The following is a 143,323-nucleotide window of genomic DNA, read 5'->3' on the forward strand; positions in this document are numbered from 1 at the left end:
CAGTGGAGGGAGCTAGTGCACGAAGTCCCGATATGTTTGTTGTACCAAGTTGACTGACTAAAAGGGAACTCTCAAATTGAGGATTTTTTTTTCTCTCACTATAACCGTACAGCTAGTTTCAATCAAGTTTGTGTGGGTTTTGTCTAAGTCAGTGTTCTGTGTTGGTATCTTTCAGTGCTGTGCAGTATGGTCGGTCAGGTGCTTTAGTGAGCGATGTTGTTAGCACATGAGTGGTCACATGTTGTGCAGCTTGAACAATCTCACCACCAACCTAAGGCAATTGGAATGGCAAGATCATATGTCGCTGTCAGCTACACACAGACTTACCATTGAATGCACCTCAAGTTAAAAAACACTTTTTTAAAGGACTTGTGGCTGCAGAGGCCTCCACATCAACCTGCCTTTTGTGTGTCCATACATCAACTGAATATTTTGTTTAAACATTTTACCAGATTTAAGTAAATACTGAGTTTCATGCATGTTATTTTATTTCATGGTGTTTAGTTGTTAGATTGTTAGATATTACTGCATGGTTGGAACTAGAAGCACAAGCTTTTCGCTACACTCGCATTAACATCTGCTAACCATGTGTATGTGACCAATAAAATTTGATTTGAGTACATTCAGTATTTTTCTGAATAAAAAAAATATATATATATTCATTCAACCTTTAAAACTTTTGATAATACTGTACCGAAACAATGGGAGTAGCACGAAGTTGAGAGGCGTGATTTGGGGGTCCAGACCCAGACACATTACCACTGTTCCTAGAAAGCTAGGTTTTAATTATTTTTTTTAACCTTTATTTAACTAGGCAAGTCAGTTAAGAACAAATTCTTATTTTCAATGACGGCCTAGGAACAGTGGGTTAACTGCCGGTTCAGGGGCAGAACGACAGATTTGTACCTTGTCAGCTCGGGGATTTGAACTTGCAACCTTGCTAGTCCAACGCTCTAACCACTAGGCTAGGCTACCTTGCCGCCCCGGGTAATTGTTCTTGTCAATCAAAGGTCATCACAATACTATGTTTTCCCACACGAATCGTCATACTGGTCAAAGTTGTGGTGTTTTTAACCATTAAGACCTTTATTTCTATCTCATTAGTTCAATAATGACTTAGTCTGTTTGACTGAATCGTTCTGGAATGCGGAAGCGATAAAAAGCAAGCACAAGTGTTTCCCAGCGTATGTGGATTGCTTCGAGCATAGATCATTTTACTTGGTATGAGGCCTATGGCACTGAAAGGAGAATATGGGGAAAGAGGGGAGTAAAAGGATGCTATTGATTTGCCATCCCCACACGCTGATCTTGTGATTCCCATGTACGCACAGCTGTAAGGTCGGACGTGAGGGCAGGCATGATTGCAGCTAAGCCAATTCTTCCAGGCATCCCTATAAGGAACAGACATTACATATATAGTACATTAAATTACATTTGTTTGAAATCTGTCAGAATAGGATAGATGGTGCTCATATTTGAAAAGTGATATTAATGAAAAAAGTGAAGTGAAGTTAGAGTGACGTTAGAGCATATGGTTGAGTCATGGAATCTGGCCGAAAATTGTCTTTAAAACAAGTGTAGGGCAAATCATCAAAGGAACAAGACTCAACTTATGCATGGCAATTGCAATATTAGAACAAACACATTATGCAAAAAGTAAGAGATTAAACTTGAAAGGGTCAAATTAGTAATTAAAGAGTACAAAAGAAATCGAAAAGTCTGTTTCTTTATGGCCCTTCCTGGGAGGGGGGAGTAACGAACGCCAATACATAACTATGACTTCATATCAAGGGTGCGTCCCAATAATCGGTCCTTCTTTCTGAAGTGTACAGTTGTTCACTACTTCCCACACATTTAATAGCATTGGATTGGTGTAGGCATTGGGTATAGAGAGTTTCCATATACCAATTATTTCCCTTCAAATTCATGAAGTGTACACTTCGGTAGAAATGAGAGATTATTGGGACACACACCTTGATTCAATTCTCAACTTCCTATAGTGACCGTTGACCTTTGCAACTCCATAAGACAACATTAGCAAAGAACTTCCTGCCTGTTCACAGGCTATAGGGCAATTCAATGGTAAAAGATTCAGGTTTTTCACTTATAATGTATGTCAAACAAAAACCATTGCTTTCAAAGTTTGACAAACCATACAACCCCATGCACAATAACTACTTTTAACAATTTACACAGAACATTTGACAAAAAAACACATTTACTGGAAGAACTGTGCAGATGCAAAATCTGGTAACAGAATTTCGGTAAATCTGACCACATTTTCCAAAAACGTTGTTAAATATCTGTTCTGAATTAAGATTCAATGATGGCTGCAGAAAGAATGGGGTATCAGCTGTGACATGACACTTGAATTTGAAAAGATTGCTTTTGGTTATTGAACTACAGTAAGTGAAGTGGATTTACACCCTATAACAGAATTGCGGTAACATAATTTCATCATGGGACCCTGATCTGAACTATACGGAAATGCATAATTATGGATATGAATGTCATTCTCTTCATGGTGATGTACCCTAAATAGGCACACAAAGGTAGAAATATGCAATATCTCTTTTGCATATTTCTGTATTATTCTACACACTGCCTATTATTTTAATGAGTTCCAAATTAGACAATTTGGTCCAGACCAAATCTGAACCGATCATAAACGTCTACATTTCACAAGTTTGGACATCACAGTAGAACACAGCATGGAACATTAGAGTAGAGTATAGTTCAGTACTGTACATTATAGTGTACTCAACTCTAGTGTGCTCTGTACTGTACTGAACTCTACTCCACTATATTATACTGAACAGGACTGTACTGTATTTTTTAAATATTGTTTTTACCTTTTATTTAACTAGGCAAGTCAGTTAAGAACAAATTCTTATTTACAATGACGGCCTACTGTATAACTATTCTCTATTTTTCTGTACTTTACTGTGCTGACTAAACTTGTGAAACATAGACGTCTGGGATTGGTTCAGATTTGGTCCGGATGGGACAAAATTTGAACCAATCATGGATGTCTATGTTTTGGCCAAATTAAGGCTAGTTCAGATGTCTGTGGATGTTGAAATCAACACTGGTCCAGACTGGATAAAAAAACATCTGTGGATGTTGAAATAAAATCCAGGGCTGATTGACCAAATTTCAACTACTTTTCAACGTCCATGGAAGTCTGGTGTCGGTTGGTGCTCAGTGGGTGAGGATTCTGGTTAGAGTAAAGGGAAAGAGCAGGGGCTCATGGTAAGGTGTCAGCAAGTGCCAGGAGATGTGACATTAATTGGAGAGACAGAGAAGAGAGTGGAAGTATTGTCCAGACTTCACACCTTTTGCTTCAACCACCAAACGACAGAAAAAGACAAACAGTATCAGCTGAACATAACAGTATTCCAGTGGAAGTGAGGACTGTAGCAGGTGACCCAACTGTGGTTTGTGACTACTATAATTTCCCATTGTAGCCAATTCAACTGCAGACATTTCGTGACTGATTTGTTTTTTGGGGGGATTCTGTTACCGATTTCTTTCTCATTCATCATTAATGATTCATTCAGGATTATCTGTAATCATGACAGCATACACATTAATATAGAAGTGTTTAGAAACATTCTATTCTTATTTACAATAATAGTGACTCCAAAATGGCACATTATTTAGCATTCATTTATATTGAGCACAAAATACTCTGAAACACAACCAAAACAAACAGCAAGTGCATCCAACAAGTTTGTAGAGTCTTAAGCTTGATGTAATCAAGAAACCATGGATAGATGGCAGCATTCGCCCTAAACTGAAAGCGTGAACAACTGCACTTAACCACGGCAAGGTGACTGGGAATACAAACAGTGTAGTTATTCCCTCTGTAAGGCAATCAGAGTAAACGTCAGTAAAGAGACAAATTGGAGTCAAAATTCAATGTCTCAGACACGAGACGTATGTGGCAGGGTCTACAGACGATCACGGATAAAAAAGGGGAAACCAGCCACGCCTCGGACACCAACGTCTTGCTCCCGGACAAGTTAAACACCTTCTTCGCCCGCTTTGAGGATAACACAGTGCCATTGACATGGTCTGCTCTCAAGGAATGTGGGCTCTCGTTCTCCGTGGCCGACGTGAGTAAGACATTTAAGCGTGTTAACCCTCGCAAGGCTGCTGGCCCAGACGTTATTCCTAGTCGCGTCCTCAGAGCATGCACAGACCAGATGGCTGGAGTGTTTACGAACATATTCGATCTCTCCCTATCCCAGTCGGATATCCCCACTTGCTTTAAGATGTCCACCATTGTTCCCATACCCAAAAAAGCAAAGGTAACTGATTTAAATTAATATCGCCCGGGAGCACTCACTTCTGTCATGTGAAGTGCTTTGAGAGGCTAGTTAAGGATCATATCAGCTCCACCTTACCTGACATCCTAGACCCACTTCAATTTGCATTGCACACTGCCCTATCCCATCTGGACAAAATAAATACCCATGTAAGAATGCTGTTCATTGACTATAGTTCAGCCTTCAACACCCTCCAAGCTCATCATCTAGCTTGGGGCCTTGGTTCTGAACCCCACCCTGTGCAACTGGGTCCTGGACTTCCTGACGGGCCTCCCCCAGGTGGTGAAGGTAGAAAACACCTCCACTTCATTGATCCTCAACACAGGGGCCCCACAAGGGTGCGTGTTCAGCCCCCTCCTGTACTCCGTGTTCACCCGTGACCCAGTGGCCACATACGTCTCCAACTCAATCATCAAGTTTGCAGATGACACAACCATAGTAGGCCTGATTACCAACAATGATGAGACAGCCTACAAGGAGGAGGTGAGGGCTCTGGCGGAGTGGTGCCAGGAAAACAACCTCTCCCTCAACGTCAACAAAACGAAGGAGCTGATCGTGGATTTCAGGAAAAAGCAGAGGGAGCACGCCCCTATCCACATTGACGGGACCGCAGTGGAGAAGGTGGAAACCTTCAAGTTCATCGCTGTACACATCACTGACAATCTGAAATGGTCCACCCACACAGACAGTGTGGTGAAGAAGGTGCAACAGTGCCAAAACCCTCACAAACTTGTACAGATGCACAGTTGAGAGAATCCTATCGGGCTGTATCTCTGCCTGCCAACATATCACTACAGCACCCGATGTCACAGGAATGCCAAAAAGATCATCAAGGACATCAACCACCAAAGCCACTGCCTTTTCACCCCGCTATTATCCAGAAGGCGAGGTCAGTACAGGTGCATCAAAGCTGGGACTGAGAGACTGAAAAACAGCTTCTATCTCAAGGCCATCAGACTGTTAAATAGCCATCACTAGCCGGCTACCACCTGGTTACTCAAACCTGCACCTTTAGAGACTACTGCCCTATATACATAGACATGACATCACTGGTCACTTTAATAATGTTTACACACTGCTTTACTCATTTCATATATATTTTTCACACCATTTACTTTTACTTCACTACATTCCTAATAAAAATAATGTACCTTTTACTCCATACATTTGCCCTAACACCCAAAAGTACTCATTCCGTTTTGAATGCTTAGCAGGACAGGAAGATAGTCAAATTCACACACTTATCAAGACAACAGCCCTGGTCATGTCTACTGACTATGATCTGGTATACTCATTAAACACAAATACTTTGTTTGTAAATTATGTCTGAGTGTTGGTGTGTCTCCCTGGCTATCCGTAAATGTCAAAAACACAATTTGTGCTGTCTGGTTAGCTTAATATAAGTCATTTGAAATGATTTATACACTGCTCCAAAAAAATAAAGGGAACACTTAAACAACACAATGTTATATATATATATATATATATATATATATATATATATATATATATATATATATATGTATATGTATATATGTATATATATATATGTATATATGTGTATGTACAGTGCCTTGCGAAAGTATTCGACCCCTTGAACTTTGCGACCTTTTGCCACATTTCAGGCTTCAAACATAAAGATATAAAACTGTATTTTTTTGTGAAGAATCAACAACAAGTGGGACACAATCATGAAGTGGAACGACATTTATTGGATATTTCAAACTTTTTTAACAAATCAAAAACTGAAAAATTGGGCGTGCAAAATTATTCAGCCCCCTTAAGTTAATACTTTGTAGCGCCACCTTTTGCTGCGATTACAGCTGTAAGTCGCTTGGGGTATGTCTCTATCAGTTTTGCACATCAAGAGACTGACATTTTTTCCCATTCCTCCTTGCAAAACAGCTCGAGCTCAGTGAGGTTGGATGGAGAGCATTTGTGAACAGCAGTTTTCAGTTCTTTCCACAGATTCTCGATTGGATTCAGGTCTGGACTTTGACTTGGCCATTCTAACACCTGGATATGTTTATTTTTTAACCATTCCAATGTAGATTTTGCTTTATGTTTGGGATCATTGTCTTGTTGGAAGACAAATCTCCGTCCCAGTCTCAGGTCTTTTGCAGACTCCATCAGGTTTTCTTCCAGAATGATCCTGTATTTGGCTCCATCCATCTTCCCATCAATTTTAACCATCTTCCCTGTCCCTGCTGAAGAAAAGCAGGCCCAAACCATGATGCTGCCACCACCATGTTTGACAGTGGGGATATGGTGTTCAGGGTGATGAGCTGTGTTGCTTTTACGCCAAACATAACGTTTTGCATTGTTGCCAAAAAGTTCAATTTTGGTTTCATCTGACCAGAGCACCTTCTTCCACATGTTTGATGTGTCTCCCAGGTGGCTTGTGGCAAACTTTAAACGACACTTTTTATGGATATCTTTAAGAAATGGCTTTCTTCTTGCCACTCTTCCATAAAGGCCAGATTTGTGCAATATACGACTGATTGTTGTCCTATGGACAGAGTCTCCCACCTCAGCTGTAGATCTCTGCAGTTCATCCAGAGTGATCATGAGCCTCTTGGCTGCATCTCTGATCAGTCTTCTCCTTGTATGAGCTGAAAGTTTAGAGGGACGGCCAGGTCTTGGTAGATTTGCAGTGGTCTGATACTCCTTCCATTTCAATATTATCGCTTGCACAGTGCTCCTTGGGATGTTTAAAGCTTGGGAAATCTTTTTGTATCCAAATCTGGCTTTAAACTTCTTCACAACAGTATCTCGGACCTGCCTGGTGTGTTCCTTGTTCTTCATGATGCTCTCTGCGCTTTTAACGGACCTCTGAGACTATCACAGTGCAGGTGCATTTATACGGAGACTTGATTACACACAGGTGGATTGTATTTATCATCATTAGTCATTTAGGTCAACATTGGATCATTCAGAGATCCTCACTGAACTTCTGGAGAGAGTTTGCTGCACTGAAAGTAAAGGGGCTGAATAATTTTGCACGCCCAATTTTTCAGTTTTTGATTTGTTAAAAAAGTTTGAAATATCCAATAAATGTCGTTCCACTTCATGATTGTGTCCCACTTGTTGTTGATTCTTCACAAAAAAATACAGTTTTATATCTTTATGTTTGAAGCCTGAAATGTGGCAAAAGGTCGCAAAGTTCAAGGGGGCCGAATACTTTCGCAAGGCACTGTATGTGTGTGTGTGTATATAGGACAGCAGTCTCTAAGGTCCAGGGTAGAATACCGGGTGGTAGCCGGCTAGTGACAGTGTCTAAAGTGCAATGCAGGGTACCGAGCGGATGCCAGCTAGTGATGATTGTTTAACAGTCGGAAGGCTTGGAGATAGAAGATGCTTTTCACTCTCTCTGTCCCAGCTTTGATACTACCTGTACTGTCTTTGCCTGCTAGATTGTAGCAGGGTGAACAGGCTGTGGCTCGGGTGGCTTTGGTCCTTGATTATATTCTTGGCCTTCCTGTAACACTGGGTGTTGTAGATGTCCTGGAGGGCAGGCAGTGTGCACCCGGTAATGTGTTAGGCTGACCACACCACCCTCCGGAGAGCCCTGTAGTTGCTGTACCAGGCGATGATACAGTCCGATAGATTGCTCTTGATGTTGCATCTGTAGAAGTTTGTGAGGGTGTTAGGGGCCAAGCCAAATGTATTCAGCCTCCTGAGCTTGAACGTGCTGTTGAACATGCTGAGCTTGAACATTCTGTAACATGCTGCTACCCCTTCTTCACCACAGTGTCTGTGTGGAGGGACCATTTCAGGTCTTCGGTGATGTGCACGCCGAGGAATTTGAAGCTTTTGGCCCTCTACACTGTGGCCCATCGATGTGTATGGGGGCATGCTCTCTCTACTGTCTCCTGTAGTCCACGATCAGCTCCTTCGTTTTGTTGAGGGAGAGGTTCACCAGAGGTCTCACCTCCGGACTGTAGGCTGTCTCAGCGTTGTTGGTAATCAGGCCTGCCACTGTTGTCATCAGCAAATGTGATATTGAGTTGGAGACGTGCATAGCCATGCAATCATGGATGTACAGGAGAGGGCTGAGAACACACTCCTGTGGGGGCCCCGTGTTGAGAATTAGTGTGGCAGAGGTGTTGTTGCTTACCTTCACCACCTGGGGTTGGCCCGTCAGGAAGTCAAGGACCCAGTTGCACATGGAGGGTTTCAGACCCACGACCCTGAGCGTAGTGATGAGCTTGGAGGGCACTATGGTGTTGAAGGCTGAGCTGTAGTCAATGAACAGCATTCTCACATAGGTATTCATCTTGTCCAGGTGGGATAGGGCAGTTTGCAGTGCAATGGCGATTGCGTTGTCCGTGGATCTGTTGCAACAGTATGCAAATTGTAGTGTGTCGTAAGTTGTAGGTGATATTTCCCTTAACTAGCCTCTCAGCACTTCTTGATGACAGAAGTGAGTGCTAGGGGGCGATAGGCATTTAGTTCAGTTACCTTCACTTTCTTGGGTACAGGAACAATGGTGGATATCTTGAAGCAAGTGGGGACAACTGACTGGGATAGGGAGAGATTGAATATGTCCATAAACACTCCAGCCAGCTGGTCTGCACATGCTCTTAGGATGTGGCATGGGATGCCGTCTGGCCCGGGAGCCTTGCAAGCCAGAGGGTTATCACACTTGAATGTCTTACTCACTTCAGCCACAGAGATTGGGAGCATTACAGTCCTCGTGAGCGGTGATGGCCTACCTCGGCATCTCTGTGTTTTCCTCAAAGCGGGCGAAGAAGGTGTTTTGCTTGTCCGGGAGTGAGGCATCGGTGTACGTGACGTGGCTGGCTGGCTTTCACTTTATAATCCGTGATTGTCTGGAGTCCCTGCCACATGCGTCTTATGTCTGAGCCGTTGAATTGCGACTCCACTTTGTCCCTGTACTGTCGTTTTGCCTCTTTGATTGGCTTATGGAGGTCATAACTGATCTGTTTGTATATGTCCATGTTCCCAGTCACCTTGGTGTGATTAAATGTGGTAGTTTGCGCATTCAGTTTTGCGTGAATGATGCCATCTATCCACGTTTTTTTATTTGGGTGAGTTCTAATCGTTACAGTAAGAACAACATCCTCTATGCACTTCTTTACAAAACCAGTTAGTGTGTACGTCAATACTGTTCCAGAGGCAACCGAGAACATTTCCCAGTCCGCGTGATCAAAACAAAGCATTCATTCCGATTGGTCAGAACAACATTGAACAGTCTTTACCATGGTTGCTTCCTGTTTAAGTTTCTGCCTATGGGAGCGGGATGGAGGTGTGATCTGATTTGCCAAAAGGGGGGCAGGAGAGGGCCTTGTAGCCATCCCAGAATGGAGAGTTACAATGGTCAAGCGTGTTCTCTCTACGTGTAGCACAGGAGATGTGTTGGTAGAATTTAGAGAGCGTTTTCCTCAGATTTCCTTTTTAAAATTCAGTGTTTAAAGTCCAGTGTAGTTCCTTTAGAGCTGTCACATTGTCTGCTTGACGGCAATGTACATGGCAGTGATAATAACCAAAGACAATTATCTCAGGAGGTAATGCTGTCTGCATTTGATGGTGAGGTATTCCAAATCGTGAGAGAAAAAGGACTTGAGTTCCTGTATGTTACTACATTCACACCATGAGTTGTTAATCATGAGACATACCCCTCAAGCTTTGTTTTTCCCGGAGAGTTCTTTCTTTCTGTGCGCACGATGTATGATGAACCCCACTGGCTGTATGCACGGGGACAATATATCTGCAGAGAATCATGATTTTGTTAAACAGAGTTTGTTACAGTCCCTTTTGTCTACTTTAAAATAATCGGAATTGGTGGATGGTTTGCTCGCCGCCCGAGCCTGATTAGAACGTCACCTCTCCTCCCTCTCTGATTGTGGACAATAGGAGATATTATAGTGTGCAGTAATATTTGACGTGTATATGATATTATAGATACCTCACATGTGACTCGTAATAAGACTAAGCAATTAGCGTATTAAAATGTTTATCTGACTACATAAAGATAATTAAAATATACACTCAAGTGTTAGGCAATGAGTTGACGTTGACTAGCAAGAACTGGTCTGAGAATTGTCTATATCAAAGGCAGATATTTAATGAACATTGTACAATGAATGGATTTGCATACAAGGCATAAAGCTTATGTTACAAGTATTAAAAAGCATTACAAAGCATACTTCTAGGTATTTACAATACCAGTCAAAAGTTTGGACACACCTACTCATTCAAGGCTTTTTCTTTATTTTTACTATTTTCTACATTGTAAAATAATAGTGAAGACATCAAAACTATGAAATAACACATAAAGAATCATGTAGCAACTGTTCACCCAGCTACCATCTAGCAGACGGAGATAGTACAGATGTATCAAAGCCGGGACCGAGAAACTGTTTTACCCACTTTATATGTGTAACGGTTTTCTGTATGAGAAGGAGAGTCGGACCAAAATGCAGCGTGTAGATTGCGATCCATGTTTTAATAAACAAACGTAAAACACGAATCAATACAAAACACTACAAAATAAAGAACGTAACGAAAACCTAAACAGCCCTATCTGGTGAAAACACATAGACAGGAACAATCACCCACAAACACACAGTGAAACCCAGGCTACCTAAATATGGTTCCCAATCAGAGACAATGACGAACACCTGCCTCTGATTGAGAACCATATCAGGCCGAACATAGAACTAGACAAACTAGACATGTAACATAGAATGCCCACTCAGATCACACCCTGACCAACCACAACATAGAAATATACAAAGTAAACTATGGTCAGGGTGTGACAATATGTATATACTGTATTCTAGCCATGGCTCATCCTCATGGATTATGTATGTATTGTATTGCTAGATGTTACTGCACTGTTGGAGCTAGAAACATAAGCATTTTGCTCCACCTGCAATAACATCTGGTAGGTTAAGAGTGTTGGGACAGTAATCAAAAGGTCACTGGTTCCGAATCCCCAAGCCTAATGGGGGAAAAATCTGTGGACGTGCCCTTGAGCAAGGCACTTAACCCAATTGCTCCTGTAAGTTGTTCTGGATAAGAGCGTCTGCTAAATTACCAAAATGTAAAATCGGCAAATCTATGTTTATTTTTTTCATTTCACCTTTATTTAACCAGGTAGGCAAGTTGAGAACAAGTTCTCATTTACAACTGCGACCTGGCCAAGATAAAGCAAAGGAGTTCGACACATATAACAACACAGAGTTACACATGGAGTAAAACAAACATACAGTCAATAATACAGTAGACAAATACATCTATAATGTGAGCAAATGAGGTGAGATAAGGGAGGTAAATGCAATAAATAGGCCATGGTGGCGAAGTAAATACAATATAGCAATTAAAACACTGGAATGGTAGATTTGATTGTAGATGAGTGTGCAAAGTAGAAATACTGGGGTGCAAAGGAGCAAAATAAATACAGTAGGGGAAGAGGTAGTTGTTTGGGCTATTTGTAGATTGGCTATGTACAGGTGCAGTGATCTGTGAGCTGCTCTGACAGCTGGTGCTTAAAGCTAGTGAGGGAGATGAGTGTTTCCAGTTTCAGAGATTTTTGTAGTTCGTTCCAGTCATTAGCAGCAGAGAACTGGAAGGAGAGGCGGCCAAAGGAGGAATTGGCTTTGGGGGTGACAAGTGAGATATACCTGCTGGAACGCGTGCTACGGGTGTGTGCTGCTATGGTGACCAGCGAGCAGAGATAAGGCGGGACTTTACCTAGCAGGGTCTTGTAGATGACCTGGAGCCAGTGGGTTTGGCGACGAGTATGAAGCGAGGGCCAGCCAATGATAGCGTACAGGTCGCAGTGGTGGGTAGTATATGGGGCTTTGGTGACAAAACGGATTGCACTGTGATAGACTGCATCCAATTTGTTGAGTAGGGTGTTGGAGGCTATTTTGTAAATGACATCGCCGAAGTCGAGGATCGGTAAGATGGTCAGTTTTACGAGGGTATGTTTGGCAGCATGAGTGAAGGATGCCTTGTTGCGAAATAGGAAACCAATTCTAGATTTAACTTTGGATTGGAGATGTTTTATGTGAGTCTGGAAGTAGAGTTTACAGTCTAACCAGACACCTAGGTATTTGTAGTTGTCCACATATTTTGTCAGAACCGTCCAGAGTAGTAATGCTGGACGGGCAGGCAGGTGCAGGTAGCAATCGGTTGAAGAGCATGCATTTAGTTTTACTTGTATTTAAGAGCAGTTGGAGGCCACGGAAGGAGAGTTATATGGCATTGAAGCTCGTCTGGAGGGTTGTTAACACAGTGTCCAAAGGGCCAGAAGTATACAGAATGTATACGTAGTATATGTAGACGACCAATAAACTTTGATTTATTGCGTTTTTCTACCACAACCACTAAGCCATTAATTCCATAAGGTTCCCACTGTCTTGTGAAAATGGGAGAAGTATCACTCTTTACTTGTTGGAGAACATTGTATGTTCGAAATCGGATAATTTCCTACATTTTTCAAAAGAAATGAAAGAGTTTTATGTCTCATCTTTCTTTCAAGCACCAGTGCAAAGATAGCATTTTTTTTTAATTAAATAAATTCTGACATGTAGAAATATTTTTGGGGGATTGATGGTAACACTACATTAAGGTTAATCCTTTTAGCTACTGTAATTATCCAATAAAACATTTGAAAACATAATAGCATTGCTAACAAAGTGTGTCTGTCTCTTCACACTGTTGATTATAGTGGGAGGGGCTGGGTTGTAGCCTCCCTAAAATCCGATGCGAGAGGCAAGTTTATGGTAATTAAGGGTCCAAGACTCTTTTATAGGGAATCAGAATCCTACCACAAGTCTCTCTGTGTGTGTTGTTGGGTTTTTAAGACTAGGATAAGGGTAAGGAACTGGGCAGAGAAAGGACACACAACCACGCACAATGAGGACTTTACTGGCGGTACTGGTGTTGGCTATCTCATCAGCAGCTTTAGAAGCAAGTGAGTATATATTACTTTCTAAATTACTATTTGATTAAACACTGGTTGCTCCATCCAGTCTTTCTTGAGTTATGTGCAGTGTTGGACGGGAGATGGGGCTGAGGTAGAATGAAATGAAATAATGGAAATATTCTCACTGATTATTGCTAAGTACTCACTGAGCAATGACATTTGTGCAAACAATCCCTTTTAGTAGTGAAATGTTTGTTCTATATTTCCCTTTGTATTTTGCATTGCCATTGAAAAGGATGAATAATAATCTATTCATTACTGCCTCCTCAATACACTGCATATATACTCAATAAATATCTGTATATAGTAAAACGTTTCAATACTTGGTGAATATACAGGACCACCAGTGTCTGAAATTACAACATTTTCAAAGAGTATAGTATACCGGTATAATCTTCTAAATAACACCATTTTGTGCAGTTCAACTTTAAAGTGTGGAGAATTGAATTAAGAAGATCCTGAGTAAATTCATGTTAAGCTTTGACATGAGCTCATCATGCAATTCATTTTGGAAGTACATTTAAGGAATAATTCTGTAGACCAAAAAAATATGTTTTTGGCGTGCCTTGTCTACATTAATCTCACATTAGCAAGAATTCCACCACTGTGTAATATACAGTAGGATAGCATGTCTATTAACTACTCACAGATTACATGCTTGTAATCAAGAATAGCGCAATCACATGCCAAGTTGATCTCCAAACCCTAAAACTCTTCTGTGCATCCTGTAGTTTCAATAGTAAGGTGAACATTTTCTCAGCTCTCATCAATAGAACAGAATAACTATATTTTTTCCCCTGAGGAAACATTAGTACTAAAGTTGTTGTTTCACTATCAATCATGAAGTTCAACATGTTATCTACCAATGTGTTGCATTTAATGGATATCCAAACCAAACCACAAGCTGTAATTCACTTGGTAGGAGATATCGGTCTTTTCATTGGCAATCAGTTTGAAGTGTGACTATGTGATGAATGACTGCACATGATAACGATATTATGGCTTGTCATTATGAGTGAGTTATTTTAGAGGATGCATTCCTGTGATTGTATGATCGTACTGTATATGCCAAGGGGATTACAAGAGGCTCATAATAACAGAAGATAATGTAGTTGTTGCGGTTTCCTAAATCCTGAATTTGCACCTTATGATACATAATCACGATTTCAGTCATATATCACACACTCGCGCGTGCGCACACACTCGTATGTGTGACGTGCACACACAAACACACACACAGTGGTGTCTGAAGTCCACAGAGGCTCTCCTCCTTCCAGCATTTGGGATTACAGCTGCCTGTGCTCAATTGACAGTCACATGAAAGGGATTGACGGGGATTGCAGGGGTGGTGTGACTCGCCTGGAACCTCCACCTCTCTCTCCCCCTTCCACAACCATCAAAGAAATACCTGAACTACCCACCACCGCTATCTACCCCCTCGAATAACTATATTTGATGCTTCTTTAAGTAAAATGTTCGAAAATGTCTTTGCTCACACCTCATCTTGTGCCCATTTGCCAAGCTGTAACATCATGATGATAACTTTTCCTCTACCCAGGGTAGGCAACAGGGCAGCGAACACTTCACCATATAATACGGTCAAAAAAAATGGAATAGCTATGGTTGTATTTTCAGGAAGGAGTGGTCAGATCCTGTAGGTTTGAAGAAGTAGAAATTGTGTCAACATGTTCAATAAGCATTTGAGCCATGGTTATACACATTCCAGGTCTGAGTAGTAGATATTTGTATGACATTCACTCAAAGGACATTGTAAAAGTAAATGCTAATTAATTAGCCCGGTAGGTAGAGAGTTCTGGGTGCCAGGATCCTGTTCCTGACTAATGTCTAGACAATAGCAATGTTTTGATAAAATACCATTTTCAACCTCAGATTTACATCTAGATTTAATTGTGCAGTGGTCAATTGGCAACTGGCCAAGTGGTCTTACAAACAGATTTACATTTAGGGTTTTTGCTGTTGCCTAATGGGAATACCTCACCATAACCACTGCCACTGGTGATGTTACATAACTGATTAAACCTCAATAATATGATAAATATGAATGTAGTAGTTCACTACTACAGTCGAAAGTTTGGACACACCTACTCATTCAAGGGTTTTCTTTATTTCTGCTATTTTCTACATTGTAGAATAATAGTGAAGACATCAAAACTATAAAATAGCACATATGGAATCATGTAGTAACCAAAAAAGTGTTAAGCGAATCAAAATATATTTGAGATTCTTCAAAGTGGCCTTGTTGACAGCTTTGCACACTCTTGGCATTCTCTCACCCCGCTTCATGAGGTAGTGCCTTAACAAGTGTGCCTTGATTAATTAGTGGAATTTCTTTCCTTAATGCATTTGAGCCAATCAGTTGTGTTGTGACAAGGTAAGGTTGGTATGCAGAAGATAGCCCTATTTGGTAAAAGACCCAAGTCCATATTATGGCAAGAACAGCTCAAATAAGCAAAGAGAAATGACAGTCCATCATTACTTTAAGACACGTTTTTTCAAGTGCAGTCGCAAAAACCATCAAGCACTATAATGAAACTGGCTCTCATTAGGACCGCCACAGGAAATGAAGACCCAGAGTTACCTCTGCTGCAGAAGATAAGTTCATTAGCGTTACCAGCCTCAGAAATTGCAGCCCAAATAAATGCTTCACCGAGTTCAAGTAACAGACACATCTCAACATCAACTGTTCAGAGGAGACTGCGTGAATCAGGCCTTCGTGGTCGAATTGCTGCAAAGAAACCACTACTAACCACTACCAATAAAAAGAAGAGACTTGCTTGGGCCAAGAAACACGAGCAATGATGAGTCCAAATTTTTGATTTTTGGTTCCAACCGCCATGTCTTTGTGAGATGCAGAGTAGGTGAATGGATGATCTCCGCATGTGTAGTTCCCACCGTGAAGCACAGAGGAGGAGGTGTGATGTTGTGGGGTGCTTTGCTGGTGACACTGTCTGTGGACAATGACCCAAAACACACCAGCGGGCTGTGTAAGGGATATTTTACCAAGGAGAGTGATGGAGTGCTGCATCAGATGACCTGGCCTCCACAATCACCCGACCTTAACCCAATTGAGATGGTTTGGGATGAGTTGGACTGCAGAGTGAAGGAAAAGCAGCCAACAAGTGCTCAGTATATGTGGGAACTCCTTCAAGACTGTTGGAAAAGCATTCCTCATGAAGCTGGTTGAGAGAATGCCAAGAGTGTGCAAAGCTGTCATCAAGGCAAAGGGCGGCTACTTTGAGGAATATCAAATATAAAATATATTTTGATTTATGTAACACTTTTTTGGTTACTACATGATTCCATGTGTGTTATTTCATAGTTTTGATGTCTTCACTATTATTCTACAATGTAGAAAATAGTCCAAATAAAGAAAAAACTTTGAACGAGTAGGTGTGTCCAAACTTTTGACTGGTACTGTATGTCAAAGTGTGATCAACAAAAACATTGTTTCAATTAGGAGAACGAGAGAAAAAGTACCCTAAAACTTCAACCCTTTATTTTTTCAGAGCCTAAAACACGTTTCACACGCTACCGCTCATGGAACTCACAAATGTATCCAGTGTGGAAAGATGGGGACTCCCGATACAGAGACTGTTGGACAGGTGTGTTCTCACTTTACTGCACGTTTTTATAGACCAATCAACTTCTATCGAAACGTTTACCTCTTTCTATTGATGTATTTATCACTCTCTGTCACCAGGTGGCGAAGTTACATTCGATGTGAAAAACGATGGACCCACCCTGACTGGCTCAAAGGCAACCTTTAACATCAACATTCGCCTTCCGTCAAACCAGACAGTACGTCCTGATGGACAGGTGGTGTGGGTGCGTAACGGCACTGTCAATGGTGAGCTTTCCTTTCAATTCATCGACCCCACAGTTTTTTTTTTTTTGTCGTATAGGCCTACAATCTTTTTTCTAGTGTTCCTAACCTTTTATGTTAAACTGGGTGTGATCCTCTTCTCCTACAGGAACACAGTACCGTCAGGGCCAGGCTGTGTACCCCGACCAGGTCTCTGGTCATTCAGGAGAGTACAGTGGTGTCTTCCCTGATGGCACCCCCTTCACTGGGACAGCAGACAGGAAACCCCACTACGTGTTTGTGTGGACAACATGGGGTAAAAACAAGCTCTTTCATTTACAGACATTGATGTGAGAATGTGCCAACAAAATAACCCAATGCATTCTGGTATTGACCAAGCTGTGTGCAGTGTGCGCTGGGAAATCATTCCTTTGATAAGAGGTTTTAGAGGATTAGTAAAGCAGCTGCTGTTCCTCTGAGCTTTGTCAACTCAAGGTTTGATCATCAGGCCATCCAGTTAAATTGTATAACCGTTGCTGTGTTTTCTAACTACTGCTGCTTTGGATTCCAGGACGTTACTGGCAGGTGGCAGGCGGACCCTCCTCTTCTCTCACCATCGGCACAGACAATGTGCCCCTAGGCTCTTACAACATGGAGGTGGTCATCTACCACTGCCGTGGCAAGGACAAGTTCATCCCTCTGGGCTACGCCTCCACAACCTTCTCCATCACAGGTGGGCAGCTGTTTAAGAGGAAACACTTGCCAAATTTAAATGCACAAAGTATTATTTTAATTTAAACAGCAAATCAATCAACCCTAATTTGACTTCAATTGATCATTATAGATCCTTTGAATTTATTCTCACAATCTTTCACAACATTAACTTGACATGTTTTGCCTTGTGCCTCCCCAGACCAGATCCCCTTCACGGTGTCGCTAACCCAAATTAACGATGTGAACCAGGCTGACCAGAGCTTCATCCAGAACCGGGCCGTTGTCTTCAGCATCAGCCTCCATGACCCCAGCCAGTACCTCAGCACCTCAGACGTCACCTTTAACTGGGACTTTGGTGACAACAGCGGCACCCTCATCTCCAAGGAGCGCCAGGTCACACACATGTACCTCACCGCTGGCACCTACAGGCCTCAGGTGGTCCTGATGGCAAGCATCCCCAACGGCTGTGACACGCCTGCAGACCCCACCACTGCTAACCCCACTGGTGAGAGACCTCATTTTCTATTTTACAGCGCATGCATTTATCAAAAACAATATTTCCTTTACCAAAGTCAATTCATATTCGGTGCATATAACATACGTAACAGTTGTAAGTAAAATGTGTTGTTTTTGTGTTTTCAACCAGTATTGGCCAGAGCCCCTGCCATGGTTGTGGTGGTCTCTACCCCAGAGGCAGCTCCAGCTGACATCGCCCTGGATCTACTCGCCTCTGATGTTGCCCCTGCTGAGGGTGCAGATACAGTTGCAGCCAATGACACAGATGCAGTCGAAGCCGATGCCGCAGTCGAACCCGCAGACACAGCCAATGCCGCAGCCGAACCCACTGCCGAAGGCACAGCCTCAGAGGGAGTCGAGGTGGTTGCCACAGTGGCCCCTGCGGCGGAGGATGCCACCGTTGTCCCAGCAACAGAAGATCCAGCTGTTGTCCCGGCAACAGAGGACAATGCCGCTGTCCCTGCAGTAGAAACCGACGCCACAGCAGAAAACACGGCTGCTCCAGCCGTTGAGAACCCCGCCGCTGTCCTGGCTGTGGAGGGAGCCACAACTGTCGCTCCAGCAGCTGAAGAGGCAGCTGCTGAAACCTCAGTGGTAGAGGCTACGGCCGCAGATGTGCCCATCATCGACGCTGCTGCTTCAGTAGCTCCAGTTGCAGAGGGAGAGGAGGCTATAGTGGACCTGGTGGCCACAGTCCTCCCAGAGATCCCAGTCGTAGCCTCCGTTGCTGCCACGGCGGAGGAGGCCTTGGTTGCCGATACTGGAGTGGAGGTTGCGGCTGCAACACAGGTGGCTCAGGCTGAGATGGTGGCCCCTGCTGCTAACGTCATTGTTCCTGCCGACACTGAGGCTGCCGCTGTGGTGGAGGTGGTGCCAGCTGAACCTGCTCTTGAGACCGAGGCAGCGCTAGAGGCAGAGGTCGTAGAGACTGTGAATGAGGTTGCAGCTGACGACACTGCCGGTGATCACTTACTTAGTTACTTACTCATTATATATATACACAAAAACACTTAATCAATCATTTGAGTCTTTTCATAATACTGATAACTTACTGTGTCTTTGTTTTCTTCAGCGCCAGCAGCAGTGACTGCTCCAGTGGAGAGTGAGGTAGCAGCAGAGGTTGAGATAGAGTCAGGCACAGAGACACAGGTGGCTCTTGTTGTGGCTAAAAGGCAGGTTCCGGAACTTACAGCAACTGACAACTGTATGATCTACCGCTATGGCTCCTTCTCGACCTCAGTGGATGTCGTCCGTAAGTCCACATATGTCCAGATACTGTTGACGTGTTTACAATACAGTCGCAGCTGAGATGTAAAATGCAGGTGACGGTTGCTGATAATGATCTCACAATCTATCTCATTTCTCAGAGGGTATTGAGAGTGTGGAGATCACCCAGGTGGCCAACGTGGTGTCTCTGGCCACTGAGGTGGTGCAGAATGCTGTGGACCTGACCATCACCTGCCAGGGGAGGTGAGTAGCCAGCCAGCAGTGGAGACAGGACCCAAGGGACCGTGCACATTCTGTTGAAATTAGCATTTTGAACATTGCCATCCCCTGCACTTCATATCTCCACCTTCTCTTTACTTAGCCTGCCCAATGAAGTGTGCACCATTATCTCGGACGCAGACTGCATCACCCCTGTGGAGACCGTTTGTAACAACGTGACACCCTCCCCAGATTGTCAGATGATACTTCGACAGTTTTTCAACGAATCTGGAGTGTTCTGCGTCAATGTGTCCCTGACAAATGATGTTAGTCTGGCTGTGGCCAGTGCTAAAGTCAGTGTGACAGTGGGTGAGTGAAATTTAACGAACAACCGTACATAAAGCTTTATGAATTTCAAAAAAAAAAATTATATTACATTTCACTGATCTGCGGAGTGTACTGTACCATACCTTACTCATACTGTGTGTTGTGGTTGCAGGCTCCAACTCCTCCACAGCAGGCACTGTGGCCGCGGTTCTGGGTGTCTTGGTCCTTGTCTGTGTTGTTGGTGCCATTGCTTTGACCTACAAGTGAGTGAAAAACAGTTCTAACCACCGTAAACGTTGCATGACGCAATGAAAGTCACACAATTCCTGGTTTCTCCAAATTGATACTTGATTCATGATCCACAAAAATTACCCATTGTGGTCCAATTAAAAAAAGATCCCATGTCATTATTATGTGGAGTCTTTTATATAATGCACATCTTTTTTTTTTTTTTACTCTACAATGAATGTCAGCTAACTTGTGTTTTCCAACCAGGCGGTTTAAGCAGTATCGCCCACTGAGGGAGGACTCCACAGGTGGCAGCATGGGCAGCTCTGGAATCACGTCTGTGCCGATGCTGCTGTGGAATCTTCTGAGCCAACAGACACCAGGAGAAAGAAGCCCACTGCTTCAGGGAAGCGTGGTATGAACCATCTGCAATGATACAGCCCAAACCCATGCATGTAAATATCACTCAGACACACACATCCACTCAGCATGCATGTGTACCCATAAAGACACATACTGTACACTTGCAGACTCCGACACACACAGCCACCCTAATCCGGAGACAAACTGCAACAAGAACAAGCAATATAAAGCAGTTGTTTTCTGTATTGTTACACTGAAAGCAAATTTAATCAAAATGATCATGTATTGCTAATGTTTTTCAACATAGAACAAAAAAGAAACCCCCAAAGGCAAAATTAACATTTGTTTCTGGCATTGCATTACTTGTGACAAAATATTATATTTATTTTGACCCACATACTTTTTTATTTAATAAAAAGGAAAACGGATTAAAGTTGTCAAAAATCGAATCATTTATGCTGTACTTTTTGTGTACTTGTACACTGTTCTTTAGAATGTAATCATAACAATGAATGATTGTCTTTTAAGCTTCCAACATATTCATTTGCTAACTGGTCTAATCTGGTATATTATTTGAGATTAGAATGTACATTTAGGGACATTTTATAAGGGAAATATTTGTTTTTGTAGACTTTATTCATTAGGCTTTGGATAGTATATCAATACACCCAGTCACTACAAAGATATAGGCATCCTTCCTGCCGGAGAGGAAGGAAACTGCTCAGGGATTTCACCATGAGGCCAATGGTGATTTTAAAATAGTTTGAGTTTAATGGTTGTGATATGAGAACTGAGGATGGATCAACAACATTGTAGTTACTATGCAATACTAACCTAAATGTCAGAGTGAAAAGAAGGAAGCCTGTACATAATACAAATAAATGTACTTTTTCTCCTTGAATTAGAAGTGTTATGTTGGGGCAAATCCAACACAATACATCACTGAGTACCACTCTTCACTTTTTCAAGCATGGTGGTGGCTGCATCATGTTACTTGTCATCGGCAAGGACTAGGGAGTTTTTTAAATAAAAATAAACAGAAAACAGCTATCAGCACTGGCAAAATCATACAGGAAAATCTGGTTCAGTCTGCTTCCAACAGACGCTGGGAGACAAAGTCACCTTTCAGCAGGACAATAACCTAAAACACAAGGACAAATCTTCGCTGGAGTTGCTTACCAAGACGACTTAAATCGGCTTGAAAAATCTATTTCAAGAATTGAAAATGGCGGTCTAGCAATGATTAACAATTATCTTGACAAAGCTTGAATATTTTTTTAAAGAATATTGGGCAATATATTGTACAATCCAGGTGTGCAAAGCTCTTAGAGACCTACCCAAAAAGACTCAGATGTAATCACCGCCAAAGGTTGCTTCTGCAAAGTATTGACTCAGGTGTGTGAATACTTATGTAAGTGAGATATTTCTTAATTTCATTGTCAATAAATTAGCAGAAAAATTCTCAAACATGTTCTCACTTTGTCATTATGTGGTATTGTGTGTAGATGGGTGAGAATGTATTTTTATTTTATTTGAATTCGGGCTGTAACAACAAAATGTGGAATAAGTGAAGGAGTATGAATACTTTCTGAAGGCACTGTATACCATACCATTCTCTAACTTTGATAGATTTAAACAAACAATATTGGAATCACCATGGTCACAAGTTTACAACCATAAACTGTAAACTCCATCTGCCTATATTTTGGTTCAAATATGTTACATTTAATTAGGATTTAGAGTCATAAAGCAACTGAGAAAAAAAGGTTGCTGCTGTGTATACCACTTGAATGAAGAAGAGAAAAAAACATTTTTTGTCAACTCTGTCAGAGTGCTGAAATATCTGATCGAATGGTTATGTTTTTATTGGGGATTTTCAACTCTGTCACTGATGGCTAACCTCCTTAATTAAGATCTTTTTTTCTGCAATATTGTGAAGAAAACATTTTATTCCACTGTTCTGTAACATATGCTTAAATAATTGAATAATAATAAAGTATTTGCAGTGCTAGACCTAATGGATCCTGTTTTCTTTAACGTTGTTTAATGTTCCACATCTAGAACAACATGCCAAATGGTAACCAAATGAACCCTGGAGCAGTAATGCCATAAACCAAAACAAGAAGTTTAGAGATTTGTATTACATAATCTAATGTTAGAATGAAATAATCAAGGCCTTTAAACACTTGTGGACAGTAAATGAAATGCCTTTTATGGTGTCTGACGGAGGTTACATAAATACAGTTAGTTGCATTTTATGTTCCTTTACATGGTGTGATAGCAGATACGTTGGTCTATCAAAATTCAGTACCAAAATAAAAAGTGTTAAACAAATCAAAATATGTTTTAGATTTTAATTTCTTCAAAGTAGCAACCCTTTGCCTTGATGACAGCTTTGCACTCTCTTGGCATTCTCTCAACCAGCTTCATGAGGAACGTTTTTCAACAGTCTTGAAGAAGTTCACATATGCTGAGCACTTGGAGCATTAGTGCTATAGAACAAAACAAAAATAAGTATAGAGATTTGTATTACATATTTGAATAATCAAATGTTAGAATTAAACAATCAAGGCCGTTAAACATTTGTGGACAGTAAATGAAGTTCACAAATGCTGAGCACTTGTTGTCTGCTTTTCCTTCACTCTGCGGTCCAACTCATCCCAAACCATCTCAATTGGGTTGAGGTTGAGTGATTGTGGAGGCCAGGTCATCTGATGCAGCCCTCTCCTTCTTGGTCAAATAGCCCTTACACAGCCTGGAGGAGTGTTGGGTCATTGTCCTGTTAAAACTAATTATAGTACCACTAAGTGCAAACCAGATGGGATGGCATATCGTTGCAGAATGCTGTCGTAACCATGCTGGTTAGGTGTGCCTTGAATTCTAAATAAATTACTGACCGTGTCACCAGCAAAGCACCATCACACGTCCTCCCCCATGCTTCACGGCGGGTACCATCCGTTCACCTACTCTGCGTCTCACAAAGACACAGCAGTTGGAACCAAAAATCTCAAATTTAGACTCAACAAAACCTAATTCCAGATTTCCACCGGTCTAATGTCCATTGCTCATGTTTCTTTGCCAAAGCAAGTCTCTTCTTATTATTGGTGTCCTTTAGTAGTGGTTTCTTTGCAGCAATTTGACCATGAAGGCCTGATTCACGCAGTCTCCTCTGAAAAGTTGATGTTGAGAGGTGCCTGTTACTTGACCTCTGTGAAGCATTTATTTAGGCTGCAATTTAAGAGGCTGGTAACTCTAATGAACTTATCCTCTGCAGCAGAGGTAACTCTGGGTCTTCCTTTCCTGTGGCTGTCCTCATGAGAGCCAGTTTCATCATAGTGCTTGATGGTTTTTGCAACTGCACTTGAAGAAAGATGTCTTAAAGTAATGATGGACTGTCATTTCTCTTTGCTTATTTGAGCTGTTCTTGGCATAATATGGACTTGGTCTTTTACCAAATAGGGTAAATTCTTCTGTATACCATCCCTACCTTGTCACAACACAACTGATTGGCTCAAATGCATTAGAAAGAACTTCTACAAATTAACTTTTAACAAGGCACACCTGTTAATTGAAATGCATTCCAGGTGACTACCCCATGAAGCTGGTTGAGAGAATGCCAAGCGTGTGCAAAGCTGTCATTTTTTTATTTAACTAGACAGGTCAGTTTAGAACAAATTCCTATTTACAATGATGGCCAACCCCGGCCAAACCCTGACCTAACCTGGACGACGCTGGACCAATTGTGCGCATAGCTATGGGACCCCCGATCACAGTTGATTGTGATACCGGGATCGAACCAGGGTCTGTATGGACACCTCTAGCACTGCGATGCAGTGCCTTAGACTGCTGTGCCGCTCGGGAGCCTCAGTCATCAAGGCGAAGGGTGGCTACTTGGAAGAATCTCAAACATAACATATATTTAGATTTGTTTACACTTTATTTCATCGTTTTGATGTCTTCACTATTATTCAACAATATAGAAAATAGTAAAAATAAAGAAAAACCCTGGAATGAGTAGGTGTGGCCAAACTTTTGACTGGTACTCTATATATTTCAAATTTTGTTAATATTAAGACAAATATTTGTGGAAAAAAAGTTAAGATTGTCCTGTCATTCAAGAATCCCTGAGCTTAAAACAGCAACATGTTCTCTCAGCCTCATGGCAAAATGTGTAAAATAGCAAGATATTAGCAATAAAACTGTATTTTTCTCTCTCCGCCCCATGAGTCCATTGCTTGGACCTTGCGGGGGGCCCCGAATTTGCGCTATGCCACTGGAGACCAGTTGTCAATAAAAAAATAAATGCACTGCTTTAAAATGTTCATTTCAATCTTGATTGTTTTGATTCCGGTGACATTTCTCAGAATGCTGCATAAAATATTTTGTAAAGCTGCCAGAAAATAACAATGTTGCTGCAGTTAGATATGCCTGAAGAATAAAATCTATATTTGAATGCAGATGGTTGTGCTATATTATAGGCTATTAGCACTTCTGGAAAGCAAGTTGCACCACTTTTCAGTAAGTGTTATGTTAATTACATGTTAATTTCCTAATGTAATTACAGTGTTTTAGGTACACATTGTTACATAGTTATGTCTTCTTGCAATTTGAAAGATTTGTACACGGATATAAAACAATAATTTTAGGGTGAGGTTCAGCTAAATATATACATATAGATTGTCAATGTGTAATTACACAAACAGCTAGTTGTAGAACTAACAATATGTACCTACTACCTACATTGTTATTACACTTCAACAATCAAATGATTCCTTCTTGAGAAACACTGTGGTAAGAAAGAAAGAAAGAAAGAAAGAAAGACAAGAAGCAAAACTCCTCCAGTAATTTATTGTATATAACAGACAAAAGAGGACAGACCGCTGCAGTGTAAAATAACATAAAACCGTAAAAAGTAAAACCATTGCAACACAATGACATTCCCTGAACACAACCACAGCAAATTTCATTAACAGCTTTCGATGCCAATGGAATGCATGAATATCTATGATGTGTGACAGTGTTTTCTAGCCATTTCCAACGCTAATAAGGAAAGCTGAGCCATGTAAACTTCTGACCAGTGATAAGCATGCTAGTGATATGACTAGGGTGAATCAAGTCACTTCACTTTAATACTCCTCTCCCTCCTCCTCTCCCTCTCCCTCAATGGAGTCGACACCCACTTCCTCATAATCTTTCTCCAGGGCAGCCATGTCTTCCCTGGCCTCAGAGAACTCTCCCTCCTCCATACCCTCACCTACGTACCAATGCACGAATGCACGCTTGGCATACATCAGGTCAAACTTGTGGTCAAGGCGGGCCCAGGCCTCTGCAATAGCAGTGGTGTTGCTAAGCATGCACACTGCCCTCTGGACCTTGGCCAGATCTCCACCAGGTACCACAGTTGGGGGCTGGTAGTTGATACCAACCTTGAAACCAGTTGGGCACCAGTCTACAAACTGGATGGAGCGTTTTGTTTTGATGGTGGCAATGGCAGCGTTAACGTCTTTGGGCACAACGTCACCACGATACAGCAGACAGCAGGCCATGTACTTGCCGTGACGTGGGTCACATTTTACCATCTGATTACATGGCTCAAAGCAAGCATTGGTGATCTCAGACACAGAGAGCTGCTCATGGTAAGCCCTCTCTGCTGAGATCACTGGGGCATAGGTGGCCAGAGGGAAGTGGATACGGGGATAGGGCACCAAGTTAGTCTGGAACTCTGTCAGATCAACATTGAGGGCACCATCGAATCGGAGGGAAGCAGTGATGGAGGACACAATCTGGCTGATTAACCTGTTAAGATTAGTGTAGGTGGGACGCTCGATATCGAGGTTCCTACGGCAGATGTCATAGATAGCCTCATTGTCGACCATGAAAGCACAGTCTGAATGTTCCAGGGTGGTGTGGGTGGTCAGGATGGCGTTGTAGGGCTCAACAACAGCTGTGGACACCTGGGGAGCTGGGTAGATTGAGAACTCAAGCTTGGACTTCTTGCCATAGTCAACAGACAGGCGTTCCATCAACAGGGAGGTGAAACCAGAACCGGTGCCACCTCCAAAGCTGTGGAAGACCAGGAAGCCCTGAAGGCCAGTGCACTGGTCAGCCTGGAGAGGAGGAGAGGTGTTTCAGATCATTATGGAGGGATAAAGGTGCAGGATTTTCAGAGATGTGGGCAGAGTGTATGTTAATACAACATCATATGTAAGTTCTCACCAGTTTGCGAGTCCTGTCCAGAACCATGTCTATGATCTCTTTGCCGATGGTGTAATGACCACGGGCGTAGTTGTTCGCTGCATCTTCCTTCCCAGTGATCAGCTGCTCAGGATGGAAGAGTTGGCGGTATGTTCCAGTTCGCACCTCATCTGGAAAAAGAAAGACCTGTAAGCTGAGGGCTCAAGACTAAGGGGATACCATAGTGTCATCATCATTGTTTCAAGACAGAGAGATCGTACCAATGACAGTGGGCTCCAGATCCACAAACACAGCCCTGGGGACATGCTTGCCAGCTCCAGTCTCACTGAAGAAGGTGTTGAAGGAGTCGTCTCCTCCTCCGATGGTCTTGTCACTGGGCATCTGACCATCTGGCTGGATCCCGTGCTCCAGACAATAGAGCTCCCAGCAGGCATTGCCAATCTGGACACCAGCCTGACCCACATGGATGGAGATACACTCACGCTTGAGAAAGAGAAGAGAGCGCAATTTAATTGGATCACACTGTACATAATCAAGGTAAATGTCAACGATGTCACCAAAGCATTGGCATCTGCATTTATGAGAGGAGAGCCAATGGAAAGAGGGCACACATTATCCGGTCTCCATTATATCTAATCCAATGCAAATCAGATTCTTGCACTCTTTTCATCTGAAGGGCAAACTGTATAGTGCTACATATTTCCCCATGATTGAATGCACATCACTAAGGACTTAACATGGTCCACACACACCCGCACAGTCTTGAAGAGTGCATGGTAGAGCTTCTTCCCCCTCAGGAGGCTGAACATATTTGGCAAGTTCTACAGCTGCACCATCGAGAGCAACTTGACTGGCTGCATCCCCACTTGGTATGGCAAATGCACCGCCCTCGACCGCAAAGCGCTACAGAGGGTGGACAATAAGAATTTGTTCTTAACTGGCTTGCCTAGTTAAATAAAGGTTAAAAATTCACAAATTAAAAATCGTCTCTTGGACCAACAGGCTCCGAGACAGCTTCTACTGCCCAAGCCATAAGACTGCTAAATAGCCAGACTGCTAAATAGTAAATTTATGGTTGCCCAAACTATCTGCACTGACCCTACACATACTCACTAGACTATATACACTACATATGCATACATACACACACATGCATACTGACACGCACTTTAACACACCTTTATTTTACTCGCATTATTATCTATCCTGATGATTTGTCACTTTACCCTGCCTTCGTGTAGGGCAGATGCTTGCTAAAAAACTTTAATGGTATAGAATCAGCTTAATCCCCTCTGCCGAAGACGCTTGGACCTTCTTTTTTGATATTTTCAGTGGTATTGTTAACAAACACACCCCCATAAAGAAAATAAGAATTAAAAACAGGTTCAGCCCCTGGTTCGACTGTGATCTTGCAGAGTTACTCCACCTTAAGAATTGCAATTGGTGAAAGGCTCAGCACACGCATACTCAGGCTGACTGGCTATCATTCAGGCAAATGAGAAATAAGTGCACTCAGGCTATCTGGAAGGCCAAAGTTAGTTACTTTAAGGAGCAGTTCTCTCTCTATGGGTCTAACCCCAAGAAATTCTGGAAAACAGTTAAAGACCTGGAGAATAAACCTCCTCCTCACAGCTGCCCATGTCCTTTAATGTTGATTATGTGGTTGTTACTGACAAGAAGCACATGGCTGAGCTCTTTAATTACCAGTTCATTAAGTCAGGATTCCTATTGACTCAGCCATGCCTCCTTGCCCGTCCAACATTTCCTCATCTCCCACCCCTTCTAATGTGACTATCCTCGATGCTTCTCCCTCTTTTCCCCCTGTCCTGCTACAAAGTTTCTCCCTGCAGGCAGTCACTGAGTCCGAGGTGCTAAAGGAGATCCTTAAACTTGACCCACAAAAAGACATCTGGGTCAGATGGTTTAGACCCTTTCTTCTTTAAGGATGCTGCCCCTATCATCGCCAAGCCTATCTCCAACCTTTTTAACCTGTCTCTTCTTTCTGGGGAGGTTACCATTGCTTGGAAGGCAGCCACGGTTCCTCCTTTATTTCAAGGGGAGATCAAGCTGATCCTAAGTTTTATAGGCCTATTACTATTTTCCCCTGTTTATCAAAAGTGTTGTAAAAACTTGTCAATAATCAACTGACTGGCTTTCTTGATGTCTATAGTATTCTCTCAGGTATGCAATCTGGTTTACAGTCAGATAAAAGATGTGTCACTGCAACCTTAAAGGTCCTCAATGATGTCACCATTGCCCTTGATTCTAAGCAATATTGTGCTGCTATTTTCATTGACTTGTCCAAAGCTTTTGATACGGTAGACCATTCCATTCTTGTGGGCCGGGTAAGGAGTATTGGTGTCTCTGAGGGGTCTTTGATCTGGTTTGCTAACTACTTCTCTCAAAGATTGCAGTGTATAAAGTCAGAAAATCTGCTGTCTCAGCCACTGCCTGTCACCAAGGGAGTACACCAAGGCTCGTTCCTAGGCCCCACGCTCTTCTCAATGTACATCAACAACATAGCTCAGGCAGTAGGAAGCTCTCTCATCCATTTATATGTAGATGATACAGTCTTATACTCAGCTGGCCCCTCCCTAGATTTACAACAAAGCTTTCTTAGTGTCCAACAAGCTTTCTCTACCCTTAACCTTGTTCTGAACACCTCCAAAACAAAGGTCATGTGGTTTGGTAAGAAGAATGCCCCTCTTCCCACAGGTGTTATTACTACCTCTGAGGGTTTAGAGCTTGAGGTGGTCACCTCATACAAGTACTTGGAAGTATGGCTAGATAGTGCACTGCCCTTCTATCAGCACATATTAAAGCTGCAGGCTGAAGTTAAATCTAGACTTGGTTTCCTCTATCATAATCGCTCCTCTTTCCCCCCAGCTTCCAAACTAACCCTGATCCAGATTACCATCCTACCCATGCTAGATTACGGAAACATCATTTATAGATCAGCAGTTAAGAGTGCTCTCGAGCGGCTAGATGTTCTTTACCATTCGGCCATCAGATTTGCCACCAATGCTCCTTATAGGATACATCACTGCACTCTATACTCCTCTGTAAACTGGTCATCTCTGTATACTTATTTATTAAACCCTCTTAGGCCTCACTCCCCCCTATCTGAGATATCTACTGCAGCCCTCCTCCTCCATATACAACACCCGTTCTGCCAGTCACATTCTGTTAAAGGTCCCCAAACCACACACATCCCTGGGTCGCTCATTTTTCAGTTCGCTGCAGCTAGTGACTGGAACGAGCCGCAACAAATACTCAAACTGGACAGTTTTATCTCAATCTCTTCATTCAAAGACTCAATCATGGACAATCTTGCTGACAGTTGGGGCTGCTTTGTGTGATGCATTGTTGTCTCTACCTTCTTGCCCTTTGTGCTGTTGTCTGTGCCCAATAATGAGTGTACCATGTTTTGTGCTGCTACCACGTTGTGTTGCTACCATGTTGTTGTTATGTTGTGTTGCTACCATGCTGTGTTGTCATGTGTTACTGCCTTGCTATGATTTTGTCTTAGGTCTCTCTTTATGTAGTGTTGTGTTGTCTCTCTTGATGTGATGTGTGTTTTGTCCTATATTTATATTGTAACGGTTCTCTTGTTGAGAAGTAGAGGCGGACCAAAAAGCAGCGTGATTATGTTGATTCATGTTTAATGACAAAAAGGATAAACACGAACACTACAAAAACAAGAAACGTGAAAACCCAAAACAGTCCTATCTGGTGCAAACACAGAGACAGGAACAATCACCCACAAACACACAGTGAAACCCAGGCTACCTAAGTATGATTCTCAATCAGAGACAACTAATGACACCTGCCTCTGATTGAGAACCATACTAGGCCGAAACATAGAAATACCCCAAAACATAGAAAAACAAACATAGACTGCCCACCCAACTCACGCCCTGACCATACTAAATAAATACAAAACAAAGGAAATAAAGGTCAGAACGTGACATATATTGTATTTACAGTATTTGTATCTTTAATCCCAGTCCCTCGTCCCTGCAGGAAGACTTTTGTATTTTGGTAGGCCGTCATTGTAAAAAATGATTTGTTCTTAACTGACTTGCCTAGTTAAATAAGGTTAAATAAATAAAAAATAAAAAAATGTACACACAGTATCTACCTCCAATATCTCGTACCTCTGCACATTGATCAGGTACTGGTACTCCCTGTATATAGTAGCTCCATTCTTTTGCATTTCATTTTATTACTCTTCTGTTACTATTATTATTGTTAAACTCTGCATCATTGGGAAGGGGTCGTAAGCAATTCTTTCATGGTAATGGCTACACCAGTTGTATTCAGCGCATGTGAAAAATAACATTTGATTTGATTTGCAGAGGGCTGGGATGAAATACAGTTAGGCTGCATTTTCCTCCACACTGCAGCACTGCAGCTATTCCACACAATCATCCCCTCTGTTCTGAGAGCACAAATTAATTTGGAAAAAGTGGTTATGGTTATGCCATGAAGAGGGACCGCCCTGAACTGCAGTCTGCAGGAGGTGAGAGAGAGAGAGAGAGCGTGAGAGCAAGAGGACCAAAAGCTGCAGCATGACCAGGACGAATGACGCAACCATCCCCCCACCTCCGCCCTCTCTCTCCTCCCCTTCCCCCCTCCCTTCTTCGCCACAGCTTCACCCTGCTGTTACCAAGGAATTTGCTTGCATATTTCCGTTGCTAAGCAACTTGGCCCTAGCAGGAAACTGTTTGAGATTTTGCACAGGAGGGGGTGGTTTGTGCACTTTCCATTAAAAAATTACGATTTAGATTTGTCTATGGGGTACACTTGCCCAGTGATGCTCAAGAGCTATAGCGCTATATTTTCAACAACCCTCAGGGCACCAACCCTCTTTAGGGCAAATCATTGACATCTCATGTTGCAAAATGGAAGACTATACAGATTCTACAGTGCATAGACTTAACAGTAATGCCATCATAGGAATAGTAGCCTTTATGTGCAGCGATAACACTTAAACCGGTGAATGTTATATCAAATGTGCTTGTCTCTGGTTGGAAAGCAGGTGCCAGGAAGGCTAAACTAAACATGAACATGGAAAGACAAGGGTGCAGCTGGCTACAATGGTTTAAGCACAGATCCATCTGCATAAGACCACTTCAGACAAAGATATTTTCCTTCCCCCTGTCAGGTCTCATCCTGGAGACCATATGCACCAGCAGAGATTAAGGATGACGCAGCTCCCCACCAGCTTTCAGTGTTAATCAATGAACGCGGTTCACCTGAGTCTGCTTTTTTCCTATGAATATTATAGTGTATATACTTTCCTCCAAAAAGAAAGAGTTAGATCATCTGAAATGGCCATTGGAACTTCAATATGGATGAAACTGTTCCACAATAAATGTACATTACTGTATTATAGTCTGGTCATCTACAGTGCATTCAGAAAGTATTCAGTCCCCTTTCTTTTTTCCACATTTTGTTACGTTTCAGCCTTATTCTAAAATTGATTAAATCATCATCAATCTACACACAATACCCCATAATGACAAAGTGAAACCAGGTTTAGAGACATTTTTGCAAATGTATTACAAATAAAAACAGTAATACCTTATTTACATAAGTACATAAGACCCTATGCTATGACACTCGAAATTGAGCTCAAGTGCATCCTGTTTCCATTGATCATCAACTTTATTGGAGTCCACCTGGACATGATTTGGAAAGGCACATACCTGCCTATATAAGGTAGAAAATCAGAGAAAAAACCAGGACATGAGGTCAAAGGAATTGTTCATAGAGCTCAGAGACAGGATTATGACGAGGCACCAATCTGGAGAAGAGTACCAAAACATTTATTCAGTATTGAAGGTCCCCAAGAACACAGTAGCCTCCATCATTCTTAAATGAAAGAATTTTGGAACCACCAGGACTCTTCCTAAAGCTGGCCGCCCGGCCAAACTGAGCAACCAGGGGAGAAGGGCCTTGGTCAGGGAGGTGACCAAGAACCTGATGGTCACTCTGACAGAGCTCCAGAGTTCCTCTGTGGAGATGGGAGAACCTTCCAGAAGGACAACCATCTCTGCAGCACTCCACCAATCAGGCATTCATGGTAGAGTGGCCAGAAGGAAGCCATTCCTCAGTAAAAGGCACATGACATTCATCTTGGAGTTTGCCAAAAGGCACCTAAAGGACTCTCAGACCATGAGAAACAAGATTCGCTGGTCTGATGAAACCAAGATTGAACTCTTTGGCCTGAATGCCAAGCGTCATGTCTGGAGGAAACTTGGCACCATCCCTACAAGCATGGTAGCACAGCATCATACTGTGGGGATGTTTTTCAGCGGCAGGGACAGTGAGACTAGTCAGGATCAAGAGAAAGATGAACGGCGCAAAGTACAGAGAGATCCTTGATGAAAACCTGCTCCAGAGCGCTCAGGACCTCAAACTGGGGCGAAGCATAAAGCAAAGACAATGCTTTGTAGCTTTAGGACAAGTCTCTGAATGCCCATGAGTGGCCCAGCCAGAGCCCGAACTTGAACCCGATCAAACATCTCTGGATAGACCTGAAAATAGCTGTGCAGCGACGCTCCTCATCCAACCTGACAGAGCTTGAGTGGATCTGCAGAGAAGAATGGGAGAAACTCCCCAAATACCGTGTGCCAAGCTTGTAGCATCATACCCAAGGAGACTCGAGGCTGTAATCACTGCCAAAGGTGTATCAACAAAGTACTGATTAAAGGGTCTGAATACTTAAGTAAATGTGATATTTACAGGTTTTATTTTTATTTTTTTTCAAACATTTCAAACAAAAAATAATTTAATCAATTATAGAATAAGGCACAAATGTGGAAAAAGTCAAGAGGTCTGAATACTTTCCGAATGCACTGTATGTTTGTACCTGTAGACTTTCCATGTCCATGAAGAAAAACATTGCTCAATACAGTAATTGAGTACATTGAGACATCAAGTGGTTTGTGATGATGTGATGATGTCATGTGATGATGTGGCTCAGTTGGTAGAGCATGGCACTTGCAATGCTAGGGTTGTCGATTCAATTCACATGGGGGACCAGTATGAAAATGTATGCACTCACTACTGAGTTGCTCTGGGTATGAGCGTCTAATAAAAAGGAATGAATAGACCATTTCAGTTTTCAAATAGAAGTTGGACTTGCAAAGTATTTCAAGAAACTGGAAAACATATATCAAGCAAGTATTTTTATATTACACAAGTATTATCAGATTAACTGTTTTGTACAGATAATTATCAGACTCAAGTTACCAATGCTGGTAAACACTCAAATACATTTAGTTTAAAACATTTCACAAAAGTAGTGCACTGGACCTTTACTAGTCCTGTATTAGCTGACCAATATAGCAGCACCCCCCACCCTCAAACAAACTAATTCACGCGCTATGCATAATACATTTAATGGAGATGCCAACAGAATGCCTAAACGTCCATATGCGCTAAGGCACCAAAGATAAGAGTCGCTTATATAACGCATATTATAGACTCATTAATAGGCTACATTATTCTTACTAGCTATTAAACAGGCAACACTGGTGAAAATGCTAACTATTAGAATAAATCTCTTCTGAGCGTAAGACTTTTCAAGGTGGGCGCGTCACACGACTATGACAACGCCGAATTCCATCAAGGCAGAAGAGGTTGCGATTAGAAGAGATCTGAAATGTTCTAATTTCTATCTCAGGTTCGTTTAACGCAAATTGAGATATTCGGAAGTCAAACTTGAACAGCACTATTTTATGATAGCAAATTATATTCAAATGACAATTAAGTATAAGATAATTGGGGTTCATTGGAACCAAAGTTTCTTTCTCGTCCTCCATCCGTAGCCCGCCGCCAATGGTTACGGGCATCAATTCACCTCAATCACATGAGCTTTCATTTTCCAGCAAAGCGACAATGTAATGTTTTTATTTTGATTGAGTCGACATGAGGATACACCTTCACTATATAAGATACACCTTCACTATATAACTTCGTAATAAGCCTAAAATTTAAAATAGGGTTCCATAGGGAATAGGGTATTCCCTCGACAGTTTGAAGCATAGCCTATCTATCATATTCGTCTAGTCAAATAAATCAGTGACCACTGATTTAAGCGATAAAATGCAATTCCAGCCACAATATGAATGAAGCCATATACATATTATGCAACAACACGCTAGGCTATGCAAAGTTACATTGATGGAATGGATGAGTAACTATAGCACCACCATCAGTAGAATGAGAGATGCACACACCACATAAAGAAATCAATAGACTACTTTCAACATTTCTGTGATAAACTGTACTCACCATTTTACTGACGGAGAGGAATTTTAGAGGAATATATTAAAAGAAAGTGTCTACAATTTTATCTTCGGATGAGAGAGAAGTTACTTTATGCGACAGCTAAGAGTCGATGTAGTAACTGAACTCAAACGTCGTGGCGCGCTAATATTTGTAGTATCGCTAGGAGGGCTGATCCAGCATACATTAATAAATTAATAAATTACGAAGAGGAGAGGATCAAGACTGCAGGCCTAGGCGTGAGGCCTATGGTGGGAGAGATGCAGCACGTAACACTGTACATTTCCCCCTACCTTGTGAAAACAGTTGCATTGGTCCTGTTTGTTGTTTTAACAAGAGTTCAAATCAAATTGCATTTAAGCTTCCCTGCATTATGGATTTTAAATGGATATACGTTTCCCTGCATTAAAGTCCTGGGCCCTAGGAGTGCCACCTCTGGATGAGCATTTTCTTGTTTGCTTATAGCCTTATACAGCTTGTTGAGAGCGGTCTTAATGCCAGCATCGATTTGTGGTGGTAAATAGACAGCTATGAAAAATATAGATGAAAACTCTCTTGGTAAATAGTGTGGTCTACAGCTTATCATGACATACTCTAACTCAGGCGAGCAAAACATAGAGACTTCCTTAATAATAGATTTCGTGCACCAGCTGTTATTGACAAATAGACACAGACCGCCACTCCTTGTCTTACAGGAGGCAGCTGTTCAATCCTACTGATGCACGGAAAACCCAGCCAGCTGTATGTTATCCATGTCGTCATTCAGCAACGACTCGGTGAAACATAAGATATTACAGTTTTTAATGTCTCGTTGGTAGGATAGTCTCGATCGGAGCTCATCCATTTTATTATCCAATGATTTCACGTTGGCTAATAGGACTGATAGAGGCGGATTACGCACTCGCTGTCGAGTGCCATTTGGAGTACGGTCAGCATAAAAATTTAAGCCTATTGTGATATGACAGAGTTATTTGTTAGTTTGTTAGAGTCAGTAAAATTTGAACCACAGTATCTGCAAATGTAGAACCCCATTGTAGTCAATACCAGGCAAAAAACATTAAAATATATAGGCTATATACAGAGGTCCTGTTCACAAAGACCTAATCTGGCATCAACCCCTTTCAGCACCATGAAGGCAGGTTAGCGTTTTTCGTCATGAATCTTGTTCTGGAGGCAGCTCTGAAGAATGGTCACTAGCTGGCACAGCCACATAGTCATAAAATCTGATTTTGAACCACAGGAGCTTGGTGGTGCCTTAATTGGGGAGGACGGGCTCGTGGTAATGGCTGGAGCGGAGTGGATGGAATGGTTCCATGTATTTGATGCCATTCCATTGACTCTGTTACAGACATTATTATGAGCCGTCCTCCCCTCAGCAGCTTCCACTGTTTTAAACCTATCCCTAACCTTAACCATACTTATAACCCTAATGCCCAACTCTAATCTTAAATTAAGAACAAAAAGCACATTTTTGTTTTCCTACATTTTAACAGTATAGCCAATTTTGACTTTGCAGCTAGCCCATCTAGCGGATATCACTCAGTTCTGCCTCCAGGACAAGACTCATCCCAATAAATGTCAACCTACCACGCAATTTTAAAAATGTATTTCACCTTCATTTAACCAGGTAGGCTAGTTGAGAACAAGTTCTCATTTACAACTGCGACCTGGCCAAGATAAAGCAAAGCAGTGCGACACAAACAACAACACAGATTTACACATGGAATTAACAAGCGTACAGTCAATAACACAATAGAAAAAAAAGAAAGTCTATATACAGTGTGTGCAAATGGCGTGAGGAGGTAAGGCAATAAATAGGCCATAGTAGAGGCCTAAATTACAATTTAGCAAATTAACACTGGAGTGACAGATGAGCAGATGATGATGTGCAAGTAGAAATACTGGTGTGCAAAAGAGCAGAAAAGTAAATCAAAACAATATGGGGATGAGGTAGGTAGATTGGGTGGGCTATTTACAGATGGGCTATGTACAGCTGCAGCGATCGGTTAGCTGCTCAGATAACTGGTGTATAAAGTTAGTGAGGGAAATATAAGTCTCCAGCTTCAGCAATTTTTGCAATTCGTTCCAGTCATTGGCAGCAGAGAACTGTAAGGAAAGACGGCCAAAGGGGGTGTTGGCTTTGGGGATGACCAGTGAGATATACCTGCTGGAGTGCGTGCTACGGGTGGGTGTTGTTATCGTGACCAGTGAGCTGAGATAAGGCGGAGCTTTACCTAGCATATACTTATAGATGACCTGGAGCCAGTAGGTCTGGCAACGAATATGTAGCGAGGGCCAGCTGACTAGAGCATACAGCTCACAGTGGTTGGTGGAATAAGGGGCTTTGGTGACAAAACGGATGGCACTGTGATAAACTGCATGCAGTTTGCTGAGTAGAGCATTGGAAGCTATTTTGTAAATGACATCGCCGAAGTCGAGTATGTTTGGCAGCGTGAGTGAAGGAGGCTTTGTTGCGAAATAGGAAGCCGATTCTAGATTTCATTTTGGATTTGAGATTTTTAATGTGAGTCTGGAAGGAGAGTTTACAGTCTAGCCAAACACCTAGATATTTGTAGTTGTCCACATATTCTACGTCAGAACCGTCCAGAGTAGTGATGCTAGTCGGGCGGGCGGGTGCGGGCAGCGAAAGGTTGAAAAGCATGCATTTGGTTTTTACTAGCGTTTAAGAGCAGTTGGAGGCCACGGAAGGAGTGGTGTATGGCATTGAAGCTCATTTGGAGGTTAGTTAACACAGTGTCCAAAGAGGGGCGAGATGTGTACAGAATGGTGTCGTCGGCGTAGAGGTGGATCGGGGAATCACCCGCAGCAAGAGCGACATCGTTGATATATACAGAGAAAAGAGTTGGCCCGAGAATTGAACCCTGTGGTACCCCCACGGAGACTGCCAGAGGTCCGGACAACAGGCACTCCGATTTGACACACTGAACTCTGTCTGAGAAGTAGTTGGTGAACCAGGCGAGGCAGTTATATGAGAAACCAAGGCTGTTGAGTCTGCCGATAAGAATACGGTGATTGACAGAGACGAAAACCTTGGCCAGGTCGATGAAGACGGCTGCACAGTACTGTTTTTTATCGATGGTGGCAATCAAACATCAGATAAGTATTGTAGGCCTATTTAAGCAACTGATTACGGGACCTAATCCCATGTACTTGAGATGTTCAAATATCTTCCATTAGAGACGTGCACGGCTCATTTTGTAGAGTATTAAATCATCTTGCTGCAGAGATAAGTACATGAGTAAACACATTCAAGAGAAACCCAGCTCCTGGATCCCTGCTGATATATTAGAGAGAATCACATTCAACATTCAGGTTCTACTAGCATATGTTACCAATAGCCCAATTGTCTGCCACACACCCTGCAGAGCCCCACACACAAATCCATGTATAACAATCACTAACACACATTCATCATCATCATCACTTGTTTTTTTTTATATAGCCATGTGGTTTGACTTCTGTTCTATTTAGGCCTAAATGCATTTTCTCTTTGTTCAGCATTCAGACACATAATGGGGATATTGATTCAATTTAAACTTTTCCTGTCATTTTCTTCCATAGATTATCATCAAAGGCTTGTAGCGGCTATAGATTCATGGCATAGGTCTACATGTGTTTCAGGAGTAAAATAAAATACTTGTCATTTGTTTCTTCATAACAGCTTTCTTCCTGACCATACATAAGATGCACCTGCTAACATACACTAAGAACACAGTTAGACTATTTACTCATTCATGCTCAACATCTTGATGTGTTTTACAGGATTTCATCCATGTTTTGGCCAATCCTAAAGGGAAGGAAAGTATATGTGGTCCATCTGTCTGGGATTGTTGAGTTGGGATGCAAGTCAGGCAGACAGGCAGACAGGGGCAGTCAGGAGAATCTGATGCAGCTGTCTCTTTCAAACACAGCCCATCTCTTACTTTATCCCTTGCCCTCAGTCCGATATTAGTGAAATGATGACTGTGTGTGTGTGTGTGTGTGTGTGTGTGTGTGTGTGTGTGTGTGTGTGTGTGTGTGTGTGTGTGTGTGTGTGTGTGTGTGTGTGTGTGTGTGTGTGTGTTGAGGGTTATTCACAGGGAGAGGAAGAGAGGTGACAGACAGCTGGGCCAGGGAGAGGAGAGGGCAGACAGCTGAGGGGCCATGTGTTTGATGGTAACTAACCACAGTGACACATCAGTCACATGATTCACTGCAGAGGAATGACGTCACTGCAGCAAAATCTTGAACAAAGAGGGGCGGAGGTCTGGCCAGGCAGACTAGGGAAGCGGGGGTTAGAAGAAGGAGGTTGGTGCAGCAAAAGTCATACTCTAATTTAATACATGAATTAACTCCTTGTTAGAGTCTGGCCTCTGACATTTCTGTCAAGCATCTTCAACTTCTCATCTTTTTATTTATTTTTATTTTTATTTTTATGGAATCCTATTTTGGTAACCTTTTTTCCATTTTATGTTAAATTGGCATGAAAGTATTTTCATGCACTTGAATGAACATGCTGTCTTTTGTGAGATTTTATACTGGTTTGCATCCTCTCCATCTCAGTACATTTCATTTGTATTTGAATGGCATCAAATGACAGAGGCGATATGGCTAATGTGGTGCTAGATATTCTGCTCCACATTTTATAACAGCGCTGTATTGTTGGCACAGAATTTAGTTCAGCACCCTAAGCTTAAAGAGATTTGGGACTAAATGATTAATTGACTTACAAAATAGAGTGCATGTGGCGCAATGTGTGCGTGTGTGTGTCTTTGTTTTGAACGGGTTAGATTTGACCATTCAGCACCTTACTCAAGCCTGTCTTCATTTCTTTCTTTTTTACATGGGATATACAGTATCTCATGTAGACCTATGTGCAATGTCATCCAGCAAAAGGCACTCTATAAACGGTGTGTCCATTACTGCTATTTAGACCTTTGTAATGGCTTAAGAGACTACAAAACATATTTTACATAACATTTTATAACCCTCATAATGTTTTTCATGAAAGCAAAAATAATAATATTCACATAAACAAATAATTTTCAGTCACCATAGACTGGTCAACGCCAATTGTTACTTAATCACTCTCATTGAGCTAAATTCCATCTACAATGTTTATTAGGCCTACATATTTCATTTCGACTTCAAAATTATAATAATATAGTAATAAAACTAAAAACAACGTAATTATCTGCAAACATGCTTTGTCTTTTGTCATCGAATCTGGGCTGTGGCTGTGTGTCGCTGTCTGGTTCATTGAGTGAGAAAGCACCGCCTCCGCCTCCTCCCGCAGTGGCCAGCGCACTCTGAAGCTGTCTAGAGAAGTGTGCACTGTTCGTCTTTCCGGCGCCTCTATCCCAGCATCATACCTTTCCTCATAAAGCAATCAAAATGGTGAGCCGTTCATTTCATAAAAAAAACAAAAACATTTGTATTGTATCATTATTTTTTTTATATATATTTTTTTACAATTGGGTATACAATTTCTGAGATGTTCCGTTTTGAGACAGTGATTAGGGTACATTTGTAATTACATTTTGATTATGGGTGGGTGGCTAGAAAGGATGCACGGGTCTTGTAGGTCGAGAATGTTCTATTATTCTTAAACGCGCGTTTAGTAGTAGCCTACAGAGTTGGTGTTGATGTTCAGTTTAGTTGAAAAATGGTTTGTAGTGTTCAAACCCAGGTTTTTTATAGGAACATCCTAAATGGCATCTATTTTAAAACAAGTGTAGGCTAATTTAGAAACAGACACGCAAAATGTAATAGACTGCTCTGCCACACAAAGCAAGCCACTCCCTAAGGAAATTTGGGAATGGTGTGAATTCAGTCATACAAAAGCCCAAGCCCGACGCATGTGTTGGCCAAATACAAACAGTTTGATTAAGCCTATGTGCAATATAATTATAATAGACTGTTATGTGTAATTTATCAGATAAATATTCTGTTATTGAAAAATGAAATACATGTAAGGTAAATGTTTTATAGTGTAGCATTTACTGAAATTCAGAATGTCCACATGAATTATTCATATTGCACTCAGTGAGGTAGGCTAGCATCTGCCACAACATTTAGCACATTGTACATTTATTTTTAGTCTATCAGCATGTTTTTGTCTGTGCAGAATGGTACCAAATCTGACTTGGTATTTCAAAATGTATTTTTTAATGATATCAGCAGTTATGACCCTTGTAACAGGTGCTAGGCTAGCATATTGAAAGTGACTCATTCAGACATCAAGGGCAGGTTTCCCTGACTCAGATAAACCTAGTGCTGGATTACAAAGCATGGTCAATGGAGAATCTCCATTGAAATACCTTTTTAGTCCATGACTAAGATTAATCTGTGTCCGGGAAACCGGCGCAAAAGCACACATCCAGACTCCAAAGGTCTCATTATGACTTTTTTGGTTGTAATTTACTTCTTGGAATGTGATTATGAGAAGTTAGGACACTTGCCTCAATTACATTTATTTTTTAAATTAATGATATACTTTTTCATTTTTTGAACCAGCGTGAATGTATCTCAGTACACGTGGGTCAGGCTGGAGTCCAGATGGGCAATGCATGCTGGGAACTCTACTGTCTGGAGCACGGGATCCAGCCTGATGGTCAGATGCCCAGTGACAAGACCATTGGAGGAGGAGACGACTCCTTCAACACCTTCTTCAGTGAGACTGGAGCTGGCAAGCACGTCCCCAGGGCTGTGTTTGTGGATCTGGAGCCCACTGTCATTGGTACGATCACTTTGTCTTGAAACAATAATGATGACACTGTGCAACACACTAAAAACAAATGAGTGCCAAATACATAATAGCATAACACAACAGATTAGATAAACTGGAACAACACTCTCACTCACGGCTGCACAAAAATAATGTATTTTATAATCAGCCGCCACCCCTACATTTGAATTATCACATAGAACCATCACCCTTCCCAAAGAACCCTTAAGGAACCTTCATTTTTTTGTGTGTATCATTCTTGACTTCTTCAGATAAAAGCTCTTTCTTTGTTCCAGATGAGGTGCGCACAGGAACTTACCGCCAACTCTTCCATCCTGAGCAGCTGATCACTGGGAAGGAGGATGCAGCCAACAACTACGCCCGTGGTCATTACACCATCGGCAAAGAGATCATAGACATGGTTCTGGACAGGACTCGCAAACTGGTGAGAATCTCCAACAACCTCTAGTGATGCCTTATTGTACATCCTTTATATTTATTGTCGTTGTCCAACCATAATGATCTGAACATCTCTCCTTCTCTCCAGGCTGACCAGTGCACTGGCCTCCAGGGCTTCCTGGTCTTCCACAGCTTTGGAGGTGGCACCGGTTCCGGTTTCACCTCCCTGTTAATGGAACGCCTGTCTGTTGACTATGGCAAGAAGTCCAAGCTTGAGTTCTCCATCTACCCAGCTCCCCAGGTATCCACAGCTGTTGTTGAGCCCTACAACGCAATCCTGACCACCCACACCACCCTGGAACATTCAGACTGTGCTTTCATGGTAGACAATGAGGCAATCTATGACATCTGCCGTAGGAACCTTGATATTGAGCGTCCGTCCTACACTAATCTTAACAGGTTGATTGGCCAGATTGTGTCCTCCATCACTGCTTCCCTCCGATTCGATGGTGCCCTCAATGTTGATCTGACAGAGTTCCAGACTAACTTGGTGCCCTATCCCCGTATCCACTTCCCCCTGGCCACCTATGCCCCAGTGATCTCAGCAGAGAGGGCTTACCATGAGCAACTCTCTGTGTCTGAGATCACCAATGCTTGCTTTGAGCCATGTAATCAGATGGTAAAATGTGACCCACGTCATGGCAAGTACATGGCCTGCTGTCTGCTGTACCGTGGCGACGTTGTTCCCAAAGACGTTAACGCTGCCATTGCCACCATCAAAACAAAACGCTCCATCCAGTTTGTAGACTGGTGCCCAACTGGTTTCAAGGTTGGTATCAACTACCAGCCCCCAACTGTGGTACCTGGTGGAGATCTGGCCAAGGTCCAGAGGGCAGTGTGCATGCTTAGCAACACCACTGCTATTGCAGAGGCCTGGGCCCGCCTTGACCACAAGTTTGACCTGATGTATGCCAAGCGTGCTTTCGTGCATTGGTACGTAGGTGAGGGTATGGAGGAGGGAGAGTTCTCTGAGGCCAGGGAAGACATGGCTGCCCTGGAGAAAGATTATGAGGAAGTGGGTGTCGACTCCATTGAGGGAGAGGGAGAGGAGGAGGGAGAGGAGTATTAAATACCCTGCCAAATTCACACATTCCTATGTGACCCAGAGCTGAGTATGACTGAATTGTTTCCACTACACTCTTAGAAAAAGGGTTCTTCGACCGTCCCCATAGGATAACCCTTTTTGCTTCCAGGTGAATCATTTTTGGTTCCAGGTAAAACCCTTTTGAGTTCCAAAAGGGTTCAACCGTGAACCAAAAAGGGTTCTTCAAAGGGTTCTCTAACAGGGACAGCCAAAGAACCCTTTTAGGTTCTAGATAGAACCTTTTTTTCTAAGAGTGTATGATTCTGTCTTGAACAACCAATATAATGAAGTAGCAGGATGGTAAGGTGTAGTCTACAAGTCTTAAAATATGCTCACTCACAAAGGCTGATGTCCTTGCTTAATCTGTGCTTTTGTAGCGAGATCCTAATAAAATTATCATCAATAAAGAAGTTTGTTCTCTGTCTCTGTTATGACATCATGTAACAATGTTATAAGTCACATACAGATCAGTGACCACAGAGTAAATTGATATCAGTAGGTTTATATACCCAAGTAAAATACTTATTTTGCAAACATTACTTTTATCTAGACTAAGCATGTCTGTCTCTGTCTAAGCTCAGTTTTCATACTGATAAAACATTTGTAATGTTATATTCTTCAGCAGGCAATTTTACATATTGTTATCCTCAGCAGTTTGCTAATGTAGTTGGGCTGGTAGATAGAGATTGATAGATAGACCGCTAATATTTGTACAGTGCCTTCAGAAAGTATTCAAACTGCTTTACTTTTTCCACATTTTGTTACGTTACAGCCTTGTTCTAAAATGGATTAAATAAATAAAACATCTCAGTAATCTACACACAATACCCCATAGAATTGTTGCAAATGTATTAAAAATGTAAAAACAGACATACCTTATTTACATACAGTTGAAGTCGGAGGTTTACGTACAGTGCCTTGCGAAAGTATTCGGCCCCCTTGAACTTTGCGACCTTTTGCCACATTTCAGGCTTCAAACATAAAGATATAAAACTGTATTTTTTTGTGAAGAATCAACAACATGTGGGACACAATCATGAAGTGGAACGACATTTATTGGATATTTCAAACTTTTTTAACAAATCAAAAACTGAAAAATTGGGCGTGCAAAATTATTCAGCCCCTTTACTTTCAGTGCAGCAAACTCTCTCCAGAAGTTCAGTGAGGATCTCTGAATGATCCAATGTTGACCTAATGACTAATGACTAATGATGATAAATACAATCCACCTGTGTGTAATCAAGTCTCCGTATAAATGCACCTGCACTGTGATAGTCTCAGAGGTCCGTTAAAAGCGCAGAGAGCATCATGAAGAACAAGGAACACACCAGGCAGGTCCGAGATACTGTTGTGAAGAAGTTTAAAGCCGGATTTGGATACAAAAAGATTTCCCAAGCTTTAAACATCCCAAGGAGCACTGTGCAAGCGATAATATTGAAATGGAAGGAGTATCAGACCACTGCAAATCTACCAAGACCTGGCCGTCCCTCTAAACTTTCAGCTCATACAAGGAGAAGACTGATCAGAGATGCAGCCAAGAGGCCCATGATCACTCTGGATGAACTGCAGAGATCTACAGCTGAGGTGGGAGACTCTGTCCATAGGACAACAATCAGTCGTATATTGCACAAATCTGGCCTTTATGGAAGAGTGGCAAGAAGAAAGCCATTTCTTAAAGATATCCATAAAAAGTGTTGTTTAAAGTTTGCCACAAGCCACCTGGGAGACACACCAAACATGTGGAAGAAGGTGCTCTGGTCAGATGAAACCAAAATTGAACTTTTTGGCAACAATGCAAAACGTTATGTTTGGTGTAAAAGCAACACAGCTGAACACACCATCCCCACTGTCAAACATGGTGGTGGCAGCATCATGGTTTTGGCCTGCTTTTCTTCAGCAGGGACAGGGAAGATGGTTTAATTGATGGGAAGATGGATGGAGCCAAATACAGGACCATTCTGGAAGGAAACCTGATGGAGTCTGCAAAAGACCTGAGACTGGGACGGAGATTTGTCTTCCAACAAGACAATGATCCAAAAAATAAAGCAAAATCTACAATGGAATGGTTCAAAAATAAACATATCCAGGTGTTAGAATGGCCAAGTCAAAGTCCAGACCTGAATCCAATCGAGAATCTGTGGAAAGAACTGAAAACTGCTGTTCACAAATGCTCTCCATCCAACCTCACTGAACTCGAGCTGTTTTGCAAGGAGGAATGGGAAAAAATGTCAGTCTCTCGATGTGCAACTGATAGAGACATACCCCAAGCGACTTACAGCTGTAATCGCAGCAAAAGGTGGCGCTACAAAGTATTAACTTAAGGGGGCTGAATCATTTTGCACGCCCAATTTTTCAGTTTTTGATTTGTTAAAAAAGTTAGAATTATCCAATAAATGTCGTTCCACTTCATGATTGTGTCCCACTTGTTGTTGATTCTTCACAAAAAAATACAGTTTTATATCTTTATGTTTGAAGCCTGAAATGTGGCAAAAGGTCGCAAAGTTCAAGGGGGCCGAATACTTTTGCAAGGCACTGTACGCTTAGGTTGGAGTCATTAAAACTCGTTTGTCAACCACTCCACAAATTTCTTGTTAACAAACTAGTTTGGCAAGTATTTTAGGACATCTACTTTGTGCATGACACAAGTAATTTTTCCAACAATTGTTTACAGACAGATTATTTAACTTATAATTCACTGCATCACAATTCCAGTGGGTCATACATTTACATAGACTAAGTTGACTGTGCCTTTAAACAGCTTGGAAAATTCCAGAAAATTATGTCATGGCTTTAGAAGCTCCTGATAGGCTAATTGACATAATTTGAGTCAATTGGAGGTGTACCTGTGGATGTATTTCAAGGCCTACCTTCAAACTCAGTGCCTCTTTGCTTGACATCATGGGAAAATCAAAAGAAATCAGCCAAGACCTCAGAAAGAAAATTGTAGACCTCCACAAGTCTGGTTCATCCTTGGGAGCAATTTCCAAATGCCTGAAGGTACCACGTTCATCTGTACAAACAATAGTACGCATGTATAAACACCATGGGATCACACAGCCGTCATACCACTCAGGAAGGAGACACATGCTGTTTCCTAGAGATGAACGTACTTTGGTGCGAAAAGTGCAAATCAATCCCAGAACAACAACAAAGGACCTTGTGAAGATGCTGGAGGAAACAGGTACAAAAGTATCTATATCCACAGTAAAATGAGTCCTATATCGACATAACCTGAAAGGCCACTCAGCAAGGAAGAAGCCACTGCTCCTAAACCACCATAAAAAAGCCAGACTACGGTTTGCAAATGCACATGGGGACAAAGATCGTACTTTTTGGAGAAATGTCCTCTGGTCTGATGAAACAAAAATAAAACTGTTTGTCCATGATGACCATTGTTATGTTTGGAGGAAAAAGGTGGAGGCTTGCAAGCCGAAGAACACCATCCCAACCATGAAGCACGGGGGTGGCATCATCATGTTGTGGGGGTGCTTTGCTGCCGGAGGGATTGGTGCACTTCACAAAATAGATGGCATCATGAGTAGGGACAATTATGTGGCTATATTGAAGCAACATCTCAAGACATCAGTCAGGAAGTTAAAGCTTGGTCACAAATGGGTCTTCCATTGACCCCAAGCATACTTCCAAAGTTGTGGCAAAATGGCTTACGGGCAACAAAGTCAAGGTACAACAAAGCCCTGACCTCTATCTTGTAGAAAATTTGTGGGCAGAACTGAAAAAGCGCGTGCGAGCAGGGAGGCCTACAAACCTGACTCAGTGACACCAGCTCTGTCAGGAGGAATGGGCCAAAATTCACCCAATTTATTGTGGGAATCTTGTAGAAGGCTACCCAAAACGTTTGACCCAAGTTAAACAATTTAAAGGCAATGCTACCAAATACTCATTGAGTGTATGTAAACTTCTGACCCACTGGGAATGCGATGAAAGAAATAAAAGCTGAAATAAATCATTCTCTCTACTATTATTCTGACATTTCACATTCTTAAAATAAAGTGGTTTTCTGCAGCATTTCTGCAGCATTGAAAGTCCCCAAAAACATAGTGGCCTCCATCATTCTTAAATGGAAGAAGTTTGGAACCACCAAGACTCTTCCTAGAGCTGGCCGCCCAGTCAAACTGAGCATTTGGGGGAGAAGGGCCTTGGTCAGGAAGGTGACCAAGAACTCGATAATCACTCTGACAGAGCTCTTGAGTTCCTCTGTGGAGATGGGAGAACATTCCAGAAGGACAACCATCTCTGCAGCACTCAGGCCTTTATGGTAGTGGCCAGACGGAAGCCACTCCTCAGTAAAAAGCACCTGACACTCTGCTTGGAGTTTGCCAAAAGGCACCTAAAGACTCTCAGACCATGAGAAACAAGATTTTCTGGTCTGATGAAACCAAGATTGAACTCTTTGTCCTGAATGCCAAGCGTCACTTCTGGAGGAAACCTGGCACCATCCCTATGGTGAAGCATGGTGGTGGCAGAATTATGCTGTGGGAATATTTTTCAGTGGCAGGGACTGGGAGACTAGTCAGGATCGAGGCAAAGACGAACGGAGCAAAGTACTGAGATCCTTGATGAAAACCTGCTCCAGAGCTCTCAGGACCTCAGACTGGGGGGAAGGTTAACTTTCCAACAGGAAAACAACATTTATTTTGTCATTTAGCAGATGCTCTTACCCAGAGCGACTTACACGAGCAATTGGGGTTAAGTGCCTTACTCAAGGGCACATCAACCTTTTGGTTACTGGGCCAACACTCTTAACCCCTTACACTCTTAAGGGGTGGAAGGTAGCCTAGTGGTTAGTGTTGGACTAGTAACACGAAAGGTTGCAAGATCAAATCCCTGAGCTGACAAGGTAAAAAAGCTGTTGTTCTTCCCCTGAACAATGCAGTTAACCCACTGTCCCTAGGCTGTCATTGAAAACAGGCTTGCCTTGTTAAATAAAGATAAAAAACACTAGGCTACCTGCTGCCCCATGACTCCAACATGTCATGGTGGGATCAGCCAATGGTCACCAGGTAGGATTAGCCAATGAAGTTGGAAGTCCCACCCAGTTGACTACATTAAAATGTTGGAAGCCCTCAATGGCACTGCCCATGCTAATATTTGGCCACTAGAGGCCTCTATCACTCTATGGACTGCTGCAAGACTTTATAAAAAATATCTATGATGAGATTCATATTCAAAAACTCTGGCTCCATCCTGTGGTTTGGTATGTGTCTAGTGTCTGCTGTTTCCTGAGTAAGCCTGCACTGTACCAGAAATACTCCACTGACAGATCACTGTCCATGCAATAGCAAGGTTATTATAGTAAACTGAAACTAATCATGAAAAATATATTTCATAAACTGAAATACAATAATTCACAAACCCGTTTGAAAAACTAAAACTATACTGAAACTATTATCCTTGACTTTAAAACTAACTCTAATAAAATGTAAAACATCATGAATTATGTTCAAAAATCGAATGGGGTTTTCAAATTGGGGTTTTCAAGCTAATGAATCTGGTGGGTAAATGCTGCCAGGAGATGGTGATGTTTGAAATAGGCTTAGTTTGTGCATCACTATAAGTCTCTCTTGACTACGGGAGAACAACTTCCCCCTCTAAGTGAGGACTTCAAGTTCAAGGCCTACCGGGGGACTGCAGGCAATGTTTTCCAAAAGCAAGATCGTGGTCAATATTAATGGGTATAAAAAAATTATCTGAACACAATCATGGTATCAATACTTGCTTCTATTTCACCAGAAGTATGTCCTTGAAGTTATAAGGATCATTTGCAGCCTGCAGTACCCTGGTCGGCCTTCAACTTGAGATACTCAATGAGAGGCAGCAGCAATAAGCTAGCCTGCAACGTCACGTCCTAGAGTAGCTCAAACTGTGCATGCAATGTTTCCAAAAACGCCTCCATGAAGCAAAATGGCGACACAAATGCGCTACTAAGATTTCACATAGGAAAATATGAGGTGACGTCATCGATGGCTCCGTCTATTGTTTTTACAGTCTATGCTGTCTAGACAGACGGGTTGCTTGCCTAGTTTACGATGCTCCAAGGTCTGGGATATCCGAGACTACATCACTATCAGCCATCACTAGCGAACAGTGAAAGAATCGGCTAGTAGATAACTTGATTATTCTTTCATGTCCTACTGAGGTGAAAAAGCATTGGATTGGTGTAAACATGGGTTAGTTACCTTTCACCATATTTTTTTTGACCAGTTTCAGCACTATTCCTTTTAAATCCAAGTCATATTGAGATTGACTTTATAATGTAAAGGGCCAATCAGCATTTTTGGTAAAAAGCTGAGGGATGGAGCTGGGGAAATGTAACCATTCTAAAATTCATAGAGAGCTATGGATTCAAAGACTGACCATCCATGATATCCAAAATTATAGTTTCACCCATGTTTTGAGGCTTTACAATATTAGTTTATATTTACTTTGTTTATAAACATTGGTGTAAAAAAGCTTATATGTTGGGTTGTGATGGGTATCGACAGTTGAACTAAGCTCATGAGGCATTTATAAGTTATATTCTTCAAGAATCAATGGGTACATATCATTAATTTATAAATCCAAAAATGTATGAAGCAATTGCTGATTGTACCTTTAAACCTAACAAAACCTATAACCCTTCACGCTATGTATTACTGCCCCCAGGCTGCAAGAAGTGACATCCCAAAAAACACAACAAACTATATAACACAAATGGCTCCTAGCCTGGCCCATGCATGCTTTCTGTCCATAACACTAGAACTAAATAATACAACGAAATATAAATATTTGTATATAACTGAAACTAAATAAAAAGTAGCAAATCAGTGTAAAGGTTTTCCTCCTCTTCCTCTGCAGAGGTGTATAGCAAGGATCGGACCAAGATGCGGCATGGTAAGTGTCCATGGTTTTTAATATGAAAAACTCAACATGAACACAAATACAAAACAATAAACGTGAACAAAACCGAAACAGTACCGTGTGGCAAACAAACACAGACACGGAAACAATCACCCACAAAACAACAGTGAAACCCAGGCTACCTAAGTATGATTCTCAATCAGAGACAACTAACGACACCTGCCTCTGATTGAGAACCATACTAGGCAGAACACAGAAAACCAACCTAGAAACACAAAACATAGAATGCCCACCCAACTAAAACAAACAAATAACAAGAACTAGGGTCAGAACGTGACAATCAGGTCTGAAAACTAACTGAAACTAAACTCCAAATTAAAATCTAAAAACGAATATAAATTAAAACTGATATGTAAAACCCAAACTATAATAACCTGTGCAACAGCCCTCTTTAATGACCCAGCAGACTCAGCAAAGTTTTTAAAAAGAGGGAGAAGTGCTTCCTTGAGACCAGTAAAATGACAGCTGTGTCCTCCAAATTAGTTACAAAGTCAATGTAGAAAGATTCTCAGCTGCAATAGGCTTATATCAAGCAGATCCAAAAAATAAATCAAGAATTATGATTAAATCTAAAGCAAAATCATATACCCTAGGGCAAATTTAAAAAACTAAAGATGACAGATAAAGATGGTGTCAAAGGTTAGGCCTACATTGTTATCATTTTCAAATTAATCGGCTATCAAAATAGTTGTAAAACCTTGCTGTGGGAATTTGCTTATCTTCACCGCATTGTACTTTGGTTGTAGGATCATGGCTGGAGAATATCCAGCTTTTGTCAGAATTGACTTTTCGTAGCAGGTTTAGAAGAGCTTAAGCAGCAGGTTAGGTGAATTAACATGGCATGTTAGGACAATTAGGTTAAGTTTAGGAAAAAGGTTAGGGTTAGCTAAAATGCAAAAAAAGCAGAAAGACTTTTGAAGTCTTTTGAAGTTTAGACATGATATGGTTGGTCGTAGGTAACACTTTCACGCCATTTCCTTCATTCGTGGTCCTCAAATGGTCCTCCTTCAAATGGTCCAATAGAACGAGCAAAAACGCCTCTTCTTTTCCCCAGGTGGGCGGTAAATTTCAGTCTAAAGCCCGCCCAAATGTGGCGGACCGTCATAATCAGTAGCCTATATAAAGCCCCACCCTTACACATTACTGGAACTTCTCACATTAGACTCCTAAAGGTCCGTCTGTGAGAGTTGGTCTTTAATCTACTGCTTCTTATTTTATCTTTACTGCTCTTATAAAACTCCTCATCTTAGACATGGTAAGTTTGAATATGAAAATGACGAGAATTGTAATGTAGACTTCTTTAAATGTGTCATGATCGTGTAATAAAATTAGATTATGGATTATCAACAAAACATGACACCATAATTAATACCTGTTGCCTATATCTTCTATTGTCTAACACGTTTATACTTTGTATGATTTTTATTTTTTTCCCACAGTGACAGACATTCGATGTGACACAAATAGTTAGGACTGCGCCACAGATTGAGGTCTTTGATTCCTTATGTAGGGCGGCATTTAGCCCTTTCCTCCTCTCCCCGCTCATTGACCATAGTAGGCTATTCTTGCTTTGTTGCATTGCGGAAAGTGGCATGCATTTGTAGAGAACATGTGTCCTGGTCATATTCATAACTAGTCTACAATGCAAAAGCAGTAAAATAGAAAATGATCTGACACACCATCGAGATGACTTAATCGTGATTTATTGCAGATATTTTTTTATAGTCTGTTGCCGGTGGAAGTTCGAGGGGCAGGACCTTGTATAGGATAATAATCAAATGTCTGGGTAGGCAGATATCGTTACATTCTTGTCAATACCTGAATAAACCGAGAGTCAGACCACGTAGTGCTTTCTTATCTTGTGCAAATAAAAGAAACTAGACGGGCTGCTCCAGCCTATATCAATCATTATAACCTGATTATATTGTAGTCCCTTATACTCCAGAGGCATTGACCTGTACACTTTTATTTTAGACGACGCCATTTCGTTTCGTTGGAAAGGGGAGTTGCCCATTCAATGGCATAGCCTATTTGGCTCAATCTGAATAAATTTAGATAAACAAAAAAAAATCAGGGTCGCTGAAAAAAAACAACTCCACTCTTCAGAGTAGGCTAGTGTCAATTGTGCCATATCAGGGATTTTTCTGCCGACCCATACATAGCTAATCCTTGCCATGCTGATTTTCAGTAACGTTACATCGAGGATTACCACAGTCGACAGCTATAATCACTCCCATTGTCATGAGCACCGAATGACAGTGCCATAGCCAATAACACAGATGTAACACGTAAATCCTGTCAATTGTTTCTCATGGTTTGATTAGGCCACATTGATTTAAATATACATCTTTAAAATGAGTCATTGACATGTAGTAGCCTAAGTTAAACACGAATAATAACCAAAACGTATTTTAATAATGGTCTGGAAGTGTATCCTTACATTTCTGTCTAAATCTTGATTAAATTTAGAAGAGGTTAAACCCCTCAATAATTTAGAGCCATGAATAGACTTACTCTACTCCAAAATCTGCTGCCTGTAGTCATGTGCTTTCTCTGCAGCACCAACACAGAGCAGGTCTGTCTCCCTCATAGCTGCATATAATCACTTACAAACTGAGTCAGGTGACCAGGGTGTGCTTGATTTAGATCCAAGGCTATGCATAACTTGAAAACATACAGGTACACAAGCCCATACAGCCAAAATGTCTTCCTCGTGAAAAGGCTTTTTCAAATAACTGGAACTCATCTGTAGGAAAGACTACTAATATCTGAGCACTCAATTTTACGTGATTGTTCATTTTTCCACAGCGTGAGTGTATCTCGGTCCATGTGGGCCAGGCTGGAGTCCAGATCGGCAATGCATGCTGGGAGCTGTACTGTCTTGAGCATGGGATCCAACCAGATGGCAAGATGCCCAGTGACAAGACCATTGGAGGAGGTGACGACTCCTTTAACACCTTCTTCAGTGAGACTGGAGCTGGCAAGCACGTCCCCAGGGCTGTGTTTGTGGATCTGGAGCCCACTGTCATTGGTAAGATCACTGTCTTGAAGCAATGAGGTTCTGCTAACATTGGTATATCTCCTTAGTCTTGAGAAAAGCGAACTGATCTTTCTCCAGATGAGGTGCGATCTGGAACTTACCGCCAGCTCTTCCACCCTGAGCAGCTGATCACTGGGAAGGAGGATGCAGCCAACAACTACGCCCGTGGGCATTACACCATCGGCAAAGAGATCATCGACTTGGTTCTGGACAGGATCCGCAAACTGGTGAGAATCTCAAAGAACCTTTAGTGATGTCTTATTGTACATGGTACAACCTGCCTAATTACTGAATTAACAATACATTTGAAACATCTCTTCCTTCTCTCCAGGCTGACCAGTGCACTGGCCTCCAGGGCTTCCTGGTCTTCCACAGCTTTGGAGGTGGCACCGGTTCTGGTTTCACTTCCCTGTTGATGGAACGCCTGTCTGTTGACTATGGCAAGAAGTCCAAGCTTGAGTTCTCCATCTACCCAGCTCCCCAGGTGTCCACAGCTGTTGTTGAGCCCTACAACTCAATCCTGACCACCCACACCACCCTGGAGCATTCTGACTGTGCTTTCATGGTAGACAATGAGGCCATCTATGACATCTGCCGTAGGAACCTCGATATCGAGCGTCCTTCCTACACCAACCTGAACAGGTTGATCAGCCAGATTGTGTCCTCAATCACTGCTTCCCTCCGATTCGATGGTGCCCTCAATGTTGATCTGACAGAGTTCCAGACCAACTTGGTGCCCTATCCCCGTATCCACTTCCCCCTTGCCACCTATGCCCCAGTGATCTCAGCAGAGAAGGCTTACCATGAGCAGCTGACTGTTTCAGAGATCACAAATGCCTGTTTTGAGCCATGTAATCAGATGGTGAAATGTGACCCACGTCACGGCAAGTACATGGCCTGCTGTCTGCTGTACCGTGGCGACGTTGTGCCCAAAGATGTTAACGCTGCCATTGCCACCATCAAAACAAAACGCTCCATCCAGTTTGTAGACTGGTGCCCAACTGGTTTCAAGGTTGGTATCAACTACCAGCCCCCAACTGTGGTACCTGGTGGAGATCTGGCCAAGGTCCAGAGGGCAGTGTGCATGCTTAGCAACACCACTGCAGTGGCTGAGGCTTGGGCCCGCCTTGACCACAAGTTTGACCTGATGTATGCCAAGCGTGCATTCGTGCACTGGTACGTAGGTGAGGGTATGGAGGAGGGAGAGTTCTCTGAGGCCAGGGAAGACATGGCTGCCCTGGAGAAAGATTATGAGGAGGTGGGCGCAGATAGCGTGGAAGGAGAGGATGAGGGAGAAGAGTACTAAGAAGTATCAGGAAACTTCAGCCTGTCTCAACACATTCAACCATTCCTCATGGAACAATGCTTTTCTGTCCCTTTGTAACCTTGACTTTTAAATATTGCTCTATTTTCTTGCAATAAAAGTCCATTTCAATGTTTGTAAACTTGTTTGTGGTTCATTACCCTGCATATAAAATCAAATGATTACTTCATTTTATGTGGATGCCAAGTTATGTCTCATAATACAGCACTCACTATGATTGCTCTGCTGTGTTGGATATCACAGCTTGCTCTGAATGAGGCTGAACATTGGGACTGTTTCATAAAATCTATGCAAATATAGTCGGAATAGGAGAACCAATGTGGGACAACAGTCTTTTGATCCCTCTTCAGCAAAACGACTCCTTTGTTCTTGATTGAGCATTTGACGCATTCTGGTTTGATATAGAGGAAGTTTGTGTATGTCATTGATAATTGTGCGCTTAGGCTGTGTGTATATATATATATATATATATATATATTAGCTACCTTTCCTCAGTAATTTGATGTCAGTAAGGGGCACTTTGGATGGTATCCACATACCCTTCAATTACAAATAGTTGTCCTCTGAATTATTGTTAGCGGTGTTAATATTAAAGACCTCTGACCTGTACTTCAGAGCTATAAAAGAGTAGCATCTTATTACATTCATACCGGTGTCATCAAATCCCTGTGTGAGTGACGTGAACATGTTCAAAACAAGCTAAAACAGCATTTCCTATTCTCTTCCTTAACGGGCAATTGACTGTTGAGGTGAAAGGCCTGAACTTTGAATATAAGGTCTTCAGTGGAGAGTGAAGGTTTCAGTGTCTACTGTATGCAAAATTACTTTGGAAACCTCTTGAGATTTGGAATATTTTAATTGTATTTTGTGGAAGTGGTCTGGGTCTGATTAAATAATCCTCTTAAGTATCATGCATTGACATGAGGTATGGGCTGATATTTTCCTGGCCTTTGTTTGGCTCTGCTATAATGCCAGAGATGAGGACAGAGTGTACACCTACCCCCAAAACAACTTCCTGTGGCTACAATGCCTTGCGAAAGTATTCGGCCCCCTTGAACTTTGCGACCTTTTGCCACATTTCATGCTTCAAACATAAAGATATAAAACTGTATTTTTTTGTGAAGAATCAACAAGTGGGACACAATCATGAAGTGGAACGACATTTATTGGATATTTCAAACTTTTTTAACAAATCAAAAACTGAAAAATTGGGCGTGCAAAATTATTTATGTTTGAAGCCTGAAATGTGGCAAAAGGTCGCAAAGTTCAAGGGGGCCAAATACTTTCGCAAGGCACTGCATGCGCCCAAAGTCTGAGACCACATTATTTTAACATTCCAGACAGCAGCTCCATTATGTACAAATATTGAGTAATCTGTGTATGACAAAATAATAGAATACAATGGCGTCTCCCTAGCATGGCATTTTCTTATGAATGGTTTAGGGTACTGTTATAACACAAATACTTTATGAATTATACTTGAATTGATCATTTTTGTTCTTACTTGCAGATCATTAACTTAGAGCTTGACTGTTGAGGTTAGATAAGCAGGAGGAGAATGATAACATACAGAGCATGTTGCCTCATGCCAAATCAAATGGTATTGGTCACATACACATGGTTAGCAGATGTTATGGCGAGTGTAGCGAAATGCTTGTGCTTCTAGTTCCGACTGCAGCAATATCAACAAGTAATCTAACAATTCCACAACTACCTAATACACACAAATCTAAGTAAAGGGATGGAATAAGAATATTACATATAAATATATGGATGAGCAATGACCGAGCGGCATAGGCAAGATGCAATAGATGGTATAAAATACAGTTTATACATATAGGATGAGTAATGCAAGATATGTAAACATCATTATTAAAGTGGCATTAATAAAGTGACTAGTGTTCCATTTATTAAAGTGGTCAATGATTTGAGTCTGTATGTCGGCAGCAGCCTCTGTTAGTGATGGCTGTTAACAGTCTGATGGCCTTAAGATAGAAGCTATTTTTCAGTCCTCGATCCCAGCTTAGATGCACCGATACTGACCTCGCCTTCTGGATGGTAGCAGGGTGAACAGGCAGTGGCTCAGGTGTTTGTCTTCCTTGATCTTTTTGGCCTTCTTGTGACATCGGGTGTTGTTGGTGTCCTGGAGGGCAGGTAGTTTGCCACCGGTGATGCGTTGTGCAGACTGCACCACCAACTAGAGAGACGTGCGGTTGTGGGCGGTGCAGTTGCCGTACCATGCAGTGATACAGCCAGACAGGATGCTCTCAATTGTATATCTGTAAAAGTTTGTGACGGTTTTTGCCAAATTTCTTCAGCCTTCTTCACCACACTGTGTCTGTGTGGGTGGACCATTTCAGTTTGTCCGTGATGTGTACGCAGAGGAACTTAAAACTTTCCACCTTCTCCACTGCTGTCCCATCGATGTGGATAGGGGGGTGCTCCCTCTGCTGTTTCCTGAAGTCCACGATCATCAGCCATGCAGTCATGGGTGAACAGGGAATACAGGAGGGGGATGAGCACACACCCTTGTGGGGCCCCAGTGTTGAGGATCAGCGAAATTGAGATGTCTCCTTCCTTCACCACCTGGGGGCGGCCCGTCAGGAAGTCCAGGACCCAATCACAGGGTGGGGTTGAGACCAAGGGCCTCAAACTTAATGATGAGCTTGGAGGGTATTATGGTGTTGAATACTGAGCTGTAGTCAATGAACAGCATGTCCCCAGAGAGCCATGTTTCCGTGAAACAGAGTATGTTACAATCCCTACTTTCTCTCTGGAAAGCAACACTTGCCTTAATTTCTTCTACCTTGTTGTCTAGAATCTGGACATTAGTGAGTAATATACTCAGAAGAGGTGGGTGGTGTGCGCGCCTCCGAAGTCTGACTAGAAGGCTGCTCCGTCTACCTCTTCTGCGGCAACATTGTGTTGGGTCAGACTCTGGAATCAGTTGGAATGCCTTGGGTGGTTCGAACAAAGGATCCGCTTTGGGAAAGTCGTATTCCTGGTCGTAGTGCTGGTAAGTTGACATCGCTCTGATATCCCATAGTTCTTCCCAGCTGTATGTTATAATACTTAAGATGTTCTGGGCTGACAATGTAAGAAATAACGCATAAAAAACTAAATACTGCCAAAGTTTCCTTAGGACTACAAGCGAGGTGACCCTCTCTGTCTGCACGATGTGTTTCATGCACATTTCACACGGTCATTACCTACCTGGTCTGACCAGTGTAGTCGGTGCTGATAGATGGTTAACTGCAGCTTTAGCCAAGTGAACAATTAAGCATGTCATGGTTGCTTTAATTACGAGCTGCTAGACTCACTCATGTCTTTGAAATGGATGCTGCTTGGTATGTCTGCTGGGAGGAAGCACTAATACAGGAAACATGATATCTGTACATCAGAAGGTGATTGGGTCCTAGATTTTACAGTGAGATAAGATAGCTTTGAGGTGTGTGCGTGTGTGTGCGTGTGTGTGTGTGTGAAGGGAGGGGATAGAGACTCAGGTCATGGGGAACCTGATCAGTTGCCATTTGAGAATATTGGTCTTTATCGGGGGAAAAGGAACAGTGAAGAATTGCAGTGTGTAATCTTCCATTAAGGAAAGACAGAAGCAGGGAGAAAGAGAAAGGGAGCAAAAGACTAGGTTCTTTACTATAAGGCAGGTTGATTAGATTATAGTGCAAGGCCCATCACACATGAAATGAATTACCAAGAAAGCCAGACATGGGTAGCAGCTGGCCAAGTGCTGTACTGCTGCACTCATACAGCCAAACATAGAGAGAGAGAGACTTTGATGGATGAAATGTTTTAAAGAGATTGTTGAATAATTGGGAGCAAAAATTTAGTTGTGTCTTTGGATCTCAAAATGAATGGAAGAGGAATGGGAGGGAGCAAATCACAGAGCAGGAGGGAGAAGGAGAGGGGGAGGGAGAGATATACCTGGAGGTAGGGATGTACTGTAAAGAAAGGGGAAACCTCCCACAGTAGACAAGGTGCATGCTCTGCATTGCTTCAACATTAAAATGGATTGGTAGAATGTCTTTCACTTGCCAACCTATTGTCACACCCTGACCTTAGATTCTCTGTTTTTCTATATATTTTGGTTAGGTCAGGGTGTGACTAGGGTGGGTACTCTAGTTGTTTTATGTCTACGCATCAGGTCTCCAGTGCGCATCCACAGTCCAGTACGTCCTGTGCCTCTTTCCTGCACTCGCCCTGAGGTGCGTGTCATCAGCCCGGTGCCACCTGTACCAGTCCCACGCATCAGACCTCCAGTGCGCCACCACAGTCCAGAGCTTCCGGCGACGGTTCCCAGTCCAGAGCTTCCGGCGACGGTTCCCAGTCCAGAGCTTCCGGCGACGGTTCCCAGTCCAGAGCTTCCGGCGACGGTTCCCAGTCCAGAGCTTCCGGCGACGGTCCCCAGTCCGGGGTCTCCGGCGACGGTCCCCAGTCCGGGGCCTCTAGCGACGAGCTGCAGTCCAGAGCCTCCGGCGACGATCCACGGTCCGGTTCCACAAAAGCGGAGGGATCAGTGTAAGGAGGGGGGGCTGCGTCCAGAACCGGAGCTGCCACCGAGGGTAGATGACCTTAGATTCTCTGTTTTTCTATATATTTTGGTTAAGTCAGGGTGTGATTAGGGTGGGTACTCTAGTTGTTGTATGTCTATGGTTTTTGTCATCTAGGGTTTTTGTATGTCTATGTTGGCCTGATATGGTTCCCAATCAGAGACAGCTGTTTATCGTTGTCTCTGATTGGGGATCATATTTAGGTAGCCATTTTTCCCATTGTTAGTTGTGGGATCTTGTGTATGTTTAGTTGCCTGTCAGCACTAGTTTATATAGCTTCACGTTTCGTTTGGTTGTTTGTTGTTTTTGTTCATTCATTAAAAGGAGAATGTGCTCATACCACGCTGCACCTTGGTCCGATCCTTGACGAACGTGACGAACGTGACACCTATGGACTAAAGGAGCCTAACCTTAGTTCTTATAGAGCAGGACCTTACATGTTCTGTTAAGAGGCAAATTGGCTCTGGCAGTCAAAACAGCCAAACACTCTAAACGTGAATCGACTCTCAATTGCGGTACGGTTCTAGAAACATAAAGCCTTCTATATTCATACCACATGAAAATAATTTCACAAATGAAAAATACACCCTTACTGTACACTGTTTTAACCGGTTTTACCACAGTTGCACCTGACAGTATTCTTCAGTACACCATTTGTGGCGTCCGTGTTCCCTTTACACACAGGTGTTCAGAGACACAAATCGCTAATTAGTACAGGTCTTCCGTGTACATGCACACTAACCCACACAACCCAACATACAGAGCTGGCAACTAATTTGCCTCTGCAGTAAAATGCATTTAGGCTTCCTGGAACTTCACAGTGTACTTTTTTACACGTTGCTTTGAGGCTATGCACTGCAGTACAATAACACTGAGCAACAACTGAGCAATAGGCACTGTAGTATACCATTTTCAATACAGTAAGAAGTTATTCTTTCACTCGTTATCAACATATTATGCTTCTGTATATTTTGAATATGACTAAATTGTTTGGAATGTCAATTTTGACTTATTTTCTTAGATTCCTTGTCATTAGTGGGGGGTGGTTTTTGCTAATGACACCTTACTGGACACCTAGCATTCCTCCTAGTCACTTTCCAAATTCTTTGTTACCAGACCACTAATTCTCTGTCCTGCAGCAGCACACCCTGGACTCATGAGAAACACATGAAGAAGTCTATCGCCTTGGAAACCTGCTGCTTCTCCCTCAGATTCTCAAGGCTTACTCAGTCCAGAGCCTACCCATGTACTGCAAAGTATGTATTTAATTAATTTTGTTACAATAAAAGTTAGACTGGTCAACCAATAGACATTTTTTCTAAAACCCTTTGTCTCAGTTTGAAAAATACCTGTCACGACTTCCGCAGAAGTTGGTCCATCTCCTTGTTCGGGCGGCGTTCGGCGGTCGAATTCACCGACCTTCTAGTCATCGCTGATCCACTTTTCATTTTCCATTGGTTTTGTCTTGTCACACCTGGTTCCTATTCCATCAATTACATGTTGTGTATTTAACCCTCTGTTCACCCGCATGTCCTTGTCGGTAATTGTTTTCTTGTAGTGCTTATGCAACGGTATGCTGATATTCACCGGGTTTTGTTTGACCCATTTATTGTATTGTTCTGTTGACGGTGGTTTATGGATATTAAACAACACCGTTGTAAATCAGTTTTCGCTCTCCTGCGCCTGACTTCTCTGCCGCCAGTACGCACCTCAGTACGCACCTCACTACAATACCCACAAAAATATGAAAATACTACATTTACATTGTCATTGTGTCTGAGCTCAGAGGACATGACCGGATCTTAAATATAAGAACAACAAAGTGTTGTTCTGAAATCTGCTGAGCAGGATTCAAACAGAGATCACTCTAAACCAGTCGGTCATGCAGGATTAAATTGCACAGTCATAGCCCTTGCCTGCCAGAATATCAATAAAGTATTCCATTACCGTGGAAATGAAAGAAAGAGAGAGAAAGAGGAAATTAATTCAGCTCTGCAATCTTAACCAAATGAGCGTTGTGATATAAAATCCTGATTAATAAAACAAATGTCTGTTTCTGGATTTATTTGCACAAAGTACTTTGTTGAACAACTTTCCAATGTCTTACATAATTGATGCTGATGATGTCACTTATGTACATCTACTGTACCATTACAGATAAATGAAGGATATTAACAGTGAAAGAGAAGACAGACGATAGAGTGACAAGGAGTGGGACAAAGCAACAGGAGGAGATGATTTGAAGAAAAAAAAGCAGGGAGCAGACACAGCATCCTACAAAGGATATGTCAGCTGTCAAGGTGAGGAGGGGGAGGTGGGCTTGGCGATGGGGACATCTTTAGAGATGAAGGCATTAACGTGGGAAACAGTTTGGCCTCCTGCTATGGACAAAAGGGAGGGGCAGATGGAAGAGAGAGAGAGAGAAAACAAAGGGGGAAGAGGGCCTGCTACTGTGGGCCAGGGAGTGGCCTAAGACTGCATGTATGTTGAGGAGTGATGGATAGAGGAAGGAGGCAGGGGCTCTGGAGACTAGGAGGGAGGGAAGTAGGGTGTGGCTGAGGGGGGGGTGTTTGCAGGGAGGCAGCGGGGGATGGGGGTGAGGCAGATGGGATGTCCAGCTCGTGTATATAAAAGCCACAGCACTCCTCAGTCAGACATCCTGTTGCTTCACTCCCTGCTCCCAGGCACCTTCGGCTCCACCAGACAGAGACAGTAAGGAGAGATAGATAGTTTGAAATAAATAGTTAGCAAAATTACAGGCCACCAAATATCAACCATGAGTCACCCTTCAATGAACCACCCTTCAGGACGCGCCTCCACCTCCTACCGTCGCACATTCGGGGGCCCCAACCCCATCTCGATGTCCTCCTATTCGCCTTCATACTCCCGCATGCCAATGTCCAGCGGGCACTACATGCGCTCTATATCACCCGTGGTGCCCACTCGCTCCTCCAACTACCACCACCAGCAGCGCCAGCGCTCCAGCACCCAGCCGCCCCGTCTCACCTACGAAAAGGTGGATTTCCAGCTGGCCGACGCGGTCAACGCCGAGTTCCTGGCCACCCGCAGCAACGAGAAGGTGGAGCTGCAGGACCTCAACGACCGCTTTGCCAGCTTCATCGACAAGGTGCACTACCTGGAGCAGCAGAACAGCGGGTTGCAGCAGGAGCTGAGCCAGTTCAAGGGTCAGCAGCAGGAGGGACAGCCCAACCGGGCCACCGAGCTCTTCCAGGAGGAGCTGAGGGAGCTGAGGCGCCAGCTGGACCACGTGGGAAAGGAGAGGGACCAGTACCAGGTGGAGAGGGACAACCTGGCAGAAGACATGAACCTTATCAAACAGAGGTGGGTGACATGGATGAGAGAGTGGGGGGGAGGGGTGGGGTGTGAAGGATGTTTGGAGAGTGAGGGTTAAGGTAAGGGAGGGTTGTAGGATGCTTGGGTAGTGGGTGCATGGGTGACGTACTGTAGAAAGATTTTGGGAGCAAGAAGTAGGGGGGGGGGGGGGGTTGTTTGGGAAGTTCATGAGGGATGTAGAGAGATTTTGGGAGGTAGTGGTGTTTGAAAAGGGGGGTGTAACGATTGAGAGTGTATTTCAGGAAGTTGGCAGACTAGCAGTTTTTTATACTCTGATGTTGATAGATACGTTCTGGGCAGTGAGGGGACAGAGTGTGTGTCTGTGTACAGTCTGTGACTTTCACACCACCACCACCCTCCCATCACCCCCACTAATCTTTAAACAGACCCTTACACCACAATATTTATAGGCTGTATTTTAAACACTGATACAGGACCAGGGGTCTTTGGGCTCCAACCAAAAACTCCATACCAGCAGTGGTGGGCTGGCTGGGGTGTGGCACTTTGGAAGGATGAACACAAAAGCACCGCAGCATACTACCGCACTCTGTGCTTTACTGCAGTGTGTGTGTGTGTGTGTGTGTGTGTGTGTGTGTGTGTGTGTGTGTGTGTGTGTGTGTGTGTGTGTGTGTGTGTGTGTGCGTGTGCGCAAACACGCTAAATGTCATGGCATTGGGCAGGAAGGATCCAACATAAAAAAAGATGAAATGCTTCAGCATATCATAACCAAGCAATGAATGGGACACCAAGGAAAACAAGGCACTACAGTATTAGAGCATTTCTACTTGACCATTTATACAGTATTTACAAACTTTCAATGGACATCTCAGCAACTGTTGAGGCAGATTATTTCATCAAATATGTTTTATTAAATTAAACAAATGCCATTAAACGGAAGATGAAACTTCCTGCATCCATGGAATGTAAATATAGACAATAACACATTTAATTTTAAATTACACTGCAGTTCCATCAGCCCTTTCAAACCGAACCACAATATTTTTCTTTCAAACTCAAACTTGAGAAGAGCCAGACAACCAGTTATGGGAAACAGTATTTTTCCCCATTTGAGTTACAATTCCTGTAGACACCCACTAACTACATGTAAACGCACAAACACTCCCCATGTCCCTTCCCTGCCCCAGAGAGGGGTAGAGAGATGACAGAAGAGGGAGGGGAATGAGAGAGGGAAGAGGCAGTAGAGGAGGAAGAGGGGGAGGTGTAGGTGGGGAGAAAAATAGCATCTGGAAAAATCAATGTGACTCAATGAGAGTGGCTCCATTAGGGGATGTGCAGTGTCCCCCTGTGATGATGGGACGGTGCCTGGGACCCCATTAGGAAAAAAGGACCCCTGTGACATGCCATGAATTAAAGATGAGGTGAGGCAGCAAGCCCCACACATGCAGTAACCATCCCCCACACACACGCACACGTCAAGCAATCAAGTGACTGACCACAGGGACAGCCAATCCCCAGCGAGCCTGCTGTGAGTCCATGTTAGATACAGAGTGGATATGGTGTGAACTGAATGATATCATTGGACTTATGATATAATTTTTGATGACTCATCACAACAGTGGAAGAGACACTCCGTGTTCTTTGACCCTGTCCTATGATGACTAATACAAAACCAAAAGATTTATCAAACTGTTTTAACCTATTCGTATATCTATTCAACCAGGCGTTATATTTTTACGCTTTAAATCTGCTTATAAAACGTTAAGTATATTTGACATTTAGGAAAGGGAAGGCTTAGTCAGACCAGTCAGTATACTATTAGGCTTACGTAGTATAGACTTTGGTGGCAGAATGCCCAGAGCTGTCAGGCTTAAGACAGGGTGTGTCCAGATGACCTCCAAGAAGTGGTAATTAGCCAAATTTGTTTGATGTAGCAGCTGCTGACCCCATTGGATACGCTCCCAAATCCTTTTACAGGACAGTGAATTACCAAATTGATCCAGAGGCTTTTTGCCAGCTGATGCTTCTTTCTGAGGAGGAGACCTTTGACACCCAGCCAGACATACTAGATCTGCATCCCAAATGGCACCCTATTCCCTATAAAGTGCACACCTTTTGACCAGAGCCCTATGTAGGGAATAGCTTACGATTTGGGACAAACGCTCAGATAGCCCTTATGCAATTAGCACTGTGTTCCATCCTGTCCCAAGGCTTCAGCTTCCTTTGTCCAGAGCTGGACGAAACCTAGACTATAACCCAAGTATTGTGAACGATATCAAATTAGTTCTAAAGTGTGCCATAAAGAGTTACATAGGGAATTTCCATTACTTTATGTATTCTAAGATGGAGGTCTGAGGTTCCATAAATAGATAATATGAATCTACAACAGGAATTTCCATAGGCCTATGCATGACTGTAATAAATATTTTCTCCTGGTATGTATTTTCTTCTTACAGACTGGATGAGGAGAATCAGAAGAGATCTGAGGCTGAGAGCAACCTGCTTGTCTTCCGCAAGGTTAACACACCCTAGACTCGAACCATCACAATGTACACCAAATCAATATATTGGGCAGCGAGTCAATAGTTGACGGTAAAAGTCTGATTGAAATTCTCAGCCTGGATAATCACATTTGGCATGCCGGTTGTGATGTCAGAGCCCAACCCAAAGCTTCCCTTACCTCATAGCCCTGCATAACAGTGACATCTTCTGTTTGGCTGAGATAGAGCTGATTATTATGATTACATTACAACTCTGAGAATCGTGAAATCATGGGTTTTCACTACAGATGTAGGATCTTAATTTGAGCCAACTTGCTACAGCAGAAAAATAATCCTACGGAAACAGGAAATATGAATTATTATGTGAATTCTAATTAATGGACATTTTTGTAGGGGTCCATGCATTTTTCAAGTCTAAAATTTCAAAGTGGAAAATGCAAACTTCAGAAGCCTTTTAAATCTCAAATACACTACAAGTTTTAAATGTCCTGCATTGCAGACAAGTTCCCCTGCAACAGGGTGGTCAAATTAAGATCCTACATCTGTAGGAACCAAATGGAAACAAACAGACCGAAACGGCGAGGGACTAATCTGAACTACTCTAATAAGAAATGCTTTTTTTTAATTTATTTTTTTAAATGTACGGTTTTAACAGTGTGCGCTAATGAATACAAACTAAGATACGTATGACAAAACACAATATTGATGGCATTGCATTGTTGATATAATACTGCATCCCACTCACTGTTAGAGTTATCTGATCAAGCCAAAAATATTTGTTTAACCTGTTTGGGGGTTGATGAAATACTTACTAATAACAGTTTGATCTGGAACCAGGATGTGGATGATGCCACTCTGTCTCGCCTGGAGCTGGAGAGGAAGATCGAGTCTCTGATGGATGAGATTGAGTTCCTCAAGAAGCTACATGATGAGGTAGATGCAGCTGCTGAAATGGTTGACCACAAATCATGGTCTTCATGATTATCCATGCATAATCATACCTTTTTGGATTCAACCTGCTATTTAGAGGCCTTTTTTTCCAATTGACCTCTCACTTGCACTTGTCTTCTCAGGAGATCCAGGAGGTGCAGGTGAGTTTCCAGACCCAGCAAATGAAGATGGAGGTGGACCAGACTGCCAGGCCTGACCTGACCGCTGCCCTCAAGGACATCAGGGCCCAGTACGAGAACATCGCCTCCAAGAACATGTATGAGTCTGAGGAGTGGTACAAGTCCAAGGTGAGGGGGGAACAATGGACACACACACAAATTTGAACGACCTAATCACACACACACACAAATTTGAACGACCTAATCACACACACACGCACGCACGCACGCACGCGCGCACACACACACACACACACACACACACACACACACACACACACACACACACACACACACACACACACACACACACACACACACACACACACACACACACACACACACACACACACACACACACACACACACACAGAGAGAGAGAGTAACACCTGTTCTTATTTGTGTGTTTGTTCTATGCTCCTGCAGTTTGCTGACCTGACAGACTCTGCCAAGCGTAACACTGATGCTATGAGGCAGGCCAAGCAAGAGCAAAACGAGCACAGGAGGCAGATGCAGTCCCTCAGCTGTGAGATTGATGCACTGAAGAGCACGGTGAGGCCTCACAGAACTTGCCTATTTGTCTGTAATCAACCCCAATTTACACTGGCTGAGTGAGCAACAACAGTACAATGATCTCAGGCTTAACCCAAAATGACTGCCAGCCATGAATCACCCAAGTGCGTCAGGCATGTAAGTAGAGGATGATGAGCAAAATCCCTTATAATTTCCTCCCCCAATAATCTCCCCCAATCTTCCCCCAGTGATGGAATACAGTGTTTTATAAGCCCATGTGGGCTGGGTATCCTAAAGATGCAAGATACTCTATTAATAAAATCCCCCATTTCCTCCTGCCCTCACTGTATGTATGTGTGTATTTTTCAGAATGAGGCTCTGCTGAGGCAGATGCGTGAGATGGAGGACCAGTTTGGCGTGGAGGCCAATAACTACCAGGACAACGTGGTCCGCCACGAGGACGAGATCCACCACCTGAAGGACGAGATGGCCCGACACCTGAGGGAATACCAGGACCTGCTCAACGTCAAGATGGCCCTGGACATAGAAATTGCCACTTACCGCAAGCTGCTGGAGGGAGAGGAGAGCAGGTGAGGAGGATAAGGGTTAGGACATCCTTACTTGCATCTGATTATGAACACATTCCTGAGCTAACCTATTGCTTCATTTCTCTTTAGGATTACTGTTCCCATGCATCCCTCCCAGTATGGCCGTAGTGGTGATAAGGGTGAGTTCCATCATATTACCAATAATACTAGTCTTTATCTCTCAATGTATTTCCCTCTCCATGCAAATACCCATATACTTGCCAGTATTATCTTTATATTTAACATATCCATAATCTATTAGATGTATATAAATGATCATGCACAGTATCTAAAACTGGCTTATCCCCTCATAGGCTATGACCATACCCCAGACACCCCTAGCAGGAAGCCTGTGGTGATTAAGACAGTGGAGACTCGTGATGGAGAGGTAAACATTCCAAATATTTCCTGGTATCAAGAAAATGTGATCCATACTTTCTATGTCCACCTTGATATTCATTATACAGTGTAGTTTCACGAGAAAGCATTTGCAGGAAGTGGTGGAATTTGACTGAGGTTTGTTTCTCTTCTTCTCTTCCTCCAGGTGGTGAAGGAATCAAAGAAGGAGAAGGAGAGGAGTGAGAGGGATGGCAAACATGATACTAATGACGGGGATTATGGCAGGGATGACCACGATGACTAGAATAGTTAGGTACCAATCACCTGTTCCAGATTCAAATGTAGCAATACAACACAAAAGAACAAAAAAAAATAGTTAAAAGCTACATACTCCATAATTGCTGTTCACCTTTCACCCTTTAAGATCACATTTTTCTGTAGAGCAGAGAGCCTGTAGTATATATTTGTGCAATGTTAAAAGTTGACGAAATCTCATTTAGGTAGAAAACTTAGTCACAGGATGTGATCGTGGTGCTAGTTTCAATAACCGATCATTCCTCATTGAAGAAAAAATAGAAAACAAAGACAGCCATACATGAGCATACCCAGACACGATAGTCCTATTTTTCCACGATAGGCAAATTTAACCTTTTTATCGATACACCACTTGAGGCCTTGATTTACAGTTAAATTATATACTTTTTTTTGTAGCTGAACTTATCATTCAATAACATTTGTAAATGGAAAGTGGCAAAAACAAAGCAAAAGTTTTTTTTGTGATCCCTCCACAAAAAAACCCATCTCTGACATGGTACTCTCTCCAGTCGAAGGACATGATTTGATTTAGCTTTGAGAGACAGTGGACAACAATCAGTACAATTTAAAAAGGAGAGGGTCTTTGTATAGTGCCATGGAACTCTCAATGTAAAATATTCTGCCAGAGAGGGACCACCAATGGGATTGATTATAGACACATACAGAACAATCAAAGGCCACAGTAGCAGCACCACATACTCTGCTCACATTCCACTCACCTCAAAATAGAAGGGAAATGTGCTATGCGATTATATGAGAATGTGTTTCTGACAGAAATAGAGAATAAAAAAGAAAATGAAAATGCTAATAAAGTAATCTGGGACAGAGCTATGGAGTTTATCTTTATTCATTTGTATTGTATACTCTCATACTACTACAAAATCCTGAATAAAATGGAGATAAGGTTGACAATTGCAATGAATGTGTATTTGCATAAGTGAAACATGTCAATCAACAACTATTATACAATACTTGTAATACTTCATAATAACTAAGAAATCTGATTTCCAGTGCTCTTTTGTGTGAAGTGTACTATTTTAAAATAGAAAATATAGATCAGTTACTAGTTAATCAACATGGAGACTGGCACCTTGTGGGACAAAATGCAGCCAAGCAACTTCCGGTGAGTAATGCAGAGGCTGGTCATTGGTCCCAATGGAAATCTCTTAATGTACTTATCTTTTAAACAGGGCAACTGGGACCAAAATACAACTAGAGACTGAAATAGTCACTGTTCCATTCATTACATACTCTAAACAGGTGCACCTGGTTGTTGTCACTTTTAAGGCTTGACATATGTAATCTGATATCATGTTTATGCAAATTATTTGAAAAATCTAATCTCACACGTTGACAATATACATTCTTTTCTGCAAAACAAGAACATGCTGTATTATACCTAAGCAGCCACTGATGACACTAAAGTGCATGACCTACCGTTTAACAGCAGTGAAGGCTACGATTCACGAGCGCTGCATCGGCGGTGGTCACGCTGAACTTGAATGTGATTATTGGAAGAAACCAACAGCTGTGCAGTACAGTATTATGTAGAGCTATTTTACACAAAAACATTTTACCGTCCATATGATTTTACAGGAAGAAAATGTTTAGCTGTGACAAGTGGTGATCACAACATTTCAATTAGGCTACACCTGGTTTTTGACAGGTATGTTGATGATAATGATAATGTAGGCTATTGATAATCCGGTATATGGCCAGTTATTTCTCGATATGTAGAAACTGGCCACATTAGGGCTACTCCCCTATGGCCAGCTACAGTGACTAACTTGTTTGCTGCTTTTCATAAACTAAGAGAGATTTAAAAAAAAATATATATATAGACTTGGTCATGAATAAAACAGCATTAAAAATGTTCTTTAAGACAAAGGGGTTTATTGGTTCTGTTTTTGCTATGAAAGAATGTAGGGTATTCACCCATAAAATTATTAATTAATTCAAGGTTTATACAATAGAACATTCCGACAGAAAAACAACAGTCCAAACCCCATGTCTCTACCATATATGGTTCAAAGGTTACCAACGATATACTCTGAGAATTTAGCATGTTTAGTGTGAATGGAATATTTTTAATGCATAGCAGGACAGGAAAATGGTCCAATTCACACACTTATCAAAAGAACATCCCTGGTCATCCTTACTGGCTCTGATCTGGCGGACTCACTAAGCATAAAGCTTTGTTTGTAAATTATGTCTGAGTGTTGGAGTGTGCCCCTGGCTATCCGTAAATAAAAAAAACAACTAAAAATGGTGCCAAATAATTTCATATATAAGGAATTGCTACTTAAGTATATTTTTAGCAATTACATATACTTTTGATACTTAAGTATAGTTAAAACCAAATACTTTTAGACTTTTACTCAAGCAGTATTTTACTTATACTTTTACTGGAGTCATTTTTTATTACGGTATCTTTACTTTTACTCAAGTATAACAATTGGGGTACTTTTTACACCACTGCAAATATGTGCACAGAATTTGAGAGAAATAAGCTTTTGGAAAATTTCGGTGTATTTTATTTCAGCTCATGAAACATGGGACCAACACTTTACATGTTGGGTTTATATTTTTGTTCAGTGTAATTTGAGCAGTGGCGACCCGTCATTTGAGCCCCACATGTTTAGCTAAAAATAAAATATATATACATGTATATACAGTACCACTCAAAAGTTTGGACACATCTACTCATTCAAGGGTTGATCTTTATTTTTATTATTTTCTACATTGTAGAATAATAGTGAAGACATCAAAACTATGAAATAAAACACATGGAATCATGTTGTAACCAAAAAAGTGTTAAACTAATCAAAATATATTTTATATTTGAGATTCTTCAAAGTAGCCACCCTTTGTCTTGATGACAGTTTTGCGCACTCTTGGCATTCTCTCAACCAGCTTCATGAGGTAGTCACCTGGAATCCATTTCAATTAACCAGTTGCGACGAGCAAACCCGGATCCGGGATCCTATTTATAGACCTAAGCTCATTACCATAACGCAACGTTAACTATTCATGAAAATCGCAAATGAAATGAAATAAATATGCTAGCTCTCAAGCTTAGCCTTTTGTTAACAACACTGTCATCTCAGATTTTCAAAATATGCTTCTCAACCATAGGAAAACAAGCATTTGTGTAACAGTATTCATAGCTAGCGTAGCATTTAGCGTTAGCATTCAGCAGGCAACATTTTCACAAAAACCAGAAAAGCATTCAAATAAAATAATTTACCTTTGAAGAACTTCAGATGTTTTCAATGAGGAGACTCTGTTAGATAGCAAATGTTCCGTTTTTCCTGAAAGATTATTTGTTTAGGAGAAATCGCTCCGTTTGGTGCGTCACGTTTGGCTACCAAAAAAAAACGAAAATTCAGTCATCAAAACGCCGAACTTTTTTCCAAATTAACTCCATAATATCGACTGAAACATGGCAAACGTTGTTTAGAATCAATCCTCAAGGTGTTTTTCACATATCTCTTCAATGATATATCGTTCGTGGAAGTGTAACGGATGTGAAACGGCTAGCTTAGTTAGCAGTGTGCGCTAAATAGCGTTTCAATCGGTGACGTCACTTGCTCTGAGACCTTGAAGTAGTAGTTCCCCTTGCTCTGCAAGGGCCGCGGCTTTTGTGGAGCAATGGGTAACGATGCTTCGAGGGTGACTGTTGATGTGTGCAGAGGGTTCCTGGTTCGAGCCCGGGTATGGGCGAGGGGACGGTTTAAAATTATACTGTTACATTGATGCTGTTGACCCGGATCACTGGTTGCTGCAGAAAAGGAGGAGGTCAAAAGGGGGGTGAGTGTAACGGATGTGAAACGGCTAGCTTAGTTAGCAGTGTGCGCTAAATAGCGTTTCAATCGGTGACGTCACTTGCTCTGAGACCTTGAAGTAGTAGTTCCCCTTGCTCTGCAAGGGCCGCGGCTTTTGTGGAGCGATGGGTAACGATGCTTCGTGGGTGTCAGTTGTTGATGTGTGCAGAAGGTCCCTAGTTCGCGCCCGGGTATGGGCGAGGGGACGGTCTAAACTTATACTGTTACAGAAGTGTGCTTTCTGTTCTGAATCCCAGGAGAAAATGCCTGCAACTGAGGATTACGCACCAATTTAGACAAAGGACACCGGGCGGACCCCTGGTAAATGTAGTCTCTTATTTTTTAGAATTTTTGCAAATGTATTAAAAATAAAAAACAGAAATACCTTATTTACATAAGTATTCAGATCACATGCTATGAGACTCGAAATTGAGCTCAGATATATCCTGATTCCATTGATCATTGTTGAGATGTTTCTACAACTTGATCCAATTGTGGTAAGTTTAATTGATTGGATATGATTTGGAAAGGCACATACCTGTCTATATAGGGTCCCACAGTTGACAGCGCATGTCAGAGCAAAAACCAAGCCATGATGTCAAAGGAATTGTCCGTAGAGCTCCGTGACAGGATTGTGTCGAGGTCCCCAAGAACACAGTGGCCTCCATCATTCTTAAATGGAAAAAGATTGGAACGACCAAGACTCTTCCTAGAGCTGGCCGCCTGGCCAAACTGAGCAATCGGGGAAGAAGGACCTTGGTCAGGAGGGTGACCAAGAACCCAATGGTCACTCTGACGGAGCTCCAGCGTTCCTCTGTGGAGATGGGGTAACCTTCCATAAGGACAACCATCTCTGCAGAATTCCACCAATCAGGTCTTCATGGTAGAGTGGCTTTTACTGAGAAGACACTTCTCAGTAAAAGGCACATGACAGCCCGCTTGGAGTTTGCCAAAAGGCACCTAAAGGACTCTCAGAGGACTCTTGAGAAACAAGATTATCTGGTCTGATGAAACCAAGATTTAACTCTTTGGCCAGAATGCCAAGCGTTACGTTTGGAGGAAACCTGGCACCATTCCTACGGTAAAGCACGATGGTGGCAGGATCATGATGTGGGGATGTTTTTCAGTGACAGGGACTGGGAGACTAGTCAGGATCAAGGGAAAGATGAACGGCGCAAAGTACAGAGAGATCCTTGATGAAAACCTGCTCCAGAGTGCTCAGGACCTCAGACTGGGGCGAAGGTTCACCTTCCAACAGGACAATGCCCCTAAACACACAGCCAAGACAATGCAGGAGTGGTTTCGGGACAAGTCTCTGAATGTCCATGAGTGGCCCAACCAGAGCCTGGACTTGAACTCGATCAAACATCTCTGGAGAGACCTGAAAATAGTTGTGCAGCGATGCTCCTGATCCAACCTGACAGAGCTTGAGTGGATCTGCAGAGAAGAATGGGAGAAACTCCCCAAATACAGTTGTGCCAAGCATGTAGCGTTATAGCCAAGAAGACTTGAGGCTGCAATTGCTGCCAAAGAGGCTTCAACAAAGTACTGAGTAAAGTGTCTGAATTCTTATGTAAATGTTATATTTCAGTTTATTTATTTTTATAAATTTGCAAACATTTCAACAAACCTGTTTTTGCTTTGTCATTATGGGGTATGGTGTGTAGATTGATGAGGGGAAATAACAATTTAATCCATTTTAGAATAAGACTGCAACGTAATAAAATGTGGAAAAAGTCAAGGGGTCTGAATACTTTCCGAATGCACTGTAAACATTGACTCGCAGCTGCATGGGCATGAACAGTTTGAATACATTGGCCATGCTGTAAATAAAATAAAATGTTATTTGTTACATGCACCGGTGTAGTAGACCTTACAGTGAAATGCTTACTTACAAGCCCTTAACCAACAATGCAGTTTTAAGAAAATACCTTAAAAAAGTAAGAGATAAAAGTAACAAATAATTCAAGAGCAGCCGTAACATAACAATATCAAGGCGATATACAGGGGTACCGATACAGAGTCAATGTGCTGGGGCACCGGTGTCGAGTTAATTGATGTAATATGTACATGTAGGTAGCGTCATTAAAGTGACTATGCATAGATAACAACAGAGAGTAGCAGGATCGTAGAAGAGGGGTGGGTGGGGGCAATGCAAATAGTCTTGGTAGCCATTTGATTAGATGTTCAGGAGTCTTATGGATTGGGGGTAGAAGCTGTTTAGAAGCCTCTTGCCCTGTTAAGACATTGCCCCTTTAAGAGCTATGTTGCGCAGCTGCATCTAATCCATGCTACGCTACATAACTGTTTTGCTAGCACAGACTGGAATATGTTCCAGTATTCATCCAATGGCATTGAGGAGTATACCACCTCAGTCAACAGCTTCATCAATAAGTGCATCAATGACGTCATCCCCACAGTGACCATGCGTATTTACCCAACCGGAAGCCATGGATTACAGGCAACATCTGCACCGAGCTAGAAGCTAGAGCTGCCATTTTCAAGGAGCGGGACTCTAACCTGGAAGCTTATAATAAATCCCGCTATGCTTTCCAGCGAACCATCAAACAGACAAAGCGTCAATACAGGACTAAGATCGAACCGTACTACACCGGCTCTGACGCTCGTTGGATGTGGGAAGGCTTGCAAACCATTACAGACTACAAAGGGAAGCACAGCCGAGAGCTGCCCAGTGACACAAGCCTACCAGATGAGCTAAACTACTTCTATGCTCGCTTCGAGGCAAATAACACTGAAACATGCATGGGAGCACCAGCTGTTCCGGAAGACTGTGTGATCACGCTCTCCGCAGCCGATGTGAGTAAGACCTTTAAACAGGTCAACATTCCTGACATACAGGACCTCTACACCAGGCGTTATCAGAGGAAGACCTTAAAAATTCAAAGACTCCAGCCACCCTAGTCATAGACTGTTCTCTCTGCTACCGCACGGCAAGCAGTGCCGGAGCACCAAGTCTAGGTCCAACAGCTTCTACCCCAAGCCATAAGACTCCTGAACATCTAGTAAAATGGCTACCCAGACTATTTGCATTGCCCCCCCCCCCCTCTTTTACACCGCTGCTACTCTCTGTTGTTATCATCTATGCATAGTCACCTTACTAACTCTACCTACATGTACATATTACCTCAACTAATCGGTGCGCCCGCACATTGACTCTGTACTGGTACCCCCCTGTATATAGTCTCGCTATTGTTATTTTACTGCTGCTCTTTAATTACTTGTTACTTTTATTTCTTATTCTTACTCAGATTTTTTTTAAACTGCATTGTTGGTTAAGGGCTCGTAAGTAAGCATTTCACTCTTTTATTCGGCGCATGTGACTAACAACATTTGATTTGATATATTGTGCACTAGTTGTTGTTTACAAATATACATAGGCCGTCACCCCGTGTCTTACCAGAGGCTGCTTTCTATCCTGCCGAGTGCCCAACCCGCCAGCTGTATGTTATTATGTTGTTGTTCAGCCACAACTTGGACACGTGTCCAGCATGACTTCTGCCACCTTAAAACAACTGGAAACTTGGAACTGGGAAATCTCAGACTTCAGTTCAAGACAACTGGGAACGAGCTCCGACTGGGAAAATACATTTTGAACGGTCATCAAACTCGGAATTACAAACAGGGTACTCGGCCTCTTTCTAGAGCTCCGACCTGAAGACCACTGACGACCTTGTTTTTTAGAGTTCCCAGATGTCTTGAAAGCACCTTTGATGCCCAAATTTTCCCACAAGAAGGACCGCCGCAATGCCTTCCTGTTCAAGTGAGCACAGCACAACAACACTGAGTCCAAAAATGTATTGTTTGCTGCTGCATAAATTAGCTAATTTGCTTTTCTTGACCAGGAGAGGATACTATACTGTATAATGTGGTTGGGTCTGTAACTATGTTTGCCAGTGACAGTCTCTTACCATTAACATATTCATGTTCAACAAAAAGTTCAGTAATAGACCCATGTAATTCCAGTTGATATTGCGAGGGTTGTTTTTTTGTTTTGATGCCACCATTATAGTGCAATTAATCTATTGTTTATTGTTGTGTTGTGTAGTGGCATTGCTGGCATGCATCTTTAAAAAAAAAAGTTCCTCAGAGGAGGAAAGGGGGAGTACCATCCTCCGTAGTGAATTTCATAAAAATGTATATTGTAAAACATAAAAAAGTTATTATTTTTAGATAAAACTATACTAAATATAATCACGTCACCAAATAACTGATTAGCATCAACAGCACTCTGTAGGGTAACACCATGGTATAGCCGGAGGACAGCTATCTTCCGTCCTCCTCTGGGTACATTGACATCAACACAAACCTAGGAGGCTCCATAGACTTACACAGTAATTAGGGTAGCGCACAATTGGCCCAGCGTCGTTAGGGTTTTGCCGGGGTAGGGCGTCATTGTAAATAATAATTTGTTCTTTACTGACTTGCCTAGTTAAATAAAGGTTAAATTAAAAATTTAAATAAACTTCCGGAGAATGTCCTCCAGCCTATCAGAGCTCTTGCAGCATGAACTGACATGTAGTCCACCCAATCAAGGGATAAGAGAAATAATCTAGTACTGAAAGCACAAGCTACAGCTAGCTAGCACTACAGTGTATAAAATGTGATGAGTAGTTGACTCAAAGAGAAAGACAATAGTTGAACAGTTTTGAACAAATTAATTTCTTCCAAAATGAAGAAGCAAGAAAGAAATAGAGCTAGAGAGTAATTGTTTTCCAGTTTCACTTACTTAGCTAGCAAATACAGCTAGTTAGTTTAGCCTACTGAAACACCCTGCTCAAACAGAGGGATGCTATGTTATCTAGCTGGCTATGACTTCCCAACACAACTCTTCCAAGTCAAGGTAAGCTTTTAGTTGTACTACTTTATTGTCACCGGGGCCCACCGGTGTAACCACTTACTGAGTGTACACTACCTTTACTGCATGATTGTAGCAGTGACTTTTATTTAGCTAATATGGTGACAATGATGTAGGCTGTGTGTGGAAAGTTTTTTTTGCCTGTTCGCATGCAGCTGATATGTTTTGCATTGAAGTCCACAAACGAAGGGAACAGAAAGAATACAATGTGGCTGTTATGAGAGTGAACGGTGTTTACTCGATCAGGGGTGTATTCATTCCACCGATTCTGTTAATACATTTCTTAAACGGAACAAAACGGGGATAAACATACCTTTATGTGTCCAATAGAAACTCCTCGTTTTGCAACTGTTGGACTAATGATTACACCCTATATCAGCTAGATGCAGGCAAGAGTGTGCAAGGCGGTATTTAATGTCACGGTCTGTCACCTCAAATGTGTCTCTCGACCTGAATCATCAGGATTCAAGGTAAGACCCAAGTGCAGACTGTGAAGTAACAATGTTTATTGTAACAGGGGCAGGCAAATGACAGGTCAAGGGAGGCAAATGACAGGTCAAGGGAGGCAGGGGTCGATAATCCAGAAGAGAGGCCAAGGTACAGGACAGCAGGCAAGGCCAGGTCAGGCAGAGGTCGGTAATCCAGAGGTGGAGCAAAGGTGCAGGCGGGTACAGGGTCAGGACAGGCAAGGGTCAAAAACCAGGCGCCCGAGGAAAAACCACAACTGAGGAAACCCAGGCACAGAAACAAACCACTGGTTGACTTGAACTGGCACAGACAGAGAGAAAACACAGGTATAAATACCCAGAGGTTAAGTGGGGAAGATGGGCCACACCTGGAGGGGGTGGAGACAAGCACATGGACAGGTGAAACAGATCAGGGCGTGACAAAGTTGTAAACTTTTATAGGCTAGGTTGTAGCAACCTCATGATGGGTATTGGGAAAATTTGAGTATCATGTAGAGCCTAAACCTATCGCTGTTACATTGAACTGGGTGAATGGAATATGAATGAGAGTCCTCCAATATTCTGTAATAGAAATAAGGCCATGCTCAGAATCGTCCTCTCTCATCTTAAACGGCACTGACGGCCACTGAGATCGACATGCTAAAATCGCCACTGAGTTTGAGTATCCCGGATTTACGTTTACTATGTTATGTCTAGTCTATGAGAAGAGGCTGAATCTTCGTATTCTGATAGCAGAAGTTGCATGTAAGTGTCAAGTGTGGACAGCCTGAGTAGGCAGTAGTTATACAATGTAGCAAGCTACCAGGTTTTGATCATTGCGTGTGTTGGTCCCTTTAAGAACGAACCAATAGTGTGAACATCCGTCTAGACAGTTCTTAGGAAATAGGAATCCAGTTTTTCGTGAATGTGAAATGGGACAGGACAAGCCGTTGACGCTTAGGAGAACGGTGTGAGAGGGTGGCCCAAGATGGTTGTCAGGAGAAGTGCTGTACTATCATAAGGAGACATATACTTGGAAAATGGAGGAGGAATGGAGGGAAAAAGAGAGGGAGAGAGGGAAGAAGAGGGTGAGCTTGAGTCAGATAAAAATTGTGGGAAAAAGTGAGATGGTTTGTTAAAGAAGAATGTTAGAAAGTGTAAGCAGAGGGAGCTGAAGACAGGAGGAGAAATGGACATGAATGAGGGTGAAATATCGGAGGTGGTAGGTGTGAAGTTATCAGAGACAGAGGTATGCACCAAGGGTCAGGAAAACTCTTGCCTTTTGGCTAATCCATTTGTGGTTTCACGGTGGGTGAAAAAAGAGTTGGGTAATGTGGAATCGATGAGGGTAACCAGAAGTGGTCTTGTGATATTGTTTGTATTTCTGTTGGTCAGAGGGAGAAGGTGCTCGGAGTAAAACAAATGGGGGCAAGAAAAATTGTTTCACTCACTCTCAAGGAAAGGGCACCAATGAAAGGAGGGATAACTGGGTAGCAGTAAATATAAAAGTTGACCAGTTGAGGGGAAAGATTCCCGCTGTATGTGATGCTCGTCGTTTGATGCAACGCAGACAGGGTGGGGAGAGTGAGGAAACAGAAGTCATTGTTTGTTCTTTTTTGAATTTTGAAGTTGTCTTTGCCCGACAAAGTGAAGTTAGGATATATAAGTTAAACTGTACGAGTGTATGTGCCGAATACATTACGATGTTACAGGTGTCAAGCTTATGGGCATGTGGTAGCAGTGTGTAGGAGCTCCCTCCAAGGTATGAGAAGTGTGCAGAAGGGCATGAGACAAAAGAATGTGTAGTATTGGGGAAAATAGTGGAATGTGTTAATTGTAGGGGTGCCCATGGGGCTGGGGATCAGAAATGTCCTGTGCGAAAGAGGCAGATTGAGGTTTCCAGGGTTAGAGTAGTGCAGAAGTTGTCATAGGTAGTGAAGAAAGTAGAGGAAGATGGGTTGGGGGGGAGTGGTAGAGATATACCAGTACAGGGGGATAGGCCAAAAAGTTATACGTTTCAGTAAGATTGGATTTTTGGCATTTATAGCAAAGGTTATCAACTGTACTGCAGGGACGGAACGGAAGTCGCAGAAAATGTAGGTTGTGGTGGCAGCAGAGAGGTATTTTGGTGTGCGAGACTTGACATCAGAAGAGTTACAGGGTGTGTTAAGTGGTGCCCCATCCTTTCAGGATGATGGCATGAGGTAGGAATAAATACATTTAATTAGTGGAGTAGGGTGGTATTCATTTAATTTTATATAATTTTGAAATTGTTAAGTGGTAGGGTATTTATTGATTACATTTTTTATTTTCAAGCAAAGAATAAGGGAGTTGTACTCCAGTCTAGTAGGTGGCGGTAATGCAGCATTTGGGATGCCAACCGTCGTTAAACGTCATAGAAGAAGAAGAACATCCGTCTAGAATCGTCACGAATAGTTTAGGCGCTAAACTGGACAGTGCATATGGACTTCTCTTATTGTGAAAATGGCATTTTCATTACTTAGCTAATATATTAATAACTGTAATCAGAACACAAAGGTCCATTTTACCATCACCGCGGTCTGGTATGTATAGTTGCCAACTTTGTGTGATTGAATGATTGTGTAAACGAACGTTAGTATTTTTTGCTAGCTTAGCTAACTTAGCAAACACCGCATCGGCAAACGATGGAATTGCTTGTTTAAAAAAAAATCGCTTATAAATCATGTTATAATGTGTGCGTGTCAAACCTGTTTAATCTTCCATAACAGTGGAGTGAAATGCGTTGATAACATTTGCTTCATTTAGCTAATGTTCCCTGGCCAACCACGCTGGTCAAGTCATACCTGTCCAGTTTATACAAACTTGTGTGCTTGTATCTTCCCGCCAGGAGTCGTTTACTAAGCACTGAATGTGTGTTGCATCCAGGTACAAGTACAACTGCTATTCTGTGATCATCCTACATTCAGAAGCGAAATCACCCCATATAGAACCAATCAGTCGATATAATCGACGCGTAATGAATCAGACAGTGGGGCGCTGCCTTACCCACTAGTTCAGAAGGTTCACATCAACGTTTCATATCGTAATTTCCGAGTAGGCTGTAATTACTATTATTTTTTATTGTGCTGTAACTAAACTAGACAATCTTCTGATGTCCTTTCCCTTCGTCAAAAAGGTACGTAATGGAATTGTAAGTGTTTTTACCCCGGAATAGCCCGCTAAAATGACCCATAGTAGGGAAGAACATTTTTGAGTGCAATTCGATCTACAGTACATCTACACCTCGATATGAAACGTTGATTTGAACCTTCTGACCAACTAGTGGGCCAGGCGGCGCCCCACTGTCTGATTCATATCGCTTGATTTCTGATGACAGTTGTCGATTATATTGACTGATTGGAATTGTATCGGGTGTCTAAATGCTGTCCCTTTTTATGCAGTTTTTTTACTAATACATTTTTTGACAGCATTGCATGCTGACTTGTAGTCTGATTAATACACAATTATTTGATTTAATATGATTGATTAGCTGAGTTGTAGAAATGTCCAGGTGGGAAGTGTGGTTAAGGTTTAAAATCAGATACAAAATAAATAAGTAGGTGGGGTTTATCATAAATAAAGGTGAAATAAAAAAAATCTCTTTGTGGCTGTCTTAACTAGCTAGTGACGACTTTGCTGTCAGTAGAAATAGTACTTCAATACATTGCAGCGTTATTATAATATTATTAAGTGTCTGAGATGATAATCATTTTAGCAGGGGTTTATCACTATGAATGGGCCTGCCAATCTTTACACTCATACTGCCAAGTCCCAAAAGTAAATATGTTGTTTGGAAAACAGACTGACACATTGTCAGCTGGTTGGCAAAATATATGCATTTGCGTTGGAGCCCTTATGTCTTGACTGAATAATGCTATTTTGCCGATTTTATTTATATATATTTTTTTACACCTTTTATTTAAGTAGGCAAGTCAGTTAAGAACACATTCTTATTTTCAATGACGGCCTAGGAACGGTGGGTTAACTGCCTTGTTCAGGGGCAGAATGACAGATTTTCACCTTGTCAGCTCTGGGATTCAATCTTGCAACCTTACGGTTAACTAGTCCAACGCTCTAACCACCTGATTACATTGCACTCCATGAGGAGCCTGGCTGTTACGCGAATGCAGTAGAAGCCAAGGTAAGTTGCTAGCTAGCATTAAACTTACCTTATAAAAAAACAATCAATCATAATCACTAGTTAACTACACATGGTTGATGATATTACTAGTTTATCTAGCGTGTCCTGCGTTGCATATAATCGATTCAACGCTAGGGGATGATTTAACAAAAGCACATTTGCGGAAAAAAGCACAACCGCTGCACGACTGTACCTAACCATAAACACCAATGCCTTTCTTAAAATCAATACACAGAAGTATATATTTAAACCTGCATATTTAGCTAAAATAAATCCAGGTTAGCAAGCAATATTAACCAGGTGAAATTGTGTCACTTCTCTTGCGTTCATTGCACGCAGAGTCAGGGTATATGCAACAGCTTGGGTAGCCTGGCTCATTGCGAACTAATTTGCCTGAATTTTACGTAATTATGACATAACATTGAAGGTTGTACAATGTAACAAGAATATTTAGACTTAGGGATGCCACCCGTTAGATAAAATACCGAACGGTTCTGTATTTCACTGAAATAATAAACGTTTTGTTTTCTAAATGATAGTTTTCGGATTCAACCATATTAATGACTAAAGGCTCGTATTTCTGTGTTATTATGTTATAATTAAGTCTATGATTTGATATTTGATAGAGCAGTCTGACTGAGCGATGGTAGGCAGCAGCAGGCTCGTAAGCATTCATTCAAACATCACTTTTGTGCGTTTTACAAAAAGAGTATGGCACCTTTGTCTACTTTTCTGATATTCAAATCTGAAATCAGAACAGCAATAACTACTACCCCCCCCCCCCCCCCCCCCCCCCCCCCCCCCCCCCACACACACACACACACACACACACACACACACACACCATCCACACATTTAACCATAAGTTAATTCCTTTATCATACCAATCTATTCAACCTAACTAGGCTGGACAATAGAACGAGTCAAAATTTACCCAAGGTTGAAAACTGCCAAAAGAACGTTGGCTGAGCTGGACACTAGCGCGAGCCCATAGTAAATTAATGGAATCGAACGACAGGTGGGCAGGTCTCATTGCCAACAATAGCAAAGCAGGCATTGTGACGTAAAACAATAAGCTGGGAATAGAACGTTCGGAAGGCGAGTTGGTGCCACGATGCTCAATAGAACTAATAGGAGCTGGCAGGGTGAAAAATGCCCTAAAATAAGGCCAGTTTTGTCAGGATTACTTTAAAACTACGGCAAGCAGCTGGGACATATGGTAATATTATGAAACTGGGCTCTACAGCAGATGCAATGAACTAGTTTTTATCAGAAAAAAGCATTGTTAAAGATGTCATGTGTCCAGCATAACTTAACCTCGTTTTATCCCTCCATCCATTAGGTCTTCCATCCCTGTGTTCATACTTTATTTCTCTATCTGTGCTATTTATCTATTCAAGTCATAGCTTTTAACAGCTTTATCATTTTGATTAACAAAATATATGGTAAGGGATAAATGCTTGGGATAGAAGTTGTTTAAATGTATTTTAAACTTCAACAATGCCTTGTCTACTGTACTCTTATTACAGTTTGCATGTACTGTAGTAGTGTAAAAAGTGTGGTAGTGAGTAGTTATTTGTGATGAAATATGTGATCTAATTGCCCCACTATCCAAAGTAATCAGACAAATTATTTGACTATATTTAACTTCTTTGCTTAAGTAAAACATTTTTAAACTTCTTCCACTACCATAAAAATACTTGTAAAGAGTTAAAGCAAGTCCCACCAATTATTCTTAATGTCAAGTTACCATCTAGTTCCTTGTGTTGTATCAGGTTGGCACATCCGTAAGATTGCTGCAGATATAAGGGTTGATAAGATGGTGGTAGAGTGATTAGAGGTCTATGTTGGGCTAAATGCTAGCGTTAGCATTTGCTCGTTTCTGCATTAAGGAAAGTGTCGAATGACCACATTCTTGTAGCTAGACTAGAACTACAGCTCATTTCTGAAGAGTTTAAAAACGGGGGGGATTTCATAGGCTGCTTAAATGTCTTGCTGCTCATTGAGAAGTATAAACGTTGCCAGAGTGCTTTCTGATCTGTGTGGAGGGGCTGCTGTAGTTCTTATTTATTGTATTAATATTTTACTAGACAAGTCAGTTTAAGTACAAATTCTTATTTACAATGACGGCCTTCCCCGTCCAAACCCTCCCCTAACCCGGACGATGCTGGGCCAGTTGTGCACCGCCCTATGGGACTCCCGATTATGTCCGGTTGTGATATAGCCCGAGATCGAACCAGGGTCTGTAGTGACACCTCTAGCACTAAGATGCAGTGCCTCAGACTGTTGCTCCACTTGGGAGCCCGTAAGCATGTCTGTCAGAGAGTGGGGCTTTCATGTTCTGATATGATGAGAGGATGTGATAGATAAGATGAGCTAACGTTCTGTTTGTTTAAACCTGCTTTATAGTCCTCATGATACTATGTATTTGTCATGTTTTGTTCATCAGTAACCAGGTGTGGTTTTTGTGTCAAATTTGGTTGTGAGCCTTTACGCAACTTCTGGAAAAGTAATGCACTGTGTGTAAAAGGGAAAGAGTTTACATTTTGTTAGTAGTATAACAGTGCATTTGGAAGGTTTTCAGACCCCTTGATTTTTTCCACATTTTATCTTACAGCCTCATTCTAAAATTGATTAAATTTTTATTTTTCCTCATAATTCTACACACAATACCCCATAATGACAAAGCAAAAACAGGTTTTTAAAAATGTTTGCAAATTTATTTAAAATACAAAACTGAAATCACATTTGCATAGATATTCAGACCCTTTGCTCAGTACTTTGCTGAAGCCTCTTTGGCAGCAATTACAGCCTTGAATCTTCTTGGGTATGACGTTACAAGCTTGGCACAACTGTATTTGGGGAGTTTCTCCCATTCTTCTCTGCAGATCCTCTCAAGCTTTGTCAGGTTGGATGGGGAATGTTGCTGCACAGCTATTTTCAGGTGTCTCCAGAGATGTTTGATCGGGTTCAAGTCTGGGCTCTGGCAGAGCCCCTCAAGGACATTCAAAGACTTGTCTCAAAGCCACTCCTGCGTTGTCTTGGCTGTATTCTTAGGGTTGTTGTCCTGCTGGAAGGTTAACCTTTGCCCCAGTCTGAGGTCCTGAGCACTCTGGAGCAGGTTTTCATCAAGGATCTCTCAGTACTTTGCTCGGTTCATCTTTCCAGTCTTCCAGTCCCTGCTGCTGAATACATCCCCACAGCATGATGATGCCACCACCATGCTTCACAGTAGGGATGGTGCCATGTTTCCTGCAGACGTGACACTTGGCATTCAGGCCAAAGAGTTCAATCTTGGTTTCATCAGACCAGAGAATCTTGTTTCTCATGGTCTGAGAGTCCTTTAGGTGCCTTTTGGCAAACTCCAAGCGGGCTGTCATGTGCCTTTTACTGAGGAGTGGCTTCCTTCTGGGCACCCTACCATAAAGGCCTAATTGGTGGAGTGCTGCAAAGATGGTTGTCCTTCTGAAAGGTTCTCCCATCTCCACTGGAGTTCTGTCAGAGTGACCATTGGGTTTTTGTTCACCACCCTGACCAAGGCCCTTCTCCTCCGATTGCTCAGTTTGGCCCGGGCGGACAGCTCTTGGAAGTGTCTTGGTGGTTCCAAACGTATTCCATTTAAGGATTATGGAGACCACTATGTTCTTGGGGACCTTCAATGCTGCAGACATTTTTTTGGTACCCTTCCCAAGATCTTTGCCTTGATGAGGAAAAAAAGGTAATTTAATCCATTTTTAGAATAAGGCTGTAACGTAATACTTTCCGAATGCACTGTACATTTCGGTAATGTTGTGTTTTTAAAATCCTACATTCACTTTTTGGGATACGTTATTACAGCTTTAGACAGCTCGCATGGACATGTATTCTACATTTAACCGAAACAATTTACCCTAAGTCCACACTGTTTATGTTCCAAGAAGTGAGATTGTAGGCAAATGGAAACATTTAAATATACATTGGTACTCAATGTATGAAAGAAGGTACTTGGTTTGCTAGAATTACTTGAAGTGTGGAATTACAGTGCCTTGCGAAAGTATTCGGCCCCCTTGAACTTTGCGACCTTTTGCCACATTTCAGGCTTCAAACATAAAGATATAAAACTGTATTTTTTTGTGAAGAATCAACAACAAGTGGGACACAATCATGAAGTGGAACGACATTTATTGGATATTTCAAACTTTTTGAACAAATCAAAAACTGAAAAATTGGGCATGCAAAATTATTCAGCCCCCTTAAGTTAATACTTTGTAGCGCCACCTTTTGCTGCGATTACAGCTGTAAGTCGCTTGGGGTATGTCTCTATCAGTTGCACATCGAGAGACTGACATTTTTTTCCCATTCCTCCTTGCAAAACGGCTCGAGCTCAGTGAGGTTGGATGGAGAGCATTTGTGAACAGCAGTTTTCAGTTCTTTCCACAGATTCTCGATTGAATTCGGGTCTGGACTTTGACTTGGCCATTCTAACACCTGGATATGTTTATTTTTGAACCATTCCATTGTAGATTTTGCTTTATGTTTTGGATCATTGTCTTGTTGGAAGACAAATCTCCGTCCCAGTCTCAGGTCTTTTGCAGACTCCATCAGGTTTTCTTCCAGAATGGTCCTGTATTTGGCTCCATCCATCTTCCCACCAATTTTAACCATCTTCCCTGTCCCTGCTGAAGAAAAGCAGGCCCAAACCATGATGCTGCCACCACCATGTTTGACAGTGGGGATGGTGTGTTCAGCTGTGTTGCTTTTACGCCAAACATAACGTTTTGCATTGTTGCCAAAAAGTTCAATTTTGGTTTCATCTGACCAGAGCACCTTCTTCCACATGTTTGGTGTGTCTCCCAGGTGGCTTGTGGCAAACTTTAAACAACACTTTTTATGGATATCTTTAAGAAATGGCTTTCTTCTTGCCACTCTTCCATAAAGGCCAGATTTGTGCAATATACGACTGATTGTTGTCCTATGGACAGAGTCTCCCACCTCAGCTGTAGATCTCTGCAGTTCATCCAGAGTGATCATGGGCCTCTTGGCTGCATCTCTGATCAGTCTTCTCCTTGTATGAGCTGAAAGTTGAGGGACGGCCAGGTCTTGGTAGATTTGCAGTGGTCTGATACTCCTTCCATTTCAATATTATCGCTTGCACAGTGCTCCTTGGGATGTTTAACGCTTGGGAAATCTTTTTGTATCCAAATCCGGCTTTAAACTTCTTCACAACAGTATCTCGGACCTGCCTGGTGTGTTCCTTGTTCTTCATGATGCTCTCTGCGCTTTTAACGGACCTCTGAGACTATCACAGTGCAGGTGCATTTATACGGAGACTTGATTACACACAGGTGGATTGTATTTATCATCATTAGTCATTTAGGTCAACATTGGATCATTCAGAGATCCTCGCTGAACTTCTGGAGAGAGTTTGCTGCACTGAAAGTAAACGGGCTGGATAATTTTGCACGCCCAATTTTTCAGTTTTTGATTTGTTAAAAAAGTTTGAAATATCCAATAAATGTCGTTCCACTTCATGATTGTGTCCCACTTGTTGTTGATTCTTCACAAAAACAATACAGTTTTATATCTTTATGTTTGAAGCCTGAAATGTGGCAAAAGGTCGCAAAGTTCAAGGGGGCCGAATACTTTCGCAAGGCACTGTATAGGTTCACTCACACCTGAGAAGATTTAGGCTATGTGAAGTAAACCTTTACTGCTTCTTGGAGATGATGGCCTTTGTTTACAGATTTGAGTTAGACCCAGATTAATTTTCCCATATTGATTTATATGGAAATTGTGAGCCAGATCTTCTATTGTTGTGTATGTGTACCCCCCCCGCCCCCAAAATAGCCTATTACTGGATTATAACATTGCAGTTATTAGTTGTTACATCGTAGATGGTGTTGCCCCAATGATTGTATACACTGAGTATACCAAACAACACCTTCCTAATATTGCATGGAACCCCCCAGGATGCTGGCCCATATTGACTCCAATACTTCCCACAGTGTCAAGTAAGCTGGATGTCCTTTGGGTAGTGGAACATTCTTGATACACACAGGAAACTGTTGAGTGTGACAAACCGGTATGCGCCTACTACCATACCCCGTTCAAAGGCACGTAAATTTTGTCTTGTCCATTCACCCTCTGAATGGCACACATACACAATCCATATCTCAAGGCTTGATAATCGTTCCTTAACTGGTCTCCTCCCCTTCATCTACACTGATTTTTAAAGTGGATTTAACAAGTGACATCAATAAGGGATCTAAGCTTTCACCTGGTTTAACCTGGTCAGTCTATGCCATGGTAAAAGTAGGTGTTCTTAATGTTTTGTATACTCTGTGTGCTGTATGAATGGACAAAGCCACGATCACGTGACACCATTCATTCCTATGTAAAGACTCAATTGCGCGTTGAAGCCAAATTAAGTATGTTAAGATGGCGTCTCACAGAGACATAACATGCCCAGTAAGTGACGTTGCAGGCCAGCTCAGTGCTGCCCTCTCTCATTGAGTAACTGAAGGTGAAGGCCGACCCGGCTACTTCTGACTGCCATTAGCAACTAAATTATCCTTAACTACTTCTGTGTGTGAATAAAAAATAATAGGTTCAAGGACACACATCTGGTGTAAGAAGCAATAATTGGTACCATGATTGTCTTCGATTTTATTTACATGAAGATTGACCACAAATATTGCCATTTTTCCATTCATTATAATGGGGGATCCTGTTTAAATTTCCCGTAGCTTCAATGAGAGGGGTCAGTCATTCTCCGCTGGGTTGCCCCTCGTCTCACTGTGCTTTGTTAGTGCTTAGAGGAATAGAGGTTCTCACTGGCAGTCTCATTAGAGCGGGTCAATCGGGTTCATGTGGGTTTTCTATAGAATGTAGCAGTACTAGGTGTGTGAAGAAGCCTAGACGAGCTGATGGGAGTCTCTTTTCAAGTGGAGTAGTCCTTCGTATGCCCGTGTAGCGGTAAAAAGGTGGAACTGTGAGAACTTGTAGTCCTGTTCATGGTTCATTTCCATTTTCGGTTTGCCTACATAACCAGGTTAGTCAGAGGCTGAAATAGAATCTCTCTTTAAAATGGCCATAGCCCATCTCACAATTCAGAGGAGAGCAGGGATGCATGAGCTGTTCCGTGTACAAAACAAAAGGCTGCTTCTCATCCACTCCATTTCCTAAGGATGTTACTGTTCTGTTTACTTGAAGTCGCTGACCAGATGAGGTCAGATGGTTAATGTCACTAGGTCCTGTACTCTGGGCTAATCCTGGATCAGATCGCTCTGCTGGAATTGTCCGTAAGTGTGATTTGACAGTATGCCTTTCAACTCAAGACTGTCCGCTTGGATCTTGTCACAGTAAAAGTGTGTGTTTGAAAGGGAGCAATTGAGACACACGGCCAAGCAGCAAAGATGTCCTCTTGACATTCAATCTGCTCTTAGTTTCTCACACTGAAAAACATGCAGATTGCAATTCCAGCTCAATTATTAGTTGATAATATACCAAGAAAAGCACTAGTAGTTATGTTGATTATTCCTTGTGGCTGTGACTTTCTAATACCGTTTGAACTGAATTGTTTCTAGTGCGTAGACTGGTAAAGGCCATATAACAATGTCTGACTGTCTCTGTCTCCTACAGGTTTGAACGACCTATGAACTGACGTCTAAACGCCTCGGTTCTGCTGTTGAAATCCAGGTGATCTTTTAGCCTACAGGTGTATTATTCAGTCTAGTTTTTTGGGGCATAATATATTCACTATAGTTATTTTTGTTTTGTGTTGTGTACACTTTTTTAGTCTTCCCAGAACTATATATTATAAGACTTCTTCCTTCCCCACCTCATTATAAATCTCTCTCTATTTCCTGATTGCTGTGTGTCAGGTTGAGCATCACCTCTTCCTCCCGTGCCAGGCAGGTGATGTATGGACTTGTACGTGATGAACTGTGAGCTTTTAGCAACGTGCAGTGCCCTCGGGTACCTGGAAGGAGACACCTACCACAAAGAACCTGACTGTCTAGGTGAACTGCTACACACACTGGCTAACAACACTTGCTGGGCAATAAACACAGTGCCAAAGGTAGTACTGTGTACTAGGACCCAGTCTTGACATGAATTACTGTGTTTAGGGAGGATTTACAGTATATTTACTGTCAAAGCAACTTAAATTACTTGTGATAATCTGACCTAGGCCGGACTGCACTCAATAAGTAATGTAATTCATGTATAGGGCTTTTATATGCACTCTGACCCTGTGTGTGTCCCCTGTAGAGAGTGTGAAGGACCTGATCCGGTACCTGCGGCATGAGGATGACACGCGGGACACCCGTCAGCAGCTGGGGGCGGGCCAAATCCTCCAGAATGACCTGCTGCCCATTATCACCCAGCACAGCCAGGACAAGTCCCTGTTTGACGCCTGCATCAGGTACACTACACACACCCTCAATACTGCATCAGGTACACTACACACACCCTCAATACTGCATCAGGTACACTACACACACCCTCAGTACAGGCCTGCATCGGGTACACTACACACACCCTCAATACTGCATCAGGTACACTACACACATCCTCAATACTGCATCAGGTACACTACACACATCCTCAATACTGCATCAGGTACACTACACACATCCTCAATACTGCATCAGGTACACTACACACACCCTCAGTACAGGCCTGTATCGGGTGCATGAAGTTAAATAGCTAGAAAATATGTAATGTAGTTCGCCCCTGAACAGGTTGTTAGAAGCCTGGATGAATGTTGGATATTGGATCATGTGTTTTGGTTATAGTGTGGTTCTGATGCTGTCTCTGTTCCCTCACAGGCTTATGGTCAACCTTACCCAACCTGCACTGCTCTGCTTCGGGAAAGTCCCAGATGACCCCACTGTCAGACATCACTTCCTGGAAGTGGTATCCTATTTACAGGCCTATAAGGAGGTAGGTGTGTTTTTATTTTTTACATTTCACCTTTATTTAACTAGGCAAGTCAGTTAAGAACAAATTATTATTTACAATTACGGCCTACCAGGGAACAGTGCCTTGTTCAGGGGCAGAATGACAGATTTTTACCTTGTCAGCTCGGGGATTTCATCCAGAAACCTTTCGGTTACTGGCCCAACGCACTAACCACTAGACTACCTGATGCCCCAATGGTTGTGTCCCAAATGGCACCCTATAAGGGGGTGATATGGCCCAAAAATCATCTCTATTTTTAACCCTAACCCATTTATATATATATTTTTACCTTGTCAGCTTGTTTGATATATATATATATATATATATCAATCTCAAACAAGTCACCTATACACTGCATTTCAAACAGTCAGGAATAATCGAATGAATTCGGGGCTTGTAAAATTATACGTAGCCTAAATATAAGCCTTCAACCATAAGCCATTTTTTGCAATAGTTACTGATCTGGTTTTCAAATCTATGAAAATTTCCTTTTTGTTACAAATGTAACCAGACCCACGCACAATGCACATCCACTAATACTGACTAACTTCTGGTAGCAGACACTATAGAAAAATAACACAGGTCTCATAAACAATCTCTCAAACACAAGCCCCCTGCTAGTGAGTAGCCAGCTAATCTTTAGATTTAAAGTCTAGCCTTTTTGAATCTGTTTGCTTGCTAACAAGGTAGAACAGTTGAACTGTTATGAATACACCCTCCTGTCTGTCTCCAACTGTTTTAGAACACAGCCTGTTGACTTTGTTTACGTGTTGAAATGGCCTACCTGGATAAGAAAATGCTTATTTTTCAGAATGAGAACGTCTAAGCAAGTTCCTTTAAAAAAAATACGTATTTCTATGCTTCTTGCACATTTTATAAAATAAAGATTAGACGGCTATACTGAATTTAAATACAAACGTAACATGCAACAATGTTCAAAGATTTTACTGTGTTACAGTTTTAATATAAGGAAATCAGTCCATTGAAATAAATTCATTAGGCCCTATTCTATGGATTTCACATGGCTGGGAATACAGATATGCATTGATTTTGTTGGTCACAGATATATATTTTTTTAAAGTAGGGGCGTGGATCAGAAAACCAGTCAGTATCTGCTGACCACCATTTGCATCATGCAATGCGACATCTCCTTCGCATAGAGCTGATCAGGCTGTTGATTGTGGCCTGTGGAATGTTGTCCCACTCCTCTTCAATGGCTGTACGAAGTTGCTGGAGATCGGGGTGGCAGGTAGCCTAGTGGTTAGGGCGTTGGGCCCGTTTGTGGGAGATCCTAGTGTGGTCAGTGTATAAATACACTCTGCCAGTGCAGGACCAACACAGTCCAGTACAGTAGAGTATAGGCTACTGTCCAGGGCAGTATATTGCCTAAACCAGGCTTTGGCTTGCCTTGGCTGGGGAGGCAGGTAACCAAGTGGTTATAGCGTTGGACTAGTAACCGAAAGGTTGCTAGATCGAATCCCCGAGCTGACAAGGTAAAAATCTGTCCTGCCCCTGAACAAGTTAACCCAATGTTCCTAGGCCATCTTTGTAAATAAGAATTTGTTCTTAACTGACTTACCTAGTTAAATTAAGGTAAAATAAAAGATTGGCTGGAACTAGAACTCACTGTCGTGTACACGTCAATCCAGAGCATCCAAAACATGCTCAGTGGGTGACATGTCTGGTGAGTGTGCAGGCCATGAAAGAACAGGGACATTTTCAGCTTTCAGGAATTGTGTACAGATCTTTGTGACATGGGGTCGTGGATTATCAGGCTGAAACATGAGGTCATGGCGGTGGATTAATGCACAACAATGCATTCAAATTGCCATCGATAAAATGCAATTGTGTTCATTGTCCGTAGTTTATGCCTGCCCATACCATAACCCCACCACCATGGGGTGTTCACAACGTTGACATCAGCAAACTGCTCGCCCACACAGCGCCATACATGTAGCTTGTGGTTGTGAGGCCGGTTGGACGTACTGACAAATTCTCTAAAACGAAGTTCGAGGTGGCTAATTGGTTGGGAAATTAACATTTTTCCTTGGCAACAGCTCTGCTGGACATTCCTGAGGTGAGCATACCAATTGCTTGCTCCCTCAAAACTTGAGACATCTGTGGCATTGTATTGTGTGACAAAACTGCACATTTTAAAGTGGCCTTTCATTGTCCCCAGCACAAGGTGCACCGGTGTAATGATCATGCTGTTTAATCAGCGTTTTGATATGCCACACCTGTCATGTAGATGGATTATCTTGGCAAAGGAGAAATGCTTACAAATAGGTATGTCAACACTGCTGAGGATTATGTCTGTAATAAAGCCCTTTTGTGGTTGGCTGGGCCTGGCTTCCCAGTGGATAGGCCTGGCTGCCAAGGTGCTGCACCCCTGCCCCGTCATGTGAAATCCATAGATTAGCCTGCTCAATTTATTTAAATTGATTGATTTCCTTATATGAACTGTAACTCAGTAAAATCTTAAATTGTTGCATTTGTGTGTGTGTGTGTGTGTAATCTCCCAGACCTACACCGTATTCCCTTTTATAGTGCACTACCTTTTACCAGAGCTCTATTGGGGCCATTTGGAACACATCCTCTGTGATTATCTATTTGAGCCCATTCTAAGGGGTAGAGGGAGGAATACGGAATGATTGTATGTAGCAGTATGATGTGTATGGTTGACTCGTCTCCTTGTGTCTCTCCCTTTCCTCAGGCTTTTGCCAATGAAAAGGTGTTTGGAGTTCTGAGTGAGACCCTGTACACCCTGCTGCAACTGGTGAGTGTTATACTTTCAGACTACAACACCACAGAATGGAGTCCTCCACAAATAATCCTGGTCTTTTCCAAAAAATAAGAGTGAGAAACAGTGGCTCTGTGTTAAATGATTCTCTCTCCCTTTATCTGTCTCTGTCGGTCAGGACTGGGAGCAGAGGCAGGAGGAAGACAACCTGCTGATTGAGAGGATTCTGCTGCTGGTCAGGAATGTACTGCATGTCCCCGCTGACCCCTACGAGGAGAAGGTCAGAGTTCACTGTGTCGTGCTGTGACCCCATTCGGTACATTCCCAAGCAGCAGACCCTGCCAAGTTAAAAAAAATATATATTATTTTTTTTTAACGTTTTTTTTTAAGCCTTGGTTCATCTGTCAATCTCTCATTGTATTGAACTCTCTTTTTCATCACTGTGTCTTTTTTGTTTTCCTACCTTTCACTACTCCCCATCCTTTATTTCTTTCTCTTGCATCTCTTCTCTCTCTCTACCTACCTCTTCTCTTTTTCCTCTCCCTATCTCCTCCCCATCTCCTATCCTTTTCTGCTTCCTCCCTCCTTTCTCCTCTGGTATGGCTGTAGAACGTGGATGATGATGCCAGTGTGCATGACAAGCTGCTGTGGGCCATCCACATGAGTGGTCTAGACGACCTGATCAAGTTCCTAGCCTCTGCACAGAGCGAGCAGCAGTGGAGCATGCATGTGCTGGAGGTCATCTCCCTCATGTTCAGAGACCAGGTGAGACCAGAGAGGGAGACACCTGGGCCCATATCCATAATGTATCGCAGAGTAGGGTTGCTCATCTAGGACTAGGTACCTGTCTGTGTAATCTTATGCATTATGATCTAAAAGGCTTAGAATTAATCAAACATTCCAGCTTCTGCTACACCCAATATGGCTGCCGATACACAGCCCACAGAATATTACTTTTAATGAAAGGGTCCATTCTATTGATTCTGATTGTATGTTCTCCCTCCCTGCAGACGCCGGAACTCCTGGTGAGTGCGGGTCAGGCTCGTTCAGCTCAGGAGAAACAGAGAGATGCCCAGGAGCTGGAGGCACTACGACAAAAAGAGCAAGCGGAGAAACGCAGCCGCACCCTCCAGAGAGGAACCCGGTAACTACACTGATCTCGGCAGTTTTTCTCAGCGAGACATGCTCTTTAGATGTAGATTAGATACCATCTGACCTCAGAGCAGTTGAAGATAGTGTGATATGCTCTAGAGCACAGGAGGTTGGTGGTACCTTAATAGGGGCGGACAGGCTTGTGATAATGGCTTGAGCGGGGTAAGTGGAATGGAATCCAAATACATGGTTTCTATGTGTTTGAAGCCATTCCATTTCCTCCATTCCAGCCAATATTATGAGCCTTCCTCCCCTCAGCAGCCTCCAATGCTCTGGAGAGATGCCAGGTAAAAAAAATACTTTCAGAATTGTCTGATGCCTTTCCCTCTCTTTCAGACACTCTCGCTTTGGAGGCTCGTATGTGGTTCAGGGACTCAAGTCCATTGGCGAGAAAGATGTGATCTACCACCGAGGCCTTCACAACGTGAGTGCGAAATCCTAGAGCAGTACCCCAAAATTGTATTACCGGGGAGTTGGCATTTGAAGCAGGTTTCCTAGATAAAGGTCAAAGCTATTGTAACGAATGGAAAAACCAACATTTGCATTTCCAAGCTGAAGTGTCAAGTAGTTAAATCTGTCCTTTCTCGTTATCCTACCGGTCCCTTCTTACATGTCTTTGGTCCTAGTTCAAGAACTACACCCACGATGAAGGCAAGGCGGTGAGACGTGTGCCCAAGCGGAAGCTGCACGCTCGAGACTCGGAGGGCAAACGCCGCTCGGCCCTCAACGTGCGCCTCTTCCTGCGCGAGTTCTGCATGGACTTCCTGGAGAACTGCTATAATCGCCTCATGTACCTGGTCAAGGTGAGGAGAAGGGGTTATCACACGTCATGATGGCCAAAGAAATGACTATCACACTGCAGGGGGTGTACTGCCCAATATAGGGTGTGCGTCACAATAATCTGTCCTTCCTCCTGAAGTGTGTACTCGTTCATTACTCCTCATTATTTAAAAGCATTGGATTGGTGTTGGCCTGGCCTAGAGCAGTTGTACTCAAAGTCTGGGTTAGTGGGGTCGCCAAGATTTAAAGCTGCAGTATGTAACTTTTTGGGCGACGGGACCAAATTCACATATAAATGTGAGTTCTAGATGTCCTTCTTGTTGAAAGCAAGTTTGACGCGGTAGATCTGTTTGATGTGCTCTACTTCTATGTTTCCCATTCGTAAATGTTTTTACCTCTTGCTTGCTGTTTAGTACACCAGCTTCAAACAGCTGAAAATAAAATCATTGAGGTTATTGAAAAGATATCGAGGAGCGATTTCTGCATATTGCACCTTTAAAGAAAAAAAAAGAAAAAATTGAGTAAATGTATTGTATTTGATAAAAAAATAATTGAATGTTATTTGTCAATGGAAAAATGTATTTACATTTTTATATATATACACTCCTCAAAAAAATAAAGGGAACACTTAAACAACACAATGTAACTCCGAGTCAATCACACTTCTGTGAAATCAAACTGTCCACTTAGGAAGCAACACTGATTGACAATACATTTCACATGTTGTTGTGCAAATAGACAACAGGTTGAAAGTATAGGCAATTAGCAAGACACCCCCAATAAAGGAGTGGTTTTGCAGGTGGGGACCACAGACCACTTCTCAGTTCCTATGCTTCCTGGCTGATGGTTTGGTCAGATCTAGGATGTGTTATTTTAGTGTTCCCTTTATTTTTTTTGAGCATTGTATGTAAATAAATTTTTCCTTTGTATATAAAAATGTAAATACATTTTTCCATTGACAAATAACATTCAATTCTTGTTCAATTCCGTTCCCGCTTAAAAAGTTTGAATAAGACTGTCGTAGAGGGAGTTCCCATATACCAGTCTGTCTGCCTGTCTTTTTTTATCCTTGAAAGGAAGTGAACAAGTGCATACTTTGGGAAGGAGAGATTATTGGTAGACAGGGACTCTGACTGTAATTCTGAAAGTAACCATATTTTCCTGGAAGTTGCTGTGTGACATTGTGAATCCAGTTAAATCCAAGTTGAGTTACTGGGTTCCTGGCCCAGTCAAAAGCAACATTCTTCCTGCACAGCGAGAAGGTGTGTTTGGATGGTGAAATAGTGGACTTAAAAAAATTAAAAAACTTTATCCCAGAAACTCAGTTACCACATTTTGATTGAATAAAGCCCTATGTTGCACAATATAACAGTCTTCACACTTGTGGTTTGAGGCCTGTTTAGACACAGCGGTCACATTACAGACTCTCAGTCCTATCTATGCAAACAGATCTGAGCTCAGTGCAGTTTGCGACATCACTCACAGCTGGTCTCTCTGTCTGCTTCCACAGGAGGGACTGATCAGGGAACAGGCGCAGCAGCACGACGAGACCTACTACCTATGGGCTCTCAGCTTCTTCATGGCCTTTAACCGCGGCAACGGTTTCCGTGCTGACCTGGTCTCCGAGACAATGTCCATCCGTGCCTTCCACTTCATTGAGCGCAACATCACCAATTACTACGAGATGATGCTCACCGACCGCAAGGAGGCCTCGTCCTGGTCCCGTAGGTGTGTGTGGAAAACAGGGTTATTTTTTAAGGGAGCCATGTTGGCACTAAAAGTTTTGAAGTCTAATTTGAATGTTATCGTGGACCGTATGGAGCCCACATGGAGGATGGCTTGTACATTTCTGTGTATCTCTGGCTTTGAACGTGTAAGAAATACATTTTTGCATGTTTCTTCCAGGATGCACCTGGCTCTGAAGGCGTATCAGGAGCTGCTGCTGACGGTGAACGAGATGGACCGCTCCCGAGACGAGGACATCAGACAGAGCGCGAACGTCATCAAGAGTGAGACGCTTCTCCGGTCTTCCGCTCTTCTCTCCACCTCTTGTCGTTTCCTCTTCTCTTCTTTGTTTCCTCTTTCATTATTTTTCTAAACGAAACATCTAAATCCTCTGTCTCCCTTCCAGGTAACATTTTCTACCTGATGGAGTACAGAGAGATCTTCTTGACCCTGCTGAGGAAGTTTGATGAGACAAAGCAGCCTCGCACATTCCTCAGGGACCTGGTGGAGTCCACCCACCTCTTCCTGCGCATGCTGGAGCGCTTCTGCAAGGGACGCAACAACCTGGTGGTGCAGGTGAGCCTCACTCTCTACTCACAGACAGATAGGGGCCACTAGAGGGGTGAAAGGAATAAGTGCAAGGTGATATTTTGTCAAATAGTGAAGTTGCTGAAAATGGATTATTGTTGACTTGAACATGCATCAAATGACAGCCCTACAGTTCGTTATTTACAAAAAGGGTATCTGGCTATATGTCGATTCAGTTCCACTTCATATGATTTATTTTCTGTTATCCAACTCTGCTTCCCTCCTGCAGAGGAAGCGTGTGAAGCGTAAGAAGTCTAAGGGCCGGAAGAATCCGACTGCAGCAGAGACCACCCCCGAGGAACTGGAGGAGACGTGGGGGGCCGTGGCAGAGGAGCTGAGGGCCACTAGCTTTCAGGTCACTGTTGGGGATCAGCCTTGGGGATCAGCCAGGGGACAGTTAACACATGGAGCAGCTAGCTTGTCTCGTCTACTCACCACCAGACTCCATTCCATTTACTGAGGCAGATTGTTGCTTGGTGCTTTCATGGCTTCATGTTGTAGCATTACACTGTTAACAGACAGCTAGGGAGGAGTTCATGGGTGCATCTCGGTTGTCTAAAGTGGCTTCCTCTCTCTGTCTCGTTTCCTTCATAATATTCACTGGTGAAAGCAAATGCCATATGGCTTTCCCCTATTGTATGTGTAGATCAGTGCAGATGGAGGACAGGAGACAAGTAGAGGAAGATTGTTTAATCTATTGAGATGCAGCCCTAGTGTGTTGCTGTTAATGTGTATGAGTGCTAAATCTGGGTCTGTCTGTATGGCTGCAGTTGTCGGAGGCTCTGACAGAGGGCGCTGTGCCATTTGACGCTGCGTCTGAGACTCCCCTGGAGGAGCAGAGGACTGAGGCCATGGTGCGTGTCCAGGATACCCTGCTCAACAGACTGGGCCCTGAGGCTCTGGGCCTGCTACGAGCCGCGAGGTCAGTCACACACTCAATCTGACTCTGCTCTCATAGACTTCTTTTGGGAAAATCGGTTATAGATGTATCCGCCATTGAACACTACAATATTATTATTTATTTTGGTAGTGCTTTTCTTAAACTCAAAGTGCCCTACATCCACGTGGGTCGATCCACCAAGAGTCAAAACAGCATTTTGATCCGAAGCTACTTTTTGGGCCATTCACTTTACAATAACAAACATGGTGGTTGTCATAATTCTCTTTATATATTTCTATCATAGGGAGGTGTGGCCAGAGGGAGATGTGTTTGGTTCAGCTGATGTGGAGCCAGAGGAGGAACTGGAGCTCCTCAAACAGATCCTCATTGCCAACCTGCCCAGTGAGTGTCTCTGTGGCGCTGTTGGTAGTACTCGAGTCCAGGACTCGACTTGACTCTGACTTGATTCACAATTTTCATGACAAGTAACTCGACTAGGACTCGACCAGTGGTGACTTTGTCAGAAAATCTCTCTTTTGTATAATTAAACATACTAGCTACAACAGCTAATGTTATATAGCTGTATTATGTAGTTAGCCTTACAAATGGTTGGACTGCAGCTTTTAGTACTACCAAGTGACTCAAGTATAAAGGACTTGGACTCGAACACTAGGTACTTGGGACTCGACTTGGACTCGGTTTGGCGACTTGACTACATCACTGGCCTGGTAATTTATAAAATATGGGATTGATATGATTTAATCTGACGTGTATATTAGCAGATGCATTAATATCTACAAAAATAAAGTAGATTAAGAAACACTGTTTTGTTTTGAGGGCCACCTCCCCCTGAACCTGGGATGGAGGAGGAGGATGGAGAGTTGGAGGAGGAGGAAGAGCTGGAGTCTGTACGCGTGTCTGAGACGGAGTTCAACTTCCTGGACTTCATCAAGAGGTGAGGGACACAAATTGAGTGTTTACAGTACACGTGATCTCAGATTTGCATCACCAGGGCCTCCGTGTCAGGCTCCTGAATATGAAGAACTAGTGATAAAAACATTTACAAAACAGAACATGTTAAAACTGTAATGAATAAGCCCCAGACACTCCATTTGCCCTGTGATAACACTGACCGTTTTAACTCTTCACTGCCCAATGTGCCCTGCCTACCAGGTTTGCCAACCCCAACGTCGTACGTCCCTACCTGCTCCTGCTCCGGTCTTACTCCCAGAACTCCCCCCACACCAACCACTGCATCACACGCATGCTGCACCGCCTGGCCGTCGACCTTAAGATGGACGCCCTGCTCTTCCAGCTTTCTGTCTTCTGCCTCTTCAACAAGATCCTAGGAGACCCTGCCTCCACTGCCTATAAGGTTAACCAGGGTCCCGTTCATTAGGGAACACCGTAGCAAAATGTTGCAATGGAAAATTTTAAGTGTTTATTAGACAAGTTCAGCTAGTCCCTCTCTGTTTCGGTCTGTTTTGTGCCTGATAAATGAACCTGAACCACCAAAACACTGGGGTAGATGGGTGCTACCCTGGGAGCTCTCTAGTGTAATCTCACACGTAGGGGAGGAATGATTGTGATGCCGTTTTGCAGTTGATTAATGAACCGATGAACTGAAAAGACGAGTGCATTTGTAAGCGAGCGGACCAGCTTCAGGCTAATGATGGTCTGAATCTTTACCGGAGATACTCACATGTAACTCAAATTACATATCAAGTCCCTTCGGATTTAAAATCCTGTAACCAAGGCACATGGAATCTAATACACTTACATGTTCCAATATTTTTCTCTTCCCCCTACAGGAGCTGGTGACCTTTGCTAAGTTTGTGCTGAACCGTTTCTTTGCCCTGGCGGCTAAAAACAACAAGGCTTTTGTAGAGCTGCTCTTCTGGAAGAGTGTGGGAGCTGCCCGCGAGATGACAGAGGGCTACAGCAAGCCTGGAGAAGGGTGTGTGTGTGCGCCTGGGTGTCAATTAAATAAGTGTCTGTGTTCTCCTACACTTAATGCTTTTCAAGGTTTCCATTTTTAAAAGTCATTTATTGTTCTCATGCTCGTCTCAGAGAGGAGTCTAATAAGAAAGCAAAATGGACGCCAGAGGAAGAGGATGAGCTGCGAACACTCTACGAGGAGCACCGCGACTCTGAAGGTAAACAAAGGACATCACTCCCCTCTGAATTTCCTGTACTTTTATCACCAATCCTTTCATCTATCTGGTGTTTTATGGCATAGCCATCCCATACAGTACCAGTCAAAGGTTTGGACACACTTACACATTCAAGGGTTTTTCTTTATTTTGACTATTTTCTACATAGTTTTGATTCTACAATGAAATAACGCATATGGAATCATGTAGTAACCAAAAAAGTGTTAAACAAACCAAAATATATTTGAGATTCAAAGTACTTTGCCTTTGTGACAGCTTTGAACACACTTTGCATTCTCTCAACCAGCTTCATGAGGTAGTCACCTGGAATGCTTTTGCAGCCGTGTTGGTGTTCCCAATTACACTGAGCACTTGTTGGCTGCTTTTCCTTCACTCTGTGGTCCAACTCATCCCAAACCATCTCAATTGGGTTGAGGTCAGGTGATTTGTGGAGGCCAGGTCATCTGATGCAGCACTCCATCCCTCTCCTTCTTGGTCAAATAGCCCTTACACAGCCTGGAGGTGTGTTGGGTCATTGTCCTGTTTAAAAACAAATGATAGTCCCACTAAGCGCAAACCAGATGTCGTATCGCTGCAGAATGCTGTGGTAGCCATGCTGGTTAAGTGTGTTTTGAATTCTAAATAAATCAGTGTCACCAGCAAAGCACCATCACACCACCTCCTCCATGCTTCACGGTGGGAACCACACATGCGGAGATCATCCTTTCACCTACTCTGCCTTTCAAAAATACATGACGGTTGGAATCAAAAATCTAAAATTTGGACTCATCAGACTAAAGGACAGATTTCCACCGGTTTAAGGTCCATTGCTCATGTTTCTTGGCCCAAGCAAGTCTCTTCTTTTTATTAATGGTTGGCAGTGTTTTTTTGCAGCAATTCGACCATGAAGGCCTGATTCACGCAGTCTCCTCTGAACAGTTGATGTTGAGATGTGTCTGTTACTTGAACTCTGAAGATTTTATTTGGGCTGCAATTTCTGAGTCTGGTAACTCTAATGAACTTATCCTGTGCAGCAGAGGTAACTCTGGGTCTTCTTTTCCTGTGGCGGTCCTCATGGGAGCCAGTTTCACCATAGTGCTTGATGGTTTTTGCGACTGCACTTGAAGAAACGTTCAAAGTTCTTGATATTTTCCACGTTGTCTGACCTTTATGTCCTTTATGTCGTTTCTCTTTGCTTATTTGAGCTGTTCTTGCCATAATATGGACTTGGTCTCTTACTAAATAGGGCCATCTTCTGTATACCACCCCTACCTTGTCACAACCCAACTTTTTGGCTCAAACGCATTAAAAGAAATTCCATACATTTTAACAAGGCACACCTGTTAATTGAAGCTGGTTGAGAGAATGCCAAGAGTGTGCAAAGCTGTCATCAAGTTAAATGGTGGCTACTTTGAAGAATCTCAAATATATTATATATTTTGATTTGTTTTAACACTATTTTCGTTTACTACATGATTCCATGTGTTATTTAATAGTTTTGATGTTTTCACTATTATTCTACGATGTAAAAAATAAATAAAAACCCTGGAATGATTGTGTCTAAACTTTTGACTGGTAATGTATGTTCATGAATGCTTGTTCCATATTGTCTCTGAACCTTTGACTCTCGCTCTATCACAGTGCCTGACATTGTTGAGACTCTGCTGCCGTTGCTTAGCAACACCACCCGTACGCGTCGGCAGGTGGTGGCCCAGTTGGTGGCGATGGGACTGGTGGACAGTGTAAAAGACCTGAAGAAACAGAGGTTAGTCCGTGTCATTCAAGGGGGCTTCATGTCTAGGCTACATCCTGTCACCTGATAGCTTTTACCATAGAGAACCTATTCCATATTAATGTCCGTAGATGTAACGTACTGTTTACTTGTCAGTGCTAGTTAGATTATGGAAAGGACACAGCCTGACCTATAGCTTCTGATTTGACATCCCTGAAGGAAAGGCACTCGTATTGTTCTGTGGACAGAGGAGCAGGAAGAAGAGCTACAGATGCTGTTTGAGGAGTTCAGAGACTCCGATGGTACGTTCTGAAGGCGCCCTTGATTCCCATGCTATACCATGTTACCATGGCGATAACGGTTGCCATATTTGTTTGTCTCCATGGTGATACTGGTTGCAGACCTGTGTTGGAAAGCTTTCCGAATTTGCTGTTTTGTGACCGTTCTATTGATTCCTTTGTGCTAGACAAGCTCAATAAAGCCCAGTTGAAGTATTTTGAATTCAGATATCATTTGAACCCAGTTCTGAGTGGTTGTTACATTTCTGTAGATGTGCTGGGGAACATCCTGAAAAAGGTGACGGCTAAACGTTCCCGGGCCCGCATGGTGGAGAAGTTGCTCAGCATGGGCCTGGTCTCCGACCGACGGGAACTCCACAAGAAGAGACGGCGCAATCCTAACGCTCCGGGGAAGAGCGCCGCGATGGGAATGGTGACATGAATTTATTTAACTTTTTTTTTTTGTTTTTGTCTCTTATTGTAATACTGGGTGTCCAGTATTATAGAATAGGTTGGCGATCTAGAAATGTCATAAAACTAGCACCACTAATTATTAAAGTATTTGTGTGTAATCTGTTAGACTGAAGAAGAGTTCCTGGCTCATCTCCCTGGAGGTCTAACTGAAGAGCCCATGGACGAGGAGGAGGAGGAGGAGGAAGAAGACGAAGAGGAGAGCGAGGGGGAGGAGCTGGAGAGACAGGCTCCGGCAGCCAGAGGGAGGAAAAGCTGGAGGGCAGAGAGGGAGAGCATGGTTGAGAAGAATGCCAGTCTGAGGACCATGGTGTACACTCTACGGCAGGAAGGTGAGAGCAGAGCATTCATGTTTACAGTTACGTTTTCAATACAGACTACCCCTTCTGTGTGTCAGTATAGTAGTATGTTCTTTTCATTTTAACATCACACAAGCTAATCAAAGAAGATTTAATATGGGCAAGAAGGTCACATAACAGTTGGTGTTGGTCAACAGTTGATAAATGGTCCCTAAAGCTGTATTTCGTAACAGGTATGTCAGGACCCCTGTTGTGGCTACAGAACTGCCTGAACAGAACGGCAGATCACCGCGAGGAAGAAGGTGAGTAATAATCCACTTTTAAAAAATGTGACCTAAAAAATATTTGGGGGAAACAACGCAGCATTGAGCATTTTGCTTTTCTTTATCAATGTGAATTGCTGCATTCTTGAAGTGTGGTTGAGGAAATGTGTGATTTATTGTGGTAGTTAACGTTCTATTTTCGCCATCAGGCTTGTTTCAGCCCGTGCCAATTGTCCCTCTGACTGAGGAGAACGAGGATGCCATGGAGAAAAAGAGCTTTCAGAGGTTACTACGGAAAATAGGGGTCCGAGCACCAGCTGATGAACAGGTTGGCTTTAGGAGAGAACTCTGCTATTTCTATATTTTTTTGTCCTACCCACATGATTAAAATTATAGGAATAATCCTCAATTTAATTACTTATATGCAAGATTTGGCTGATATGAGGCAGTGAAACTTTGAGAAAGTTGCATTCATAAAAGGCGGTGAAGTGATGTTTTTCAACATGCTTTCCCATAGACTACTGTATAGGTAATACATTTCCTCTGTGTGTCTGGTGATCGATTAGGAGTCATTCTGGAGGATCCCAGCCCAGATGAGACCATCCCAGCTGAGGGGAGCGGCGGAGGTCCTTAGCCATAGTCAGGATGCCCTAGCAGCGGGGGCAGAGGAGTGGGAACAGCCAACCCCAGGGAGCCCCATCCAGGAACAGCAGCAAGGGGAGGCAGACTCTCACGAGCAGAGAGCCCAGGCCCTCCGAGCCCTGCTGCTGGCCCGCAAGATGAAACAGCCCTCTGCCTCAGCAGAACACACAGGTCAGCAGATTAGACATTGGTTGTCTGAAATGGCACCCTATTCACTATATAGTGCACTAGTTTTGACCATAACCCTATGTGCCCTGGTTCAAAGAAGGGCGCTATATATTAGCTGTTATCTCCTACTCAGTTTATACCTCTTGTAACTGATTAACAGTGGAGGTCTCGTAGGATTGATCCCACGCTGTTGCTTTGTTAACCATGACTTTATTAAGAGACAAGGTCATATTTGCAAACTCTTTACACATTTCTAAGTTTAATACGGCTGCTATTTTGTCTTACTAAAAATGAGAATATGAATAACTACTTTATATTCGGAAACACCCACTTTTATATCTACCATGACATTTGTCTTTTCCCAGATTTCACACCTGTTGAAGATTCAGACAGTGCACCTCAGAGGTGAGACACTTGTCCATTCTATTATGTAATAGCATATCTCTGTTCTGTTCTGACTTTTCTCTTCTCCTTTACCATCACAGATCTTCAGAGAAGAAGACCTCCACCAAGAGAAGCCGAGTGGTGTTGGACAGTGATGAGGATGAAGGTACTACTGTGCTGTCGTCTAATCATAATCTAGTCATATTAGTTTTTTTACCCATAAACTAGAAATGATAGCCTGGGTGCCAGTCTGTTTAGGCAATGACTGCTGTTTGTTACAGAAGAAACGGTCTGGCATCCAGGCTTAAAGATTATTTACTACGACATTTAAACATGGGGCTGTATTGCTAACACTGCCGTCTCCTCTCCTGACAGAGGACTCTCCTCTCACTATGGACCTGGGGGCAGACGGGGGCGCTGACTCAGACACGGATGCGCACTCCGCCCCTGCCAAGCGCAAACGACAGAGGGTCCTGATTGACGATGATGAAGATGATTAGAGGAGAAGTCTTCAGTTTGATTTAGATTTATTCTGTATAGCGCTTTTCCACGTATGTGCTTTACAGAGAAAGGGAAAAGCTCACCTCATTCACCAACAATGTGAGGCATCCATTTGGACCCAATTTGATTGAAGCATCATCATACACCATGCCTCTATGGGGTTGTGTGTAGACTAAGGATGGGGAACATGGACCCTCACTTACCAAATATTTCTCAGAGAAGGCGGTATACAAGTCTTCTCAGACAAAAGACCAGAGAGGGAGAGAACCCCAGGTTTTTAGGTAACATGGTGCGTTGATGACTCCTCCCCCTTTGCCTGTACTAACCAATTTGGAAAAGATTCTAGTCCTGATTGACAGCTCACTGTTAATTCATCCTAAATATTTCCATGCGTTTGTTTAATTGTTGTTGTAAGGAGCGGATGGTAAGGCTATTGTATAATTAAGGTGGTTAAAACGACTGGTTGGTTGTGTGGTCTGGTCGCTTATTGTATCCACTGTTTTCACATCCTTATAAGAACACACACCATGGTGTTTATTTTGTTTTTGGCAGTAATGATGTCTTGCAGTATGAGGAAGTGTAGGATGTTCGTTCAAGGATGTTTTTTTTAAATGTTTTTGTCGTTTATATTCTTCAATCTCTTTTTTGAGTATCCTTCAATGTTTTGTATTCATTTCAAAGGACCAGCCAAGCCAATATAGGGATTGTACGGTCAATGCCCAGGTTTTAGAATGTGTTACCTCAAACTAGGTTGTTCTATCCATGTGTGTGTCCCAAATGGCACCCTATTCCATTTGGGAAGCAAATTATATAAACTCAAGATTGTTTCAACTGCAGGTGTTCAGTAATCAGCCGATTACTAAACACCTGGGAAATATATCTGCTGTTTTTAAAAAGCTGTTTTCAGAAAGTAGTTTCTCATGTTAGAGTTCAGGGTAAAACCTGCATACGTTGATTAAACAAACAAAAAAAGTAATGAAATGTGAGTGAATTGTTTGTTGCGTCGGTGGGGTATGCTCATCCACTCATGCTGATTTTACACACCAGCACTGTGCCCTTTTCACCACTAGGAGGCACATTTCATTGTTTTACTGTGTAGAGTAGATTCTGTCAACCACCAACTCAATTTCCTGGTGGATTTAATCGGGCAAAGCAGGAAATATTTCAGTGGGTGAAAGAACCAATGTTAAAAGTATTTCTCTCCTACTGAATAGATTTTATGCATTTTTATTCATAATCCTTCAACATTTCAACTTCCCTCATCTTTACTGACTACCCCCTTGTTCATTATCTCAAATGAGCAAAATAACTATTCTGTACTGTTGGCTTAATTTGTCTGTCTTTTTACTGGTTCTACCTGTATTTGCCTATCTCTATTTCCCTAGACCATGTTGCTGTTAGGAAGGGAAGAAAGTGGGTGGGTTCAGAGGGATCCCAGTCTTTACCGTCAGGGTCTGTGGTCTCCCACCTTTCCCAGCTGCGGTGGGGGTTGTCCCTCTGGTCCTTACATCTGGAGCATGTTAGCCACTTCCTGTCGCTAGCATCCGGTCAAGCCCCTATCCCACAGAGCCGGGATGGGAGAGGCACAGGAGTGGTCTGGGCCTGTACAAACACGACGATTGTGTGTCCTGTTATAAGAATGAGGACCCAGATATTAAATATTGACTGTTTTTTGGGGGGGCCAATGAGGGATGTAAATAACCAATAGAGTAGTATACTAGATCAAATTAATTGTTTATTTTGATGTTACACTTTAGGGATGTCTATGGTATTCTCTCTGGTATGCAATCGGGTTTCTGCTCAGGTTATGGATGTGTCACTGCAACCTTAAAGGTCCTAAATGATGTCACCATTGCCTTTGATTCTAAGCAATGTTGTGCCGTTATTTTTATTGACTTGGCCGAAGGTTTCATACTGTAGACCATTCTTGTGGGTCAGCTAAGGAGAATTTGTTTCTGAGGGGTCATTGGCCTGGTTTGCGAACTACCTCTCTCAAAGAGTGCACTGTGTAAAGTCAGGACATCTGCTTTCTCAGTCACTACCTGTCACCAAGGGAGTACCCCAAGGCTTGAGCCTTTCTCTCTTCTCAATTTACATTAACAACATAGCTCAGGCAGTAGGAAGCTCTCTCATCCATTTATATGTAGATGATAGTCTTATACTTAGCTGGTCCGTCCCTGGATGTTGTGTTAAACGCTCTACAATAAAGCTTTGTTTTTGTCCAACAAGCTTTCTCTGCCCTTAACCTTGTTTTGAACACCTCCAAGGTGTTCAGGTAAGGGTGCTCTCGAGCGGCTAGATGTTCTTTACCATTCGGCCATCAGATTTGCCACCAAAAATCCTTATAGGACACATCTCTGTAAACTGTCCATCTCTATGTAACATAAGTTTAAACCGTCCCCTCGCCCATACCCGGGCGCGAACCAGGGACCCTCTGCACACATCAACAGTCACCCTCGAAGCATCGTTACCCATCGATCCACAAAAGCCCTTGCAGAGCAAGGGGAACAACTACTTCAAGGTCTCAGAGCAAGTGACGGCACTGATTGAAACGCTATTTAGCGCACACTGCTAACTAAGCTAGCCGTTTCACATCCGTTACATCTATACCTGACGCAGTTACTACTTCTTTATAAAACCCTCTTAAGCTTCACTCCCCTATATCTGCAATACCTACTGCAAGCAACCTTCATCCTCCACATAAAACACCCGTTCTGCCAGTTACATTCTGTTAAAGATCCCTAAAGCACATACATTCCTGGGCCGCTCCTCTTTTCAGTTCGCTGCAGCTAGCGACTGGGGCGAGCTGCAAAAAAAAACACTCAAACTGAACAGTTTTATCTCCATCTCTACATTCGGACTCAATCATGGACACTCTTAATTACACTTGTGGCTGCTTTGCGTGATGTGTTGTCTCTACCTATTTGCACTTTGTTAGGCACAGACAACAATATTTGTACCATGTTTGTGCTGCTACCATGTTTCTACCATGCTGTGTTGTCATGTGTTGCTGCCACCGTGTTGTGTTACAGTGCCTTGCGAAAGTATTCGGCCCCCTTGAACTTTGCGACCTTTTGCCACATTTCAGGCTTCAAACATAAAGATATAAAACTGTATTTTTTTGTGAAGAATCAACAACAAGTGGGACACAATCATGAAGTGGAACGACATTTATTGGATATTTCAAACTTTTTTAACAAATCAAAAACTGAAAAATTGGGCATGCAAAATTATTCAGCCCCTTTACTTTCAATGCAGCAAACTCTCTCCAGAAGTTCAGTGAGGATCTCTGAATGATCCAATGTTGACCTAAATGACTAATGATGATAAATACAATCCACCTGTGTGTAATCAAGTCTCCGTATAAATGCACCTGCACTGTGATAGTCTCAGAGGTCCGTTAAATGCGCAGAGAGCATCATGAAGAACAAGGAACACACCAGGCAGGTCCGAGATACTGTTGTGAAGAAGTTTAAAGCCGGATTTGGATACAAAAAGATTTCCCAAGCTTTAAACATCCCAAGGAGCACTGTGCAAGCGATAATATTGACATGGAAGGAGTATCAGACCACTGCAAATCTACCAAGACCTGGCCGTCCCTCTAAACTTTCAGCTCATACAAGAAGAAGACTGATCAGAGATGCAGCCAAGAGGCCCATGATCACTCTGGATGAACTGCAGAGATCTACAGCTGAGGTGGGAGACTGTCCATAGGACAACAATCAGTTGAATATTGCACAAATCTGGCCTTTATGGAAGAGTGGCAAGAAGAAAGCCATTTCTTAAAGATATCCATAAAAAGTGTCGTTTAAAGTTTGCCACAAGCCACCTGGGAGACACACCAAACATGTGGAAGAAGGTGCTCTGGTCAGATGAAACCAAAATTGAACTTTTTGGCAACAATGCAAAACGTTATGTTTGGCGTAAAAGCAACACAGCTCATCACACTGAACACACCATCCCCACTGTCAAACATGGTGGTGGCAGCATCATGGTTTGGGCCTGCTTTTCTTCAGCAGGGACAGGGAAGATGGTTAAAATTGATGAGAAGATGGATGGAGCCAAATACAGGACTATTCTGGAAGAAAATCTGATGGAGTCTGCAAAAGACCTGAGACTGGGACGGAGATTTGTCTTCCAACAAGACAATGATCCAAAACATAAAGCAAAATCTACAATGGAATGGTTCAAAAATAAACATATCCAGGTGTTAGAATGGCCAAGTCAAAGTCCAGACCTGAATCCAATCGAGAATCTGTGGAAAGAACTGAAAACTGCTGTTCACAAATGCTCTCCATCCAACCTCACTGAGCTCGAGCTGTTTTGCAAGGAGGAATGGGAAAAAATGTCAGTCTCTCGATGTGCAAAACTGATAGAGACATACCCCAAGCGACTTACAGCTGTAATCACAGCAAAAGGTGGCGCTACAAAGTATTAACTTAAGGGGGCTGAATAATTTTGCACGCCCAATTTTTCAGTTTTTGATTTGTTAAAAAAGTTTGAAATATCCAATAAATGTCGTTCCACTTCATGATTGTGTCCCACTTGTTGTTGATTCTTCACAAAAAAATACAGTTTTATATCTTTATGTTTGAAGCCTGAAATGTGGCAAAAGGTCGCAAAGTTCAAGGGGGCCGAATACTTTCGCAAGGCACTGTATGTGTTGCTCCCATGCGGTGGTGTCTTAGGTCTCTCTTTATGTAGTGTTGCGGTGTCTCTCTTGTCGTGATGTGTGTTTTGTCATACATTTATATTTTTAATCCCAGCCCCCGTCCCCGCAGGAGGCCTTTTGCCTCTTGGCAGGCTGTCATTGTAAATAAAAATGTGTTCTTAATTGACTTGCCTAGTTAAATAAAGTTATTTTTTTAAGTGTGAATGTCAACCGGTGTCTATAAGAATGTGTAAAGGTATAAAAGAGGATATTTTCAAGAACTCCATAGCTGTTTTCTTTCTAGAAGTGTTCTGTTCCCTCATGAACTCATTTACTCTTCAAGATGACTGAACTTCCCACCTCCCCGTGCAGTACAGAAAAGCTGTTTTATAGGCCGTTCAAAGCCTTTGCACCTCCAGTCAAACAGAATCCCTTTAAATATGAACATCAAATCCCCCTTCTTCTTGTGTACCCATATGTGTGCCATGTGTATAGGCTACAGTACAGAACACCAACCTACTGCTCCAACGTGTCGACCCACTATAGACTCTACGTCTGGTCATGCTGCCTGTCTGTAATGGCACTGGAACCCCAGGACTGTACAGAGCTTAGAGAGAAGAATGCAGAATGACATAGCTTCAAGTCAAACCCAGGTGAAGTAAATCCAGCCACAGATCTTTTATAAACATTGCAGAACAGAGAGACGAGGGTTTAATATTACAATGACCACACCTACACTAAAATCAAATACTGTTCACCGAATGATACTGTACTTCAGCTTCTTGAACAATACAGTGCGTCATTGTGTGCAGATGTCCTCTTGAGTTTGTTTTATTTAGGAAAATGTAGAAATGACTCAAGGAAATGCGACGTTCTAGGTTTACTTATATTTGTCTTAAAATTGGTTGTGTATAAAGACAATTCAGTTTAAATTAGATTGCGTCCTTGAACACTGCTCCCCGAAAAACAAGATAAATATATACAATCAGAGGACATTTTGGAAAGCAAAAGTTGTAAGGCTTTGTTTCAGTGGGGTGACTGATTTATAATCAGTTGGTTTTCAGACAGATTAACCCCAGGTCATGAGAAAGGGGTTAAGGGTTAGAGTCCTCAATGTCATAAAGGTACTGGTGATAATGCTGCTATGGCCAGGTGTAGTAGGAGGGTGGTGGTGGTATAGTTTGCAACAGGGTTGAGGTTTGTCAGGAAAAGTGTTAAATTATCTGTTGATTTTTGATGGTTGGGAGGTGGGGTATTTTGCCAATATCTCCTTCCATCCCCCCATATGCAAGCAGGATCCCCTGCCTGTTCCTAATTTATTGTCTTGTCGCTTACATTGTTTGTGTTCAAATCACCCAATTAGAAAATCGGCTCTATTGAAAACGTCTCTCTTACACACACACACACACAAGTGCAGTTTATTACACATTATTACAAATGATTACACATTTATTATATATTATAGCCTATCTATTATCTATAATAATTTCTATATTTTCTATAATCTATTCTCAATTAGTATTATTATTATTGTTTTTATTGTAGAAGACAAACTCAATCCCATCTAAGCCTAGCCTGCCTCCACCTCCCCCTTCGAGTCCCAAATTTGAATGCAACAGGCAATACCAGATGGTCTGTTGGCGTTGGCTATGATGTCAAGCGTTTTCAGCTGTTGGCTGGACGTTGGAGGGGAGAGAGAGACTCTCGTGGAGAAAAATACTATTTTAAAATAAAGTAGTTTAGAGCTCTAGAGAACTAGACCCCCTTGGGTATCGATATACAGTCCACGTCAGAGAGAGGGAAAGAGGAGGTGTGTAAAGGGAGAGACATTTGGCTCGCTGTAGCCAACTTTTTACAGACGTGACTAGCTCGCCAACTGACAAACCGCCTGTTAATACAATGCCATGGGATTATGAATAAACATGATCAACCAAGAGCTCAAGTTCACGCAAACTCATCCGTTGAGAGTGTAGATAACGCCCGACCGATTTAATTTTGGACACCTTTCTTGAAGAAGACGAGAACGTGGCTGATTCCTTTTGAATAGCCGACTTTTGTTGTAAAAACAGTGAAGGACTTTTTTTTGTGCTCACTGTATGTGCATAGGAACCTGTTTTTCCACCGCTGCTTCGATGTTCTGTTGTTTTCCGTTGTGTTCATGCCTGACAATTCTCACGGAAACAGACCCACATAGCCGCTCGCAGTAGGTAAGTGTTATTTTGTACAGCATAAATTAATTATTGTAAATTACAGCCCATTATCCTTCCACCGCAGACAATACAATGTATCAACTTTAGGCTCCTTCAAACAGCAGGAGGAAGGCCAATGTAACTGAATTCTACTGTGAAATGTAACAGTGTAGTTCCTGTAGAAGAGCTTCTTCTGTTATATTGTATATTTTCCCTGCTGTTTGAAGAAGTCTGCTGTGAGATGCTCATAAACTTGTTTTAGTGACTGTACACCCTTCTTAACATGATTTTAATAATTCATTCCATAGAGTAAGTATAGGCTAAACTTGCATTTTTGTTTTATTCATTCAGTAATTTATCATATTATTTTGATGTCACTCTCCAGTAAATTAATGTCTGGGCTCTGTCTGAAGATAATTTCAGTAGAACCTATTGGGCTATCAGACAAGATAACAATGTAAACAACTTGGGCAGTTAGCCTTTGTATGGAGAAAAGCCTGAAATTGATTGCTTGTTATCTTAACAACTGTTATCATGATCAGATGCGCATTCCTGATCTTATTGACCTGATAAGCATTGTTATGTATTTTCTCCTTGTTAGCTACACCTTGCTTTTTTTTGGGGGGGGGGGGGTCCCTCCGTGGCAGAGGAGTCACACAGCGTCTCTAGCTACACCCCCCTCAATGCTCTCTCCCACATCCCCCAGCCATCTACAAAAAAAATCCAGTCGACTAGCTCGGGCCAGATGGCTTTGCCTCAACCACTCTGGGAAAATGCAGAGATGGGGCCCTTCCCAGCTCCGGAGAGAGAGAGGCAGATCAAAGAGAGGAGGAAAGAGCAAATGTTGGGGTGTGTTACTTCACTCCTAGTCCTTGAAGGCCTGTAGTGTACTGTGGATGAGCTGTTTTTCCACTCTTACCTTTTAATTAGCGCTGAAGCACTCATCATCACTCTCTGGGTCCCCCAACCAGCAGCCTTGGGCTTGACCTCAGGAGGGGCCCGTCTCAGCCTCAGCCACCAGGGATGTCCTAATTCTGTCTGGCTAGAAACTACTTTAATTTCCTGATTGTCTACTTTCACTCACCACCACTGATTTGAGAGTACATAGGTGAGATGTATAGTGACTGGAAATCCATCCATGGTTTTCTCCAATAGCCATTTTCACACTGGCATTTTTATCCCAGGGTATTTCCAGGGCGAACAGGTTGACAATATTTTCAACCTGCAAGGTGTCAGCCCTGCTTTAGGACCAGGGTTGTAACAGGGTCAGAATGGAAAGGAGAGGTAAGAGGAGAGACACACTTGTCTGGCCTTATTGTAGCCCTGACTCTGAAGGCTAGGTTATTCATAATAGTCATTGGTCAGTCAGGCCTTATTGTGGAAACTCTTCTACTGGTGGTGTCCAAGTGAAGTAAAAAAAGTCCTTTACTCTACTGTCCACTCCACATCCCCATAATAGACCATCAGCTGTGGTAGCAAAGGTCAACCCTGCCGAGGCTCGTTTGTTCCGGCCAACAACATGTACCGTCAGAGAGTTGAAAGGTCTCAACGTTAGCTTAGCGTCTCTTCATCTGTAGGAGGATTGAGGGGGGCGGGGAGAGGTCGTGTTTAAATAAGACTGCTAGGGAAAGTGGTATACCATCAGTGAGGGGGATGGAGAGTGCAGCATCCGAGGCATGCTCCCTGTTGATCTGTAATGCAGTTGGCCCTCTCTTTTTCTCCCCAATTTCGTGGTATCCAATTGTTTTTAGCTACTATCTTGTCTCATCGCTACAACTCCCGTACAGGCTAGGGAGAGACGAAGGTTGAAAGTCATGCGTCCTCCGATACACAACCCAACCAAGCCGCACTGCTTCTTAACACAGCGCGCATCCAACCCGGAAGCCAGCCGCACCAATGTGTCAGAGGAAACACCGTGCACCTGGCAACCTTGGTTAACGCGCACTAACCCGGACGACGCTAGGCCAATTGTGCGTTGCCCCACGGACTTTCCGGTCGCGACAGAGCCTGGGCGCGAACCCAGGGTCTCTGATGGCACAGCTTGCGCTGCAGTAGAGCGCCCTTAACCACCCGGGAGGCTATCCTGGCCCTTTTTGCATGGTTGGCAGTTTTTATATTGTACTTTTACCCCTTTTTTGCCGCAATATCCAATTGGTAGTTAGTCTTGTCTTATCACTGCAACTCCCCTACGGACTCGGGAGAGGCGAAGGTCGAGAGCCATGCGTCCTCAGAAACACAACCCAACCAAGCCGCACTGCTTGCTTAACCCGGAAGCCAGCCACACCGATGTGTCGGAGGAAACACCGTCCACCCCTCCACTAATCTGGACAACGCTGGACCAATTGTGCGCCGGCTCATGGGTCTCCTGGTCATGGCCGGCTGTGACACAGCCTGGGATCGAACCCGGGTCTGTAGGGACGCCACTGCGATGCAGTGCCTTAGACCACTGCTCCACTCAGGAGGACTTGCTGAGTTGGCAGTTTTGAGATAATGTAGAACTGAAAGTTTGTTGAAGTTGAACTTTCCATGGTCTGACAAGCCTGCTTGGTGTTCTCAGCATCAGGCTATTTCAGGCCTGTGATTGATAGATCCTCTACATTTTTTGTTTCTTATCATGTACAGGGACCTCTCTTCATAGACGTGTTCTGGGTCTGGATATCCCAGTGTTTTGTCCCCTGTAATGTTATTGCCATATCTATATCCGCATTGTAAAATTGGTTAAGGTAAAACTGGAAGTAATGACTGCACAGAGCAGACATCCTTGAATATGCAGACAAGGGCAGTCTCTCACATGATAATGTTTATCACCAGATGCATTTAATTGATTATAATGCCAAGTAACATTCTAAACTGTGTCTCAAGAATCCCAACACTCTCTTCTCCCTGGGGCGGCAGGGTAGCCTAGTGGTTAGCCGAAAGGTTGCAAGTTCAAATCCCCAAGCTGACAAGGTACAACGTCTGTTGTTCTGCCCCTGAACAGGCAGTTAACCCACTCTTCCTAGGCCTTCATTGAAAATAAGAATTTGTTCTTAACTGATTTGCCTAGTTAAATAAAGGTAAAAAAATAAATCAGTCTCACTGTCTAGTTTCTTTGTGTCACAGACCTTCAAGTAGTTAGGTTACTGGACAAGAGCTCAGAAAAACAAGGCTAGCTCTGTTTAAAAGTGCAGGCCTTCATAGTACAGTAATATCCTGTCACTGTGCAATGACTTGATCCATGTCTCCATCCTCTGAACCCTTAACTAAAACCCAGATTAGCATTCCTACTCTGGCTGGCCACACGTCTCTGTCTCCTGCTGTTCTACCTCAGTACATCAGAAGTGTCTGGGATTACCCCTAATTCCTTTCACTTTAACCCCTTGCAATTCAGAGAGGGGACACAGTAGTACTGTAATGTGGATTTCAGCTACTTTATCGGCTTGGGTTCTGATAGAGAAAAGCCTCAGTGATACAGTATTCTTGTATTTTATCACACTGTATATGAAGTGTTGACTCCCAGTCACAGTAGGGGAGAGTGGGGTTTTTTAAGCAATTTTTACATTCAGCATAAATGGAAATATATAGTAATCAATGGAAATATAGTGTTCTGGTCACACTTTTTGGAGAGTCCGGATTGTCTATCTGTAGATGGTCATTCTATCAACAAACTCTCTGTTGATAAGAAACTGCTTGCTAAGGATATGGTTAGGGTTAGGTTTAGAATAAGGGTTAAGTTTAGGGTCAGGTTAGGGCTAGGTTTAGGCTTAGTAGATAGTCTGTAGAGTATCTACAGATGAACTATCCAAATTAAGTGTTACCAGTATTCTTTCTAACAACGATATCTACATATATTACAGGATGTTGTGTATCCCTGGAAATAATCACAATTCATGTAAACGTAACTGTTTTGAAAACAGCTTGTCTCTTGGCACAACTCACTCCGGGAACGGGGTAAGTTAAGCCACCTACACATTTCTTTACCGAATGAAATATTACCGCTACCTTTTTTGAAACCATGTCTATCTTTATTTCTCAAACACAATTCAACAAAATCACAATTGCTTTTTTATCTTTGAATAATTTTAAGCATATTTTAATACAGGCTTAACACTTAACAAACACTTAGTACTTTTTAAAACACTTTTAACGTAGGCCCAGGCCCTGTTGTTACATCATACCATACTTGCCTTATGCCTGGGAAGAAAACACTTCAGTTTGCTCAACTTGCCATTAGCTCAACCATTGGCTCAACTTACCCCAAGGCAACCATTTTGACTATATTAGCCCACACAGCTACAAGGATGCCTTTTCTTGCTAGGTTAAGGACCTCATATTGAAGCTTATCGAGACCCCAACAGATGTATAGAACAATCTTTAAATGATTTACTTTGGGTTAGATACAAGCATCATGAAACCTCTATAAATTCATTTGAGTTGGGGAAAATGTTTTTTTGGACCTAACTTGCTCCACTTTTTTCATGTTTTTTTCCCCCTTCAAAGACTCCACGAAATGATGACCTCTTCCTAAAAATTTTAGCAGCAGCATAATCATCTAATACAACATAGTCATCAAATAGTGAATGAGTTACAGTCCTGATTTTCATCATATCCCATGGTTGTGAAGCATTGCTCTACAAGCCAAGGCAGTTAATTTTTATTTGACCTTTATTTAACTAGGAAAGTCAGTTAAGAACAAATTCTTATTTTCAATGATGGCCTAGAAACAGTGGGTTAACTGCCTTGTTCAGGGGCAGAACGACAGATTTTTACCTTGTCAGCTCGTTGATTTGATCTTGCAACTTTCCGGTTACTAGTCCAACGCTATAACCACTTGGCTACCTGCCTCCCCAGCCAAGGCAAGCCAAATCCTGGTTTAGGCAATATACTGCCCTGGACAGTAGCCTATACTCTACTGTACTGGACTGTGTTGGTCCTGCACTGGCAGAGTGTATTTATACACTGACCACACTAGGATCTCCCACAAATGAGCCTCTACAGTTAAGAAAGCCTGGAAATAGAGTCTATGTTGAACCTTGTTGGCAGGAGGAGATGCTTGTTGTGGGTTAGGCCGGGAGATGGACAGAGTCTTGTCCTGTAGCGTTAGCCTAGGAGGGGGGCGGTGGGGAAGTATTTGGGTTTGGAAGAGACCTGTTGTCTCATTAACCGAGCCGAGTACCTAAAAGAGGGGTAGCGCTGGTTTTTGGGGTCTTGGAGTTCCACTCACACCCATTCATAGACTCAAAGTATTGGGTGATGTTGTTTTCTTTTGGCTAAGAGGATGCCAGAGAACCTTTGTAGTGTACACAAAGGAGGGGTTATGGGAGATATTTTAGGACGGGAGAGACCATAAGGAGGTACAATTATACCCTGGCACCAGACAAACAGACGTTGGGTGGAATAGAAGAGCAGTTCTGCGCTGCTGTAAATGACAGAGCTGACCTGGAAGTGGCAGAGACCAGAGCTAGAGAGACGCTGTGTGGGATAGTGAACACTTCAAGCCCCATCACTCCCCCCCACTCCACGCTACAGTAGATAGAGTCTAGCTGTTACCGCAAGTAATATGTACACTGAGTGTACAAAACATAAGGAACACCTCCTCTTTTCATGAGATAGACTGTCCAGGTGAATCAAGGGGAAAGCTATGATCCTTATTGATGTTGCCTGTCAAATCCACTTCAATCAGTGTAAATGAAGGGGAGGAAACAGGTTAAAGAAGGATTTTTAAGCCTTGAGACAATTGAGATATGGATTGTGTATGTGTGCCATTCAGAGGGTGAATGGGCAAGACAAAATATTTAAGTGCCTTTGAGCGGGGTATGGTAGTGGGTGCCAGGCACACTGGTTTGAGTGTGTCAAGAACTGCAACGCTGCTGTTTTTTTCATGCTCAACAGTTTCCCATGTGAATCAAGAATGGTCCACCACCCAATAGACATCCAGCCAATTTGACACAACTGTGGGAGGTATTGGAGTCAACACTTTCAACACCTTGTAGAGTCCATGCCCCAACAAATTGAGGCTGTTCTGAGAGCAAAAGGAGTTGCAACTCAGTATCATTTTGATTAAACTCTCAACTCAGATACATTTATACAAGGACCATTCAACTGTTACTTACAGATAGTAGCTTATCTTAGCAGGCTAACATTTACAGTGCCATTAGATTTGAATATTACCTCAGAAGAATGTTGTGGACTTGTCCAGACCCTTGACAGCTAAAGAGATGAGTTCCACGAATATATGCAATATTTGAGATAAACTATTACAGTTTAACATTCAAACCTGGGTATCCCGAGCAGTACACGGCCGCCAGGTGCACGTGTTTCCTCCGACGCATTGGTACGGCTGGCTTCCGGGTTAAGTGGGCATGGTGTCAAGAAGCAGTGCGACTTGGTTGGGTTGTGTTTTGGAGGACGAACGGCTCTCGACCTTCGCCTCTCCCAAGTCCGTACGGGAGTTGCAGCGATGAGACAAGTCTGTAACTACCAATTGGATACCATGAAAAAGGGGTAAAAAAATGTTTTTGTAAAAACATTCAAACCTGACTGTGTTCATAGTGACTCTCTCGTACTCCGTCTAATCTGGCCTTGTAATGACTCTCTATATCATTATATCTTAAATCCTTTCTAGTCTCGTAACTATAAACTGTGTGACGTGTAGACCTAATTCTTATGTTGGATGTTTGCTCTCACAAAGACCCCACATCACTCTTTCACTTTAATGATAAGTACACTACATTTACTATCCAAATAATCAGATATTGTTATTATAGCCTATTTCTCTTGTAGGCTATTTAACAACTGATTGGAAATATAATGGAGATGGAGGGAATATCTGGCTCTGAACTACATTCATATTGCCAGTCTGTAGAAACAGGCTTCCCAGTTTGTATAAACATGGAATTCTTGATGCGCATGGGTGGGGATAATTAGAATGTGTGGATTGGAGCTTGTATATTTGCGTGAGTGTGTGGGTGCGTGACGTGTGGGTCTGTTGATGCATATTTTGTGGGTGTATGTGTGTGTGCGTGCGCGTGCCTGTGCCTTGAATCGCCAAGTCTGTCTGGGTGTTAGTGGGAGTTGTGTTGGAACATGCGTGGAAGTAGGGGTGTGTACTTGTGTGTCCTCTTGTGTCATACACACGTGACTCTGCCTCTCGAAAAGGCCTCTTATTGTTTCTCTGTTACTCCACTTACTGTACGCTTTTTCCCTTTTTTATAAGGAGCTCTCTACAATCAGAGTTGAAAGGCCTTCATTGTCTGGGCTTTTCTCAAAGACAAGCTTGGAGTGGAAGGGCTTGATGGAGAATAGGAACTCTCTCTGAGACTGTTAAACTATTTGAATATTTAAAGGGATATACAGTATGTTAGACTGTGTTAGACCATGTGTTAAACAGTGGGTTTCCTGGAAACTCATTCAGACATAATATAAAAGATGTGTACACCATCAGAGACAGTTTTCACAGGTACTGACTTGTCTGGCAAGTGAAGAAATGTATAGGCTACATAGGAGTTGGAAAGTAGATACATATTAATTGATGTAGTTCTGTTCTTGTTTATTCATGTTCTGTATTAGGGCATGTTTTATGTTTTTGTTTGGACCCCAGGAAGAGTAGCTGCTGCTTTCACAACAGCTAATGGGGATCCTAATAAAATACCAAATGGTTTGGAGGGTTGGATAGTGATGTATGATCTTTTATGATGACTTTACAGAGGTTTGTTATTTTGGAACATCTGCACATGTTTGAAAGGTCAGTGTGTATGGTCTTAGAGTGCATGTCAGTGTTAGGCCTAGTTGTAAAACTTACTGCCCCTCAAATCACTTTCTATACATTCTCACTCTGTAATTACTACTTTCTGAAGGGTTTACAGCCTACATTCTCTCGCTCTCTCTTACTCTCGCTCTCGCTCTCTCTCTCTCTCTCACACTCTTTGGAGAGCACTGTAGGGTCCAGAAAACAGTGGGGACATTCATGGGGAGAGCTCTCTGCTCTCGGCCAAGCCTGGCTGAATGAAGGCTGGAGACATGTAGGAAGGGCTGCCACGGTGCCAAAATCACTGCAAGGCCCCCCCCTCTGCCTCATTTACTCTTGAGGAACAAAGTGTTGTTTGAGAGGCACTGGTCAGAGATTTAGGGAGAAGAGCGATAGAGACAGTCTGAGAGAGAGAACGATGGCGAGCTCTGGCTTTAACACCAACTTCAGGAAAAAAAAGTCTGAATGCGAGGATGTGAAAGGAGGTCTTTAGGACTAGTAGGTCATTCATTCCATTCTCGTTTCATGTTCAGATTAATCATTTCCTTCCTTAGTCAGCATGGATGAGTAAAGGTTATCATAGATCTGTGGTTTACCATAGGGGTCAACTCATGATACATTTTTTGGGGAGAAAATTCACTTAACTTGTAACCTTGGTATTTATGTTCCTCCTCAATACAACATAGTATCCATTCTTTGCCTTATAAGAGATAAAAGTGAAGCAGTCTGTGGCTGTCTCTCTGTAGACCACTGTCAAACACTGTTTGATCTCATGTGGAGTGCATCTCATTTTCTTCTTGTTTTGGAGATGGAATGATGAACGAGTTGTCCCTTAATTTCCTGTCAAATGAGCTCCCAAATGGAACAGCCTGATTAAAAAGCGGGATTTTCATTCTCTGCTCAAAACAGCCATTCACTTGTCAGGACTGCTTATAGCATTCCTCAAGAACGACAAGATCAACTTAGCAACGACAAGGTCTATTTTGTGCAGCAATTTGACTTTATAAGAACAAAATGGAAGAGGTCTTGGTGCATTATAGATCAACATGTCTTTCATTACTGGATTTGATTTGATTATAAATAATTAGTGACCAGGTTTCAACATGAAAGTAAAGGTTCAGACAGGTCAGTGATAGAGGTCGACCGATTATGATTTTTCAACGCCGATACTGATACCGATTATTGGGGGACCAAAAAAGCCGATACCGATTAATCGGACGATTTTATTTATTTATTTATTTGTAATAATGACAATTACAACAATACTGAATGAACACTTATTTTAACTTAATATAATACATAAATAAAAATCAATTTAGCCTCAAATAAATAATGAAACATGTTCAATTTGGTTTAAATAATGCAAAAACAAAGTGTTGGAGAAGAAAGTAAAAGTGCAATATGTGCCATGTAAGAAAGCTAACGTTTAAGTTCCTTGCTCAGAACATGAGAACATATGAAAGCTAGTGGTTCCTTTTAACATGAGTCTTCAATATTCCCAGGTAAGAATTTTTAAGGTGTAGTTATTATAGGAATAATAGGACAATTTCTCTATACCATTTGTATTTCATTAACCTTTGGCTATTGGATGTTCTTATAGGCACTTTAGTGTAACAGTATAGCTTCCGTCCCTCTCCTCGCTCCTACCTGGGCTCGAACCAGGAAGACAACGACAACAGCCACCCTCGAAGCAGCGTTACCCATGCAGAGCAAGGGGAACAACCACTCCAAGTCTCAGAGCGAGTGACGTTTGAAACGCTATTAGCGCGCACCCCGCTAACTAGCTAGTCATTTCACATTGGTTACACTAGCCTAATCTCGGGAGTTGATAGGCTTGAAGTCATAAACAGCTGCTGGCAAATGCACGAAAGTACTGTTTGAATGAATGCTTACGAGCCTGCTGGTGTCTACCATCGCTCAGTCAGACTGCTCTATTAAATCATAGACTTAGTTATCATGTTATAACACACAGAAATACGAGCTTTGGGTCATTAAAATGGTCAAATCCGGAAACTATCATCTCGAAAACAAGACGTTTATTCTTTCAGTGAAATACGGAACCGTTCCGTATTTTATCTAACGGGTGGCATCCATAAGTCTAAATATTCCTGTTACATTGCACAACCTTCAATGTTATGTCATAATTATGTAAAGTTCTGGCAAATTAGGCGGCCCAAACTGTTGCATATACACTGACTCTGCGTGCAATGAACGCAAGAGAAGTGACACAATGTCACCTGGTTAATATTGCCTGCTAACCTGGATTTATTTTAGCTAAATATGCAGATTTAAAAATATTTACTTTTGTGTATTGATTTTAAGAAAGGCACCGCATCGATTATATGCAACACAGGACATGCTAGATAAACTAGTAATATCATTAACCATGTGTAGTTAACTTGTGATTATGATTGATTGACTGATTGTTTTTTATAAGATAAGTTTAATGCTAGCTAGCAACTTACCTTGGCTTACTGCATTCGCGTAACAGGCAGACTCCTCGTGGCGTGCAATGAGAGGCAGGTGGTTAGAGCGTTGGACTAGTTAACTGTAAGGTTGCAAGATTGAATCCCCCGAGCTGACAAGGTGAAAATGTGTCGTTCTGCCCCTGAACAAGACAGTTAACCCACCGTTCCTAGGCCGTCATTGAAAATAAGAATGTGTTCTTAACTGACTTGCCTTGTTAAATAAAGATTAAATAAAGTTGTAAAAAAAAACTAATCGGGCAAATCGGCGTCCAAAAATACAGATTTCCGATTGTTATGAAAACTTGAAATCGGCCCTAATTAATCAGCCATTCTGATTAATTGGTCGACCTCTAGTCAGTGAGAGGGGTTATTCAAATTCAGGAGGATTTGTTCATCTACCCAGCGAACCTATTTTACCTATTTGACCACGTAAAAAAAGGGGACTTTGTTTGTGTTCAAGTTGCGAGCCAGAGAGCATTCTCTCATTGTTTCTGCCACTAGGCTGTGAATGTTGATATCAAAGCGTGTCTCAGACATTAGAGCATGAGTGAGTGCATCTGGATCCATGGATGGAAGGCCCATATAAACACAATCATTATTATCAGTTCCGAGATGATTTTGAACATGTGGAGTGTTTTATTTGAATTGTTTAGAGATGATAACCGACAAAAACAAATGCAGCTGAACCCACGGTCAACGTGTTGTAATAGCCAAGGCATTCAAAACACTATCACAGAACTACTATATGAGTCTGTTATGTTGTGATCCTATTGGAGCTATACCCTATAACCTATTGGATCCACGTTTCTAAACAGCTTCTATCCCCTGGCCGTGGCTAACAACTACTGCTCTCCCTCTCCCACAGACTATCCACACTTGACTTCATGTCCATCCACAGGTCTTTACCCACTCAGACACAACCTACGTTGCTGCTAAAGTGATTATTGATTACATTTATTTCTCCATTACGCTGCTGCCCATTGATTATTGATTGCCAATAACATTATTTATCCTGCTACTGGTCACAGCTACTCTTGTTTACATGTATATACAGTATTACCATTAGTATATTATAGAGGGAAAAAGGTGCTATCTAGAACCTAAAAGGGTTCTTCGGCTGTCCCTGTATTAGAACCCTTTGAAGAACCCGTTCCACAGAGAGTTATAAGTCAAACCCAAAAGACTTATCTCTTTTGCCTTGGAACCCTTTTTTCTTAGTGTATCATAAGTTTTTATATATTCCTGCTACTAGTCACTTTTCAGCCCTGTTTACATGTATATCCTACTACCAGTTAGGGCTGGGCGATTTAATGAATTAATTAATATTTTAGAGGAGTATTCCAAATGCCTTTATGGTAAGAATTTAGTATGTGGGCCTCCCGGGTGGTGCAGTGGTTAAGGGCGCTGTACTGCAGCGCCAGCTGTGCCATCAGAGACTCTGGGTTCGTGCCCAGGCTGTGTCGTAACTGGCCGTGACCGGGAGGTCCGTGGGGCGACGCACAATTGGCCTGGCGTCGTCCGGGTTAGGAAGGGCTTGGCCGGTAGGGATGTCCTTGTCTCATTGCGCACCAGTGACTCCTGTGGCAGGCCGGGCGCAGTGTGCGCTAACCAAGGTTGCCAGGTGCATGGTGTTTCCTCCGACACATTGGTGCAGCTGGCTTCCGGGTTGGATGCGCGCTGTGTTGGTTGGGTTGTGTATCGGAGGACACATGACTTTCAATCTTCGTCTCTCCCAAGCCTGTACAGGAGTTGTAGCGATGAGACAAGATAGTAGAATTGGATACCACGAAATTGGGAGGAAAAGTTTTTATTTTTTATTTTTACAAAATGTATAAAATACTTTAGTATGATTTTAGTATATATATACACAGTGGGGAAAACAAGTATTTGATACACTGCCTATTTTGAAGGTTTTCCTACTTACAAAGCACGTAGAGGTCTGTCATTTTTATCATAGGTGTTCAACTGTGAGAGACGGAATCTAAAACAAAAATCCAGAAAATTACATTGTATGATTTTTAAGTAATTCATTTGCATTTGAAGTGTACCTATGATAAAAAATTACAGACTTCTACATGCTTTGTAAGTAGGAAAACCTGCAAAATCGGCAGTGTATCAAATACTTGTTCTCCCCACTCTATATATATATATACATTTTAGCCAAAGACTGCTATTCTAGCTTTCTAGTCTGTGTTTTATACATGTGCAATAAGCATAAAACACAATTATCTAAGTAATTGTCAACTCGTTCTCCTTCTGAGAATTAAGGTAGGCCACTTGATTTCAGCATCTGAAAAAGGACAGGCATGCTGTTCAAACAGATGGAGACACACAGAAAGGTGAAATATAAAGATTGTAATATAAAGATTAGCTGGCTACTCACTAGCAGGGGGCTTGTGTTTGAGGGATTGTTTATGAGACCTGTGTTATTTTTCTATAGTGTCTGCTACCAGAAGTTAGTCATTATTAGTGGATGTGCATTGTGCGTGGGTCTGGTTACATTTGTAATTTAAAGGACATTTTCATAGACGGACTTGAAAGCCAGATCAGGGATTATTGGTTGTGGCCTATGTATAATTTCACAAACCCTGAATTCATGAGATTATTGCTGACTGTTTGAAATACAGTGAATTTGACCTTTAATTGTACAACAAAATGTATTTATAGAAAAAATGATCAAAAATCTAGATACTGTATACATCGGTAATCACCCATAAATTAGAAAAAAATTGAGGTAAGACTAAAATAAGTGCACTTCAGTCAAAACATTGTACATTTAAAAGTCTTGACACTGGATGTCTTTGGCCCTACTATCAGTCACTTTTTATGTATAAACCCACCTCAACCACTCCAGTAACCCTGCACATTGAATAAGGTACTGGCACTGACCTGTATATACTTGCATTCTCGTGTTTCTTTAACTCACATTGTAGTTCTTGTGTGGTTTTTATTTTAATTGTAATGTTTTATTCTATTTTCTATTGTTATCTATATTATCATTTTTATTATCACTGCATTGTTGGGAAAGAGCTCTCAAGGTAATTATTTCACTGTACTGTTTTACGGCGAATAAACTTTGAAACTTGAAACTAGATTTAACTAGTCAGATAATCAGTGTTGGTGTTGACACTCCAGCCTCCAAATCCAACTCTGCTCTTCCTGCTCTGCTTCCTGCCCTCAGGGAAGGGTCACCTCCAAAACAGCCTTGCCACTGATCTCCACTTCCTCTTCTGGGCCACAGCTTCCTGCCAATGAGAGAGCAGAGGGGGGAGTGGGGTTAGGGGTCAGAGGTTTGAGGTTAAAGTTTCCGGCCTTGTGGATGGAGGGTCAGGAAACCCAATAATCTAGTGTGGAAAACATATGCATGTATCTATGTTATTTGTTCTTATGGATCGCTTTAGGAGGCAGCCATGGTCAGGACAATATTCCAACCATGTCAACAAGTATGCATGAATCCACGCATGTTTCTCTAAGGCAACCACAGTTGGTACAAGATGGACGCCATGAAGTGTGTTGCTCCCATCACGTCCAGACTGTTCTCCAGTCTCCACTGCCAGTCTTTGGGCAGGACACGGTGGGTACGGTTTTTGGCATTAGTGGTCATGGAGGATTACGTTTATAGCTGCAGCTGTAAAGGGGGGTAGCTGTAGACCCACGGGCATCATGCCCAGTCAGGGGGAGACCATGGCACAGTCACACATACCCCCCTGTGCCAACCTGTGCCTCCAAACAGCTGGGCTCTAACGTTGAATTCTCAGCTGCCACCTGCCTTAAAGCCAGAGCACCTTGGAATCCCTGACCTTTCTCACACCCCAGCAACCCCCTCAGTGGTTAATTAAACACACCCAATTAGCTATGTGGGGAACCCAGGCATGTTCTTGTCTGTTTCTCAGCTGTTGTGGCTTGAGCTAACCCCGTCCCACCCTCTGTCCCTCCCTGGTGTTTGTCAGACAACATTCTAAAGTATTTCATACCAACATGCTCAGTCATCTAAGTGTGACTGTGAGGCTTACCACTAAAACATTTGCTTTTTGTTTATCTCTGTATACTTTTTTAAAAACTAGGCAAGTCAGTTAAGAACAAATTCTTATTTACAATGACGGCCTACCCCGGCCCACCCCTAACGACGATGGGCCAATTGTGCACCGCCCTATGGGACTCCAAATCACAGTGGTTCCTTTTAACATGAGTCTTCAATATTCCCAGGTAAGAAGTTTTAGGTTGTAGTTATTATAGGAATTATAGGACTATTTCCCTCTATACCATTTGTATTTCATTAACCTTTGACTATTGGATGTTCTTATAGGCACTTTAGTATTGCCAGTGTAACAGTATAGCTTCTGTCCCTCTCCTCGCTCCTCCCTGGGCTCGAACCAGCAACACAACGACAACAGCCACCCTCGAAGCAGCGTTACCCATGCAGAGCAAGGGGAACAACTACTAGAAGGCTCAGAGCGAGTGACGTTTGAAACGCTATTAGCGCGCGCTAACTAGCTAGCCATTTCACTTCGGTTACACCAGCCTCATCTCGGGAGTTGATAGGCTTGAAGTCATAAACAGCGCAATGCTTGACGCACAACGAAGAGCTGCTGGCAAAACGCATGAAAGTGCTGTTTGAATGAATGTTTACGGGCCTGCTTCTGCCTACCACCGCTCAGTCAGATACTTAGATACTTGTATGCTTGTATGCTCAGTAAGATTATATGCAACGCAGGACACGCTAGATAATATCTAGTAATATCATCAACCATGTGTTGATTAGTGATTATGATTGATTGTTTTAATAAGATAAGTTTAATGCTAGCTAGCAACTTACCTTGGCTTACTGCATTCGCGTAACAGGCAGTCTCCTTGTGGAGTGCAACGAGAGAGAGGCAGGTCGTTATTGCGTTGGACTAGTTAACTGTAAGGTTGCAAGATTGGATCCCCCCGTTCTGCCCCTGAACAAGGCAGTTAACCCACCGTTCCTAGGCCGTCATTGAAAATAAGAATGTGTTCTTAACTGACTTGCCTAGTTAAATAAATGTATATATTCAGTGCCTTGCGAAAGTATTCGGCCCCCTTGAACTTTGCGACCTTTTGCCACATTTCAGGCTTCAAACATAAAGATATAAAACTGTATTTTTTTGTGAAGAATCAACAACAAGTGGGACACAATCATGAAGTGGAACGACATTTATTGGATATTTCAAACTTTTTTAACAAATCAAAAACTGAAAAATTGGGCGTGCAAAATTATTACGAATACTTTCGCAAGGCACTGTATATATATATATTTTTAAATCGGTGTCCAAAAATACAGATTTCCGATTGTTATGAAAACTTGAAATGTATCATCAAAATGTATCAAAGAGAGTATTTCTCAACTTCTACTTCTACGCCTTGGCCTCCAAGAGCTCCAAGACTAGACATGGAGCCACGTCACTTATCCTTATTTTGTGAGAATGGGTGATAATATCAGCCTTCCGGACAGTTACCAGCTAGACCCCATCTACTCCCTTCAACCACCCACATGCTCAATGGCAAACACACACACACACACACACACACACCAACTCCTTTCCCTTGGTTGCCTCCATCTCTATGTTGTATGCCCCTCTCTCCCAGCATGCTTTGCTGTGTGTGCCAGTAGAGGTCACGGAGCCTTTGTGCCGCCCCATAATGGCTCCATTATCCCTGAGAGGCATGGACTCCAGGCCTCTCCAGGCCTCTCACACTGACCACCATTGTGACTCACACAGGGACAATTTGGGGACAGAGACACACGGACGTGGGAAAGAGTTGGTGTGTGTGTGATTACAAACGTGTGAGGGAATTTGTGTGTGTGAGTGTGTGTATGGTCGGATGCACAAGTCGTTTGTCTTGATGGATTACCCACAACAATCACTTTTTGTGACCAGTTATCTCAGTCTCCCCTTGCGTTTAGAACTGTCTCCTACTGTAGTCCTTGTTTTGATCTAGCTGAGAACAGCTTTCCAAATGTTTGATTTGAGTTGAGTGGAGTCTAGTGGTTAGAGCGTTGGGCCGGTAACCAAAAGGTTGCTAGTTTGAGTCCACGACCTTGACTAGGTGAAACATCTGTCAATCTGCCCTTGAGCAAGGCACTTAACCCTAATTGCTCCAGGGTCGCAGTCAATAATGGCTGGTCCCTTGCCGTGACCCCACTCTCTGAGGGTGTTTTGACCATTTTGGACTATAATCAGATATGGAGATGAAAATCTTTCATAGTTTGCAAAAGTTCTATCTTTTGACTTGTGCACAATCAGTGGCTGTTTGTTTTGGCTTTATATTTGACATTGTAATAGTACCATTTCATGGTATAGCATTTAAACTAGGGCAGGTGTAAGGTAATGCCACGAAATCTATACGTATCGCCATAACTGAACATGATGAAAGAGAAGTCCATAATAACCTCAAGGTGAAATGCCCTCATGCTTCACAATATGGGCGATACTGCACAGCACATTATTTGCTGAACATATTCTCTGTATCATATTTCTGTCTCACTCTAAAGCGTTCATAATACTGTCCACACCCTCTCAGGAGTGCCACAGACACAGCAGACCAGTAGGACTGTGGAACTCTCAGCTGGCCAGATCATTTGTCTTTCCTTTTCCTCTGGCCTTTAGAAAACAAGTGAGACAGAACAGATAGGACTATCTGGCAGAGACCGAGAAGCAGACACGTGAATGCAGCAAGAACTCTCCCTCCAGCTCTGGAAAAAGAGAAGGGACAAGAGAGCTGGGACCTCATTCTTTCCATGTCAAGTCATGGCCAGGTCATAATGTATAGCCATGTGTCTCGGAGACAGAGGGAGAAGGAAGGAGGAGTTTAAAAGTAGAAGGAACATTTGGGAGAATGGAGGGAGGAAGATAGTGACACAGAAGACAGATGAGGGGGGAGACTGAGAAGAGAGAGAGCAGATGAGGAGAGCAGGCAGCCAGCTGCGTGACTGTTTTTTGCTCTGAGCCTGAGAACGTGAGTTTGCTGTAATCGGATCGGAACTGGGGTGAGATCATAAAGAAGGCCAGGCAACAGCCCCAGAGAGAGCGGCCCACCCTGAGCCATGAGACCCTACACCTCCTCCCCAATCCCCTGCAACAGGCAGACTGAGAGGGGGGTTGGGGCTGCCTGATTAACCCCTCACTAGCACCACTCGTTGTCCGTAGCCCCACTTTTAATTAAGTCATTTACTTTCACCCAGACATTTTTACTACATAGCCTAGTTTAAATGTATGACTCTGACACCTCAAGCCCAATTTAGGAGAGTTGTAGATAAACAATGAAAACAACGTCTACCCCATTAAACTTGAGTGGGTATTTGGTGCTGATATGATATCAGTGCTGAATATGCTCACAGAAAATGGGTCAAGTGTATGTTAAATTGGATGGTGTTAAATAGATGCCAAACTTGAGTGGACACTGGACATCTGCTGCTATGTAGATTAGAATTGTCATAATTACATGCAGTAGATCAGACAAACACGCAGCAATGCCGGTACTCTGCAAAAAGCTATTCTATAAGATGTGCCGATAGTCAGTACTGATGTATTTATTTTGGTAGTTTTGGTTAAAAAAAATTCAGCAAGGTACTACAGAAAGTCCCTGGAGTATTTGGCTGTTCATGTTTATGTGATTCAACCAGACTGTAGTCGTGGCAACAGGGTGTATGTGTGGTGGTATACAGTACTGTGTGTTATCATGGGAGGCTAGCAGAGTGTCTGGCAGGCCCCAAATGCATAGTCACCAGGGAGAAGTCACAGTTGGCCGGCAGATTTCACACTTCTCCTGAATCTTCGAAGAACAGCGGTCTGAAGCAGGGGTGGTGGGGGTGAGGAGGAGGGGGGTTCTGGAGTGCTCCACGTTGAGTCATTCAGCATGAATGGAGTCCCGCTGCAACTAACCACTATATAATCTCTGTTTTGTGGGTAAGGTCATCTAAGGCACTGTTTGTAGGTTTACAAAGTTTTTTTTATATTTTTGTATTTATCCGTTATTTTACCAGGTAAGTTGACTGAGAACACGTTCTCATTTGCAGCAACGACCTGGGGAATAGTTACAGGGGAGAGGAGGGGGATGAATGAGCCAATTGTAAACTGAAGTTACATTGAGAGGTTTGCTCTGTTTTCTTTGCCGGTTCTCTTTCTCTAGTTCTAACAGAGAGTCCTAACAAAAAAGTAACGGTCACTTTAACGCATTGTGATGCTCTGTGATGATCTACACTACATGACCAAAAGTATGTGGACACCTGCTTGTCAAACATCTCATTCCAAAATCATGGACATTGATATGGAGTTGGTCCCCCCTTTGCTGCTATAACAGCCTCCACTCTTCTGGGAAGGATTTCCACTAGATGTTGGAACATTGCTGCGGGGACTTTCTTCCATTCAGCCACAAGAGCATTAGTGAGGTTGGGCACTGATGTTGGACGATTAGGCCTGGCTCACACCCGGCATTCCAATTCATCCCGAAGGTGTTCTTCCGCACTGACAAACCAAATCTGTGTGGACATCACCTTGTGATGCATTGTCATTCTGAAACAGGAAAGGGCCTTCCCCAAACTGTTGCCACAAATTTGGAAGCACGGAATCATCTTGAATATCCTTGTATGCTGTAGCTTTAAGATTTCCCTTCACTGGAACTAAGGGTCCTAGCCCGAACCATGAAAAACAATCCCAGACCATTATTCATCCACCAAACTTTACATTTGGCATTATGCATTGGGACAGGTAGCGTTCTCCTGGCATCCATCAAACCCGTCGGATTGCAAGATGGTGAAGCGTGATTCATCACTCCAGAGAACACGTTTCTATGCTCCAGAGTCCAATGGCGGCAAGCTTTACACCACTCCAGCCGACGCATGGTAATCTTAGGCTTGTGTGTAGCTGCTTGGCCATGGAAACCCATTTCATGAAGCTCCCAACAAACAGTTATTGTGCTGACATTGCTTCCAGGAGCAGTTTGGAACGCAGTAGTGAGAGTTGCAACCGAGGACAGAAGATTTTTATGCGCTACGTTCTTCAGCACTAGGCGGTCATTTCTGTAAGCGTGTGTGGCCTACCACTTCACAGCTGAGCTGTTGTTGCTCCTAGATGTTTCCACTTCACAATAACATATAATATGACGGTGCCACTTCACAATAACATCCTATGACGGTGCCATGTTGAAAGTCACTGAGCTCTTTAGTAAGGACATTCTACTGCCAATGTTTGTCTATGGAGATTGTGTGGCTGTGTGCTTGATTTTATACACCTGTCAGCAACGGGTGTGGCTGAAATAGCTGAATCCAATAATTTGAAGGGGTGCCCACATACTTTTGTATATATAGTGTATGATTTAATCCAAATTTTCTTTCATTTTACAGGCACACAAGCTGTTCTGATGGACTCCAGATAACAACACCACTCCTCATCCTCCAGTCCCAACCTTTAACCCCCACCTCCTCCTCCTCCTTGTCTGGTTGGTCTATTGGAGCCCCAGGATGACAGACCCTAATGGGTCTGTGGGAGAGGGCTTGGCCGAGGTGGATGCCTGCAGCCTGGAGATCGAGAGGCAGTATGAGGTCATCCCTGCCGTCATCTGCTCCATGTGCTGCCTGTTCGGCATCATCTACTGCTTCTTCGGTAAGGTCACCACGGGGTCAAGGCATATCTCAATAACATCATGTCAACGAGTACACTTAAACTTCAATAACACGGACTGCATCCCACATGGCACACTATTCCCTATATATTGCACAACTTTTGACAAAGGACTCTGATCGAAAGTAGTGCACTATGTAGGGAATAGGGTGCCATATGGGACAGAACCAAAATGACAGAGCATGGGAATGTGTATTCAGACGTATCATATGTCTGTTAATGTGTTATATAGAAAATGTACAACCAGGTTACCTTATACTAATGTTCCCCAAGGTACACTAGAAAATGACATGATGCGGGCTACCTGATACAGGGAACATGTACTTTCTATCCAGACATACTGTGTCATGTGTATATTGTTCTGTATGATTCGGTAAAGTATTTAATACAGTCCCGCACTGACATGTCATCATTCCTCAAGGCAAAACCTCCCATTTTGTCTTTCAAATTGTTACGTAACTGATTAGAGAGAAATGAAAGACATCTGGCCATTTGGTACCTAATGACAGCATTTCCCAGACTAATGTGATGGTGTAGTGTGTGTTAATCACACTGAGCAATCCCTCACACCCAGATGAGAACCATTACCCAGAGAGAGAGGGCTCCACCCTCAGCCAAGCAGCCGCCACAATCTATGGGTGGGCGTCATTTTTCTCACCAAATCCCCCATCATCACCCCAATTAGCCTCAACACCACCACCTCTCTTATTAGTTTTAATTGTAGGGTCATTTATACGGAATTACATTGCTTACAGTTGATATTCTGTCATTTATACAGTTGGATAGTAGTTGCTGTGTCCTAGCCTCAGCAATTTAACTTGAACTTAATACCCTAATTTATCACCTGCATATTTCCTTACCGTTAGTTATATTCCTCAAGCTGTTTAATCTTCCCCATTGAAGTGAATTAAAACCTTTAACTGCAGTGGGCTAATTCTTGGTCACACAGAGTGTTTCTTGGTAGTCTTAAACAAATCTACTTTGAAACAAAAGTATGCACCTCACACACATGGTTATGGGGTGGCAGGTAGCCTAGTGATTAGAGCGGTGAGCCAGTAACCGAAAGGTTGCTGGCTCGAATCCTCGAGCTGATAAGGTAAACATCTGTCGTTCTGCCCCTGAACAAGGCAGTTAACCTACTGTTCCCCGGTAGGCCGTCATTGTAAATAAGAATTTGTTCTTAACTGACATGCCTAGTTAAAAAAATGGGCTTAAAAAAATAAGAAACCTGTACCATGTCAGATATAGAGCTGAAGTGTATTCAATTTTAAGTTTACATCCCAATATTACACTTTATATACATCACAGAAGACTGAAATATAAAGAAAACTGTTTGACATAGAAACACTGGTTTTTCAGTGTTTTTATTTACATAATGTTTATTAATTATGAAATGGCTACATAGATTCTACATTCTTCCCCCTCTATTCACCTCTCTACCCTTCTCCTCTCTCCCTCACCATCCTCTCTCCACTCTCTCCTTTCCTCTCACAGGCTACCGCTGCTTCAAAGCTGTCATGTTCCTGTCGGGCCTGATGTTTGGCTCGGTCATCATCTTTCTGCTGTGCCACAAGGAGCGGGTGCTGGACACCCAGCTGAGCGTGGAGGCCTCGGCAGGTATTGGCCTGGGCATCGGCCTGCTGTGTGGCCTGGTCACCATGCTGGTGCGCTCAGTGGGCCTCTTCATGACAGGCCTCCTGCTGGGCCTGCTGCTTGCCCTCGCCGCCCTTCTGGTCACCCACCAGTTCTACACCCCCACCACCGTCTGGGTGCCCCTGGGGGCACTGCTGGGCACAGGCATGCTGTTCGCCGTGCTCACCCTGCAGTGGCAGAAGCTCTTCACCGTATTGTCTACGTCCGTGTTCGGGGCAGCCATCATGACGGTGTGCGCTGACTACTTTGTGGAGATGCTGGCGCTTGCCAGCCACGTGTACGAGTGCCTGAGACTTTCGCCGCCGCCGCCGCTCTGCTGGTACAGCTGGGTGATCCTGGGTATCTGGCCGACACTCAGCTTTATGGGGGTGCTGGTGCAGTGGAAGCTGACGGCTGAAGGCTTCTCACACACTGAGGGTAAGCATCATATAATTCCATATAGAAGCTGATTTATAGAATCTCTGTGGAAAGAATGAGAGGTAGAGGACACCTTTTGTAGAGTATGATGCATCTGTATATCTCATATTAGATTTTGGGTGATTAAGAATTTCTCGTGTGCTCTGCCGAATTACTAAGAAATTAATCAGTGAGTTAACATGTCCCTCTCTTTCTCCCTCTCTACCTCTCTCTCCTATCTCTCTCTACCTCTCCCTTTCCCTCTCTCTTTCTCCTCTCAGTCATCATCAGCAGGAGGCAGAAGCGGGTCCAGTTGATGCGGATCAGGCAGAAAGATGCCAAAAAGCGGCAGCAGAGCGGTGGACAAGAGGGCACTTACCGTCGCAAGCCTACCCCCGTCAAACGCTACGCAGGAGACCTGCTGGCACCGGTCAGTCACACACACACACACACACACACACACACACACACATACACACATAGGAACACACAGCATATGTTTTACTATCCTTGTGGGGACCTAAAATGTATTTCCATTCAAAATCCTATTTTTGCCTAACCCTAACCTTAATTAACCCTAACCTTAACCCCTAACCTTAACCCCTCACCCTTACTCTAACCCTAATTCTAGCCCTAACTCCTAAGCCTAAAATAGCCTTTGTCTTTGTGGGGACCTGGGAAATGTCCCCACGAGGGAGAATGTTCCTTGATTTACTATGCTTGTGGGATAGTAAAACACACACACACACCACCTCCTTTCCCTTGGTTGCCTCCATCTCTATGTTGTATGCCCCTCTCTCCCAGCATGCTTTGCTGTGTGTGCCAGTAGAGGTCACGGCTGGGGTCTCAGAGCCTTTGTGCCGCCCCATAATGACACACACACACACACACTCTATTGTATTTTAATTCCAATGTGTAGAATCTATTTCTAGGTTGATTCTGATCATGTTCCCTCTCTCCTCTCTTCTCCCCCTCTCTCCTGTATTCCTTCTCTCAGAGTTACCTGCAGAGTCTGAGGGACAGACAGATGGGCACAGGCAACTCCCTCAGCAGCCTGGGCACTGCCAACCACACCATGATTGACTTTGACTACGAGACTGGCTCCACCGTGCCCCTCACCGCCACTACACCAGTCATCAGGGTCTGACGCACCGAGGGACAAGCAGGAGAACAACCACTTGTTTCTTGTCCCTCCTCCACAGTCCTCCTCCCCTACAGACTGTTATTTTAGGGCCTCAGCTCTTATTTAGGCAATGTTCGAGTCTATTGAATAGTGAATCTACCTTCCATTGAGCTGGAATAGGGCCTTGAATGCTGTCCAAGTGAAGATCATTACACCAATAGTTCCTAGCACAACTCCAGTGTAACTCTCAGCCTATCATTGTTGGACGTTTGGAATGGCCGACTTGAGAGTGATGGAATGGTTCCTCTGTCTGTGAGCTGTTCCCTAAGAGTTGTTGGGAGGGACGTTTGGCCTCTTGTTTGATGTGTGCTGTAACCACTCTGTGTCAATAGACTGTGCCTGTGTGGCCTCTCCCTGTGTTGTCTGCTCTGAGCGTGGGAGGTCCATGTGAAAAGTCGGAAGGCCACTGAAGAGGGAAGGAGAGAGGGAGGGAGAGAGGGAGAAAGAGCAGAAATAATCTCATCTGACTTCTTATGTCATATGCTTTTTTTGGTGCCGTTATGATTGATTGATTATATATGGGAAAAATCACTTGACTGATGAAAACAGACTATTTTTGCTGTTCGGGAACCAATAATGGGGATGGAAATGGCTATGAATAGCACGAGAGCTACCTCCTCGAGTAATATCAACTTTTACAATTGGAGTTATCTGTGCTTTAATGACTTGAAATTAACCAGTGGCATGTAACTTCTGGTCACCTGACTTCCTCAAAGAATAGGAGAGCAGCTGTTGTTGAGGATGCACTGTGACTGGACAAAGACGAGGACAAGTCAAGACACATTTCTCTGATCTGTGTTTGTTGTCTGTGCGAGTGTGTGTGCGTTTGTAATGTTATGGTGTGTGTTGATGTTTACTTGTCCCTTTTTGTAGGTAAATGCCTGTATAGATGGGTGTAGAAGATTCAGGTCCAGAGAGATACACGGCAGCCATTTTGTGCCTCAATACATTGAAGATTATTACATGGGCAACTGTTACAAGTGAAATGTTTTTACAGTGCCTTTTTTAGAGGTAGCAATACTGCAATACTATATATATGATGTTTCAAACCACACTCATTATGTCATTTATTTTGGAGCAGTAGCTTGTTTCATGACAACTTATGGGCAGTTTTACCTGTGCAGTACCTGTATTCAGTAATTTATATGATTAATAACGTTGAAGGACTATGCTATGGTAAAATTAGAGTACACATTTGCCAAATTCTAGGTTACTAAAGAATTATCTGTGTTTTTTGAAAATGGTAATTTACTGTTGTTTTAGAATTTTAGAGGGATAGTACTCTGACTATTCTGAATCTGTACAGAATTGTCAATAGGAAATGTAAAAGATAAACCATTAAATTAGTTTAAAAACAAAAGCTGTTTGAGTGATTTCTCTGAGGATAATAAATGGCTCTGTATATTTTCTTCATGGTCACCTAGCAACATCCGCTGCCAAATTCACCCTTAGAATCAGAAACACAGAGGGTCTCAAAGGCAACAACAGTGGTGCTCCCTGGTGGTTTAAGCAGTGGTGTTGCTGTGGCAGCTCCAAAACTTTATCAACCCTCAAGTATCATGCATGAAAGCTGCCCCCCCCCCCCCCCCCCCTTCTTTGCCCTCAGAACAGCCTCAATTCGTCAGGGCATGGACTCAACAAGGTGTCAAGAAATCGTTCCACAGGGATGCTGGCCCATGTTGATTCCCACAGTTGTGTCAAGTTGGCTGGATGTCCTTTGGGTGGTGGACCATTCTTGATTCACACGGGAAATCCAGAAGCGTTGCAGTTCTTGACACAAACCAGTGTGCCTGGCACCTACTACCGTACCCCTTCTAAAGGTACTTTAATCATTTGTCTTGCCCATTCACCCTTTGAATGGCACACATACACAATCCATGTCTCATTTGTCTCAAGGCGTAAAAATCCTTCTTTTAGCTGTCTGGCATTTAACAAGTGACATCAAGGGATCATAGCTTTCACCTGGTAAGTCTATGTCATGGAAAGAGCAGGTGTTCCTAATGCTTTTTATACTCCGTGTACATCATAAAGGAAACAAGGACTGTTGAAATGGTTTTATTGTTGACTGTCATTACTCATATGTACAACTACATCTTGGATGAATTAACAGCTAAATAAAAATCACTGCACACATATATAAACATTTCCAAATGGTACTGTAGGCCCTTTAACTTGTAGGAGTCACATGACTATAAAAACATCAATAAACATGATGAGGTTCAACAGAAACATCAGTACACAATTATAAGCCAGTTATAATATGTAGACATCGTGATGTGAAAGCTGGTGTTGACCTTGGAAGTCTGACGCAACACCAATGATATTAGGCTTCTCTTTATGTGGGAAGGCCATACTCTAGCCCTATAAACGCATAACATGGCGACAAAAAACTCACAAATAAATAAGAAAACGAAGTTTCAAAGTGCTGGGTGAACACCATTGAAATCAGTACACATACTGAAAAGAGGGCAAACAACAACTGAATAATCCCATCCACATCTGTTGTGAGGGATAGGAAGGGCCCCCCTGGAAGGCACCCAGAGAGCATAACAAACAGCCTCTCCACACACTCCCTCAGAACTTAGTCTAACACGTTTGGGTTGAGGTCCTGCCTGCGTTACAATGGAAACAGAACTAGTAGGCCATAACGATATGACACTCAATACTCAACCTTATATAAGCACGTATGTCTTACTTCAAATGGCTTTCCCACTACTTACGTTGATAAAGATTCTATCTCACGTTTCGAAGAATTCGTTTGACATAACATTTCAGTTTTATGTACCTTGACTGATAACATCTACTGGTACATGGAAATATGTTATTATATTGGTTTCACAGTGTGAACACAATGTTATCACAGAGTGGTTGTGGTTGTGGTTGTTGTTGTTGTGTGGTTCCCTGAACCGTTAATTGTGAACACATCTCACCAGCAACGTATTGAGGTTTATGGTGTCTGCTGCCCTCTAGTGTCTAGCTCCTAGCAGCGCATCCAGCGTTCACTCATGCTGAGCGGGTAGCCTTTGTCTACACTCAGTAGACCGTTCACACGCCAGTACTTGTCTCCCTTGAAGAAGAAGATGTTTCCGTTGGTCCAGGTAAAGGCAGCATCAGGGTTGGAGGGCACCCCAGTGAAGAGATTAGAGAGGGGTTTAGGGTACACGTTGAGGTTACTGTGGCGCAGCTCATCCCACTGCCAGTACCCTGTACCCTGAGGAGAGGAACAACAGAGGACAAAGATGATTAGTACAAAGAGTATTTCATGCTGGGTATTTGGCATATTCATCATATTCAAGTGGGTAAAAATGCTACTGCTTCAATTTTTGTTGTCATTAATCTACTATAACAACTTACTGAATCCATAATGCTCAGTTGTCATTTGTAACAATTTTGAGTTTACTGGTTAAAAAGCATTGATATAATTGTGCTGTCTTGTGTTGGGTTACCTTGAAAAAGACCAGCTTCTTATTCTTCTCTAAGTACAAAGCGGCATCAATATTAGGTGGGATGCGTTTGAGCTCTTTGGGGTAACCGTAGTCCAGGAGAAAACTGGTGTATCTCCACACTTTATCACCTGTGGTCAGAAACAGTTTTAGTGAGTAGGCTGAAATGAGGAGAGATAAACAGTAACACATTCACACATTTTGGGCTGGATCACTGTCAATCAATCACTTGTCAAGTATTACACAGTTCATACTATCGGTCTATCTTTAAAATCATCTCACTTTACCTCATTTGTTTGTCAAAAACACAATACATTTTAAAGTTAGAGAAAATATTACACCTTTAAAAAAGTATGTCTTGTTTGTTCTCTGAGAGTAAACGGCTGCGTTCAGGTTCCCAGGCAGTCCCGTCCACAGCCGGTCGATCTTCATGGGTGCATTGTGTCCCATGTCAGACACCGTCCACACATAATCACCACTGAAGGCAAATGTCTTCCTCCATGGACCTAATAAGGAGGAGCATGAAATAGAACACTGAAGGTCCAATCTCAACCTGTCAAATTCCATTGTCGTCTCAATTCCATTGCAGAGAGCAAAAATGTGGTTAGTTAAATCTATCAGAGTAAAACAAATTGCTACAATCTTGAATAGTGTAACGCTACAATTTGTGAGGCAGAAATAACAGCTTCCAAGGGAGACATGTACACTACAGTGAGCATCACCACTTTTGACTGTATATCGCTGGTCAGTATTGTGTGCAGACATCTTACCCAGCATGATGGCATCCAGCTTGACAGTGCAGGGGTCTGGGATGTCTCCCTTAGCACCAGGGGGGCTGTATGTGGGGAGTGCCACCGTGGGCTCAATTGTAACACTTGTATCACGTTTACCTAAAACAGATTATTGGACAAAGGATTTGAGGGAGGATGATAGCATTACCGGTGATGTGTAATATATAGCTTTCTGAGAAGGGTGTACTGTTTTTCAAGTGAAAAAGTCCAAAAATATTGGTACCAGACCAACCCAGGCTCTACTCACCATACATAGCCTGGATGCCTTTCACGTCATCAAAATGCAGACGGAAGTTGTTACGGTAACCGGTGTAGAGAGGGGCCATGAGAGCATTTCTGTACTGGGAGTGGCCCAAGCCCAAGGCGTGGCCTATCTCATGGGCAGCGATGATACGCAGGTTAATGCCATAGAACTTGCCCTCTGTCCAAAACTCATCCTCGTCAAAATGAACAATGCCTGACTCTGGGGGTTCAGCATGGGCCAGCACGTGACCTACGAAATAACGTTTTTTAAAATTTTAATTACGCTATATTTCAATGGCAATTAATAAGTATCAGCAGTGAAACATGGGGTACTTAACTACTGTATGTTTGGTGTGTGTGTGTGTGTGTGTGTGCGTGTGTTAGGCTGAGATTCAAGCCGATCGCGCTTGTAGACAACCCAGCTTTTAAAAGCAACAATGTGACAGCGTTCGTGGAGATTGCATTTAAGGTAAACACTGCAGATGTCAGCTCAATTAGAATTCACCTTTAAAATGTCAAGCATGCTATAATGTGGATCTAGCGAAGATCAGCATTAATCCCGGTCCTAAAACTACAGTAACTCCAACCCAACTGTATCCGACCCATAGGCACACTCACCCCGTCCATCAAAAGGCACGGCACAAGTGGCATCTTTCGCATGGAATGAGATCCTGATGTCGGCTCGTCCATACTCAACCTCACGGAAGCTCAGGGGAGCCACGTCGCTCCAGTACTTAAAGGCAGAGCGGATCGCCCTCTTTGTCTCACTCTTTGGCATGTCTGGAGTGTAGTTGTAGATTCGCCAGGTCAGGTTTCTCTTGCGCCAGTAACCTAAAGAAGAAAAAACATGCATTTACCATAAACACAGGTCTAGACGAGAAACCACATTGTGTAGGTGAAGATTATTCTTATTAAGTTTTATGTCCCAACCCACCATCTGGGAAACACTGGTTCATCCCACCCCCACATACAATATCCTCTCCACACTCACCCAGCACTCTGTACTTTAGGGTTTTCTGGTTGAAGGTGTCCTCTATGCCACAGCGAGGCTGTCTCATCATCTCTAGGGTGGCCTTGTCAATCACTCCATTGACAGGCAGGCCTGTCACTCTCTGGAAGACCCTGGGGAAAGGAAGGACTGAAATCTCCAATAGCAGATGCAGCATGTGCATACTGTAAATGTAAGGCAAGGAAACATTTCCTGCCAATGGGAAATGTTATGCTAAAGAACTGCATTGATTGTGGTGCATGTGTCAATGTGACTTGCAAAAAGCTATAGAACAGAGCTGTGTTTGGATCTGTATTCACAAAGGGACATTTAGAGTAAGTATGTTCAGATGTTTTGCTTGTTCAGGTTTGTTGGGGAAGAGGAATCACACATGTAAGTTGTTGTTGTGTTCATAGACTGTAGGTTGTGTTGCTGAGGATCTACTTTACCTGAGGGCCTCAATGATATCTTCTGTCTGGATGCCCTTGTTCTGAGGATCCAGCGGAGTGTGCAGATAGCCATACCTCTTCAGGTATGCCTGGTAACACAATAACCAGTGGGGGGATACAAGGGTTATTTTAGAAGTTTCAAAGTGATCCTATTCACCTCTTACCACAACAACCACATGAGAAACAATGCTGGTTAAGTTGCAGACAACCAGAAAGACAGATGAAAGCCATATGATAATATGATAGGTTACACATATGTCCCTTTTCATCACATATGCCTATAAGGATGGTCCAGTTCATAGGCATTTCTGATCAAGTTTGTATTATGAGTGTGAACATCCACAATAATGCTGAGTATTCAGAAGTTGCAATGTAATTCAAAGAATGAAGATAGATAATACTTCAAAAATCTGGAAAATTCCTACCGTTGCTTCAGTCGCCTCCATCCTCCTGTCCATCACTCCGGTCATTGCGCACAGCACTAGCACCGTGAGCACCGTCAGCTGCAGAAGGTAACCCATTTCGCAAAACTTCTATGCTGGAAAAACTGCTGTAACCGTTACGAAAAGCAAGCCAATATGAAGTCCGTAACACACTTTGCAGGACGCTCTTGTCTTAATTTCTTGTAAAAATATATATACTTATTAAACATTAGTTAGGAAAAAAATGTTTTTGTCGTTCATCGTTATCTGTTACTCTCCCAAAACTTTATACTCTACTGGTTTTCTTCCGTATGTTCTGGAGGCTTATAACTCAAGTGCTGAGTGAGTCAGCCCTGACCCACTGTGATGATCCATCTCTGAGGAATGAGCCTGGAGCAACGGGCGAAATGGTTTCACTTTGAAACAGTAAAATTCAGTGGTCGACCATTTTCCGAAGCTCTCCAACTCCCACACACCACGTGCCTCCTGCGTCTCATGAATAACACACATTGGCGGGAGACTTCAGCCTATTGGGCTATTTCCCACGGTAACTACGCGCTTCAAACGTCAATGCACAAGAGAAAAACGCAACGTTGCACATGGATTCCTGACACAGTCAGTGCTACCCGGAATCATTGGGATGTACCTACCGACAACCCCAACCTTAACCCCTACTCTTACCCTATCCTTAGCCCTTGCCGTAGCCATTTTAAATGTCTACTTAAATGGGGTAAGGAAATCGCAAGGGTTCCTGTTAGCACTGGACTTTTTTCCCAACAGTGCTCACAAGTAGACACATTTTACCACGTCATTGGCATAAAGAAGTTGTAACACTGCACAATTGGTCGCTAAGCAAAGCTTTTCCATAATACAGTTTCCCAAAGCCCAACCAACTGTGTCAGCCAGGTGTCAGTGTGTGGTGGTTAAAATATAACTTTGCAGTATGTGATGGTGGTGGCCTAGGCCTATCAAGCACAATCCAAGACTTTGAATATACAATAATGAATAGGGTGAATTGGGGAAAGAGTGGGACATTATATAAACTGTGACAGCTTAATCCTGACGTGTTTATTTATTGGTCTGACAAGAGAACATCTAACCTATTATTACCCTTGCAGAGAAACCACATTATCAAAATCCCATCACTTTATTGGTGTGACATCATAGAGGAGGGCAGAGCAAGCTTCATCATAAAGGGGGGCAAAGCAAGCTTCAAACAGGAAACTCACCCCGCAAAGCACACAGTAAGATCAGTGACATAGCTTTTTTTTCTGTTTTGATGTAAAGGTTATAAAATTGTCATAAATAATGCACTGTGCCAAATTGTGATGTAATATGATGTTTAAAGGTGGTACAAGTAGAATTTCTCCACTATGTGGAAGCTAGGTGAATTGCAACAACAATAGGCCACATTCAAAACAAATACACTTGAGCCTTTTACTTTCAGTTTTGGTCCACCAGCTTCAAGCAGCTGTAAGAACTATATTTTTTGTTATTAAAAATATATTTCACAGTGATTTAGATCATACAATGATTCCCTACACACTATTCAGTGATTGTTTTCTCACATAAAATGAAATTGATCGAACAGTGTAGAATTTTTGAAACAGGAAATGAAAGAGCGATTTCTACATCCCTGGTTTCCACTAGATAATACGGCCAAATAGCTTTCCTATTTTGACAAAAGAAGCCGGCCCAGTGGGTGAAATTAATAGGCAAATATCACAGCCAATCACAACACTGGTGGGTAAGTGTGAAACACTATCATTCCACTATTACTGCAGATATATTATGGACATTATTTGAAATAACAATGTAAAAATTAAACAACAACAAAATGAACGTGTAGCACCTTTAAGTGTTGTAATTGTCTTCTTTTTTGTTGTTGCTTTACCAACCATAGCTAGCTAAAGTAAGACAGCATGGAGCTAAAGTGGTATACTCTAATAGGCTTTTCCAATGGAGGGAAGAGATCCAGTTTACATTAGGGACCCCTGTACTGGGACACTTTTTGCATTTCCCTCTTCTGTGACCTCTTCAGACATCTATCCACCATAATTGCCCATCTATCCAACACATGATACATTTCTGAAATCTTCAG

At 42.6% G+C, this 143,323-nt stretch overlaps 8 protein-coding genes across 10 annotated transcripts; 6 read left to right on the forward strand and 2 right to left on the reverse strand.

Moving 5' to 3' along the window:
- Window positions 1–13,163: 13,163 nt before the first annotated feature.
- Window positions 13,164–20,744, forward strand: LOC139370994 (melanocyte protein PMEL-like). Its single transcript, XM_071110953.1, has 12 exons — window positions 13,164–13,278; window positions 16,818–16,913; window positions 17,012–17,158; window positions 17,283–17,429; window positions 17,685–17,846; window positions 18,027–18,332; window positions 18,474–19,304; window positions 19,416–19,595; window positions 19,711–19,813; window positions 19,932–20,137; window positions 20,268–20,358; window positions 20,591–20,744. The coding sequence occupies exons 1-12, from the start codon at window positions 13,221–13,223 to the stop codon at window positions 20,742–20,744; spliced, it is 2,481 nt and encodes an 826-aa protein (XP_070967054.1). The 5' UTR covers window positions 13,164–13,220.
- A 4,781-nt stretch (window positions 20,745–25,525) lies between these two features.
- LOC139370995 (tubulin alpha chain-like) lies at window positions 25,526–35,291 on the reverse strand. Its single transcript, XM_071110954.1, has 4 exons — window positions 35,186–35,291; window positions 27,142–27,364; window positions 26,903–27,051; window positions 25,526–26,793 (listed from the first exon to the last, which is right to left on the reverse strand). The coding sequence occupies exons 1-4, from the start codon at window positions 35,186–35,188 to the stop codon at window positions 25,813–25,815; spliced, it is 1,356 nt and encodes a 451-aa protein (XP_070967055.1). The 5' UTR covers window positions 35,189–35,291; the 3' UTR covers window positions 25,526–25,812.
- A 5,155-nt stretch (window positions 35,292–40,446) lies between these two features.
- Window positions 40,447–43,856, forward strand: LOC139370996 (tubulin alpha chain-like). Its single transcript, XM_071110955.1, has 4 exons — window positions 40,447–40,576; window positions 41,696–41,918; window positions 42,203–42,351; window positions 42,454–43,856. The coding sequence occupies exons 1-4, from the start codon at window positions 40,574–40,576 to the stop codon at window positions 43,432–43,434; spliced, it is 1,356 nt and encodes a 451-aa protein (XP_070967056.1). The 5' UTR covers window positions 40,447–40,573; the 3' UTR covers window positions 43,435–43,856.
- A 7,657-nt stretch (window positions 43,857–51,513) lies between these two features.
- LOC139370997 (tubulin alpha-1C chain) lies at window positions 51,514–54,846 on the forward strand. The gene is made up of 4 exons (XM_071110956.1): window positions 51,514–51,622; window positions 53,176–53,398; window positions 53,486–53,634; window positions 53,739–54,846. Exons 1-4 carry the CDS (start codon window positions 51,620–51,622, stop codon window positions 54,711–54,713), a joined length of 1,350 nt encoding a protein of 449 aa, XP_070967057.1. The 5' UTR covers window positions 51,514–51,619; the 3' UTR covers window positions 54,714–54,846.
- A 7,161-nt stretch (window positions 54,847–62,007) lies between these two features.
- LOC139369780 (plasticin-like) lies at window positions 62,008–68,788 on the forward strand. 2 transcript variants are annotated; one of them, XM_071109046.1, is made up of 9 exons: window positions 62,008–62,638; window positions 65,065–65,125; window positions 65,947–66,042; window positions 66,183–66,347; window positions 66,645–66,770; window positions 67,101–67,321; window positions 67,409–67,458; window positions 67,633–67,706; window positions 67,863–68,788. In XM_071109046.1, the coding sequence occupies exons 1-9, from the start codon at window positions 62,073–62,075 to the stop codon at window positions 67,959–67,961; spliced, it is 1,458 nt and encodes a 485-aa protein (XP_070965147.1). In that variant the 5' UTR covers window positions 62,008–62,072; the 3' UTR covers window positions 67,962–68,788. The 2 variants fall into 2 exon arrangements, with proteins under 2 accessions (XP_070965147.1, XP_070965148.1); XM_071109047.1 differs by having other exon boundaries at window positions 66,186–66,347.
- A 10,745-nt stretch (window positions 68,789–79,533) lies between these two features.
- LOC139370998 (protein timeless homolog) lies at window positions 79,534–105,955 on the forward strand. 2 transcript variants are annotated; one of them, XM_071110958.1, is made up of 31 exons: window positions 79,534–79,682; window positions 88,901–88,957; window positions 89,143–89,280; window positions 89,531–89,684; window positions 90,091–90,205; window positions 92,937–92,999; window positions 93,142–93,243; window positions 93,573–93,728; window positions 93,974–94,107; window positions 94,452–94,539; window positions 94,742–94,918; window positions 96,406–96,623; window positions 96,801–96,904; window positions 97,027–97,196; window positions 97,438–97,563; window positions 97,979–98,130; window positions 98,393–98,490; window positions 98,926–99,043; window positions 99,262–99,463; window positions 99,900–100,045; window positions 100,159–100,244; window positions 101,883–102,006; window positions 102,193–102,275; window positions 102,524–102,684; window positions 102,832–103,054; window positions 103,255–103,323; window positions 103,494–103,612; window positions 103,851–104,097; window positions 104,460–104,499; window positions 104,580–104,644; window positions 104,854–105,955. In XM_071110958.1, exons 3-31 carry the CDS (start codon window positions 89,184–89,186, stop codon window positions 104,976–104,978), a joined length of 3,762 nt encoding a protein of 1,253 aa, XP_070967059.1. In that variant the 5' UTR covers window positions 79,534–79,682; window positions 88,901–88,957; window positions 89,143–89,183; the 3' UTR covers window positions 104,979–105,955. The 2 variants fall into 2 exon arrangements, with proteins under 2 accessions (XP_070967059.1, XP_070967058.1); XM_071110957.1 differs by lacking the exon at window positions 79,534–79,682 and having other exon boundaries at window positions 88,941–88,976.
- A 5,307-nt stretch (window positions 105,956–111,262) lies between these two features.
- On the forward strand, window positions 111,263–136,246 carry LOC139371000 (transmembrane protein 198-like). Its single transcript, XM_071110959.1, has 5 exons — window positions 111,263–111,837; window positions 131,378–131,636; window positions 133,149–133,724; window positions 133,985–134,133; window positions 134,701–136,246. Exons 2-5 carry the CDS (start codon window positions 131,495–131,497, stop codon window positions 134,848–134,850), a joined length of 1,017 nt encoding a protein of 338 aa, XP_070967060.1. The 5' UTR covers window positions 111,263–111,837; window positions 131,378–131,494; the 3' UTR covers window positions 134,851–136,246.
- Window positions 136,247–136,925: 679 nt separating this feature from the next.
- On the reverse strand, window positions 136,926–141,728 carry LOC139371001 (matrix metalloproteinase-19-like). The gene is made up of 9 exons (XM_071110960.1): window positions 141,226–141,728; window positions 140,801–140,889; window positions 140,355–140,485; window positions 139,982–140,194; window positions 139,368–139,613; window positions 139,100–139,219; window positions 138,671–138,835; window positions 138,333–138,460; window positions 136,926–138,097 (listed from the first exon to the last, which is right to left on the reverse strand). Exons 1-9 carry the CDS (start codon window positions 141,319–141,321, stop codon window positions 137,867–137,869), a joined length of 1,419 nt encoding a protein of 472 aa, XP_070967061.1. The 5' UTR covers window positions 141,322–141,728; the 3' UTR covers window positions 136,926–137,866.
- Between the last annotated feature and the right edge of the window lie 1,595 nt (window positions 141,729–143,323).

Source organism: Oncorhynchus clarkii, chromosome 17, assembly GCF_045791955.1.
Source record: "Oncorhynchus clarkii lewisi isolate Uvic-CL-2024 chromosome 17, UVic_Ocla_1.0, whole genome shotgun sequence".
Lineage (NCBI taxonomy): Eukaryota > Metazoa > Chordata > Actinopteri > Salmoniformes > Salmonidae > Oncorhynchus > Oncorhynchus clarkii.

What these genes read in the sequence shown, in the direction of transcription:
- LOC139370994 (XM_071110953.1), top strand. Translation starts at nt 13,221, where the DNA reads ATGAGGACTTTACTGGCGGTACTGGTGTTGGCTATCTCATCAGCAGCT. An exon ending in GTTTGTGTGGACAACATGGG is followed by an intron (nt 17,430 to 17,684) that starts GTAAAAACAAGC and finishes TTTGGATTCCAG; the next exon opens with GACGTTACTGGCAGGTGGCA. An exon ending in TAAAGTCAGTGTGACAGTGG is followed by an intron (nt 20,138 to 20,267) that starts GTGAGTGAAATT and finishes TTGTGGTTGCAG; the next exon opens with GCTCCAACTCCTCCACAGCA.
- LOC139370995 (XM_071110954.1), bottom strand. An exon ending in TCTGGAGCCCACTGTCATTG is followed by an intron (nt 27,052 to 27,141) that starts GTACGATCTCTC and finishes TTCTTTTTCCAG; the next exon opens with ATGAGGTGCGAACTGGAACA. An exon ending in TGGACAGGACTCGCAAACTG is followed by an intron (nt 26,794 to 26,902) that starts GTGAGAACTTAC and finishes CCTCCTCTCCAG; the next exon opens with GCTGACCAGTGCACTGGCCT.
- LOC139370996 (XM_071110955.1), top strand. An exon ending in TCTGGAGCCCACTGTCATTG is followed by an intron (nt 41,919 to 42,202) that starts GTACGATCACTT and finishes TCTTTGTTCCAG; the next exon opens with ATGAGGTGCGCACAGGAACT. An exon ending in TGGACAGGACTCGCAAACTG is followed by an intron (nt 42,352 to 42,453) that starts GTGAGAATCTCC and finishes CCTTCTCTCCAG; the next exon opens with GCTGACCAGTGCACTGGCCT.
- LOC139370997 (XM_071110956.1), top strand. An exon ending in TCTGGAGCCCACTGTCATTG is followed by an intron (nt 53,399 to 53,485) that starts GTAAGATCACTG and finishes ATCTTTCTCCAG; the next exon opens with ATGAGGTGCGATCTGGAACT. An exon ending in TGGACAGGATCCGCAAACTG is followed by an intron (nt 53,635 to 53,738) that starts GTGAGAATCTCA and finishes CCTTCTCTCCAG; the next exon opens with GCTGACCAGTGCACTGGCCT.
- LOC139369780 (XM_071109046.1), top strand. Translation starts at nt 62,073, where the DNA reads ATGAGTCACCCTTCAATGAACCACCCTTCAGGACGCGCCTCCACCTCC. An exon ending in AGGAGTGGTACAAGTCCAAG is followed by an intron (nt 66,348 to 66,644) that starts GTGAGGGGGGAA and finishes ATGCTCCTGCAG; the next exon opens with TTTGCTGACCTGACAGACTC. An exon ending in TGGAGACTCGTGATGGAGAG is followed by an intron (nt 67,707 to 67,862) that starts GTAAACATTCCA and finishes CTCTTCCTCCAG; the next exon opens with GTGGTGAAGGAATCAAAGAA.
- LOC139370998 (XM_071110958.1), top strand. Translation starts at nt 89,184, where the DNA reads ATGGACTTGTACGTGATGAACTGTGAGCTTTTAGCAACGTGCAGTGCC. An exon ending in ACCCTCCAGAGAGGAACCCG is followed by an intron (nt 94,108 to 94,451) that starts GTAACTACACTG and finishes CCTCTCTTTCAG; the next exon opens with ACACTCTCGCTTTGGAGGCT. An exon ending in AGATCACCGCGAGGAAGAAG is followed by an intron (nt 103,324 to 103,493) that starts GTGAGTAATAAT and finishes TTTCGCCATCAG; the next exon opens with GCTTGTTTCAGCCCGTGCCA.
- LOC139371000 (XM_071110959.1), top strand. Translation starts at nt 131,495, where the DNA reads ATGACAGACCCTAATGGGTCTGTGGGAGAGGGCTTGGCCGAGGTGGAT. An exon ending in AGGCTTCTCACACACTGAGG is followed by an intron (nt 133,725 to 133,984) that starts GTAAGCATCATA and finishes TTCTCCTCTCAG; the next exon opens with TCATCATCAGCAGGAGGCAG. An exon ending in CAGGAGACCTGCTGGCACCG is followed by an intron (nt 134,134 to 134,700) that starts GTCAGTCACACA and finishes TCCTTCTCTCAG; the next exon opens with AGTTACCTGCAGAGTCTGAG.
- LOC139371001 (XM_071110960.1), bottom strand. Translation starts at nt 141,321, where the DNA reads ATGGGTTACCTTCTGCAGCTGACGGTGCTCACGGTGCTAGTGCTGTGC. An exon ending in GATATCATTGAGGCCCTCAG is followed by an intron (nt 140,486 to 140,800) that starts GTAAAGTAGATC and finishes TCCTTTCCCCAG; the next exon opens with GGTCTTCCAGAGAGTGACAG. An exon ending in CGTGCCTTTTGATGGACGGG is followed by an intron (nt 139,614 to 139,981) that starts GTGAGTGTGCCT and finishes GTTATTTCGTAG; the next exon opens with GTCACGTGCTGGCCCATGCT.